Source organism: Dryobates pubescens, chromosome 5 (genome assembly GCF_014839835.1).
Source record: "Dryobates pubescens isolate bDryPub1 chromosome 5, bDryPub1.pri, whole genome shotgun sequence".
NCBI lineage: Eukaryota > Metazoa > Chordata > Aves > Piciformes > Picidae > Dryobates > Dryobates pubescens.
The window spans coordinates 3,513,702-3,657,880 of record NC_071616.1 but is presented as its reverse complement, the minus strand read 5'-3'; the positions used below and the strand labels follow the sequence as shown (position 1 = coordinate 3,657,880).

The 144,179-nt window shown below is 41.3% G+C and overlaps 1 protein-coding gene across 1 annotated transcript; it reads left to right on the top strand.

Annotated features, from left to right (window-relative positions):
- The first annotated feature begins 25,882 nt into the window (after positions 1-25,882).
- FUT8 (fucosyltransferase 8) lies at positions 25,883-140,650 on the top strand. Its single transcript, XM_054161427.1, has 10 exons — positions 25,883-26,028; positions 80,936-81,364; positions 91,097-91,212; positions 91,356-91,521; positions 102,659-102,773; positions 106,469-106,706; positions 125,697-125,943; positions 127,148-127,324; positions 134,642-134,792; positions 139,701-140,650. The coding sequence occupies exons 2-10, from the start codon at positions 81,162-81,164 to the stop codon at positions 140,016-140,018; spliced, it is 1,731 nt and encodes a 576-aa protein (XP_054017402.1). The 5' UTR covers positions 25,883-26,028; positions 80,936-81,161; the 3' UTR covers positions 140,019-140,650.
- The last annotated feature ends 3,529 nt before the right edge of the window (positions 140,651-144,179 follow it).

Below are 144,179 nucleotides of genomic sequence, written 5' to 3'. Positions count from 1 at the left end.
ATCAGGATATCTTGAAATCTGTTTCATATTAGCTCTTGCAGCAACAAACATCCTTGATTTGCTTGTCACTAGAGTTTGTTCCCTCAAAGGCTCTAGAGTTGTGAATAGCCTTGGGTTTTTTTATACATCATTTTTGTCTTTATAGTGTGATTGGCTGGAGACATTTGTTTAAAGTCACTCAAACTTCTAACCTCTGTGACTTTTTCCCCAGTTACAGAGTTCTTCTTTGCCAAATAGGTGAGGTGCCTGGGATTTTCCTGGTATCCGTGTTTTTGATGCTATCTTCATGTTCTTAATCTGTTGGAGTAAGTCTGGATCATTTTGTAGTCATCTTGCACTTTGCTGCAACCCTCAGTGATGTACTGGGAGGTCCTCAGGCAGCACCCCTCTCCAATCAGAGAAACAAAATGGGACAAAAATTGAGAAAAGAAATGCAAAATGCCTGTACATGTGAGGTTAGAATTAAGCCCTGCTGACTACCTGAGAAATGATTGAGCTTTCTTGCATGCAGACAACGGAATTGTTTTTGTGAATCACTATGTATAGCACAGCTGTGAAGTTTTATTTACATGGAATCTGTGAGCATTGAGAGGGGAAAAAAGGTGTTTATTAACAAGAACTACTCAAGTTCATTGGTTTTGGAACAACGATTTGGTTAATCACAATTGATAAAGACCATCCAAAGTATCCAGAAGGCTGGAAGGAAAATATTTGGCATGAATCGATAATGACTGTAGTTGTAATTAAACACAAATCCGCCTTCAAGTGACAGTTAAATGGATATGTGGCAAAAGCTGTCCAAGATGTTCTTTGTATCCTCTTCTGGATAGCTCACGTGAATGAAGAATTTGCTTTCCTTAACTAAATATGGTTTCAGATGGTTGCAGATGAAAAGTGCAAGCTGCTTTGTTATGCATTTGTGGGTTTGCCAGTCAGTTACTGTCAGATTTCTTTGGGAAGTTCAAACTGGAGGTGTGTAAAGCTTCTAGTGAAGACTAAATCTAGGTAATTGGTTTGGGTAAATCAGCAGAGCTGATTTGACTTCAGTGAAAAAATCTTGCTGTTTGGGTCTGATTCTCAGTGGTGCCTTTGTGGTTGCAGAATGCTGCCTTTCCACGATAGCAGTGTTTTTTCCCCTATTAAATGCGAGGCTGAGGAGAATTAAATCCCAGCTTCCAGTTGCATTTGGAAAATGGGACCAGCAGTGGGAGACAGCTTTTAAATATATTACAGAGTAAAATACTATAATGCACTCTTCATGTATTTTTCATCACCTTCCTTGTACGTGTGAATAGTCACACTGAGGCACAACTATATTTAATCCTTGTTTAAGTCCTCTTCTGTCAACATAAGCATGGACAAGACAATAAAACATCACCCAGGAGCGGAAGCAATTTTAGCCTCGGTTACATCAGCTCCTGCCTTTCAGGGCACATAAACCAGACCAGTGCTGCAGTTGCTGGGACCTGGCCAGTGGGCTTTTGCTTTGTAAGACACTGTCCTTTCCTGGCCGAAAGTCAGTTAACAAAGCAGCCTCTCACTCCTGGGAGGGCAGAACCCTGCGGGTGGCCACGCGCAGAGGAAAGTGTGATTCCCACTGCAGCTTTGCTAAAATGGGGTACGAATAGGGTGACTCTGGACCTGTGTTTTGGCTGAAACAGAGATCCTCAGAGATCTGTTTCTGTTGCTATGGAACAGTTGTAAAAGATCCTCAATCTCATGTGCAGTCATTATAAATCTCATAAAGAATATTTGACTGCGTCTTTGTTCTTTGTGTTCTCCTCTATGAAACAGCACAGAAAACAATTACCTGGTGAATAAGAAATTAGCAAAACCAGAATTTCACAGTTCTGAGAGAGGTTTGAATTGCTGGTCTAATGATGCTGCATTTATACAGACCTCTCACAAGTCCTGACTGATGTCATTAAGTGACATCATAGTGGAACATTTTACAATGCTATTTGAAACATTGTAAAATCCCAAACTAGTAGTGCACTAGCTGAGATTAAACCCTTGAGACATCCAGTCTTTTTTTTTCTCCCACTGTGGGGAAAAGATCCCTTCAGCTGTTTGTGACTCCCTTCTCTTTGTGAGGATAACATTTTCCCTAGCCCACCATGAGATGGTGAAAGTGCTGTTTAGTGTATTAACGCAGTTTTGAGGACAGAGAATGGTCAATGTTATTATGCTGATATTATTTTGCATCATCTTACTCTTTTATTTTTCACATTAGTCAGTTTGTCTATTGCAAGACTCTCCCAAAATAGTTGCAGGCAAGAATGCCTCTGTGCCCTTCTGTAATTCTGCCATTGTTCTGTAAAGGTCATTGCATTAAACAGAAGCTGCAGTGATCTTTATGAAGGCAAGAGAACCTGCCTAAAAGTGATAAAAGAGCAGCCACACACAGAGCCTTTGGTAACCGTCATCCAGCGAATGAGTTTCTTGACCTCTTGGGATTACATCAGTATATTTTTGCCTTGGAGTGAGGCTTGGTTTACACCATAAACTAGTTTTATCAGTGTAGGTACTCCAAATACAGAACAATTCAGAGAGACATATCCCAGTCAAAGGAGGGCTACTGAAAAACTTAGTAGTGATACACTTCTCTATCAGGGACAAGGATGTCTGTTCTACTCAGCTGCTGGCAAGGCTGCGGAGATTGCGCTTGTATTCCCTGAACACAGCGCAAGACTAAAACCATAGGGACCCCCTACCACTTGTTCATAGTGCTCTCTAGGTAGACCAGGTATGTCTGGAGCTTGTTTGCTTTCCTGACATCCCACATCAACCAGGTATTAAAGGGCATGAAGATGGATACAAGTCTCCTGAATTCTGTCTTGTCTGATGCATGTCAGACTTTGGTTAACTGTTTGGTCACCTTGTGTTCATATCTTCTCTAAAAAGAAGAGATGACTGCATCTCTATTCCAGCTGGAAGGGATACCAAATTTGGAAATCTTTCTCCAAAGAGAACATGAATAATGTTAGAATTCTGGAATTCCAGGCTATTGTTTACCACCTCAGAAGAGTAACAACTTCCATGCCTCAGTTTACCTCCAGTACAGATCACCTGCCTGCTAATGGGAGTCTGAAGGCATACTTCAAATGGTACAGAGTAGAGCTGCTACAGAACCAGGGGCTGGGAGCTTTGCCACCTTCAGAGAAGTGTCTGCAAGTAGTAGATGCTCCCTAGGACCTGGATTTGAACTTGGGATGAAACAAGAGCTGCCACTGATCATTTGCCTTTAAGAGGCAAAAATGCTGTTGAGCTTCTAGTGACCTTCCCAACCTCCAAGTTTGGAACAGCTGATTCCAATACAACTAGAAAGATTTCTCCACTTCCAGGATGTGATACTTCATGTAAGGATCTGTGAAGTAAAATACCAGAGAAACCTACAGAAGTGTAGAATTGGCCAGAAAGTGTAATTAAAACAGCTTGGCAGAAAAATATTTCAAAGCAACACTTTTTTGTGAAGTTACACATTTCAGCAAATACTCCTCTGGGAGACTGAATAAAATGAAAACTAGTTTGAAATAAGGTAGTTTCAGAATGTTGACAGTTTGCTTAGCAACTGTTGTTGCTTCCTAAACCTTAACTAACTTGAGACCATTTAATGATTTAGAATTACCTTTATTTTCCTTTTTACACCCAATAGTGATTTATTTACATTTTTACTACTTTCTGTTCAAGATCTGTAAAACATCTGTAAAGGCATAGCCTAAAACTACCACATACTGCCATGTGCCATGATCTAAGAGCTGTGTTTGATCCAAATACAGTGAATTGAGGTTGCTGCTTTGTAATGGTTGAAAAATTTTATCTTCTTTCAAGATCACAATGTCTTCTGTTTGCATCATAGTGAAAATACTAATGAAAATAGACAGCACTTTGGTCTAGAAAAAGCACTTGTTCCAACAAGTAAGAAACTTCTTACAGATCTTTAAATTGTAGGAGTATCTGTGCTTCCTCAGGAAACTTTTCCTGACTCCTTTTAGAATTATAGTGTAAAACAAATGTAGTATTTTTCTAGCACAGTATAATGCCTACAAGACAAAGGTTAAGAAGAGGTTGACACCAGTATGAAGGCAGCATTTGCAGCTCATCTCACCATTCTGCAGGAGGCAGAGAACTGGAAGATGAAGGGCCTCTCTCTTTCCCCAACCAGATGCATGTGCCCAAAGCCCAGGTGTCATCTGCCTGCTACTGAGAGAGACAGCGTGTGCTGTGCAGCCGACTCAGACTGTGCTGCCCAGCTTTCCTTAGCCTGTAGCACGGTTGTGAAGGGCTGGGGGTGGTTTCCACTTATGGTTGAGCATGACCTGGCCAGCTACTGTGTTGGGTAAAAGATCTTCTAAGGCTGCTGCAGAGTGCAGCAGGCTGAGTTGCTTGCCTCATGCTGTTGGACCATGAACACAGGCTGCTGCAGTGTGGGAAAGAGAGCAAGAGGGCTGAACAGAGTAGGGAGGAGAAAGGCACAATGAGCTTCTGAACTGCCCCAAAGTGGGGTAAGAGGCAAACATTACTGAAGGAGAAAGTCATTCTTGAAGCATCAGCTAGCTGAAATGCAAATCAAGACACCTGCATGATTCTGGGAAAAATAATAGTATTGCTAAATAGAAACTTAGCTTCAAAGAGACAATGGTGGCTATCAGTGAATGATTAGGGCATCTTGTGTGGAGCTGAGTATGAGACCCAACTAAGCAGAAGAATCACAGAAAGTGCCAACAAAGAAGACGTACAAGATTAAAAGTAAACATTGCTTTTCTTTCTGAGCAGTTTCTGCCAGCTGCTGGGAGTGGCTCCTTACCCCTGCTGGAAAATATTTCAGTACTTTCTCAACTGCTTCATTTTCTTCCAGCAGGTTATGATTGTGAAATGCATTTCCTAGTGACTAGACACTAGAAGCATCAAGATCACATATGGTAACCAAGGAAAGGAGATGGCAAGGTTTACAGGCATAGCTTTCACCTGCAGAACTACCTCATGCAGGTCAGTGTAGAATGATGGCAATAATGGCAAAGTCTGTGGAGAAGCTAGTACCTTTGCTGGCACACATCTGTGGTTCCATGAAAGATTTCAGCTTTGGCAACCACCAACTATCACCACCCTCTTTACCATTCCACAAGACATCATCTCTTTTGCTCAGACCAAGTGCTTTTTGCAGAGTTGTGTGTGGTATTTGTAGGCAAAAGACTTCTACAGTTTATTCTATTTATAGACAACACAGTTAATGTCATCTCGAAAACAGAGAAAAGCAATTCAGACAGTAGCAGGTGTGACACTAATCTATTATATTTAGCAACTTCATTCTCTTCCAAGGTGCTGTTTGTGAGGTGCTATGGTTGCACACAACTAATCACTTCATTTGCTACTGGCTGGTGTGGTGGTCTATTCCCTGTTTAATTTTGAAGACTTGTTACTAGTTGCTTGTGACTTTCTTCAGGCAGCTTAACCCAGTTTATCCAAAAGTCCATAGTCTTAACTGCATTTCGCTGGGGTTTATATTGTTCCACCTCCATTTCCTGCACAGCTGTGCGTGCTTCTTGAAGGCAAAAGATCTGTGCAGTTCTATCTATTTATTGATCACAAGATCCACACTGCCTGGGAGCAGGAGGAAAAACAGCACAGTTAGTGGCAGGTGGAACACTTCTGTCCAATTACAGGTGAAAAGTCTTTGTCACTAGTCCAGTTATAGCCATCACATCTCTCTTTCTCTTAAGAGCTTTCTGGACCTGACCTTCCTCAGGGAGCATCCAAGCTGCTTACTGAACAAGACTGTCAAGACTGCATCCAGCATTGTGTGTTTCTCTGAGCAACCTGCTGGTAAATACTGTTGGTTTTTTTTTCCCTATGTTAAACAACTGTCTCCTATATGTATGAAATCCTGAACTGCAGGTTCATGACTAGAACTGACTGTGAGACCCCTGAGAGAAAGAACAAGTGGTTATTTCAGCAAACTAATCTCTTTCAGATGTTCCTTTCTGAGCAAGGCACTGTACACTTGGTTGTTTCTGTATTGTCATAGACCAGGAACGTACTATAAACCCCTTGTCCCAAAGCTCATCTATACGTAACTCTATATACATAAATAGCTCATGGAACATGTATATATTTATTGGAACAATTATGTCTTAGAGATACCTGAAATGTGATATAGTAGTGGTAGGTATTAGATGGTACTGGTAAAGCTCACAGTTATGGAGTACTCACAGTTGAGAATCAAACATTTTTTCTATATTTTCCACTTTGTGCTTGCATCCTAAAAACAGAGAATAAAACATTTCTCTTCTAATAGAAATATTTCTTTCTGAACTACAATGTGACATGATAAGATGATGCTTCAGACTTGGTCTTTGTCAGAAAGATACTGAGTGAACAGTTAAGACAACAGCAAGGAGAGATTGTGTTAAAAGCATCTAACTTCTTTCTGATAAGAAACAAGGAGAGGAGCTCCTGCCAGCTTGTCACTACACGAAACAAACCCTATGATCTTAAACAGTTTTCAACATCTGTACTTTGGCTGTGGCTGACAGAGAAGCAAATCTGGGTTTTATCATCCTCGCGCAGGCTGCTGCAACATCACTGTGGCTAACCTCGAATTGTGTCAAGGACAGGACCTGCCAGTGACCTCAGGACAGAGAAACATGACAGAGCAACAGGATGCTATAAATAGGAAGAAGGAGACCACATTAGCTGAAGAAAGCTTTTAGAAGAAAAGTAGCTCTTTTTGTGCTGCCTTTGCATGTTCAGAAAGTCTGTTTCTCAGCAATGCTGTGTCCAAACGAGGAAGGTTTATATTTCTCCCCCATGCTGTTTCCAGGAAAAGACCCTTAGGCATTTTCTGGCCTACGTCTACATTAAAATTATTGACGTGTCCTCTCGGAGTATAGAAGCCTGTTCCCCTTTTACAGATGGTGAAATGGAAGTCTGGTAAGTTGTAAGCTGAAATTTTCAAGACTTCACTGGAGCTGAGGAACAAATACTCACTCACTAAACATCAGTGATGAATATTTGCAGCTTATCGACTCACTTTGTAGTTGTGTCTGTTCTACACTTTTGCTGCTATGGCCCAAAGTGAACTTCATTTCAGAGGAGTCAAGTCATGGCAGACAGATTTTTTGTCTGTTATCAAATCAGTGATGTGTGGGGGAGGATGGTGCACAAGTCAACAGATATGTTCTATTCAGACTGGGAAAGACACCACTTTCTGATGTTTCCTGAAAGCTGGAATGTCTGTTGAAAATGTCTGCAAATACCAACACATGGGATCCCTGAAATGAAGTATGATCCCTGGCAGCTGCTGCCTGAGATTGCGACAGTGCTCATCATGCTCTTTGCTGCCCACCTCCTGACCAGCAGCTGTGACTTTCATGATTGTGTTAATTCTGCTCAGTGTCAGCTCCCTTCCCAGGTCTGGATGGCTGGGATGAATCTACCCTCTGGGTTGCACTGTGATTTCAGACTTTCAGGGCCCCTGAGCCAGCTGGCTCCCTTGCCTACAGGGTCTGGATGCCTGGCAGTCCTCTGGAATCCTGCCCTACGATTCATCAAAGATGTTGATCCTAGTGCTGGTACCAGATGAAGCCATGTCTTGTTGGAGAGTTCACAACCAGCTCTGACTGGTGCAATGATTAATCAATACTCCCAGAGACACTGATGCACAGACACATCATTATCTTTGGTTCCCTTGCTATATAATTATCAGACATAATTCAATATTTCTCTCATGAATGAAGCACTTCCCAGTTATGCTCCACCTGCCCCTTTGGCAGCGTCCACAACACAGAATAGCTAAGCAGGCTGCTAGCCCCTTCCAGCCTTCCTCCTCAAGCCTTGGCACACAGTTGCAAGGCAGAAGCGATCTAATGCCCATTACTCAATTTTCTTCATACAGCTCATCCTTCTGTCAGCTTATCCTTTCCCCATATCTCGATCTCTGTCCTTGGCCACCTGTGCCAGCTGCCTTCTGTCCCTTCAGTCAGATGGTGCTGCTGTATTTCCCACTGCTGCATATGCTCACCCATCTTCCCCTCTCGTTATCTCCTCCTTCAGTTTACTAAGCTCTCTCCTGCCTTCAAACCTCTGTATGTCATTGACAGTGCCTGTCATTGAGGAGCCACAGCTTCCTCTTCCCCTTCCTTCTTCAGAACCTGCCAGCCACAGCCTTTTCACATGCCATCCCTTCCTCCCTTGCTTTTCAACGATCACTCTCTTCTGCCTTCTTCCCAGTTCTCCTATTAAATGTGGTCTCAATATATCTTACCTCCACTTCCACCATGTGTCCTGAAGCCATTACAAAGTCAGCTTTCTCTTTGTCTTGCCTCATTCATCCTCCTTTCCACTCAACCACTGCTCTTCTTCCTCCAGGATTCATTCCACTCAATTTGTCCTGTTTCTTAAGGTGTCTTTGAGTCAGCTATGTGTATGTTTATGTGAGCATCTAAATCTAACGACCCATTTTTGAACCCATTGGTAAGCTGAAACCTCAGCGATAACAAAGTGGAGGTCTTCAAAATACCAGCTTCCTGCAGTTTCCTGGAAGACTGATGACTGCATGAAGAAGAAAGATCTGCATTTGCCTTTTCTGCTGGAAAGGCTGCATCATGTGCTGGCTCCAGTGAATACACAATTATTCATAATTAGTAAGGAAAAACTTTGGTTGGAGTTCACATTTTCTTGGACAACAGAAAATTAAATCACAAGACACAAATATGGAGAAAACTGACATAAGGAATTTTGTTGCTTACAGAGCTGCTCATTTTTCACTCTTTCACAGTGCTCAGTGTTTCACTGTTTAACTTTGAGGTCTGTCTTTCTTTTTTATTTCAAATTTACTTTTATCTTGGTTGACTTCCTTAATCAAAATGTCTCATACAGATTTTGAGTTACTCAGGTTTCTGGTTTGACCTCCATTTGTGAACCCATTATTTCTGCATCTTGACTTCATCTTCTTCAAGGTATCACTCTCTGTCAGAAATACCAGCAATGAATTAAAGTCAGCTCTTCAGAAGTGAGATCCTAAATCACAGACTTACAGAGAAAATTTCTTACAACCCTAAATAAAAATACAGCTGATGCAAGAAATCAAGGCTAGAAATCTTTTATAATTGAGTGACAGATAAGGACAGGCAGTAGAGAAGAGAAGTGCTCTCTAGCGAGCCCGATGATGAGGGATGCTCTTCATTTTCAGTCTGGGGGCATACAGAGCCATCTCTCCAGCAGAGTTTTCAATCACTACATTTCATAAATCATAGAGACCACACACAACCGCCTGCATAGGAGTGAAATTAAGATCCTGTCCTAAGTGAGAATTTGGTTTTGCCCTGAACACATTCTGCAGGAAATTTTGTTGGTGATTTTGAGCCTGTGAAGTATCACAGTTATAGCACTGCAGAACAGCCAGCTTCTCTTCCCAAAGAGCTCCTGAGGGACAGCAGGTGCAGCTCCCAGCCTCAAATCTAAACCACGCAGCAAGAAATCAAGCAAACAGGAGTAGGGGACTCGCATCTGATTTGTGCACAACCAGATCAGACCATGACTCTTACACTACCATGAGATAAATGGGCGTGTCATATGTGACAGGCAATAACCTCAGCTCTGACCAACGTGTGGAGAGTTGTGAAACACCAGTTTCATTACCTGCCTGGGCTGGGACAAGAAAGCTTCTAGAAAATGTTATTTAATATGTGTGTCAAGATTTGCCATGCAGATAGCAGTTCATGCTTTAAATTCACAATACTGGCTGCCATGTTGTGTACTCTTCATGTTATAGCCATCAGACTACAGTGTTTTTGTCAAATACTTGTTTGCTGCTAAGTCACAATCTGCTGGTACTGCATTGTTTGTAGGGAGGTATGAAATGATCAGTCTAGAGACTACAGACAAGTAGTTTAAAAGTGCCTATGTCAGTTACAAGAAACATTAACTATGTGAGACATGCAGGAGAAAGAGAAAGCAACTGTGAGTGTGTTTAAACATGGTTTTAAACAAACAAAAAGTCTTACCTGTTTTGTCACTGAGGATCTGCCAAATTGGAACACTTTACATGACATCCACCTGACATTGTAGACAGCCTGAACCAGCTACTGGGGGGAAACTGTAAATTGCTTCATATCACCTCAAGAGCACTGATTTTATACCTCAGTTATCACAATGTTCATTCTTCTCTCCAGAATGTTGTAGTGCAAACACTTTAGAAGCAAGCATGCCCTATTACCTTAAATTCTTAGGTCTCCCCAAAACTTTCCTTACCACTGGATTATATGCCAAGCCTTCAGTTGTCTGTTTCTTGATTACAAACTGCTAACATTTCTCTTTGAATATGCTGGATTTTATTCAGTAAAGTTCTCAAGGAAACCAAGTGAAATGTGACCACTTGGGTGGAATATTTTTCCCCAGATCTCTAGTAGCAGAAAATAAAAGCAGTGTAAAACTCTGCTGTTATCTCATTAAAATCTGTTTCTGCTTTCAGCTTATAACCTCACTAAATTAGCATTAGAAGAACAGACCTTTCTGTTAAATTCATTGCAGAGTTGTGCCAGCAGGACTACTTGCATTTTAGTGGTCCCTCATTGCCTGTTTGCACAAAATTATAGCAAAATCTTGAACAGTAAATTAAAATGGAACACAACCTCTTTATAGCAAACTTGGAGCAGCTGAAAGCTTAAGCTGCTATAGAACTCCGTTGTTATTGCATAAAGGCTGCTTTCTAGATTTAAAATTCAGATTGTTTGATTAATTAAAAACACTTGTAGTAATTACTTTGCATGCTGGAGGAAGCTAGAAATTATTTATCCAAGGTTGCTTATGGTTTATTTTAGTGCAGATACAAGAAAACTTGATAAACTGATGTTCCTCCAGGACTTCTGACTCCACAAACTAGCACTGTCTGGGTGCCTGGCTTTGAATTATTCCCTGTGGTAGGTTTTTCTCTTAGAGGCAGCTCTGTCTCCTCACGTCGAGTTCTGCCTTCTGTGTATTTCATCTCTTTGTGACCCAGCAGTTTATTCTTGTGCTTATTACCTTTGTCTTCTTTTGGCAATGAGCCCTTCTTTGTCTCCTTCAAACATATGAATGTATTCATAGAACATCATACAGTAAGTCACTGTAGGAAACGTAATCTGTATAGCAACTGTTGTTGCGAACTGGACCGTAAGCCAGTGGTGTTGCCCAATGCGGTGAATTTAATGGCACTCAACGGCATTTGTAGCACAGTGTTTTGCCCTCATCTCTTTGCATGCCACCTGCTTCCTTTGCAACAAAGGTTCTCTGGGCAGTAGCCCTACAGAGGGCTATAACAAGGTGAAACATTTACAGGGAATTGAGGACTACAAATTGCTAAAAGGCTGTATAAGAAAATCAGCTGATAGCAATGCATCAGCTGTCAGCTCCTGTTTCACCAGGCACTCCAAGCAAGAGCCAGGGTTATCCAAGCCCATTTAAATAGTAAAGATATAGTGCTGGGTTGCACAGAGTCTGTTAACAGAATCTGCTCTATACCGCTGGTTTTATTTGACTGCTAACCGGCAAATGGAGACTGGCTCGAAGGTAAAACGATTGACATGGCTTCAATTTTTTGGTATAATTATGAAGAAGGTTATGGTCCCTATCACCTTGTACCAGAAGAAGGGCAAAGATCTTAGTTCACTGTTTTGTTCTTGCTTGTGTCACAATACAGAACACAGAATTAACCAGGTTGGAAAAGACCTTGAAGATCATCAAGTCCAACCTATCACCCAACACCATCTAATCAACTAAACCATGGCACTAAATGCCTCATGCAGTCTTATTTTAAACACTTCCAGTGATGGTGACTCCACCACCTACCCAGGCAGCCCATTCCAATGACCAGTCTCTCTTTCTGTGAAGAATTTCTTCCTAATATCCAGCCTAAACCTCCCCTGGCACAGCTTGAGACTGTGTCCTCTTGTTCTGGTGCTGGTTGCCTGGGAGAAGAGGCCAGCCCCTACCTGGCTACAACCTCCCTTCAGGCAGTTGTGGAGAGCAATAAGGTCTCTTCTGAGCCTCCTCTTCTCACAGGCTAAGCAACCTCAGCTCCCTCAGCCTCTCCTCAAAGGGCTGTGTTCCAAACCCCTCCCCAGCTTTGTTGCCCTTCTCTGGACACGTTGCAAAGGCAATGGATTTTGTGCTTCTGGACATTCTACCTATTCTTAGTGATGTCCATTTGATGTGGTGCTGTTGCTGGATGTTCTTGTCCCAGATGACTAACTAAGGAACCACTCTGTTTGTGCATGGTTGTTATTTGTGGAAGAATGATTAATGAAAGACAAGCTTGATGACTTTTAAAGACTTGTGCATTCTTTCAGTTAAACCCAGCACAGCCCCCTGAACTTTACAATTAGTAGTTCCCTATGTATTTCAAAGAAAAATGCTGCTTCTTTATATGTGAAATTTCCTTTTAAAATTACCTCTGCCCAGTGCCTCATACAGGCAACTGCAATCTTTTCTGTCTGTGAAGATGCAAAGACTTTGTGGTGACAAGATGGTTTTCAGGCAACAGAGATAAGGTCTTAAGTAGCTGGAGAGATCCTGATGGTTTTTACAGTGTCTGTCATTTACTTATAACTTTGGAGAAGTCTAAGTTGTCAGGTATAAGATACTGAGATACTATTTTTTCCTGCATGTGGAAATGGACCATGATAGTTATTGCAAGCTGGCCAGCACACTCTGAATTGATCTCCTTCTTTATTGTGCACTGATCACCCCTTGAGGACAAGCCCATTAATCTCCTTGAGTGAGTTTATGGCTTCCCCAGGACATGCTGCAGCGGAACTCGTGGTGATAGAGTCACCTCACTTTACGAGTGAAGCTGTTTGAAAAATCAGTCCCAGTGCATTTAAAAGAACTCCAAACCAGCCAAAACTTTCCTAGAATAAGTATTTATCCCTCCTCAGTCCTGTCTCCTGGCAGCCTATGATGATGGTTTTATACCACACTACCATGTAAGGTTTTGTTGGTATTTGTTTAATTGCATAACTCAGTCATGCATAATGTAACCATGACAAACTCATGGTTATGAGACCTTTTAATATTGAACTGTTACCTATTCCAGCTAATTTATGAAGTGTGATTAACTCTTTGAGTTTGCAAAGAACTCTGTTAGCCAGACTCTAAAGTTGTGAGACTCTTAGACTAGGTATTTGCTGGTGTTTCAAGTTGGCAGTTGAAGGTAATTTAATGGACTGAAAAATGAGCATTGCCAAGTTTTGCTATGCTGTGATTGTGAGGGCTGATTTAGCAACAAATTTAGAAGCAGGTTTATTTGGTGGCCTGCTGCTCTAAAACAGGCAGGGAGAGATGGCTAAGCTTGCCATTACAGGGACGGGAAGAGGTGAAGCTTCCTGTGCTTTGAAATGCACTGCTGATGCTTTTCTTTCACCTCAGAGCCTGTATGGGGTATGCTGGGCTAGACAAAAGACCCAGTTAGCCCTGTGCTCCATGGCCAGTGCTGTCCATACTGATGCCTAGGGGAGAATAAAGAGAAGACAAACATGAGTGATACTTCTTGGTGTTACATTCATTTCTGCACTCCACCTGCTCTCAGCTGCAGCACTTCTTGGGATGGTTGTAATTTTGAAGTGCTCAGTAACCTTTAGAAGACCCCTCCTTGATATCGAGTGAACTTCATTATCTACAATCTCGTTGTGGTGAGAAGCTGCCCAGGTCCACCACCTGTCACATTAAGAACTACCTTTCTTGTTTACTTTGAACCTGGCTGCTGCCACACCTAAGAGTCCTAACTAGTTTAAGTCATTCTCTGAATAGAAATCTTCCCTTTGGCCTTTCAGTGCTGCTGCTAAATTTTTGCCTTTGATAAAAGAAATCAGTAGTTTTTTAAACTGCCCCACCTTTAACGACAGTGTATTCCTGTATAATTCTGTATAGCTGTCTGTCAGATCCAGTACAGCTGCAAATCCCTAAGTTTGCTGATTTAAAAAAACTGTTTGGACCAAATGAAGCTGTGCCCCAGAGTTCTTCTTTCTGTTTACTGCCCATGATGTACTTCTAATAGGTTTTTGAGGATTTTTACAGCCTTTGTAGCCTGCCTTAAAAATAATCAATAATTTAAATGTTCAAAATTCTCTCCTGACAGAATTTAGAGACATCTGTAAGGCAATGTAGTGATGTGCCTTTTTTCTCATTGAATTTAGGCCTGCTTCCAGATTAGATCTGTTCCACTCTTACTGCTTTGGTGAGTATTTGGATCGTGAAAACAGTCTACGCACTAGAAGTGCCTTATGCTTATTCCATGGATAGTGCAAGAACACAATGTTTTAATAGTGGATACCTCTGTGTGAGTATGACAGCAATGGCTGGGGAGGACAAGTAACCTCCATGAATGAAAAGTCCTCTGAATTGTGCATACTTTGGACGAACATTCAGTAGCATTCAAAATAACCATGAACTTCTGTGAACCACAACAAAGATTTTAACTGAGCAAAGTGAAGCCAACTAAATGCTTTTACACAAGGAGTCTGTGGAAGAAACAGGAAAAGGTGTAGGCATAGCCTGCCTTTAAACCACCATGTTAAAAATCAACATGCAAATTGTTTATGCAGAAGTCAAACCCAAACCAAGCAAACTACCTCAGAGCTGGGCAGCCTTCCACCCACGCAAGGCTTGTTACTTCAGGCCTTGGAACTGCCAGACGGAGCTTCAGGGAATATTTGTGCTGCAGTGTCGCAGTAATCCAGGCACCAGCTAACAAACCAACCCATGGAGCAAACAGCTGGGCTCGCTGTGCTTTGTGGAGCTGGTCACACTCTTACTGCAGGCGTTCTTTACATAAACATTAACGCTGATCTACACGTGTGCAGTTTTTCAGTACTTTGAGTCATCCAAGGCAATCAGGCAGTAATGGAGTTTGGTCACAAATTCTGATCAAGATAGCTTGAATAAGAAGCAAGCCACACAGGTCACTGTACAGACCTGCCATATGATAAACTGTATTCACATTAAACAAGTCTGTCATTCCTGGTTGCCTCATGAATCAGATTTTGTGTCTTTATGAGAGTGGATTTTAGCTTCTTCTTTTTTTTCCCTAGTAAACTTGGGGCAGAAGGTGGCAGTCTGAAGAATTAGCTAACATGCTGGAGTTTCCTCTCTTTCACAGATCCAGAGGTCCAGTTGAGTCAGCTGCTTTTGTTAAAGGAATGAAAATAAAGGTTGATCAGGGGTCCAGACTCTTGTACTTCACTAATTAAATGCCTTTAATGACTGAAAATTGGCTGGAGATGCTTGCTGTGGGAGGCAGGTCGTTTGGTAGCTGCCAGTTGCAGAACTTTGTTATGCTTTCCTATAAAATATCTGGTGTACAGTTGCTGTGCTCTGTAGGCATATGAAATGTATTTCTGTGTTGCAGAAGTGGAACAAGTGTGTTTCTTTACAATACCTTTGTGAGTCTCAGCTTACAGGGAACTGCAGAGCCTTCAGCACTGTTCTCAGTGGACACAGGGAATGCTGCAGCAAGCCACAGCACAGGCATGGGGTGCTGGGTTACAGGCTTCCAAACCAGTCACATTACTGCTGGGCTATGTCGCAGTGCCAGCTTTGGACATTGGTGCCGATGCTGCTGCCCTCTGGTTACTTTAACCACCACTTGTTTTATCAAATAATCTTTTTCTGCCAGTTTCCATCAACTCTGTGTGGGCACAGGACACAAAAGTTTCAAAACAATTTGTCACTCACTCCTCAGCATGGATTCCAGGTCATGTCTTCCTTTTGATGTCAAGGAATAGGATAAGTTCTTTACAAAATACTGCCAAGAGCACACCATTAGCTGGAAGCAAGCTGGGTGGCCGCCTGCAGTGAGCTGCCTTCTGTGCTACCTGATCTTTTAACTTGTGAGCCCTAGTATTAACTTGTGCATGGTGTGCCAGCTGGAAACAGCTGCATGGAGCTCAGTGCCATTCATACTGAACACTGGGATTATAGTTACGTTCTTCCATGCCCACATTTCTGCCATTTTCCTTAAGAAAGCTGGTAGCCAGGAAGTTTTCCCTTGGTGCGCGCACAGCAGCATTTTGGGAAGTGTAGCCTTGTATTCTCTTCCAACTTCTAGCTCAAGTCGGTAGTGTCTGAGGTCTGTTACGCAATGCCATCTGTGTAACAGCAAATATGTTCACCCTGCGGGATCCCAGAGTGGTTTCCAAAATAATATACAAGTGTCATTTACTGAGCACTGTATGAGGCTTATTAAATAAGTAACATCTGAATCTTGCAGCTGAGTAAATATTCCACCCATTCAATAAAACCTGCAGTCACAGCCTGCCCAGGGTGGGTCTCAGTAAAAGCTGAAAAGACTTGGCATTACCAGAGAATATAAAATCTACTGAGATGAGAGTTGGACCAGTGGGTCTGTTAACAGCCAGAAAGAGCCCCCAGGAATAGGGTGTGTGATGAAATCCTATGATAAAAAAGCAGCTCACCTGCATTCACTGAAGGTTTGAACTTTAAACCAAAATCTTCAATGCAATGAAACTCTCCCAAGATGCCAGTAAAAGGACATGTTTCTCATGCCAACAGAGAAACAGAACTTTGCAATAACTTCTGACAAAAATCCAGTGTCCATTATTATGGAAAGAGAAACTACAGTGTCAGTGCTGCCCCCTGAGAGCCACCTTCTATCTAATGATCTGGGAGCTCTTGGCAAATGTTGGCTGGCTGCCCTGGAGATAGCTGTGATCTCACCATTCTGCAGGTGAGAGCGGGAGAGGTAACGACAGACAGACTAATAGAGTGATCAAAGTTCACACAACAAATCGACAGCAGAGCTGATAGAAGAAACATCTTTCCAGTTCATCTGCTGTAGGTGTGTTCATCTACATTTGTAAGGTATATCTTAACACCGGGTTCATCCTGCCAGGTTAATACATACCAAGTGTTTCTTGCTGAAAGACGGGTTTCATGATTATCCCACGAAACTAGCAAAAGCCACTTCACATGTTTAGCTTTCAGCCACTTCACATGTTTTTTTGTTCTTGTAGGAAGAAGACTGTGACACTTAGAGTGACAAAACAGCATGAAGGTTTCCTGCACTAGCCACCAATAATAATTCTGGCAATAGAAGCTATTTGGTTCATGTCCAAGGACATTTTGAAGCATCTAAAACTATTACAGTAGAGATTTAAAATGTTCTTTTACATGTGCATGTTCTGATCAAGGATATCTAGAAAGAGGTTTGTTTGTGACCACAGCCCTACCGCTTAAAGAGGTGAAATGGCCAAAACTTTGTGTATATTTGTATGGTTGTATCGCTGGTGAGAGAGTGAGGTATGGCTGTGTCTCGGTCCGGAGAGGGAAGGAGACTAGTTCTTTTGAATATTCCTGTGTTGTGAAATTAATAGGCACAAACGAGGCCAAATTATCAACAGCTAGACTATTTATTACATAGAGAAAATGGAAATAAGAAGGGGAGAGGGAGAAGATAGAGAGGGAGAGAGAGAAGAGAGAGAGAGAAGAGGAAAGGAATCATTACCACACCCCTCACCCACCCCAAGACAGTTTGAGTCTGTGGAGGAAAGGTGCTGGGTTTGTGCTGAGGCTTTGGCTGGAGATGCGATGTGATCCATCTGGGCAGCCTGGGTGCTGAGGCTTTGGCTGTAGAATAGATGAGGTCCCTCTGGGCAGCGTGGGTCAGCTCCATGAGTAGCAGCAAGCAGGACTTAGGACACGGAGAGAGGGTTCAGTCTGCTTCCTTCCTTCTCAGCGGCATGGTCCTCCTTCAGCGTTTTTCTCTCTGCGTTTTTCTTCCTTCCATTGCGGTTTTCTTCCCCTGCGGTTTTCTTCCCACTGAGCCAGTAGTGGTCAAGTCTTTTATACAGTTTTTAGTCCTTAGGTATGTGTCCAAGCATTGTCCCTCAGGAATTCAGGAGCCAGGAAATCATAAGTATCCTGATATCGTTCCCCAGGAAGTCTTTTTGTGTATTCATGTGAGTTTGGACAGTGGTCTGGATGGAGGGGGGGGGGCCTCCGCCTCCTTCCTCTCCATCTCCCTGCCTACCCACTTATCACACATCAGGAGACAGGTGGAGAGTCCATTGACTCATCACCCTCCCTTTCTGGAGGTATCTGATAGCTGTCTTGAAGGCGTGATGGCTGGGTCCTTGGGTCATTGTTATAGGCCAGCTGCAGTCCAGTGTTATCACGATGCAATCGCAAGGTGATTTGCATCCAGGATTGGTACTGTCTGGGCAAGCAGCAAGTGATTTTATCTTTGTTGAGTCACACCAGGAGTAGACTCTTACAGGCTGGCTGCCATGCAGCACTCAGAGGAAGTTGGTGGCAAATGAGACAACCCACATCATTTGTTTAGGTGGGAACAGAAGCTGCTTTGCTCTTCCTGAACCTGCAGTATATGTCAGTCCAGTGGGCACATGCGTCTCTTTCCTAGAGGTGCTGTTGGTCACCTTCTGAGACTCTGCCTCTAGAAAGTACTCCTTACTTGCTTATGCCTTCAAATCTTTTTCTGGCTTTGACTGATTGCCAGTATGTAGAAATACATGTAGATGTACTTTGTAACAAGGCAAATTTTTTTAAATTCCCTGGTTGCATTATTTTCTCTGTGGTAAGCTTTGTGCTACACAAGTGTGAAAGAAAAAGTAGGAAAATAAAGTTGATAATAATTTTTATAGGTTCAAATCCATTCTGTATAGTGAGTAACCTTTATGGAGTGGCTGAAGAGGGACCCTGGAATGATGAACACCTGCTATATAAACCCTGTTCCTCAGCTATCTGTGTTGCCATGAACATGCTCTTGACTTCTTAGTGACTAAGTTGTGTCTGCATAGGTCTTTTGTCGACAGTTCCCTCTCATGGCACTCCTGTTTCTGTTACTGCATAGGAACTTGGCTGTAGGATCAACAGGAAACAGAAACATCAAAGGGAAATAACAATTTGTTTTAAAATATGCTTGTGAAAGATTATGCAAACTTTTCATTCTCAATGTCTCCAGTGACAGAGGAGCTAAGCTGTCTTCAGCCCTTCCCTGGAGGCAACTCTGAGGGTTCAAACAAATTGGTCTCATTGGAACGTGGTATGAATACACACCATGCAGACTGGGTAGGGTTGTCCTGCTTCTCTAACCAGAGCAGAGGGTAGCGGAGAATATGTCATCACCTCTTTGGTTACCTAGCAGAGGTCAATTCAGTTAGGTGGGACTGGTAATAAATTCTGGTTTACCTTTACTAATGTAAGCATAGACAGATTGTATATGTGTTTCTAGTCCAGTTTACCAACCTCCTGCATGGTACATGGGAACAGATGTGCACAAAGAGAGGCCCATCCATGTTGAGACAGGAATCCTCGCTTACATACTGCATGCATCTGGGCATAGCTCTCAAACAAATAAAGCTCTGCTCCCTAGATTCCCTGTGCAAATGAAAATGCTGCTCTGCCATTTTAGATTAGATGAATTTTAATCTCGCATCAGCTGCACATCCAAATTCTACCTCACAACTGAAAGAAGCTTGCATGCAGGAGGTAGTTGGTTATTAGTGCAAATAAAACACTCCCAGATTAGTCAAACACACATTTGCTACAAAGCAAAAGTGGGTCTGATAGCCTCCTTTCAGCAATGGCCCGGTCAGTACCTGCTTTTGGGAGTAACAAAGTCCTAAACTGGGCAGTGCTCTGCAGCTTTTCCTGTTGCTAAAGGTACTGCAGTGAGTCAGCTTGATCTGGTCTTAGAGGCAGAAAAGAAAGCAGTCTTAAATGATGGGTAAACACGTCATCTAAGAACTACCAGACTTTTTAAGGCCAGTAACAGTACACTACCAATGTCAAAAAGAAATCTCTGTGACTGTCAAAGATGCTGTGAAGTCATTACTTGAACATTAATTCAGGACAGGTGAAAGACTGGTGGGGAAACTCAGTTTCAAGCCTTTGTATTACACAATTTAACATTTTGCAAAATTATTAGAGAAGTCTGAATAATTTAGCTTCTCTGGCTATACTGAATCTTACTTTTCTTCTTTAAGGTTAGAAGTAATTGATCACCAAAAGAATCCAAAATGAAGAAGTGAGATAGCCAGTTCCTGGTAACAGTGCTGTGATCAGTGCTGTGACCCTGAGCATTACTGAGCCTGAGCTTTCTCCCCACAGTTTCCTGGTTGCAGTGGGACACAAAAGGAACTGCCACCCAGTTGGAATGCTGGAGGTTAGGAGGAAAACCTTGAACAACCTTGGTGTTTGGCAGAGAACCAACCCAGATGGGCACACCAGGGCATCGTGCTTAAGAAAGCCCTCCAGCCCTAACAACCCTAACAGCCTTTTGTACTCACCAAAAAGCCTGGTATGCTCTGAACCAGCTGGAGTTTTTTCCAGGGACAAAGGAGTTTAGTAAGTAAGGAAGAAGGCCCCAAGTACATCTGTCACTGTAGCAAGACCCATTCCCAGAGCTGCAAGTAGATATTGCGCCCCAGCTGTAGGAGAAGGGCTTGTTGTAGCTGGGGCTGGTGGAGGTGAAGGCTGTATTTCTACTCTGGTAGATAGTTTATGACTGCAGGGAGGTTATTTTATGAGATACAAAGTCATGCTTTATGCTTGTTTGTTAGCCACAGTCTTCACTTTATGCTGATGCTGCTGGAAACAGGAATGAAATTCAAATGAAGGCCCTGCATGGAACTTTCAACTTTCCAGGTGGGATACAGTGTCTGGTTTATCTGGCACTTGCTAGGAGGTAGATCCTTTTTCTTAATGTACTTGCTAATGGAGGGAAAAACTGGTCATTCAAGTTACATGTGGGACGTGTGATTCGAGAATGGCCTGATAAGTAAATGGGACTGATAAATTGCTTTTGCTTGCTTATTAGCTGTTTTTCCATTTATGTCAAGTGCTGGTAGATGAAGTAACATTGAAATGCCCTTGGGACATTTAAGAACTGTTTCAATTGCAGCTACTCTTTCAATAATAAATTCACAGAAATTAGTATAAAGCAAAATAAAATAATTAAGCGTAATTTAGTAAAATATGTTTGTGTTGTCTGGTTTTGGTTTACAGCAGTATATATGCCCAGAACTCTGTAGAGTTTCAGGTGACAGGGTAGGATGGTGCTCCAGACTGTCTTTCTCTGGTAGATCTTTTATTAGCTGATCATCCTTTGAGAGCATGTGCATAAACCATTGGCGAAGGCAGAGCTGAGAAAGAGGACAGCTGAGGTCAGTATTTGACGAGGAGATAGTATTTTCACTGTAAGCCACAGATAAAGTGTTCCACAGTTCTATTTCAGGCTGTAAACCAGACCAGACTGTTCTCAAGTGTAAGTTTACCTTCACAGGAAATCCATTGTTCAGAAAGCTAATGGAGTCACCACACCCTGTGTGCACACAGATGGGGCTCTAGATAAGTTCTTGTTCTCCAAGGGACATGGACACCTCAAAATTATCTGCTAATGGTGTTGTTAGACTGCCAATATTGAAAATCCTACAAGAAGTGATAAATTTATTTACATGGGTTTATTGGGGTAGGGAACTTGATCTGAGTGAAGAACCAAATTAGCAAGTAGTAATTACAGTGCCCAGTCCAATGAAAAGATAAATAATCACTCTGGAATAAGTTACTGGGAGTTAGGAAGAATCCAAAATCCCAGGGTCAAGGAAGAGTGACCTAGTGTACCAAAAATACCGTCAGTCTAGTAGCTTTGTTTATTTGCCTGTGGGTGTATACAACCCAAAACCTACTCTGAAGAAACAGTATTGCAGTCAAGCATTCAATAATAATCACTGCTTTCCCCTTCGCTCTTGCGGTAGGAACAGGAGCTGAGTAAGGCTAGGGAATTTTCCTGGAAAAATGTGTTGATGCTGAACAAGCACATCTCCTCCAGAGGGAACTCGTGTCCAGAGGAGACAGTTCATACAGCTTTAATGCACTGTGCAAGCAATGCAGACACTAAAACTCTGTTCACTGTCATGCATCCAGTTAGTATAAAATCAGTTTGAGCGAGGATACCTTGAAATATTGTGGCAATTAACATCTTGGTGATACCACATCAGCATATTTAGATATTTGTAATTACCACTCGGCTCTAGAAATGCTGCCTCTCCTAGTCTTTTACAGTGCAAACATGATGAGTTGTCTGTCTGCAAGGATGTGTTAGCTTTTCCGGCAGTAAGATGCATGGACTTGATCTGCAACACCGGGGGAAGACTTTCTTCTTTTAGTCTCCCTACACACGTAGACCAGGAATGGAGTTTCAGATTATATTCTGCTGAAACAGTAGATCATAGATGCAATACCTTTAGCATATTTGGGAAATTTGGTTGGAAAACATAAGTGCAAAACTCATTTTGTTTATACAATGGTTCTGAGAGTGTGAAAAATCTGATTCTGAAAGCTATGTAGTCCCCTGGCTCCTTATACCAATAGCCTGGATAAATATGAGTGGATTTATAGAGGACTGTGAAAGGCACATCCTTATCATCAGCATAATCCTGACAGACTCGAAACTCTTACTCCAAAACGTAGAGTGCTTGAAAGAAAAAGGACAGAGCTTTGAAACTGGTCCAACTGGATGACGGTTGATGAAATCAAGTGTTCCTGCTATAAGCAACTGAAATGGGATCCTACAGTGGGAAGTGCAGTTTGTAATGCTAGTTGCATGGCTGGATTTTAATCTGGAAGCAGCTTTTTCTGTGCATAGTTTTGGATGATCCAAACCACACTTTTTGGATAATTGGTATTTTGCTTACTCCTTGCAGAGACAGATGATTGTGTTTACATAACTGTACTGCTTGCAGCTCGGTTTTAAACAACAGACAGGAGGAGATCTTTCTGTCCTTGCCTTTACAGTACTGTCTTTCCAGTATTGTGAACACATCATCTCTGTTCTGCTGAGACCACAGACCGCTGCTGCAATAGTGAAGCTGTTCCTGCTTCAGTCACCCAGAAGAGACACCACTGTGCAGTAGTATTTGCCACATAACCACAGGCATCTCTGATGTTTATTGAACATCCACAATGTGATTTGTGATTACGTGACCTGCTCAACTTATTTTAATAGTGTTTGCACTTCACTCCTTTTGACCTTTCAATCTCTGCTTGCTATAAAACCAGCATGTGGACAACAACAAACCGGAATGCCACACCAAGCCTTGCTAGAATGCAGACTGAAGCACTGTAAAAGGGGAAGTGTCCAGAAAGACTAAGTTTACACTGATTTATATAAACATTTCACTGAAATGCTTTGGATACAGATAAACAGTCCTTGTGCAATATTTGTTGTGGTTTCACCTGCTTTAAGATGGAAAGTGTTTTGATAAATGGGACAGAAAAGTGTTGAGTTGCTTTGCAGCTGTCAGTCCTGCTTCTGTATGTTATGCTGAAGCACTATCTTAAATCTTCTAACAATCTTCTAACAGCAGTAGCTCTCAGTAATTCTTTTTTTTTTTTTCTTTTTCTGCAGAGGAGGAGCCATTACCTTGTTTTGCACTTGTACCTGACAGTATTTCCTGGAGATTCAAAAATGTGGGTTTTGGTGATACTCTTTAAAAATAGACACAGTGTAAGTTTAGTTAAAATGTTTTTAGAAGTTTCTTATAACATCAGAACTTGTGGGGTTTTGTGTCACACCCCCCCCAAATTATTTGAAGCTTTACCTCAAACTGAGGCTTAACAAGTGCAAGATCAGACTTCGAAACAGTGGAGAAAGCAGGAAAAATTCTGAGGGCTGGAAAAGAAATGTTCAATGGACCCTTTAAAACACCCCTTAGAATTACAGAACTTTGGATTTATATTAAATGACTGATAATATTAGCATTTTAAAAAGTTATATTTAACACTGGCAGTTTCTATAATCTCCCTGCTATTGTGGGTTTTTTTTCTGTTAACCCTGGTGACAAGTGTTCTTTAATTCTTCTGTTCCAGTTGCATTCGTGCAGATAGCAGCAGACAGCTTTCTTGACTGGTGCACTGTCTGGGTACTCACAACAAACTGACTTCTAAATGGAGGATAAATTAACTGTTTTAGATGTTGATATTCCTTCCCAGCTCATCCTCCTCCCCAGTACATACAGTCTTTATTTAAGAGAGACAAAAGCATAACATCTTCCCACTCTAGTTTCATTTGTTCACATGCAATTTCTACATTTATTTCATCAATATACTGGATCTAGAGCTCTTCTTCTCCATGCCCTATTCCTACTTCATATCAGAAAATAAAGCTTGGATAAATTGTGCTGGAAATGGTATTCTTTGTAGGAGGTACAGAAGAAAATGCCAGTAGCCCTCTCCTGGTGCTTATTTTAGTGATGCTTGAGTCGTCTGGTTTGTAGTGGTCTGCAATAGATAATGCACAATAGCTGGCATGAAGCGAGTCACTTTTGCAACCTGAGCTGGACATGGAGGAACTCAGGTGAGTGTGTGGCTTAACTCTGGTGTCACTGTAGAAAACTGCAATAAATAAATAGTGCTAAGCAAACCCAGGATAACCAAAAATGGAAACTACTGCGTAACAAAAATCCCCACATCAATTCCAGAAATACTTAAAAAAAACATTTTCTGACTCTGGTGATTTCTTCCCTTCAAGCTTGCTTCTACTACTGTGATAGTTAAGAATTGAATTTGCTTCTGAAGGTTTTGATGCCATTGTTCAACTCAAAGAGAGTAAGAAGTCTGGTAGTTTTCACAGTGCCATTAAGATTGCTTCTGGCACTGGAGCTGGTGGAGAACAGGAGACAGCTAACATTGCATAGAGAACGGAAAAAGGTTCACAGAAGCAGGGGGTTGTTTCCTGTGATGGTTAAACACGGACTCCAGCACTTCACTTCCCAGGGACACTGAAGCATTCCCAGCACACATTACATGCTTGGAAGTGTGTAGAGCTTTCCCAGGCAAATATTGAGGAAATTATGGTTACATCAAATGCCCTGAAACTGCAGCTACCTGAGCTCATCCATGTTTATGTGTGTTTTAAGGAGTGTTTTGATCAACGACATCAGCAGAGCAAGTCTGCTAAAGCAACAGACTAGTTAGGGTTCTTGGGCACAACAGGCCTTGAATATTTCTAGCGACCCCGACCACCTCCCCGAGTCCTGCTCTCCCTGAGCATCTTCCACTCTCCTAACAGAAAACCTTTTGAGATCTCTGCCATTTGTAGGGATCCCCGTACTAAGAACCCCAAAGCACCCGTACCGAGCCTCTCCCTGGGCAAGATTCCCTAGCACTGCGGGAAGACCCACCTGTGGCAGTACCTATCCCTTTCCCCGGCTTTCAGTGAGCACCAGTGGGGCTCGGAGCAGTGCCTGCCCCCTTCCCTGGCTCTCACCAGGCACCAACCGGCAGCGGCGACCAGCCCTGTCCGGCGGCACCCACCACTGTCCAGGAGATAAAGCCGACCCCAGCGGGGAGACATGACCCCGCAGAGAGGACGTGACCCTACACGGCCTACGCAGCGCCCCCCTCCCAGAGCCCCATCCCGTCGGCACTCAGAAGAACCGCAGAACCAAGGTCTGGGCCGAGCGCTGCTCCAGCAAATGGGAAGGTGCCGGTCCCGTCCTACAGGCCCCAGCACAGCGGCTCTCGGCCCGGCACTGGGGCCGGGGCTTGGGCGGGGGCAAGGGGATGTGTGCCTGTTCCATGGCGCGCATGCGCGGGGCCGGCGCATCGTGACGAAAGTGCCGCGGCGGCAGCGGGGTCCCGGCTCGCGTGCTCATTGGCTGTCTGCCTCCGCGGGCGCGCGCCCGCGGCGGAGCTCTTCCTAGTACGCTCGCCAGGGGCGCGCTAGCGCGCGCCAGCTGTCGGGCAACTCTGGGCGCGCGCCGCTGCCCTCTGTCAGCTGCTTGAGCGGCGCTCCCCGCCTTCGGCGCGCGCGCGGTGCTCGTTCCTCGCGCCCCGTTCCCTTCAGTCCGGCGGCAGCGGCGGTGGCGGCCCCGTTACAGGGCGGCGGGCTCCCGTCTCCGTCCTCTAGGCTCTGCGCCCCTGTCCCCCTCCCACTTCGCCCGCTCCCGGCGTCTCCCGGCGCCCGGCTTCCTCGGCGACGGCGGCGCGGGCCCCGCCAGCGGCGCTGGCACTCGGGTAAGGGTGATGCGGGGGCTGAGCGGGAGCCGCGGTGGCGGGGAAGCGGGTACCAAGCCGAGAGCGGGCTGCTTCAGCCAGGCTCTCCATCCCTTCCCGGGCCTGGCGCTGCCGCTGGTGCGGCTCTGGCGCTGCTCGGCAACCGTCGCCGCCGGGGTGGCGGTGCGGAGGGGGCCGGTGTACCGCTGTGTGTCGGGGTCCCCCTCCGCGCGCCGGCGTCCCCGTGGGCTGCCTCACCTGAGGGGTGCCGGTGGGGCCTGAAGCCGCCGGAGAGCGCGAAAGGGCCCCGAAGGGGAGGCCGGGGCTCGGCGAGCGACTGGGGCATCACCGTCGTCAGCCGGGCTGGGCCCTGGAGGGAAGGGAGGAACGAGCTGCCTGTGCGTCTCCGGGTGCGGCGTGCCCCCGGGGTTCTCCTGTTGGGGAGCAGCCGCCGTCCCGTGCGCCGCGGGGCAGGCTCCAGCTTCTCTCATCCCAGGAACCACCGTCCCGGGAGGACGCCTGGTTTGGGCTGAGGGAAACACAGGGAGATGAGGGCGTCGTGGACGGACTCAGTGCCTTGGGGCCGACTGGCAGCTCGGGAAGTGTGTGCCTTACAAAGGTGCGGAGCTATCGGTTGTTGCCTGGGGCTTTTCCCACGGCGTCCTTTACTGTTTTTCGGCGCATTTAACCGCTTTGGTTTTGGAATCTGTTACTGATTGTGTTACTCCGGTGATTTTTTTCCTCTATCCAAGTTTGTGCTTGATGTATGCTCAGGTCTTTCACAGGTGTGTGCGAGTGTGTACCTACTGTGTTCTACATGCTCTCCACAGACCGGGCTGTGACCCTCTGCTTTCAGAAGCTCATGGTTAAGGATACAAGAATAGGTAGAGACTATAATGCCGAAGTGGAGGTTGTACAAGAAAGCCTATGGGTGTAGACATCAGCTGGAAAATCACTTGTTAAAAGACTGTAAGTGCCTCGGGGCAGTGCCTGCTGTCCTTGTGTCCTCAGTGGTACACTGTGCTCCGTATGCTGGGTGTGTGGATGTAGAAGGCAACTGTGTGTTCTTTACTTTGTGATCTTCTGTAACCACCTTTTTGGGATGTGTGTATGCTGAAAGTACATGTCAGCATGTGTGTCAGCATACACATGTAGACTTAAGCACATATATGTGCCCCAAATACAGCATTTTGGTGTCTAGGCTTTAACTGGAAGCTAGTAATAGTCACTACTTCAGAAAGAATTCTTAAGCATGAAAAGTTTTTTTCTTTTTATAGTATTAGCATTTTTTCTTTTCCTAAGCCATTCTGCACTGTAAATGGTCTAAAACTTCAGGAAAGTCTGAAGTGCAAACGCAGATAAGCGGCAAACACTGCCTGTCCTGCTACTGCTGCTTGGGGTGGTTTAACAGAACACTCTGTTACAGTCTCTTCCACTCTCAAAGGAAGCTGGTTGTTAGGAATTGGTGACTATGCTTTGGTGTATTTCCAGTAGTGTCTCTCTGGTTATTTCAGGTATGCTTAGTGCCACATTTTTACAGATACTTGTTAGGATTTCACATGTATGTGTCACTTAAGCTGGCAGACCAGCGGAAGGCAAAGCTTGCATATTTCTCCTGTGACACATAATGAGACAACCTTTCTTTTAGTGTTGAAAATATAATTAATTAATTAATGTTGCCTGAGCAAGCATCTCAGTAATGGGGGAAGGCTAGGAGTCAACCTGGGGTGTTGAATGGTGCATTCTCACGCTTCTAATGATGTAGCTGTTAGGACATTTGACAGCTGGGAGATTGAGGGTCAGGTTGGAAGCTGTAGCTTCCTTTCTTCCCTACACTTGTGGCCTCATTTGTTTAGTATTTTGTCAGTTTCATTAGCTGAGCAACTGAAAAGCTGTTAATTCTATCTAGTACTAGAAAAAGAAGAAAATGTTGGCTAGAGTTGCTGAAGTAGAAATGAAGGTAATTCACCTGCAGTGAAGTTGTAAAGATGGTGCTAAACCGCAGAGGGGCTTCCTTTTGATTTGGCACCTGGGGTTTATAATCATCTCATTGAGACTACAAAAAGAGGCTTGATTGTAGACTTGGGGTGTTTATATATTACAAATATTGCAGATCATTCATAGTATTCATCTGAAGAAGTGTATTTCAAGTCTGTTCCTGTCTCTCTGTAGCTGTATAGAATTGCTGCTTTGTGTTGGGTCTGTTCTGAACTGAATGATTTTCCCAGTCTTGGAATATATGTACAGTAAAAACTAATAAATTATGGTTTTACATACATATTATCTGATCAGTCTGTCCATTGATGTGTAAGGGGGTAAAGATGAAAAGGATTTGAACTTGAGTATTTCAGTCCTGTTGGAGAGTCAGGATTTAAAATAGAATGCAATTACTATAATCCTAGGCTGGTCTGGAGGGGGAGCTAGTGTCTAAGCCAAATGTGACTGAATTTTATTCTGGACTCATTCAAAAGCTTGCTCTTTGGCCATAGAATATATTTCTGATACAATAAGGAAAACAAATGCAGATGATGCATGCTGTGTGTGATTGCATTAATATGCATTGCTCTCAGATGATGAATATAATCTGCAAATGAAGTGATGCGTGTGTTTTGGGGGAAATTGTGTGTATGTTTTACTATTATGCAATGGAAACTATCTTCCAAGAACTCTGAAGTTGCAAGATCAATCTCTCACAAATCATAAAATGCCAGAATTGGGGATTCTTGCCAAAATTGTAGATTGGACTGTAAGTACATGGTTAAATGTTCCACTTCTCCCTGCAAGGTTTCCTTCAGAGCAGGATGGCACCGATTGTGTTTGCTAAGCAACTCTCAGTCTTTTTCTCAGGATCGAATAGCGTGTGGCCTTACTGTTTGTTATATGCTGTTACACTGTGCTTTCTTAATTTCCTCTTCTGCTCTTTCATTACTTGCAGTCTGTAGTGCCTGCACATTGCTCCAGTAATATTTTCACAGGAGCCTCTGGAGAGGTGTTACGGGTCCCTTCATGCTGCATATCTGATTTGGGGCTTTTATGATAGGATTTTTCAAAATAATCTATCAGCAATTTAATGATTTGCATATTCTAAAATGTTTTCTTGTAGAGGTCTCTCTCCTGTGTATTTACTAACAATAACCTACCTGTTCTTATTTTTTTTTTTTGTAGATCCCTTAACAGGGATCCATGAGTACATATGCCAGAGAAGACCTCACTGCTTGGTTTGCTGTGTGGTATCTTTTGATTTAGACTGCAAGTGTAAAGGCTTGGATCTGCTGTAATACTAACCCTGAGATACTAAGACTGAACTTTTGATGAGAGTGGATTGCCCATTGATAGTTTTTGGTGTTTGGTGGGTTTTTTTAAAGTTCATTCTTCAAGTCCTATTGGTCATCCTCTTGTCCATCCTTTTGTTCACATGGGTAGCATGCCTTTTCATGCTTGCTGGGTCCAGCAGGATATCACTGAGAAGTAGTTTAGGTGCCAGTGGTTGATGCTGATGCTCAGGAAAACTGGCAGGTCTATCAAGTGATGAGCTTGGTTTAATAGGGAACTCATGTCCGAGCTCCAGTGCAGAAATGGGATGTACAAGCAGTGGAAGCTGGGGCAGGCTATCAAGAAAAGATTTAGAAACTTTTTCCTGGTTGAGATCACATCAAGAGAGCCATGCTTACCTAGAGATGACACTTTTGGGGGAGGTTAAGGGTAGCAAGAAGAGTTTCTTGTAGTAGTTCAGTAAAAAAGTAAAATAAGGGCTTCATTCTGAAAGTGCTGTGTCATTTGGTGACAGTGGACATTGGTGAGGCTGAGTTTTGCAAGTCTTCATGAAGAGGGTCAGCCAGGCCTCTGTGTTTATTGGTGGGGTTGAGAAGAGTGGCTACCAGATGAAGACTGAGTTGGAGGCTGTTTGGACTTCACGAGTTGCAAAAGTCCATATGTCCAAATGGACTGTGCTTGAGGATGTCAATAGAGCTGGCCAGAGTCACAGTGAGATTCCTTCCCATTGTCTTTGAAACATCCTGGATATCATTGTAACTTCCTGATGGCTGGAGAAAGGCGTGTGGTGCACCCTTCAAAAAGCCAAAATACAGCCCAAGGAGCTATAAAGCTTGCTAGCTTCCTTTTCACCCCTGGGAAAATAAGGGCATGAGTGTCCTTGGAACCTGTTTCTGCGCAGGAGGAGGAAGTGATTGGGAACAATCAGCATGGACTTCTTAAAGGTAAATCATGCATGACTAGCCTGATTGCCTCCTGTGCTGAAATGGGTGTGGGAATGTTTTGGAAGAGGAAAGGAGAGTGGATTTCATTTACCTTGACCTTAGCAAGGCTTTCAGCTTTGTCTTCGGCAGTATTCTTGTGTCCAGATTGGGACATTGCGGTCTGAGCTGAGTGGAGAACTAGAAGAGTAAAAGATTGGGTGGGTGGGTGGGTGGATGCACACAGAAAGTGGTGGTTAATGTGTCTTACAGGGGGGTTGGTAATGAGTGGGGTGCTGCAGGGGTTCCTTCTGAGAAGGTGGTAGAAGGTGCTCCTGTGCTTGCATATAGCACCAAATTGGGGAATATGGTTGATCTGCATGAGGATAGGGCTGCCCTTCACAGGTACTTTGACCCATCTGGAGCCTTATGAAATTCAAGGGCAAATGCAAAGCCCTGCAGCTGGGAAGGGAGAGCACCATGCAGTGACATAGGCTGAGGACTGGCTGGCTGGGAAGCAGCTCTGCTGGAGAAACCTGGGATCCTGGTGGACAGCATTCAGACTACGGGGCAGCAGCAGCATGGCCCCTGAAGAAAAGAAAGGCGGCAATATCCTGGGCTGTGTTAACAGGAGCATAGCCAGTAGGTGGTGCTCATTAGACCATATCTAGAGTACTGCACAAACTTTTGGGATGCTTAATGTAGGAAAGGCATCAGTGAACAGAAGTAAATTCAATGGAGGGCTACCATGATGGTTTAGGGAGCTGGAGCACTTGCCCTTTGAGGAGAGGCTGAAAGAGCTGAGGTTTTTTTTTTGGGATCTAACACCACCACTCTGGTGTCTTTGAAGAGATCACTGATAAGACAGAGTTAGGCTCTTTAATGAGATGCATGGTGGGAGGGCAGACTGAAATAAAGGTTCAAACTGGTTATAAGGAAAAAACTGGTTATAAGAAGGTTCAAACTGGTTATACTTCTCTCCATGAAGAGATTGTCTAGAGATGCTCTGTAGCTTCTCTCTTGGAGGTATTCAAGACCAGAATGGATAAAATTGAGCAATCTGGTCTGATCTGGTTGACTTTGATGAAGTTAGATTAGGGACATGTGGAGATCCCTTCCAACTTATATTAACCTGTGAGTTGACAGCTGTGGATGCCTAGCTCCCAGAAGCCTTACAGTAGAATGCAGCTGGTGCAGACAGCATATGTAGGAGACTCAGCTATGATATATCAGAACAAAGTCAGTAGCAGTAACCTGTGGTGAGCTTGACAGAAGCATCATCTCTGTGGCAGGATATGCGTTTTGCTGTCGTAGGAAGATACCTGTGGAGCTTAGAGCATGTCAGTGACTGAGCTTTTGAAAGAAAAATCATCCTTTTGTAATGGGGCAAAAGTGTATTTTTCTGTAGCTTGGATTGAAATGGGGAAAAACTGTTTTGCATGCGATGAAAACACTGGAGTAGCTCAGCTTCGACATGGACACCTGGCACAGAATGGGACATCTTGGAAAGTCTTTGGCAACTTAAAAGAAACTGAAAAATGAATCTGCTGCAGAGAGTTGTCTGGCAGCCTTAAAAACAGGTGATCTTTCTGGATCATTTGTCATGACATGTACGTAAATTCATATTATGTAGCTCATAGTGCATCATTTCTAGGTGGTGATTTTCTGACTGTTGAATCAGTTACAATCAGTTCTGATTTATTTTCTCCCTAAATACATGACATAGTAGAGCCCTCACATGATTATTGTTTCTTCCTGTTCTTTTCTCCTCTTCCCTCCTTGCCCCTCCACATTTTCAGAGTGGGGGATGTGGAACAAATAGTGGAGACCAAGCAGTCCTGAGGTATGGGGAGCCCAGTAACTGTTCTGGAAGACTTTTGGACACAAGTCTTAGAAGAGCTGGCTGTAGCAAAGAGTTACTGTTAAATGACAGGCTGAGAATCTTATTTTTAATACTCACTTGAATAGTAAAAATTAAAAGCTTGAGATGCTACATGAGGAAATGGTCAAAAGGACCATTTTCTGAGGTTTTTGCCCCTTTATTTGTATTTGCTAACCTGTAGTCTTTAGGGATCCTGCCTCAGACAAGCAGTGATTTCTGTAGCAAAGTGGTTTCCAGTGAATTGCATCGTTCCCTCAAATATGAGGTATTAATATAGTGTATTTTACATAATTTATTTTCAGGTATAGTGCATTCAGAATGAAATGAAACACTTCAGATACTGATAATTCTAGAACACACTGAAGTTTGTGCTGCTGCAGTTGCTTTATGGTAGCGATATTAATTCTGAATGTAAATGGAGTCTGCTTTCATTATGTGTTTGCTTCATAACCCAATAGTGGTAAGGTGAATAATTTTCTGTAATATTAGAGAGTGTCTTTTGTGAGACAGTTAATAGCAATGAATATCACCATGACATTATTAATTCTGCAAGGTAAAGGCTGTTTTTAGAAGCTCCTCGAACACCACTGTGAATATCTTTATGGCAGTTAATTCTGACTTGCTGCATGTTAAACCCTTTCTTTAAAGCATTGCTTTTCCAAAAGGTTCTGTAGAAGAACAGTAAAAAATTCTGTTCCAACATCCTCCCAGTGGTCATCTCTAGTTTATTAAATTACTTATGATGAACTTCACCATAATTTGGCTAGAAAATTTGCTCAGTGTCATAATAAGTTTTTGTGGCAAGTCTGATTTGTATGGGTGGAAATACCTTTGTCAGACTATGTTTTTTATGTACATGTATGTAATAAATCTAAAAGCACTTACCTGACATGCTGTTGGCATTGAACAGTTCATAAAACAGAATTAAGAAAAAAAGAATTATTGAAATTATTAGCACATTCAATTACCTAAATGTCTTCTTTAAACTCTTTGCCTATAATGAGATCTCTGTTGACTGAGCGACCTGTTTCAAAATGTGAGTTTCCACATTGTCTGGAACCTTTGTCTTCAGCTCTGTGCCTCTATTGATGATGCTAAAACATGTGACATACCTGAAGCATGTGAAGAGGTTTCTGATATGCTGTACTTAGCTGACCTCTTCTCTCTTTTTGGGTATTTGCTAAACAGCTTCTTCTGACAATGAGTAGGGATGTTCACCTGGTAGGTGATTGTATATTTCAGACCAAAAGCTCTTTGCTGTGTATGCAGGGTGTTGATGGTCTCTGATCTCTCTCTCCTTCTGTTCTCCCATCCCAACTTGAACAAGACCATTCATGGCTGGGCATGTAACATCTTCAGTTTCTCTCAATCCCTAGGCAAGTGTTTGTTCCTTATTTAGGGCAGGGTTTGAATTAACAAATAAAATAAAAACAAGAAATTGTTTCCCCTATGCATGGTTTTGTTTCACTTTGTGATACTGTGCCATGCCTTGGTATGCTTGCACAGTCTTTGCATTTCCTTCTTCTGTGGTCTGGGTTTTTAGCTTTTGAAAAGGTTTGTAAAGGCTTGTGTAGGGTTTCTCATCTTCTGGATGCATGTCTTCACATTTCTGTTCACTAAATAAGTCTGTTTCAATGTTCTGTGGAGATTATTTATTTTTTTAACAGTGCAACATTAACTTCATGATGTGTTTGTTGCTCGGGATGTTTTCAGGCTAGGGCAGTTAGGACAGTGTGAATGACCCCTTCTTGCTGATGTGACTCACTGCCCAGGACACAGTGGCATTGAACAGTGTTCTCCTTGAGTTGTTCTTTATTGCAGACACGTATCCAGCGCTCTGGATTTTGGGTTGGACTACTACTACTGTGTTGTCCTTTAGTTTCGGTGAGGTAGTGCTGGACAAGGTTTCAACATTCCTGAGTTTGCCCTACCAGGCTGTAAAGGTAGATGGCAATTTCTGTATGGGTAATATGACAGCTTGCATTACACCCTGTGACAACATCTTTTTAGGGAGCGGGGGATGGTTTCTTTTTATGTATTTTTTTTGCCTCTAGTGGCAGCAGGACCCTTGAAATGTGTGTGAGAGTGCCCTTTTATTCTTCTCTCCACTCACAGGATAGTGCTCTCACAGGATGAGGGACTCAGCATAGCCCAGAGCCAAGAAATGTTGGTCTCTAGAGGAGCTGGACGCACATCTAAGATAGAGAAAGTTCATTGTAATTTAAAATGCTGCTTTGGTTTTCCCTGTGCAGCACATTGCAGTGTCATGCAGGTAATGATCGATAATTCTGCAGGTTCTGTGTCTATGGGACTGCTGAGACAACATTGTTCACTTGATTGCTCTCCAGACCTCTCTATGCACATGCACAAAATCGCTTGCTTGCGCTTATCCTCAGGCATGCTGAACACGTCTCTGGTATACACCAACTAGCTTCAGGCTATTGGGCCAAGAATAGGAAATATCCTGAGTGCTGAAATCTGGCAATGAGGTCATGAAACCACACTTTGAGATGTAACAGGATATGCTGGTATCTCGCAGCCAGAGACGTTTTCATCGTAGACTCTCCACAGAATGAGTTTGAGAGATGTTTTTACAGATCATTGATTTTTGCCTACTTCCAAGTCCACTGTCTCCTAAAGTACTGCTAGAGATCAGATCCTGCTGTCCCTGTTAGGAACTCTGTTTTCAGTTTAGAGTTCCAGGAATGCCTTTCATAGCACCTTTTCTTATGTAGGTTGTGAGTATGCTTACTATTCCAACTGTATTGATCTCGCATTCATGCTTTGAATGCAGTGGCTGTTTTGGGTATGCTTGCTTGTTGTTCACAAGTAAAGAAGGGCAACTGTTAAGTTTGTATACCTAAGAGCATTAGTTGGCTGGATGCCTGTCTCCAGTGTTGGTCTGCCAACATTAGAGTTGGTTCCTTGCTGAAACATTTTTACCAGAAATTGTTTCACTTTATGGGGCTACCTCAGTCTGCTGCCCTTTCATAATGGCATTTTTTGTGTGTGGGCAATCAGCTTTCTTTCCTTACATAGGTTATTTTCTGGGCTATATCTAGGAAGTATATGGAAAGTCAATCATTGCAAGGCCACTCTCACTGATCTTTGAATAGCCATGGTGAATGGGAGAGGTGCCCAAGGACTGGAGGAAAGCAAATGCCACCCCTGTTTTAAGAAGGCCAAGAAGAAGGACACAAGACTACACGCCTGTCAGCTTCCTTTTAATCACAGGGAAGGTGATAGAACAACTAATTCAGGAAACCATTTCCAGGCAGATAAAGGACAAGAAGGTTATCAGGAGTGGTCAGCATGGATTCACCAGGCAGAAGTTGTGCTTTACCAACTCTGATAACATTCTGTGATGAAGTGACTGGCTTGGTATCAAGGGGACAGCGGTGGGTGTTGTCCTCCACAGATCCTTTCCTCCTCATCTGCTCTGTGATTCTCTGCAGTGTTGTGGTTTGATGTTTGTTTTCTCAAGAGAGCATGCTCTTCTCTTGGCATTGAACACTTTTCCCTGTAGCTGACACTGAATTCCAAAACAAGGTAGAGTTATGCCAAACTCAGTATCAAGACTACTCATCTTGTGAGCACGCAGGTCACTAGGGTTTAAGCTTTGTAAAGTTTAAGCCAAATGTCCTCCTGGGCCTCAGTTGTCTTCTGCAAGCGTTTTGTTTTTTCATTGTATAAGGGCTGGGGGATAATTCTGTATTTAACTGAATGGTCTTCTGGTGCCTGTCAGCTTAGTTCTGTTGTCCTGTCTCTGTCATAGCCTTGCTTTTTGTTGTAATTTGCAGAAAGAATCTGAGGATGTACAGTGTTCTTCACCTTGCATCAGAGGCAGGATGGAAAGCAGTAGACCTGAGAAAGGGTTAAATGAATTATGAAGATAGGGAGCACAAAACTATGAATCCAAATGCCTGAGGCATGTGAGGTCTGAATGTGGAACAGAATAGTGGTTAGTGGTTGGCAGTTTTTGCAGTTATGGTTAGCTGTCACTGAAACAGCATTTGATTAATACATTAACATGTCATAGGGCTCGATTTTCCCCATGCTTTTGTCATCAATTGTAATAACTGTAAAGGGATTTTTATGCTAGGTTAGACTACTGGCTGTAGCCAAGTGAAGTGTTCTGGAGCTAGTGACAGCTTTGTGCAAATCAGAGAACTGGTGGGGAGCAGGTAGCACTTGTCATGTAGAATGATTGACATTAGCTTTTTAAGTGACAGTGTCTTGTTAGTTTACTTGAAGGCATAATGTCAGTGTTTTTGATGTTTTTACTTGAGAAAGTTGTTTATTGAGGGAGTTTTAACTGAATTCTCAGGTTAAGTGTCTGTGGTTTCCTGCTGACATTAACTTGCATGAGGATGCTGATCCTTCTGGATGGTGATTTGGGTAACTCAATAGTATGAATTTCACCTGTTTTTAAGATGCACTTACCCAGCTTTTAATGTCAAGTTGACATCAATTGTCCTTGAACAAGGTTAAATATAAATTCTTTTTACCTGCATTTTTTATGAGTGTGATATGGTTTTTTTTTTGTTTGAACACCTTTGCCTTCCCTATCTTTAATTAGTCCTTTAATATCACAGAATCATTCAGGTTGGAAAAAACCCTGGAGATCATCAAGTCCAAGCATTAAACACTACTCTGCAAAGTAGAGTATCCCCAAGCACCACAGCAAATGACTGTTAAACACGTCCAGGGTTGGTGACTCAACCACCTCCCTAGGCAGCCCATTCCAGTGCCTGACCACTCTTTCTGTGAAAACATTTTTCCTAATGTTCAGTCTAAGCCTACTGTGTTGCAGCTTGAGGCCATTTCATCTCGTCCTGTCACTAACTAGCTATTAGAAGAGACCAGCACCAACTTCCCCACAACACCCTTTCAGGTAGTTGCAGAGAGTGATGAGATCTCCTGTTACAGTTTTGTTAACTTTGGGGAACCCAGCAGCTCTGCAGGGACAGACATGGGAGTACTGGTGGTGAAGAAGTTTGCCATGAGCCAGCAATGTGCCCTCATGTCCAAGAAGACTGACAGTATTCTGGGGTGTATTAAGAATGTGACCAGCAGGTTGAGGGAGGTTCTCCTCCCCCTCTGCCCTAGTGAGGTCACACATTGTTCTGGGCTCTGCAGTTCAAGAGAGACAAGAAACTTGGTAGAAAGTCCAGAAGGGGGCCACAAGGATGCTGAGGGGACTGGAGCATCTCTCTGAGGAGGAAAAACTGAGAGACCTGGGGCTCTTCAGCCTGGAAAAGAGTGGACAGACTGAGAGGGAGTCTTATCAATGCATATAAATATCTAAAGGGTTGAGGTCGTGAGGATGGGACTGAGCTCTCTTCAGCGGTGGCTGGTGGTAGGACAAGGGGCAACAGGTACAAAGTAGAACACAGAAGGTTTTACTTCAACTTAAGGAGAAACTGCTTTCCTGTGAGGGTGATGGGGCACTGGAGCAGTCTACTCAGAGAGGTTGTGGAGTCTGCTTCTCTGGAGAATTTCAAAACTCACCTGATGCATTCCCATGTAACCTGATCGAAGTGTACCTGCCTTAGCAGGGGTGGTTGGACTAGATGATCTCCAGAAGTCCCTTCTAACCCCTGCAATTCTATGATTCTGTAGCACTTTGACCTGGCAGGTTCAAAGTTTGCTCTTGGTTAAGTACTACTCTGCTTTTGCAGACAGAGAGCCTCTCCTTAAGCAGAGATGTACGAAAGAATGATGTATTTTAGAAGAGAGGCATAAACTTAGGTACGATTCGATGTCGCGAAGGTTTTACAGCTGTTGTCAAGTCATGCCGTGTTGGTTAAGGCATCTGTATGACACTCTGAATGTGGTTTACTACAGATTATTTAGGAAAACACATGATTTATTGAGATTTAGTGATTTATTTATACATAGATCTCTGTGGCTAATTTTTTTACGTTTATAAAAATCTGAGGTAATAGTTAGAGGTAAGGCTTGGTGTCCCCTCACAAATGTTAACTAAGCTGTCAATCCCATGGTTATTTTTGAAAACAAATGTGAAGAGTAGTAAGCAGAACACATCTTGTTAAATTCATAGTGCTATCTTAAAAGTGCTATCTCAGGTTGTGAGCAACCTTCCTCTGACTCTCTCTGTTGATACAGCAAGTGTAAACATGGAAACATGTTTTCACAGTCTTTGCATGATTATTTAAATACACTTTCTGATGACACTGCTGTGAAATGTTGCAATGTGCTCACACTGTTGTTCAGCAAAGGTGCATCCTGGGCATGCATGAGGATCATTGTTTCCTTCCAAGAAGTCTGTAGGTGGTGGGTGTAATTCAGGGGCATCTGCAAGGCAAACATGTTAACCTAGTTTTTAATTTATGGGAGAGGGTTTTCATCAATCTGACTTCTAGGACAGTACAGCAACGCTTGTGTGCTTAATGCTTCTCTGCTACTCCTCAAAATCATAAACAGAGACTCTGTAGATTGATAACCTTTGTTAATGGCTTTTCTTCTGAACTCTTTTAGAGATGTATGGTATTGCTACATAAATGCCTTAACTTCCCTGGTGGAAGCAACCACAAGGAGATGGATTATTTCATTATCTGGCTTAGACATATCTTATCAAAAGAGGTGATAGCTTTATCTGCTTTTTGAAACCCTAAGTGCTTTGGAATAGAAGCATATGGAATACTCCTTTGGTCAGTTACTTGAAAGTGTTACATCACTGTGGTTATTAACTGCCATCACCTGGTGTTGAAGGGTATCTAGCGCTTAGAGCCCATTGATTACAGCATTCTTTGTGTTTGTGTTAGGTCAGGCGTGCTAATAGCGAAAAAAGTGCTGTGAACTGTAGGTTCCCATCAAATAATTCTTGGACTGTGTTTGGATGTGCTGTGTGAAACTGCCTGTTAGCTTGAAGGTGGATAGTCTGAGGTGTGCACAGTTAGCATGTACTAACATCAAATGCCGTAAAATACAGTGTTGCAGTATTTGCAAATCCTCAGGGGAAATACTTCTTGCGATGTTTTAGTAACACCTGCATCAGTTTGGGAAGTTTCTGCTGGAATGCGGTAAACCAAAATGAAACATTGCCTTTTGAGCTGTGATTCCTGACGGTGTTGTACTATTGCAGGGGCCTGTCTTCCTTAAGCTGCCCTAATTGTGTGTGTCTAGTTGGGCAGTTACTTGGTCAGCATGTGTAGTCTGTGGAGAAAAGGGCTTTGGAAGGAAGAGTCATCAGTTCTTGAGGATGCAGTTTAAGCCTCAACAAAATGTTCTCTCTCATATGTTGTTTTTTGTGCTCCCCACCCCTTGCTTTTCTTTATCTTCAGATAAGGGAAGGGAGGTTGTAGACAGACGGATGTTGGTCTCTTCTCCCAGGCGGCCAGTACAAGAGGACACAGTCTCAGGCTGCGCCAGGGGAGGTTCAGGCTGGATGTTAGGAAAAAGTTCTATGCAGAAAGATTGCCCATTGGAATGGGCTGCCTGGGGAGGTGGTGGAGTCGCCATCACTGGAGGTTTTCAGGAGAAGACTTGATGGGGTGCTTGGTGCCGTGGGTTAGTTGTTTGGGTGGTGTTGGATTGGTTGATGGGTTGGATGTGATGATCTTGAAGGTCTCTTCCAACCTGGTTTATTCTATGTATTTTCTTTATCCATGAAATCTAATGAGTTTTGTGTGGACAGCACTGGTGTCAAACTTGTCTCTGTAAAACTATGGGTATAGTGAAAGCTACTGCAAAATGTATTTTACACCAGGCTTAAGATTACATGTCAGTGGTTGGTTTTTTTTCCCTTTCATGCTTCCTGGTGTTCTTTGGTATTGCTGCCTTTTCCGTTCCTCCTCTCCTCTTAGTGGGATCAGGACTTAGAGGAAAATCCTGTTTTGTGGTGTCTTATCCCTTGGTGTTTGAGTATTGCCCTGTCTTCTTTGCATGGTGTCTGTCAGCACCTCTTGACGGCTGCAGGGCAGGGTGATCTGTGGCAGAGTGAAGCTGTTATGAAGGAAAACACAAGTGATGATAGTGTCATTTATGAAGTTCTTTGCTGTATGCCAACTAGTTTGTATTTATGGTATAGATTATATATAGCCATGTTATACATACATGGATGTACATATGCAAAACTGGATAATTGTGCTAGATTATATCTAATACTGGTCACACAGAGCAGCCATTGGATACTGTAGGGAAACCTGAATTGCTGCCAGTATATACTGGTTTTGGGAATGAATGAGGAACTCTCAGCTGTAGAGCCTTTAAGCCACAGCACATTCATTCCAGTGAGTCTGCTTTCTGTCATACATTATAGACTGCAGGAGATAGATGAAATTCAGCATCATTAAACTAAACCTGAAACTATAAAACTGGTGTTTGTGTTTTATCACTAAGTAGGGAAGACAGATGCATAATTTTCTAAAAATTTACTTCATAAATTGTCAGAGTAAGAAGAGAGAAATGCAAAATTGCCTAATGGATAGTAAAAGTGGGAGGTAGGAAAAGAACAGAACCATCTCAGGAGGAGCCTTTGTGCATACATTTAGCAATAGTATCTTCTTACTATCACACTGCTTTAGTCTGTTTTTGGGGAGGCATACTTAAGGAAATGATATGTCAAAAATTATTCAAATATGAGCAACTTAAAAGACCTGAACCTTATCTAAAATGGTGCCACATCCAGCTGGCGGCCAGTCACTAGTGGTGTCCCCCAGGGATCAGTGCTAGGCCCCATCCTGTTCAATATCTTCATTGATGATCTGGATGAGGGGATCGAGTCCCTCATCAGTAAATTTGCAGATGACACCAAGGTGGGGGCAGGAGTTGGTCTGTTAGAGGGTTGAAGGGCTCTGCAGAGGGACCTTGACTGGCTGGACAGATGGGCAGAGTCCAACAGGATGGCATTCAACAAGTCCAAGTGCCAGGTGCTTTACTTTGGCCACAGCAACCCCATGCAGTGCTACAGGCTGGGGTCAGAGTGGCTGGAGAGCAGCCAAACTGAAAGGGACCTGGGGGTGATGATTGACAGCTGCCTAAACATGAGCCAGTAGTGTGGCCAGGAAGGCCAATGGCATCCTGGCCTGCATCAAGAATAGTATGGCCAGCAGAAGCAGGGAAGTTATTGTGCCCCTGGACTCAGGACTGGTTAGGCCACACCTTGAGTCCTGTGTCCAGTTCTAGGCCCCTCAGTTGAAGAAGGATATTGAGACTCTTGAACGTGTCCAGAGAAGGGCAACAAGGCTGGGGAGAGGCCTTGAGCACAAGCACTGTGAGGAGAGGCTGAGGGAGCTGGGGTTGTTTAGCCTGGAGAAGAGAAGGCTCAGGGGTGACCTCATTGCTCTCTACAACTGAAGGGTGGTTGTACCCAGAAGGGGGTTGGTCTCTTCTCCCAGGCAACCAGCACCAGAACAAGAGGACACAGTCTCAAGCTGTGACAGGGTAAGTTTAGGGTAGAGATGAGAAGAAAGTTCTTCACTGAGAGAGTTGTTAGCCATTGGAATGTGCTGCCCAGGGAGGTGGTGGAGTCGCCGTCCCTGGATGTGTTCAAGAGGGGATTGGACGTGGCACTTGGTGCCATGGTCTAGTCATGAGGTCTTGGGTGATGGGTTTGACTTGATGATCTTTGAGGTCTCTTCCAACCTTGGTGATACTGTGATACTGTGAAATGAAATGTATCAGAGTACATGTTTTTTTTTTCCCCCTAACATTTAGGTTCTGTAAAGCTTGATGTGTAGCATTGAGGAAGAATTTCAAAGGGATTTTCTGATGTACTGAAATACATAAACTGCATCTTTTTTTGGTATACTATTCATGCTAATGGCATTGTATTCAATTGCAGTTTTCAGCTTCTTTCATTATCAGGCACCATCAGCCACCTAACAGGCAAATATCAAAAAGGTCTTTCAGGTTTTTCTCATCAAAACTCTCTGACTGCTTCTTGGGTCTTAATTGCTAGAATCTGAGCTTTGATAGTCTCCTTGACCTTTGTTTGAAGATCTCCCTTTGATTAGCCTGTCCCTGATAAACATGAGGTTACAGCACTGTTTCCCCTCAAGGGAACCACTGTTGTGTTGTCCCTTTTCTTTAGCTCCTGGATGCTGAGTGCTGCTTGTGCCTGCTCGTAGCCTTCCCATTGAGCAGCAGCAGTGTGGAACTGATACCATCTGGGACATCTGCACAGCTGCTGGTGTGGCTCACAGTCACAGCAGTGAACTTGACCATGGTATTGTTAATGTCACCTTCCTGGTATTTGACCAATCAGTCAGTAAAAGCAGATTCACTCATGCTGGTTGGCAGTAGACCTTGGAATAAAATGCTGTGGTTTTTTATTTGGTTCCTGTTTGAAAAGCTGAATATGAAAGTTGGATTTATATGTGAGTTCCTAGTGTAATTTCTGTAGTGACATCCAGCTTTGTGCTCCCTGTGGGCAGGTTTGAGAACTTACCTTTTTAAGAGGAAGGACCAGGATAGACATCGAAGGCACAACAGAAGATGCTGTTTCTTTCTTTCCATCTACTACTACAGGAATGGTTTCAATACACACATAAATGATCCTTCATAGTTCTGTTGCTATTTCTCTTGTATGTTAACTTCTCCTTCAATATGAATTTGACTCTAGAGAACTGAGTAACGGTACTTGCAGGGGTAGAATAGAATAAACCAGGTTGGAAGAGACCTTCAAGATCATGGTGTCCAGCCTATCATCCAACACCACCTAATCAACTAAACCATGCAATTAAGCACCCTGTCAAGTCTCCTGAACACCTCCAGTGATGGTGACTCCACCACCTCTTCGGGCAGCCCATTCCAATGGGCAATCACTCTCTCTGTGTAAAACTTCCTCCTAACCTCCAGCCTAAACCTCCCCTGGCACAGCCTGAGACTGTGTCCTCTTGTTTTGGTACTGGTTGCCTGGGAGAAGAGACCAACCTCTGCCTGTCTGCAACCCCCCTTCAGGTAGTTGTAGACAGCAATAAGGTCACCTGTGAGTCTCCTCTTCTCCAGACTAAGCAACCCCAGCTCCCTCAGCCTCTCCTCATAGGGCTTGTGTTCCAAGCCCCTCACCAACTTTGTTGCCCTTCTCTGGTAGTTGGTACCTGTAGTGGGTAGTAAGGTGTATGCTTTTTCTACTTCAAAATCTTTGTCCTTTATATGGGAAGTTCACTAGCCTGAATTAAAGCCCATAGTTTAAACTAATCCCTTGTAATTCATACCAAAGCCCTCTAGCTTTTTAATAGAAATATGAAATACTAACAAAACAGATCTTTTCTGGCATACTGCCATGTTCCTTTCTGTTGTGTTTTCAGCATCGCAGTTATTTTGCAGTGACATGCATGACTCTGTCTTTCTTCTTCTGTGAGGCTTGCTGATTTAGAATTTTTTTTGTTGTCTGTTTGGGTTTTTTTGTTTTGCCCTGGGACTGTCAGACACTGTATTCATAGCCTTGTCTTTTGAGAGGTTAGGCCTTTTCTCTTTTGAACTGATTTTTGCAGCCCAATACCAAATAATCACAAGGCTGTACTGCACAAATTATTTCCTTCTTCAAATTTAAACACAGGTTTCTTTCCTTTTGAGTTTCTTGACCTCATTTCCAGGGAGTAGGTTTTGCCAGCATTTCTGCCTTTATTTCTTCTTCACGTTGTCTGTGTCCTCACTTAACAAATTTCTTAGTTGGGCTTTCCAGACAGCTTTCTTCAGCCTCTTCTTTCAGTAGCCTGTGTCTAGAGAGAGTGTTCTCTCTGTGTGAATTTCCTTGCCTCTAGATTTCCTCATGCTGTTGGTTACACTTCTAAAGATGGTTGCTACTTTCCCCTTTTCTTAGTTTGTGTACTCTTCCAGACTTCATCTGTGCTTAGTTCTTGTTTCCTTAAGCTGGTTTGATTTCAAATCCCTTTTGGCAGCATCAATGCTAATGAAGTGGACCATTGTCTGGTATTGAGGACAGCTGGCATGGATCAAGGCTTGTCCTTTCTGTTAATCTCTCAGCCTTCAAAACAGGTAGCTGCATGCGCAGTACCATTTGGAAGTGTTCCCAGTCATGGAATAACCCTTAGACTGTTCTCAGAGGTTGGAAGAGTCCAATTGGCCTTTATCAAAAGTATTTCAGGGCTTGTTCTGACATGTTGATTTGCATTTCAGTCTGGGAAAGTTTCAGGCATTAGGCTATTGCTGTTTGTAGGTGAACTTGGCATAAAGCCAATAGTGAATCTAGTTACCAGCTAGATGTTAACTCAGTTATATGTATGATCCGCTTCCTGAAAGGCCTTTCCTGTGAATCACTAATAATAAATCTTGTGCTTTGAATCATTCTGCTAGCTGTCTAGAAAACCAAACAAAAAACAACACAAAAGAAAAGAATAAAAAAAGCCACTCAACATAGCTCTCAACAGTGTCTTCAAACTCTCATCCACTTGAATTTTCTTGTTTGGTAATGTATAGGAGATCTGCACTTTCCTTCTCTCTGTAACTTTGTTGTTTTAATGCTATGTGGAGTGTTTGGCTTCTGTGGCATTCTGGATCTCAGAGCACATATACAGACCTTTAGATAATCCTGCCTCACCTTCTCTAGCTGTCCCTCCTGGGCCAGGTATGCCCTCTAACTTTATGTGGCATCCCAGTAAATGTGTTGTGCCAGTGGAGTCCTGTTTTTGTTTACTCTGTGAGATTTCCAGCTAAGTTTGTTTTTGCATTAGTCTGTAGAGATAAAGGGAGCGCTGAAGATAGTCTTTTTGCCACCTTTTCCTTCCTAAGACCCTTGCGCTAACCATGCTCACCAATCAGCACTTTGGAGTTGTGGTCTAGATTTCCGTTTGTAGGTCTGGTTATTAAAGAGGACAACCTTTGCCTTTAATTTGCTGTCTTTTAGCATGCCAGGCTGGGAAGCACAGATGGCACTTCACACGGCTGAGGGGAAGTGGGACTCTGGGGAAAAGAAACCTAACGTATGTTTTCCTGGATTGGAGAGAGCTAAGAGAGGGCCAGTGCCTGTAGTGTTTTCCCAAATTCTCTCCAAATTTGCACTCTGCATGCAAGTATGTAGTGTATTAGCAGTGTCACTGTAGCACACATGAAAATCTAGGACTAGGGGCACTGAACAACTGTGAGCTGTCTTCTGGGGAAGTGTCTCGGTCCGGAGAGGGAAAGAGACTAAGTTCTTTTTATTATTCCCGTGTTGTGAAATTGAAGGCACAAGCGAGGCCAAAATATCAACAGCTAGACTATTTATTACATAAATAAAATGGAAATAAGAAGGGGAGAGGGAGAAAAATAGAGAGAGAGACAGAAGAGGAAAGGAATTATATTGCCACACCACTCACCCTCCCCCCCACCCCAGGCAGTTTGAGTCTGTGGAGGAAAGGTGCTGCAGGAGATGCTGGGTTTGTAGAGAAACGGTGCTGAAGCTTTGGCTGGAGAAGAGATGTGATCCCTCTGGGCAGCCTGGGTCTGTAGAGAAAGGGTGCTGAGGCTTTGGCTGGAGAATAGATGAGGTCCCTCTGGGCAGCTTCTTCAGCTCCATGAGTGGCAGCAAGCAGGACTTAGGACACGGAGAGAGGGTTCAGTCTGCTTGCTTCCTTCTCAGCGGCATGGTCCTTCTTCTGCGTTTTTCTTCCTCTTTAAGCCAGTAGTGATCAAGTCTTTTATACAGTTTTTAGTCCTTAGGTATGTGTCCAAGCATTGTCCCTCAGGAATTCAGGAGCCAGGAAATCCTCCTTAGGTAAATATCCAGGTATCATTCCCCAGGAAATCTTTCTGTGTATTCCTGTGTGTTTAGGCAGGGGTCTAGATGGAGGTGGGGAGGGCCTCCACCTTCCCCTTCTCCATCTAACCTGCCCACACACCCATTACACCCATTGTCTTGCCATCCTCCCTTCCTGGAAATGATCTTGTCCTGAAGGCGTGATGGCTGGGTCCTTGGGCCATTGTTGTAGGCCAGCTGCAGTCAGTGTTATCACCATGCAATCGCAAGGTGATATGCATCCAGGGTTGGTCTTTGCACCTTCTTTCCAGTGGCTCTGCCCAACAACATATTGTCTGGGCAAGCAGCAAGTGATTTTATCTTTGTTGAGTCACACCAGGAGTTTGGACTCTTACAGGAAGTGGCATCTTTGGTCATGTAATTTTGAAATAAAAGGGAAAACATGGTTGGGTCAATGTGTCTTGAAGAAGGGGAGTAAGAAAGACCTTGAGAACTGCACTGAGTCACATTTGTTTATTACATCCTGGGTGTGCTACCTCCTAGCAGGTGGAACAGATTACACATGCATTTGTATTTGAAGTGTTATTTGATAGCTTAGTTTGGTCCTTTAGTATGTCAATGAAAGAAATCAATGGATGACGCACTGTTCTGTGTACTGTATCGGTTTTGTAGACTCTTCTTGGTTGATGTCTTGAGCAAATGTTATGGGTAAAAGCTTCACGTCATGAAGGGACTTCATACCGTAGAGCAACTGTTTTGTATTTTCCTCCAGTGTGGAGGAATACATGATGATACTGGATTTTGCACCTAATTATTATGTGTGCCATTAAATATGTCTGTCTGTCTGAAAGAACTCTGTGTGATTATGCTGAAATTGAATTTGCTTTGTTTCTGAGAGGTGGTACTGAACCCTCTGTAAGGAGACATTGTTTTAGAAGTAGATTAATTTTTCTAAAAATAAAATGTAATGACTTCCATGTTCACCCACCTGTTCAAACTCAGAACTGGGGCTAGAATTAAAATGTCACCATCCGTGTGGCTGTGTCATGACCTTTATCTCCCAAAAGATCTCTGCAAACAGGGCAGATGTATCTGGAAGACACCACTATCTAATTACTGTAGTGATATGTGCAAGCACTGTTGAGGTGACTGAACAAACGTGGAGTTTTTGTAGATAGTTGTGTTTTTTGCATGATAAATGGAATTCTGTGTTCAGGGATACCTTAGCAACATTAGGCTTGAAAAATGGTAAGATTTTGGGTAATTCTAAAGTTTTGTGTGGTTTGGAGTAGGTTGACTTTATTAAAACATGGGGGGTGGGGGGTGAAAAGAGATGCTTGAAGAAGCAGTCACATTGTGAGTTGTGGTGATCTCAAAGCAAAAGGCTTTATTTCATTCTTCTTAGGAATAGATTTATGGATGGAAAAAGAAATCTTGTCAGTGTCCTGTCTTGATTTCAGTGCAGCATTTGTTATGTCTTTGTGAGTCACTGAGCAGACTCTGGACTTCAAGACAAAAATCTAGAATCTGAGTACAGTTGGTTGCAAAACAATAGCTGAACACAGATGAAAATGCCATTGTCATACAGGTGAAAAAAGATCTGTTAATTGGGGCTACAAATTTATTTATTTAAATTTTTATGTTGTGGACAGATTTTCCTGGAGCAGAGAGATATAAACTACCTTGGAACTTTGACTTTTTCCTTTTGCTTTGTCAACAGTGGTTAAGTAACTGCTTCACTCTCTATGTTAAAGTGGGAAAAAGACCCAAGTACTCATGCTCTCTTTTTATTGTTTAGTGTGTTTTTATACAGGGTACACTTGGGACTTTTTGCAGGGCATGGTGTATTGCCCAGCCTGGTAGGACTCTGGCCTTTTGGTACTGCCTGTAATTCTGTTGCTTATAGATAAAATAACTTTTCTACTTAGTGATAGTTCTCTCTTTACATGGAAGGTAAACATTTCCACTTTGTGTTTACTACGAGCCAGTCTGTTTAAATCTGTTTTTTATGGTTCACATAATGTGCGGCTGGGGTTGCAAATATGGACTTCTAAGATCTAAATAATCATAGAATCAATAAGGTTGGAAAACATCTCAAAGATCATCAAGTCCAACCTGTCACCCAACGCCTCATGACTACTAAACCATGGCACCAAGTGCCACATGGTGACTCCACCACCTCCCTGGGCAGCACGTTCCAATCGCTAACAACTCTCTCTGTGGGGAACTTTCTCCTCACCTCAAGCCTAAACTTGCCCTGGCACAGCTTGAGACTGTGTCCTCTTGTTCTGGTGCTGGTTGCCTGGGAGAAGAGACTAATGCCCTCCTGGCTCCAATTTCCCTTCAGGTAGTTGTAGAGAGCAATAAGGTCTCCCCCAAGCCTCCTCTCCTCCAGACTAAGCAATCCCAGCTCCCTCAGCCTTAGGGCCAGTAGGGCTTGTGCTTGGGGCCTCTCCCCAGCCTCGTTGCCCTCCTCTGGACACATTCAAGAGTCTCAATGTCCTCCTTAAACTGAGGGGCCCAGAAATGCTTCATCTGAAAGGAAAAGTAACCTAGGCTGTGCTCTGATGCTCTCTCCAATCAGCTGGGCTCTGGCCCCCTAACTCTCCTTCAGCAGTGTTTCACCTTCTCAGTTTCATGAAACATGAGATGTAGCTGTTTTAATGTGAGGAATAATAAAAGAACTAGTTTAGTTTTTCTGGAAAGCCAAATCCCTGATGTTACTCTGTTATACCTGGGGTAACTGTGTTGTGTTGTTTTTGTTTGGATTTCTGGGATCTTTTGTAACAGAAAAAGCTGTAACTTATTGACAGCTGCCTTAGCTGAAGCATTGCCAAACCATCCATCTCAAGAGGAAATGGAAACGGGCCATCTCCCTCTTTCCAGTTCTGGAAGTTCTGACCTTATAAGGGCTGATTATTTTAAATAACTTACTTGAAGAAAACACAGAATTCAGTCTTTTCTTAATTTGTGTCAGAGGTTTTTGGAGTTGCTTAGTTGACCTTGTTCCTTCAACAGCACAGCTGCTGAAGCTGCTCTTTGAAATAGAAATTCACTTACTCTTCATTCCCAACTAAGACTAATTTTGCAGAATTCTCATTGCACTGAAAGACAATTATCTGAAGCATTTATCATTTTCACTCGTGCTCCTGGTACTATTGTTGCTTTAATTGGTTTCCTCTTTATTTTTCTTTCCCAGTTTTATCTGTTTCCTTGAAGTCAGGTTCACAAATTGGCTTTTTCAACACCCAATTTATTGCTGTTTCCAAATCCGGTATGTGCAGCTTTTGATTGTTTTTGTGTTAAACGGCCAAGAATCAACACTTAGTTCAGCGGTGTACAACCATTCTGAGTTTTAGTGAGGCCACTGTTCTAAAATCTAGCAACTCCATGCCTGGAGGACCCAAAAGTAACACTTTGTTTAAAACCATCTACCATCTTGTATATGGTCTGTTATGTATGGTGTGTACAAACATAAGCACGTGGTACAAACCTACTTAACTTGCTTCTGCCTGTTTTAAAGTAGAATTTTATTCTTTTCTATGTGGCAACTATTTCAGCTTGAAGTTAACTATTTTAATTTTTGCTATCTGGTTTTAGGAGCTTGATCCTGTAATTTTTCTCAGTCTTTTGTTCCTAAGGCCTGGCTATATATGTCCCAGGAATGACTCCACTGCTTCGTTCCCCCAGTTTTTGTACATTTCCACAGATGCTTGAGGATTTATACTTATCTTTTCCTGGGTTTTTTGGCAATGAAGCAGACACTTGCTATTTTTTTGGACTTCGGTATACATAGAGGCTGTTCCTATATATAGATTGCTGTTCATAGAGTCATAGAATCAGTAAGGTTGGAAAAGACCTCAAAGATCATCAAGTCCAACTTGTCACCCAAGACCTCATGCCAACTAAATCATGGTACCAAATGCCACATCCAGTCCCTTTTTAAACACCTCCAGGGATGGTGACTTCACCACCTCTCTGGGCAGCACATCCCAATGGCTAACAACTCTGTCTGTGAAGAACTTCCTCCTCACTTCAAGGCTAAACTTCTTCTGGTGCAGCTTGAGACTGTGCCCTCTTGTTCTGGTGCTGATTGCCTGGGAGAAGAGACCAACGCCCTCCTGGTTACAACCTCCCTTCAGGTAGTTATAGAGAGCAATGAGGTCACCCCTGAATCTCCTCTTCTCCAGGCTAAATAACCCCAGCTCCCTCAGCCTCTCCTCACAGGGCTGTGTTCCAGACCTCTCCCCAGCCTCGTTGCCCTTTTCTGGACATGTTCAAGACTCTCAATGTCCTTCTTAAACTGAGGGGCCCAGAACTGGATACAGTACTCAAGGTGTGGCCTAACCAGTGCTGAGTCCAGGGGCAGAATGACCTCCCTGCTCCTGCTGGCCACACTATTTCTGTTACTGTAAAAGTCTTGTTACAAGTCATCATACAAAATTCTGAGCGATGTTTTTAGTAAGTGTTTGCATGCATCTCTTGAATGCTGCATCTCAGTCAAAGGATGAAAACATGGGTAAATGTAAAAAGAATGAAACCAAATAATCTTCTTTCCTCTCCTATTTTCAGAGAATTACCTAGGCTTCAAAATGAAAGTGAAGAGGAGGAGTGCCCAAAAGCATTGATTTAAACAGTAATTATTGTTGGTAAGTACTGCTCTCTTTCTCTGTGATGTTGCCCCCATTGGGACAAAAACTAGATGTAAACGAAGTAGCTGAAGACTGGTGCTACTTAAACAGCCCTTCTGTTGATAAATCCTTGTCAGCTGGAAAAAGCAAGGTCTGTTTCTTGTTCCCACCATTCGGCTTGAGTTCACTGTTTTATTCTGGTAGTCGTTTAGCATGGATTCTTGTTTGAAGGATGGCTTGTTGCTTGGCTGGCTCTCTGAAATGTAGTCTTTATTAGGAGTGTGTTCTAGATAAGTCAGTTCTGATTCAATAGCACAAACAACAGTCTTTCACATCTTTTTCTTGCTTGTGGAAAGAGGTAAGTCTTGTATCCACTGACTTGTGCGTTTACTGCAGTTGAAAATGATCCTGGGCTGGGAGACTGCAGACAAGTTGGACGATTGGATTAGAATTTAACAGGAACCAACAGATTAGAAGGATCTGGGAAAAACTGGATACAAACATCAAACCAGTATTAGAAGTTTGCCCTTTTAATGCAGGAAAAGTAAAATAGGCAAGTACAGGATAAGTAATGGCTGAGAGTTCTGAAAGAATACATAGAATACATAGAATACATAGAATAAACCAGGTTGGAAGAGACCTTCAAGATCATCGCGTCCAACCCATCAACCAATCCAACTCCGCCCAAGCAACTAACCCACAGCACCAAGCACCCCGTCAAGTCTTCTCCTAAAAACCTCCAGTGATGGTGACTCCACCACCTCCCCAGGCAGCCCATTCCAATGTGCAATCACTCTTTCTGTATAGAACTTTTTTCTAACATCCAGCCTGTATCTCCCCTGGCACAGCCTGAGACTGTGTCCTCTTGTTCTGGTACTGCTTGCCTGGGAGAAGAGACCAACATCCGCCTGTCTACAACCTCCCTTCAGGTAGTTGTAGAGAGTAATAAGGTCACCCCTCAGTCTCCTCTTCTCCAGGCTAAAGAGATTAAAGGTGAAGAGCTGGCCTTAAGCCAAAAAGAGTTCTGAAAATGTATCCTCATATCAGAAAAAATTAAGGGAAGCACTGTCATAAAACACTGTGTAAATCCTTCTGCTCAGCTTTAGGTAGAAATGGACTCAACTGGCTCGGTGTGTTCAGGTTTGAGCTATGCACTTTACATGAGAACAAACCAAAAATCTCTTGCCAAACGGGTGAGTCCAGAAGGCAGTAATACCGATGTTCAGAACACTCAGTGCAAGCGCTGTGAGGGGAGGCTGAAAAAATCCAGGCTGATTGAGTACAGAGAGCAAGTGCTGCTGCTGTAAGTCTTTTGGAACACCACAAAACCAGGGGAGATGAATGTGGTGTGCAAAGCGCTGCAAGGGACTGGGAAAAGTGTATGTCTGTCTTTGGAAGTTCATAAAAAGCAGCAAGACCTGAGCATGTGTGAGCTCATCTTAGAGGAGTGGTCTGATGACCTTCTGGTAACCGTGGCACATTGTATGTGTTAATGTCTAGGTTTTAGCTGGTTGGCTGTTTTTGTATAGTTTTCTTAATTGAGTGTGTCTTTTATGAGCAGAGCATGGGAAGAAGAGCTTTTAGCAAGAGATGCCCAGCTGAGAATTTCTTTCTGCATGTTATAATAAGGTTTTTATTTTAGAATTATTTCCAGCTTAAATATTTTCTTCTAATGGGCAAGTAACTTATGGTCTCAAATGCATCTAATTAGAAAAATTAATAGTCCAAATCTAAATCACTGGCTGTAAATTTGGCAGAATTGGAGATGGTATCCTGGTGGATATTACTAATTTTTAGCTAAATAGTATTTTCCTAGTGCCTGAAAAATTTAATTTTGAATATCACTGATAGTCTATACCACTGTAAATGTCTTGAGATTAGGCTGCTGTACTGAACTGAGCATTGACAAATCAGAGGAAACAGCAATGAGTATTTTGTCTGCTTCACAGGTTCCTTCAGTTAAATAGGGGAGGCACTGCTGCAGGTTTGTTTGGTTTTTATTTATTATGAAATAGAAAGCTGAGGTACTTCCATCAGAATTGGCTGAGTTATGGATTTTTTACATGACATCATCATTTTGGATAAAATGATACATGGGAGATGTTTGTCCTGCCTAGTTTTTGTTGTTTCTCATGAGAAATTGTAGTTGTCATGGAGAGAACAGCAGGATGTGTTTACATACCAAGGATATATCTACAACACAGGAATATTCTGCAGTTATTTTGTCTTTGCTGCTTCTATTTTTTTAATGGTGTAATCATACTACACTGATCATTCTCTCTTTCTTTACTGCGTCTGCATTTGGATTATGCTAAATAGTGGCTAATAAACACTTCAGAAAGTGACAGAACCTGTTGGCATAGGAAAATCTTCATTCACTTGTGTTTGCACTTCAGTCGTGGGGCTGTTTTTGGTGACCTCTCTTGGTTTTGCACCTATGTTGAAGTAACTCCAGTCTAAAGGGAATGAGAAAAAATAGATGCCTTGCCAGTATGTAGAAAAACTCCTGACCAGGACATTGGTTAATAATAGGGTGCCTCACTTGAAATTGCTCCTAGTGGTACTTTGCTTCGGCTTGTAGGAATAACACTGACTTTGGGATGTCTTGGCTTCAAAATTCAGCTGCTGCTGCTAAAGCCAAATCTTACCTTTAAACACAGTTGTTTTGTAAATGAGAAAAGCCTTGAGAAGCGGGCCAGTGCCAACTGCATGAGGTTCAACAAGTCAAAGTGCAAGGTCCTGCATCTGGGCTAGGCCAGTCCCACACACAAATACGTGCTGGGTGCAGAGTGGTTTGAGAGTAGCTCTGAAGAGAGACTTGGGTGTATTGATTGAGAAGTTCAGCATGAGCCAACAGTACCCTCATGCTGCCCAGAAGGAAGCCATGTCCTGTGCTGCATCAAGAGGAGTGCAGCCAGCAGGTCAAGAGAGGCGATCATGCCCCTTCACTCTGCTCTTGTGAGACCCCACCTTGAATAGCACCAGTTCTGATGTCCCCATTAGAAGGAGGACACAAACCTGCTGGAGTGAGTCCAGAGGAGGGTCTCAAGGATGATCCAAGGGCTGGAGCACTCCTGCTATGTGGACAGGCTGAGGGAGCTGGGGTTGTTCAGCTTGGGGAAGAGAAGACTCTGGGGGCGCCTTGCTGCTGCATTCCAATACCTGAAGTGATCCTACCGGAAGACTAGGGAGGGACTTTTTGTAAGGGTGTCTAGTGACAGGACAAGGGGGAATGGTTTTAAGTTGAGGGAGAGCAGGTTTAGACTGGATCTTGGGAAGATGTTTTTCAGTATGAGGATGGTGGAACTCTGGAATAGGCTGCCCAGGGGGGGTGTGGATGCCTCCTCCCTGGGAATGTTCCAGGCCAAGTTAGATAAGGCTTTGAGCAGCCAAGTCTAGCTAGAGGTGTCCCTACCTATGGCAGGGAGGTTGGAGTAGATGATCTTTAAGGTTTCTTCCAACCTAAGCCATTCTATGATTCTGTGAACATACACTGGAGATCCAAAATGCACTTTTAAAGCAGAATAGTAATTGTTTAGCCAAACAAACTGGTTTTTAAGTGGGGTTTGGGATGTAAACGGGAAATATGAATGGTACAAAAGGCACTTCTTGATTTATCTTTTTTCCCATTTATGTACTGTACAGAAGAGTTCTAAGCAGATGCCTTTATTATGCTGTAGAACCACAGACTCGTCAAATCCAACCATTAATCCAGTACTGCCAGGTCACTGATAAATCATTTCCCTCAGCACCACATCTACACGGCTTTTCAGTCCCTCTAGGGATGGTGACTCCACCGCTTCCCTGGGCAGCTTGTTCCAGAGCTTGACAACCCTTACAAGCTCCTTTTCAGCCAGTCAAGTGCATATTCAGGGTCATGCTGCATCTTCTTCAGTAGTTGTATTGCTCCTTTTTCCTCTTTAGACACTCATTAGGATTTTGCATGTTAGGCTAAAGGTAGAATCTGTCAAAATAAATATTGTGTTGCAATTCTGCCACTGAATGTGCCTAATATTTTCACCAAGTCCAGGTTTGAAAAGACTGCTTTTTGCACCTTTCTGCCCAACTGTGTTAATATTTCTGGCATTCTTTTTTTTTTAATCATAAAGTGGTACTCCTTTCACTTTGGTGCTTAGGAAGGCAGAACTGCTATATATTTCCTGCCTCTTCATTGTTTCCATTTCAGCTGCTCCTTTGTCTTAAAATGCTCTTGTCCCTGCATGTTACAGCTGCAGTGCTGTACAGTAGGTTGTCCTTTTACTGGTGATAGCCATTCTCTTAGTATTTCTCTTCAAGCAAATGGTCTACTGACCAGCAACAGTCTGGGATTGCACTCTTCTGAAGGGTAACTCTTCTGTCTTGCCCCATTGTAAGTGTTGCAGATTTTGTTGTCAGTGGTGTGATGTGACAGTAGTGTTGAGAGGAGCTGTTTTCACAGACCCCAAAGGAGCAGTCGGCACCCTGCTGGTGGTCCATGGATGCTTGCAGCAGTTTGTGCGCCATCTGTATCATGCATCCTTTCTCCTTGATTATCTTGCCTTCACTGTGATTTGGTAGCTGTTGAAATCAAGTAAATGTGGAGAAATGACGTCTGCTGTTGTTCTGTGTGTTTGCACTGCTCTGAGAAGAACTCATCTTTCTTTTGGAGGGTGGCAGGATGAAGACTGTGGTGGTGAGCTCCAATTAAACAGGGGACAGTAAAATCCACAAGCAGAGGTGTGGGAAGTGGACTTGGAGCTTTCGTAATTTCCTGAGTGCTATGATTAGCATCCCACAGAGTGCTGTAAGCCAAGCCATTAATCATCTCTTTGGCAGTGATGTGCACCTTTCTGTGGTTACAAGGGTTTGTGAACAAGAGCCAGGATGTTTACAAAACACCTGTATGTGGACTATGCTGTGCAGCAGTATGACATTGATGCTTTCAGGAATGAATCTTTTTCTAGTGTAACAATGCTGTTAGAATAGGTTCTTAGGGTATTTTGCCCAGAAGATTTTGTGATGTTTGTATTTATGTTAGTAAACCACTTTAAGTTAATATCCAGAATAAAGATGCTTGCACTGATTTTGTGCCACTAGTTCTGTTCAAACAATTCATCTAGTTGTTTTCAGTCTGCTGATCTCCATGTTTTGTCATGCTATGTCCTTTTTTTTCCCCCTTTTCTCTTGGACATTCCAGAATAATAACTTAGATATATCTGGAATCTCTATTTTTCATTTCAGAACTGTCACCACTAACTAACAGATAATTCTTAAAATGTCTTTTGATATAAAATGATTTGTATGATGAACCTGACTTACTGGGCTCTGTTGGAGGGGAAAAGTTGATTAATGCTGATGCTCACAAAGTTATTTTGCAAGAACCGAAAATGGAAGATTCATTTTACTTCGCTGCTTCATGATGCATTGGAAATGGGAGCATTTCTGAAAGCTGCCTCTTCTGAAGCACAAGCTTTAAGTCAAAAATAACTCTCAACATATTACAGAATCACTAAATCAGGACTATTCAACTGATCCCTAGATTTTTCAGCTAGCAGCTTATGTTTGGTTTTGGCTGTTCAGTACAACGGTGATGTTCCAGGGAATGTTGCTAGGATGTGACCAGTGAAAAATAATCTCTGATTTTGGGACTATTTTAGAGCAACATGTGTTAGAGTGGATTATTATTTGGATGCCTCCCTAGAGCAGGGAGTATAGCACGAAGCAAGGTCAAGGGATAAGAAAACTTCAGCTCTGTTCAGAAATAGTGGAGTGTAGTTCATTCATTCTAGTGGCTTCAGAGTGTGCCTTAGTAATGTACACTCGCCACCCCTCACTCTGCTCTTATTTCTTCTGTGTGCCTTTTTGGAGAAGTGAGCTTTCCTTCTTGAACTGTGCAAATCCTCAGATTTGGCAGCACTGGAGAGTTTTCTCCATTTGCCTTCTTTTGGAGGATTGGTTACTGCCTGTGCTCTCTTTGAATCAAATTTTTCATAGTTTTGTAAATGTTGTGCCCGTGTGCATGCAGGAAGGGGTTGGTGATGGCGGTTGGTTTTGTTTCATCCCCCCATAATCACAGAATTGTCACGGTTGGAAGGGACCCCAAGGATCATCTAGTTCCAACTCCCCTGCCCCAGGCAGGGACACCCTCCACTAGACGAGGTTGCTGAGAGCCACACCCAGCCTGGCTTTCAAAACATCCAGGGATGGGGCTTTAGTCTATATTCTTTTTAGCAGCATAGTATAAACAGATGCTTTTTCCTTTTTTGTACACACCTACAGTATTTTTCCTGTTACTCTGCTCAATTCTGCAACTTCTTTTGATTTTAGTCTAATTCCTGGCCTGTTATGATGTGAGTAATCAAGTGTTTCTTTCATCTGGAAAGATTGTTTTCTTTATGAATTGATTATCTTTCTTCAGCAGCTGCATTGCTCAGTGTGACTACTTGTTCAGAACTCTTCAAGGCAAGAAGTCCCACTGTTCCTCTGAACTAGTTCATGCAGTTAAATTGCAGAGAGGGTTCTAGGTTTTTCTGGTGTGTGTGCATGGCAGGGTTGGTTTGTTTGTTTGGTTTTGCTTTTTGGGGTTATTTTTTGTTTACTCTTTCCCTGCCTTTCGTTTAATTAAACAAGATTAGGGATTAACTGTAAAAACTATGTTTTTCCTAAGCCAGCAAGGAAACCAAGCAAGGAAGCCAAGTAATTTTATAACAAACTAAAAAGTAGGCCATTGCTAAAGCTTTTTTTTTTTTTTTAATGTCAAATGTGAGAATTATTTTGGGATAATTTTGATAGAACTGGTTGCAGTGCAAAATATTTGGAGGAACCTAGTGTTTTTCTTTCTTTATTGTCAGAATAAGTTTGACACTTAATTTTATTATTGATGATGTTCTCCTGAACATTTGAAAATGAACTTAGTTTCTAAAATCATCAGAATTGTGAACATGTAAAGAATTTTTTGATGATGTGTGATTGTAAGAATTTATTGGCTTCATGCCTTTTTATTTATACCCTAATGTTTAGTGGTTTGGGTCTACACTTTTTGGTCAAGCAATAAAAATTGGAGAGAATGGGGCAGGAGAGAGGAGATAGCATAATACTTGAAACAATAAAATGCCTCAAACAAGCCAACTAACAAAAACTAAGGAAAAAAAGCTTACACCAAACAGTTGCAAAAGCCTGGGTCGTGTGTTGGAAAGCTTCCTGAGAAGCCCACCCTACTCCTTGGTAAAGTGCTTCCTTCACAAGACAGAGCTTTATCTAAGTTGGCTTTAGTACTATACTAGGAACAAACCCTATTCATGTGTGTATAGAGCACTCACTTTGCCCTGTAACTTGCTCCTGTTGATTTCTGTACTAGAAAAATAGAAGGTGGCATATAACCTGATTTTATAAGAATTGCAAAGCTGGTCTCTGAGGTGAAAGATCTGTAAGTTGAACTCTCATGCCAAGCAAATCTGGAGAAACTGACAAAAGAGTTACTGGCTATTTGTTTACATGTAGCATGTTGAAGAAGAGCCAGCGTAGAGGAGAGCTGATCAATAAGCTGTAATTAAATTGCCTGGTTTTGGCAAGGCTGCTCAACAGTCACTTTCAGAAAAATGAAAGTGCTGGGAAAAGAGTAGCAGTCTTTTTGTGAGTCTGAAACTTCATAAGGGAATTAAAAAAATGGCAATTGATGGGTAGTTTTCATAATTGAAGCAATGTAATGCAAGGATTCATCTCGTCCTACTAAGGGACTGTGCAGCATTGCGAGTAGTTCATTGTAAGAATAAATTACCCAGAAAGCAGTCTCTTGAGGTTTTTCTCCATACAATCTGTGTATGTATCACTGTATGTGATTATAAATAATACTGACATAATGATTTCATTTAAAGTGTAGCGCTTTTGTGCACTTCTCCAACATAGATCAGGAGTGAAGAAAGTTAAAGATGAGTGCATATTGAGATCTGGGAAGAGGTCTTCCTGTGGTCAGCTAAAGAGTCCAAGATACCTGAACGGCACCTAGTGATCCTGTGCGTGTAGCATTTGATGAAGATATGGCGGTTTGTGGTATGCAGAAGGCTGTTGGAATGCTGTGTGAAAAGGCTGAGAAGGTTATTTTACACTCTGTAAACAGAAAGCTGGATTGGGTACTAAAGGAGTTGTTCCAAACATCCCTCCCTGTTTTGAAGTTGATAACTCACTTGAGCACTTACATTTTTCAGTTGAGTTCAATTTGTTCTGCTTTCAGCCTAAAAAATGTTAAAATACTTCATTAAGTTCATTTCTGCTTCAAGGAAAACTGAGATTTTTAGGTGAGTTTTTAGATGGAATTAAATTCAGTTTGCTGCTTTGAAGGTATAATTCAAAACAATGGCCTCGAACGTTCTCATTTGCTTGCTTATAATCTTAATATACATTGCTTAAGAATAAGAACTGTGAAGCACCCTTTTGTCTGGGAGTGGTGGTTGTTTATTGCACATAAAATTTCTTTTGGTTTCTTGTGATAGAAATATTCTAATGTTACTTTCTTAAAGCCTGTTCTGGCTCTTGACAATGTAGAAATGTTTTTATACTTAACGCACCTGAGTGTATAAAGATATACTTAAAGACACCTGAGTGTCTTTAAAAGCTTCTTATAACTTGGTAATCTGAAACAAATGGAACCATTCAGTTTGTTTGTAGATCTGGTTGTCAGTAGCATCAGAAATCTTCTCAGAGAGATCTGTTAAAAGCAAATCAGGACAGTGGGGTTTTTCAAAATAGCCAGGTTGAGTTTTTGATCACCTAATGCTAGTATCCCAGCTAGGTATACTGAGATCTTTAATAATGCATCTTCCATTGCACATCTCCTTCTAAAAGATAACTTATGTAAGACTGAAATTAATAAAGATCCCCAAACTCAAGGGCGGGTTGGGTTTTTTTTGGCTGTTTTTTTCTTTGTATGTTAATGAAAACTGGATCTGACATCTTGTATTTCCGTCTGGAGCCACAGAGGCGTATCACAGGGAGGTGAACTCGGTGTATGTAATTTTTCTTCCATCCATTGCTGCAAAGAGATTTTTTGTGAGAAAACTTAATAAATCTGTTAGTAAATATTTAGACCATTTGTAAATGGTTGTATAGAAGAGTAGGAAGTCCTGATTCTTGTACATGTCCACTAAAGAAGTATTTTGTAATATTGTAACAGTTTCTGTGAAATCGCCAGTGACAGTTTGCTGTCATGAATTCTGTGCCTTCCGCTTCTTTTGGTCTAAAGGAAAAAACCAAACCAAAACAACAAACCCCCAAACTATGCCAAATGTCTGCTATTTGGAAAAAAGTTTCTGAAAATCATTAGCTAATAAAAATACCCTGTGTTATGACAGTGTTTTGTATGTGCCTGGCTACATTCCTCTTCACTCCTTCCTTTAGTGTTGCTGTCTTTAATAGTGATGTGACATGTATTTAGTAAACAGAGAACAAAATTCATTCGCCTGTCATATTCAAGTAGCTCCTTTTTGAGGCTCTTTATTTAAGAAAGCTTACTTCAGTTTTGACCTCCTGCTATGTGCATCATCACTCATGCTTCTGAAGACTGTTGACCATAGTGTGAAGTAGAATTTCTTGCCACCAGTCCTGGAGATATTTTAAAGAGTGTTACAGTGACCGTAGCAATAAGATTTCACTTGTGCTGAGCACATATTGTGGTAGTGAAAGGTAGGATAGTGATAACAGAAGTGACTAGCAATGCTACCTCAGGTAAAAAGGGCAAAGCTAGGCTCTCATTTAACCTGTGTGTTACACTTCTATGAAGGGGAGTAGCACTTTTTCATTTGTTCTGGATTTAAAAAGAAGAAACGTTATCACAAAATTGTGGCACATCTTCTGAGAGAAGTTCTGTGTGAGTGTTCCTTTGCCATGCAACCTCTTCAACTACGTACAGGGAAAGGCTAAGTCTCTACTTGCTACAGACACAGTGGCAGCTACTAACAGCTGGTATTAATCAGCACCTGAAGAGCTGGCTTAAACTAGAAAACTGTTCTTTAGAGGAACTAATTATCACAGCATTTTCACCTACAGGTGAAATTGTTACTGTTCTGTGGGGATTGGAAGTAGCACTTTCTAAGTTCTCTTTAGGAGATAAGACAAAACAAAGAAGAGCTGTATTTTGGGGCCTGAAACTGTAGGATGAAACCTTTCTGGTGTCTGTGAAAGAGGCAACTGTCCTGTTTGTGTCCTGGCCTTGCAGATAAGAAAGTAGAAACAAATTAAACTAGTGAAAGGAATGCATGTTATTCTAGTGTAGGAGCAAGAGTATTATCTTTACCCATATATTATGCCAACGTTAGAATAGGCTACTTGACACAGTTCTGGGCTTTGTAACTTTTATGTGTTACATCACTGATGTTCAGGCAGGTATGTAAGGCCCTCGGATGCTCTGAATAAATGTCTTCAATTATCACATTGGGGTCCGGGACCAATCCGCTGTGTTGCTGTTTGGTATCTTAAAAACGGGATCAGATTAATTTTAATTAATAATTTTTTCATCAATACCCTTAGTTGCAGGAGGGAATACCATAAGGAACAGGTCAGCAGCTACAGTCAGCAAGTGGCTTAGAGGCTGGTGCAGTCCAATGAATTTTGGGTTTTTCGATCTTGAAAAACTTTCTACTGCACCAGGTCAGCTGGCAACAGATGGGGCACATCTGTCCCAGAGGAGGGGAAAGGTGACGGTATACGAGAATGGCCTGTCCCCCAAAGGTAAAAAGATTCTGGGAAGGGAATTGGCAGGTCTCATCAACAGGGCTTTAAACTAGTTTCGAAGGGGGAAGGGGCTGAAACTAGTCCCCTCAGGCAAGAATCTGGGTGTGATAAGCTAGAGTCAGAGGTGAAACCAGCAGCCCAGCTGCAGTGCATGTACACTAATGCACCAAGAATGGGTAACAAACAAGAGGAGCTGGAAGTCTTGTTGCAGCAGGAAAGTTGTGATGTAGTTGCCATCTCAGAGACGTGGTGGGATGACTCGCATGACTGGAGCATTGCAATTGACAGCTACAGGCTCAGGCTCTTCAGGAGAGACAGGCAAGGAAGAAGGGGTGGAGGGGTGGCCCTGATGTACATTGAGCTAGATGCCATTGAGCTGGAGATCAGGGACGATTGGGTTGAGTGCTTGTGGGTAAGAATTAGAGGGAAGACCAGCAGGGCAGACATCCAGGTTGGAGTCTGTTATAGACCACCCAACCAGGAAGAAGATGTTGATGAGTCATTCTGTAGACAGCTTAAGGCTGTCTCAAGATTGCCTGACCTTGTTCTCATGGGTGACTTCAACCTGCCTGACATTTGCTGGGATCTCAACACAGCAGAGAGGAGACAGTCTAGGAGGTTCTTGGAGTACATGGAGGACAGCTTCTTATCGCAGGTGCTGCGTGAGCCTACCAGGGGTAAGGCTATGCTTGACCTCCTCTTCACCAACAGGGAAGGGCTGGTGGGTGATGTGGTGGTCGGAGGGTGTTTAGGGGCCAGTGACCATGAGATAATTGAATTTTCAGTATTTGGTCAAGCTAAGAGGGGCAACAAGAAAACCTCCACTCTGGACTTCCAGAGGGCAGACTTCAGGTTACTCAAGGAACTAACTCAGAAGGTTCCATGGGATAAAGCCCTTAAAAATAAAGGGGTCCAGGAGAGCTGGACCTGCTGCAAGGAAGAACCGATGAAGGCGCAGGAACAGGCTGTGCCAATGTGCCAGAAGATGAGCTGCTGGGGCAGACGGTCAGCCTGGATGGGTAATGAACTTCTAAAAGAACTAAGGGCAAAAAAGAGGGTGTACCATCTTTGAAAGAAAGGGGAGGCAACCCATGGAATGTTTAAGGATGTTGCTAGGTCTTGTAGGAAGAAAATTAGGGAGGCAAAAGCACATTTGGAGCTTAGACTGGCCTCTGCTGTGAAGGACAACAAAAAGTCCTTCTATAAATACATTAATAGCAAGAGGAAGTGCAGGGACAACCTCCACTCCTTGGTGGACATGGAGGGGAACATTGTAACAAAGGATGAGGAAAAGGCAGAGGTACTTAACACCTTCTTTGCCTCAATTTTTACTAGCAGGACAGAATGTCTTCCAGACAGCTGGCCTGCAGAGCTGGCAGAAGGAGCCAGGGAGCAGCATAGTTTCCCTCTGTTCCAGGAGGAGGGGATAGTTGGAGATCTCCTTAGACGCTTCGATCCCCACAAGTCCATGGGACCAGATGGGATCCATCCTAGGGTGCTGAGGGAGCTGGCAGATGAGCTGGCCAAGCCATTCTCCATTTTTCATCAGTCCTGGCTCACTGGAGTGGTCCCAGAAGACTGGAAGCTGGCCAACGTGGTGCCCATCCACAAGCAGGGCCGGTTGGATGAGCCAGGGAATTATAGGCCTGTCAGCCTGACCTCAGTGCCAGGCAAGATTATGGAACAGGTCATCCTGAGTGCAATCACACAGCACTTACAGGATGGCCAAGGGATCAGGCCCAGCCAGCATGGGTTTAGGAAGGGCAGATCCTGCCTGACCAGCCTGATCTCCTTCTATGATCAGGTGACTGCCTGGTGGATGTGGGGAGGCCTATGGATGTAGTCTACCTGGACCTCAGCAAGGCCTTTGACACTGTCCCCCACAGCAAACTCCTGGCCAAGCTGTCAGCCCATGGCTTGGATGGGAGCACACTGCGATGGGTTAGGAACTGGCTGGAGGGCCGAGCCCAGAGAGTGGTGGTGAATGGTGCCACAGCCAGCTGGCAGCCAGTCACTAGTGGTGTGCCCCAAGGATCAGTGCTGGGCCCTGTGCTCTTTAACATCTTCATTGATGATCTGGATGAGGGCACTGGACTCCATCATCAGTAAATTTGCGGATGACACCAAGCTGGGGGCAGGAGTTGATCTGCTGGAGAGTAGAGAGGCTTTGCAGAGGGACCTCGACAGGCTGGACAGATGGGCAGAATCCAAGGGCATGAGATTGAACACATCCAAGTGCCGGGTTCTGCACATTGGCCACAGCAACCCCAGGCAGTGCTACAGGCTGGGGTCAGAGTGGCTGGAGAGCAGCCAGGTAGAGAGGGACCTGGGGGTACTGGTTGATGGTAGACTGAACATGAGCCTGCAGTGTGCCCAGGCAGCCAGGAGGGCCAATGGCATCCTGGCCTGCATCAGGAACAGTGTGGCCAGCAGGAGCAGGGAGGTCATTCTGCCCCTGTACACTGCACTGGTTAGGCCACACCTCGAGTCCTGTGTCCAGTTCTGGGCCCCTCAGTTTAGGAAGGAGGTTGACTTGCTGGAGCGTGTCCAGAAAAGGGCAACGAAGTTGATGAGGGGTTTGGAACATAGCCCTGTGAGGAGAGGCTGAGGGAGCTGGGGTTGCTTAGCCTGGAGAAGAGGAGACTCAGGGGTGACCTTATTGCTCTGTACAGCTACCTGAAGGGAGGTTGTAGACAGATGGATGTTGGTCTCTTCTCCCAGGTGGCCAGTACCAGAACATGAGGACACAGTCTCAGGCTGTGCCAGGGGGGGTTTAGGCTGGATGTGAGGAAGTTCTATACAGAGAGCATGATTGCCTATTGGAATGGGCTGCCTGGGGACGTGGTGGAGTCGCCATCATTGGAGGTGTTCAGGAGGAGACTTGATGGGGTGCTTGGTGCCATGGGTTAGTTGTTTAGGAGGGTTGGATTGGTTGATGCGTTGGACGTGATGATCTTGAAGGTCTCTTCCAACCTGGTTTATTCTATTCTATCTTACCAGTGTGTTGCAATTAGTACCACATTTCATTTCAAGCTGATGCCTTCATGAAAGATCTGAAAACAGCATATGTACACCCAAGTTTATTCAAGTTTGAATAAACTATGAGCGGGAGAGTCCAAGTTAGAATTGTATCTGACATACTGTAATGATATGCTTAGATATTTTGATTCTGGTATCTTCACAAGCTGATGTTTACCAATGATGGCAGGCTGAGAACAAGGAGATTGTAAAATACAATTCCATCAGAATTGTGGTGGCTGTTTGATTTTATTAAAGTATAATCCTAGCAGAAGGAAGAAGCTGTTGGAGAGCTGGTATATCTGGAAAGGTCAAATGAGCGTAAGGAGTCCTTTATGGAGAAAGACCTCCAGTGCTTCTGTTGATAGTGTTGTGTTAAAACAGTGGTGATGGCTGGAGAGTGGGGAGATGTTGCAGATGGAGTGTTTTGTATCACTTACAGAGTCGCCGTTGAAGGTATTGACAAAAGTTGTTTTTAACAGGAATTTGTAAAAGTCTGACTTAACAGAGCTCTCTGCCAAGGTTCACTCTGTTACTGCATGGAAGAAACATACAATGGACAATCAAGTTAGAATTGATTTACAATGATCTGCACTGAGACTGGAGGTGCAAAAAGGTAAGAGGGACCCTCGCATTAAGTCGCAATTTTCAGAGTGGACCCCATTGCTTTCTGAACTCCTCAGAGAGGAGTCTGGGGTGGCTGGATCCAGATTTAGTCCCAAACTTGGTCATCCTAATGTACATTTTTTTTCCTCCCTGACAGGGTTGAAATGCAGTGCTTTATGATTACTTAAATTTTAAATGAAACCTGTGGGTTTTGATGCTTTGGCAATCTCGGTGTTTTACTCTATATAATGTGTATATTGCACCGAGAATGCAGTGCTGGTAGTCTGTGGGCTTTTTCCCCAATTTAGTAAATAGTATTTGACATGGCTTCCACAAATGCATGTAAATAAAAAGGAAAAATGAATAGTTCTCCACCACAGTGATGACAGAATGTCATTCTGAAAAGTTCAGAAATAACTCAGAGCAGCTGTGGAAAATGAAACTGTGTGAACTCACGTAGGTAGTCAGGGGTTCTGTTTTGTTTGTTGCTGAGACTTCTGGTGTGCTGATTGCAGCTGACACTTTGAGTGTGTATGGGTGCTTCTGTGAATGCCAGTGGCAGGAGCAGGGTCTGAGTCAGGGATGCAGGGCAGCCCTTGGAATACAGAAGGACCCAGTTATGCCACCAGCAACACGTGACGTCCTGTGAGGAGAATTTTATTTATGACAGTGTTCTGAAGAGTGCACTCTGCCTATGTTTTAATTGTAATTGTGCACACAGAATGGAGTGATTTGTCAATTCCAACGTGAGCACAGAGTGCTCACAGGTGCAGGTTTTAGTAGCACATACAAATCACAGAAAAATACATTTACCTCTTGTAAGTCAGCAGGGCAACTAATTCATTCTTCCTGCTCAAACACAGCATTGCCTTGTGTGTGTGTGTGCTGATTTTATTATGATGATCAGAACAACCTGATTGATCTACAAGGGACTGTGTGCCTGCAGAAAGAACATTTTAAAGCACCACCAGAACTGCTGAGGAAGAAATAGCCTTGTTTCTCACATTCAGTATATATTACATTGCCAGAGTTGGTTTTTTTTCTGTAGTACTTGATGTTGTCAGATTGCTTCTGTGCAAGGATGCAATTTTTTGGGAAACTGTACTGGTTGAAAACAAACAATTACAAATTTTCTTGGATCTTGTTTCCTGAATAGCCTGCTTTTTGGAGCCCTTGACTGGTTTTGTCTGGTTAATGCTCTATTGTTTCATAGAAGAGCATAGTGATTACTGCATTTACCAAACTAATTCTGGGGATTTTTTCAGTCACTTTGAGGAATGGCTAGCTCTCTGATCAGAACAAAGTTGTCAGACAAAATGTGTCTTGTAATAGTTTGTTTCCTGTGAGCCCCAACACTCATAAACAGGCCAGCTTATATGTTACAGTTAAAGAGTTCTGTTTCATGTTTTATTTTACCATCCGCACAACTTCCATAACATTTCTTGTGTAGAATTGCTTAGGCTGTGTGGTATCCCCTCATTTGTTTCTGGTTTCTCATGACTGGACAGACATTGTGGCTTCTTTCTTTCTATGGTTTGCTGCTGCTTTTTGTAAAAAGAAGAGTGTGACAGAAGGTGGTCTTAAAGTAAAATTCATTTTCTCTACTGACTTTTGACCTCTGTTAGAGTTGGCACATGAAGACTTCATTTTGCTGAGGGTGACCCTAAATTCTCTAGCAGTGTGGGTTTGTGGTGTATCTGCAGAATTCCACTCATGATGCCTACTTCCAAATGGATATACAAGCACTATACATCATTCTAGCCAGCTCTCTTACAGTCACTTTTGAAATGATTACAACATAAAAAGTCACCCTGATTTTGGTGAACATAAGAGTTTGCCTCTCAAAATTTCTGTGGTCTACCCAATTTAGTAGCTTCCAATTCACATCATCATCTCTCTGCTTGGTTTGTGTCACAGGGAGCAAAACCCAGGTCGTTGTAATCTTACAAAGCAGCTTAGGTTGTGCTTGAGACTTCTTTTCTGCTCTTTCTGTGTCATTTCTGGTAGTGGGTGTGGACTTGAAGTCATCAGCTCCTTCTGAGCATTTGCTAAACAACTGTCTATTTTGGTTATACAATCCTCCATCCTTGCACTTAGCAGTCATGTCACCACAGAGCCCTCACTGGTGTGAAACAGCTTGTTGTCTTATATGGGTGAAGTTTTACAGCCCACCGCCTTCTATCCTCTAGAGTCTTTGTCATCACGAGGTTAACCTCCATATAAGAATCATGTTGTTATCATCTATTGTCAGATCTGTGCAACCATTTGTCTCCAAATTTTCTTTCTCCACGTTGCCCCCTTTACCTGTGAGCCTGGAGATGGGGTTGCTGAAGGCCCTTAATAGTCTGTTCAGTTTACATCTCCATCTAATAATCTTCCGATTTTAGCAAAAGTGACTTCAAAACCCAGTACTTCTGAGCACCTCAAGGTAGATAGTCATATATAGAACACAGTGGATGTGTTTTCCTGATTCACTGGTTTTTTTTTTTTTTATTTATTTTGTGCCACATGCAAAAAGTAGAGGTACAGATCCTTTATCTTTCTCCCTCCCTGTGGACCTGAACTCTAATGCCATCCAGTTCCCTTTTACTTTTCCAGGACATTCTCTCACACGACTCGCTTTGCTGAAACAGGTCAGCAAGAGTTCCTGGAGCAGATGACTGCCGGGAGGCGGCTCAGAACCATGGAGAGCTCTGTCAAATTCCATCCCGGGCTGGTGTCGTTTGTTTCTTCTCGTCATGGTTGCTGAAGTTAGGCTGAGCTCTTCAGAGTAAAGGAAGTTGAAGGCAAGGGCTAAAAAGCCCGAACTGAAAGCAGCAACAAGAAGACACTATTTGGAATAAAACATTAGATGTGGAAAGCCAAACTTGCAAGTTGAAGAAATTTTGAGGTGCTACTAGAAGTCTGCTAAATACCAGAGCAGCTGGCCATGGTACAGTCATATCCTTCTTACAGAGCGTTCACCACAAAGGAGATACTGCTTTTCTCCCAGACAGTGAGCCTGTAGGCAGTGATTCTATGCATTTAAGGGCTTGCTTTGTGGATAGTTTTGTAGGTGTGCCTAGGAAACAGTAAGGAAACAAGTAATTGTAGGTTTTCCTAGTGCTTGACCTTTTAAAAAAGACTGTTTCAACCCCTGCATTATATTCCCTATTGCCACTCTGCAGTACCTGAATAGGAGTTTGCAAGAATTGCATCTGAGCAAACAGGCAAATTCAGATTTTTAAGTGCCTTTTTATTACACAGTAGTTGTGGTGTTTTGATAATTGCAGACTTTCTAGGACGAATCAGTTGGTCTTATTTTTGGAATGTTGTTTATAAAAGAAAATAGTCTTTGTTAAAAAAGAAAAAAGGCACACAACTTTCCTTTGTTTCTGTTTAAAAAGTTATAAATATACAAACACCCAGCCCCCCATCTTGCATACCAAAGAAAACAGCACTCTAGTTAAGGCTGATAGTTTCTGACACTTCCATAGTTTGACAGCAAATTATGAGTTAGTGATAGCTATGTTATAAATAAAAATGGGCTCTTAATACTTGACATAAAAGGAGTTAAACAAAAAGCTAATACCTTCAAAGGCCTTTTAGACTCAGTAACTTTTAAACTCATCTGTCATTTTTTCTTAATAATGTCACACCAGTTTTGAGAGGAAAAGTTGTTGGCAGCTTTATGCGACGTTTTGACTTGCAGCTTTCACAGCCCTGTTTTATTCATAGCCTTACTATTGTACAAAGTACTTTGAGTTTTTCAGTTCCTTCACTTTTAAATAAAAGAGCAGATCTGAGATGAGCAGTGCACTTGAGCCGTGGTGATGGTGAAGATCAGACAGGAAGCAATCAACTTTTGGTGGCATGGAGCTCTGAGAAAGTTGTAAAGCAGTGTAAATTAGAAAGCATGAACCTAAATGCCGATGCACATAAATGGCTTCCCATACTTGAATTAGCTCATTAGATCTCTTCATTGTGCTTTGTAGTGTGTAAAGTTCTGTCTCCTAAAGTAAAAGGCTTTTTATCTGTGAAAGTAGAGCGGTGTTTAAAAGAAAATTGGAGTGTTAAGGAGAATGTTTACAGGTTAAGATACATAATGTTGTGGCACGGTGGAATTAAGGCAAATACTTCTTTATTATATGGCAATATTGGTATTTACAACCTTCAGTGAAAGGTCTTGTTCTAGTAACAGCACTGCAGAAAACACAGGTCAGTATAAATTAGAAAATGGTGATCCAAAGCAAGTCTGATTATTTAGATGGATATCAGTTCAGACATTCTTTCCCTGATGCAGCCTACTCGGAATTGTGTTTTGTTACCAGGTTGTCATCTCACCCAGGCACCAGGCCTCTCATGTGTAACAAGGAAGGCTTTTAGCTCATTTCTATGACTTGTTTTTCTTCCTGGATTTCTGAATACTGTATTGCCTTGACTATGCTTTGAGTTTGCAGAACCTCCTGGTTGCAGACAGCACTCCCATCTACTTACGGCTGCCAGTCTCATGCGTTTTTGTGTAGCCGTGACCCCACTCAGCAGATGCTTGTTTCTCGTCTTGGCTTAGAAACATCCAACTGAGTTATGGACAGGCTGATGTTAAGGTTCTTGGTTGTTAAATTTTGCATGTTCCTTTGATGCCAGACAGAAGAAGGAAGATCTTACCTCTGATTCATTAAGGAATGATTGGGGAGGCTGGTGGAAAAGATGATTTGATGGAGAGCTGCTGCACCAGCAGGAACGGAAAGATCAAATAATACCTAGACTTTGTCCATCTTTCTGTCCCACTCTGCTCCTTCCCCAAGGTATCTAGATGATGCTACTGATAAGAAGTTCTGCTTCCACCAAGCAGAAGAGAGGCACCTGTACTTCAGTCCTTGCAAAGCACTGAAACAGCTAAACATAGCTAAACGTTTGTTTCTCTGATTCTTATAAATTTGGATTCTAGTGCAAAACTATGAAACAAAGTAACATCTTGTGGGTGGGGGAATGTCTCATTATTTTGTGAATTTCTTGGCTGGGGAACCACATGCAGTATGAAAGATGTTACCTTACTGTTGGGGGTTCAAAGGGATGACAGAAAATTAGCTGTTTTCTGCTTTAAGCTTCTAATGAGAAGGTCAGCCCGGTTTAAAGAGAAATCTCTGATAAGATTTGGAGAGCATTAGCTAATTTTTTTAATCAGTCTTCTTGTGGCTGTTGGAGAAAAAGAATCAAAAGTTAGGCCATTGTGGCTCAAAGGTTGTCTGAAAGATTAGTCAGATCAGTAAGCATGTTGGAATACATTTTAACTAGGGCACGCTGGAGTGCCTTGGGGTCCTTTCGTCTGGAGAAGTAGCAGCAAATCCGTGGCTTGCATGCCATTTAGCTGCAGCTCACATTTCAGAAGCACACTGAGCGAGCGGTAGTGGGTCATACTGACACAGGGGCTGTTGGTTAATAGAATCCCCAGCTACTGGAGGAAGTCAGCCGACAGCAGCAATTCAGCAGGATGTCCCACCAAGTCTTGTTCAGGGGAGCTTCTGAGCACTTCATCTTTTGGGGTATGTGCTGTCCCATGGGACGACTGACCATGTTAAGGTTTTTGTCTGGGCAGCTTGATGGACTAAGAAGATTTGCCTTCTTTATTCTAGAGGTTTACCAGACTCCAGAAGTGTTTCACAGAATTGGGAGTATTTAGTTCTGTGCTTATTAAGTACATGAGGAGTTCTGAGTTCTGTCAAGAAAGGGATTGGCTGTTTCCTTCGACTCTCATCTGACTAATGCAGGGCAGAAACTCCAGTTCTTTTCAACCTCTTGATTGAAGTACAATATATTTTTTTGTAAGAAGCTTTGGTGTTTAAATTTAAAGGAAATTAGCACCTATTATATCATTAAATAATCTGTTTCACTGGCTGGTTCCTGTATCTGTTAGGCACTTACATGTTTAGAAACTTTCCCCTGTCCTTATGAGCTGAATTTCTCTGGGTTAAACCAATCTCTAGTTTTTGTTGTGCCTTTGTTTGTCAGTGTCAGAAATTATTTCTTCTCTTCTCTTTTCTTTTTCTTTTTCTGTTTTTTTTTTTTTTAAGCATGAGTTACGTTTTACTAACTTCTGCAGTCTGTTTTCTTACTATAGTGTTTCCACAGATTCTTGCTCTTCAATATTTTTGTTTGGAATGAGGTGTCTGTAAGGACTATCAGTAGATAATTAACTTATTACTCTGGAGGAAGGTCATACTTGATGTTGGAGTTGATGTTTGAATGTTGATTATTAATTCTTGACTGTGGCTCTATTAGATGAGGGTTGTATGGAGTCAATACAGTAAGCCAGCAAGAACAAATAAACCTTTGCTCTTACCGTAGCAAATGAATAAGATAATGAAATATTTTATCTTACAAAGACATTTGGCTAGTTCAGATAGGAAAAAAGGTAACTTCTTGTTTTGCTGTGTTTCTGGTTAATATCTTAATGGTTAAAGGGATTGTCAGACTGAAGGCTGCTTTATCAATTCTTTATTAAAGTAAGTCCGTATGTATAATTTCTGTGGAGGGAAGTGTGTTGTTTCTGCAATTGGCTCTTTTATCTTTCTGAGAGAAAATTCACCAATTACTGTTTATCTGACTGTTTGGCAGAGACTCTTGCATGCGTTTGACAAGTTAGGTGCTCTTTCAAATTGTAATTCCTTCTTTTGTTGAAAATTCCATCAACTGCAAACAAACCCAGAAATTACTGCATCTTTTTTTTTTAACTTTCAGATGTAGTATGTCACAGAAATTGTAGGCACTTATATTTGTTAGTATCTAAAGCAAAGGAGTGCTTAATATTTTCAAACACGATTTGTTTTTACTGTTGATGTCAGCCTTTTATCTAGCTTGAAAAAGTTCTTACTTCTGATTAGCTCTTCACTGCTGTTAAACTATTTCAATCTCAGTGGTTCTGTGTGTTCTTGCAGCTTCATCCCTCAGTGCTGTGTGCATGGCTCTGAAATGCTGCCACTGGGTTACCTGAACTGTTTGTAATGCAGCATTTCGAGAAAGCTTGGTGTGTGATAGAACTACTTAACTTGTTGGTTTGAGTGGTTTTTAGTTCTATTCTGATAACTGACCAGATATTATAATGTTGGAGTAGGACTGGTAGTAATGTTTTGTTCTCCATTACTTGCTGTTTATGATTTTATGAAAATGCATTTTATAACTACAGTGGCACAGGACATGAAGTTGGCCATAATTTTGGGGTTCTGCCTAGCCTGTCTTCTTATAATTAGCTCCTGAAAGGAGACCATATGCGTTTCAATTAAAGAAGTGCCAAATTCTTTTAGAATAACAGTTAGGATAACTAACATTTTTTTTGTATTGCAGACTCAATGAATAGGGAACACAGAAGAAAAGTAGATTATTTTTTTAAAACCACGTTTTCCCTGCCCACATTGTCATTGTGAGTGTGCTGTGGCTTCCACCTCATTAGAGTGACTAAGCTGTGATCTGTGCAATGTGTTCTGCTCTGATGAACCTTTTTCCTGTCATGTGCAGGGTCAAGTAGCCTGCTTCTTGCTCCTTACTGTAGCTTTTTTTGCTTGGGCTGCAAGCTGCTGTGCAGGGACGTTCTTGAGAGCCATCTCATACAGATTCTTGAACCTCCCAGACCTGACTGTAGTCAGGATACCTCCAAGGAATAAGGGCTGCTCTCTCCCTGACACACTCATCTTTAAAGCAGCATTCCAGTGGTTGTGAAAGAGCAAGCAGAATGCTTGAGGAGCGGAGGGCATTTCTAGAAAGCATGTGTACATAGATCTAAAGGACTGCTAGAGTTGAAACAGTGTGTGTGTTGTCTCTGACAAATAGGAAAATCAGCCAAGAATGCTGTTCTGGGAGCTGAACTATGGGTTTAGGTTAAGAAGTTAGAAAAAGAGCTTTGCTTTTTTTTTTTTTTTTTTTATTTGCAAGATAGCATTTTTTAAATTTATTTTTTTTTTCCCATTTTGGGAGCTGTATTCTTTTGCTATGGACTTCTTTTAAAGGGCTGTTAAATTTAGTTGTTTTTTGATTTCTCCATGTCTCCACATCTGTTATTTCTCCAACTGCATTGAGTGATTATTCTAGTGACTTTTAATATTTTGATTATAAGAAAATTATTCTTCTTTACAATGTTTCCTTACCAGAGTTATACTTTTTATGAAAGAATATGAATACTCTTCTGTTCATTTAATAAAAACTAGGGTTAAAAATAAATATTCCATTCTTTTTTTTTTTTTCTCTTTTCCCCAGTTACAAAGTTTTGACTGATACTTTGAACAGAGTAATGCTTAGCTAGAGAGATGGGGACACAATTATTTGACAGGATGCTAAACCTCTGAGTTACTTCAATTGCTTAGGCAGACTTATATCTTGCATTCAAAATTTGTAACATCTTTCAGCTGTAAATTTGTTAGTATCTGTAAATACTAATGAATCAACTTCAAACATCATTTTGGGGCTGGCAAATATTAGCAAGGGAAACTGGGACCTTGTGAGACTCGTTTGTATGAGTTGCTAAATCAATACAGGGCCGAAAACATTCTTTGATTTAATTCTTTGATTACTAGATCATATTCTGTGTAATCCAGGTGTAATGAAAGATGGTAGTTAACAATATTCTGATTAAGTAATTGATCTTTGTGGAAAATCCATAATTAGTTAAATAAGAAGTAGAAAACACAATATTTTAAGATGAAAAATTAGGTCACTTCTCAATGTTACAGTACAAGGGCAAAGCAAAAGGAAGATCTTGTTGAATGTGAAACCCTTTTGTTTGAATGTGAAACTGAAGAGAACTTCTTGTTTGTTTGTTTTTTCTTTTAAACAGTTAATTTCCAGCTGCTGCATTAGTGCTTGTTAGCCTCCAGGCTTGTGATGCAGTTGTTTCTTTCCTGCTGTCATGGAGAGGGTAAGCTGTTCTTGACTTGTGTCATGAGGTGGTCAGCTTTAAATATTTACTGTCATTTGTATGAAAGATCATACACATTGTATGTTTGAATTGATATGTGGAAGGGTTTCCACACTGTATGTAAGTCTGAACTGCTTTATTTCATGAAAACTAAAAGCCCTGTCTTTCTTTACAAGCCTGCAGTCAAGAATGACTGAAGGGCACCTGGGCTGGCATCTCTAGCCACAGCTCCATACTGGCATTAAAGCCTCTTGTCACTCTGCTGTTGTGTGCTGCAGCTGGTGAGCTTCCTCCTTGCATCCACACCTGGCACCTACGTCAGTGCTATGACTGGGGATTCTGTGGATGGTAGCTAGGTTCTTATGCTGGATGTGGCTCTGAGCAATCTGATCTAGTGTGAGGTGTCCCTGCCCATGACAGGGGGGTTTGAACTACATGATCCTTGAGGTCCCTTCCAACCCTAACAGTTCTGTGATTCTGTGAATGGGAGATGACGTCCCTGACAGATCAGACTGGAACCCTCTTAACTGAATATAGTGATGAAATTTAAAAAGAAAATTAGCTGGAGAGACTCTTGTTAGGATAATTCCAAGAGCAAAGAACAGAGGAGTGTATTCTTTTTCACCCCAAACACCAGGGGTGAGCACTTTCGGGGAGATGAAAGAGTTATCTTATTAGATTACTTCGGAAGGCGATTTAAGAATGTAGCCAGCTAGATCCCCTAGAAGAGAGAAAAGAACTAATCTAAAACTTCAGGGAAGAAAATGCAAATCAGCTAATTGGCAATATACTGTGTTTTGACATGCTTATGCACTGGGAAATGCAAGGGTATGGGTAAATCCAATCAACTGTTAGACAAGAAACCTCAGTAAGTCTCAGGGGATAATTGGTAAATCAGAATACAAGGCTTGTTCTGGTAAAAGAAATGTAACATAATACTCTTAGCTAAAGACCTTCACTATTCAATAACAGAATTTAATAATAACAAAATGTAATAACAACACTACACTTTGCTTACATATTTTCCTGCTTTCTGCTTCATAAAACATATGTATTAGTATGGCTTTCCCACACCTTTTATGTTTGGTGGGTTTTTATTTGGATGTTTAGTATCAGATGATGTTAATGACCATGTATGTTATGATTCATCTCAGTTTGAGTTACTGGGTGTGTGGGCTGAGTTTTCTCTGACTTCAGGCTCATGCTTTGAGTCTTGGCAGTCATGAGCTTAGTTTATAGTATGAAAACTCGGATACAGCTGTATAAAATTACAGGAAGATAAATACTGACATGGCATCTTGACTTTTTGTCAGACAGGTAGCTGTGGGATAAGTCTGCAGGTAGAGGTCTTGCAGAAACCTGCTACATGCTGTAGAAATTGGACAGTTTAAAAACGTGATCGTTTTTCCTTTCCCTATTTGTTCTTTAATTTCTGCCAGTCTTTATAATAATAATTAAACTTAAATGTCTTGCATGGATGTTGAAATACATGTTTTATTTTCAGAACAGTATGAAAAAAACCCATAGAACAAAACATAAAAAAAAAAAAAGAAAATAAAAGAAAGGTGCAGCAGGGTACAAAGCCTGGGGTGCTTGGTGCCGTGGGTTAGTTGTTTGGGTGGTGTTTGATTGGTTGATGGGTTGGACGTGATGATCTTGAAGGTCTCTTCCAACCTGGTTTATTCTATGTATTCAAAGCCAATAGTGAAGAGTAGCTAGAACTCATGTATAATTAGATACGCCATATTTGAGATACTGGCTGACTGTTTAATGTTAGTTCAGAATATTCTTCCTATTTATTCTGATAGAATAGAATAGAATAGAATTAACCAGGTTGGAAGAGACCTTCGAGATCATCATGTCCAACCTATCATCCGACACCACCTAATCAACTAAATCATACAACCAAGCATCCTGTCAAGCCTCGCCCTGAACACCCCCAGCGTCGGCGACCCCACCACCTCCTCAGGCAGCCCATTCCAATGGGCAATCACTCTCTCTGTGTAAAACTTCCTCCTAACCTCCAGCCTAAACCTCCCCTGACGCAGCCTGAGACTGTGTCCTCTTGTTCTGGTACTGGTTGCCTGGGAGAAGAGACCAACCTCTGCCTGTCTACAACCCCCCCTCAGGTAGTTGTAGAGAGCAATAAGGTCACCCCTGAGTCTCCTCTTCTCCAGACTAAGCAACCCCAGCTCCCTCAATCTCTCCTCATAGGGCTTGTGCTCCAAGCCCCTCACCAACCTTGTTGCCCTTTTCTGGACACGCTCCAGCAAGTCAACCTCCTTCCTAAACTGAGGGGCCCAGAACTGGACACAGTACTCAAGGTGCGGCCTAACCAGTGCAGTGTACAGGGGCAGAATGACCTCCCTGCTCCTGCTGGCTTGGCATCTTCATTTTCTATTTCACTGCATGGTGACCTAGCTTATAAAAGAATGGTAACATCAGAGATTCGTAAGAAGCAGATAAAACATGTTGCCTTTTCCATGTTACATAAAGTGTTTAAGAGTGGTTGAGGAACTCTGTTGCTTAAAATGTTAAGTCCATTAATTGGATAGGATTTTATTTATTTCTGGGCAACTCTGTTAAAGAAAGTTAAATTTCAGGTGTCTCTACTTTCATACCACTGTGTAAAAGAAGGTGCTACAAGAACAGCATACTTGAAAATACTTACTGTACACTGTTAATTGTTTGAGCTGTCCAGTCGTGCAGATAAAAATGGTAATAGCTATATTTCTCCCATATACTCTTGAAAATTTCATTGGCTCTTTAAGTACTTGACCAGCAGTACTTGACCAGTCTTGTCCTCAGAACAACAGAGTAGTACTTGATGAAGTTATCATTCTGTTTCCTTCCTCATGAAGCTCATCTGGTATTTCTCCCGTCTGAGATGCTATTTCTCCTTTTAAACCAAGCATTCAAGAAGCTACTTTATCTGTTTTCATAAAGTAAATGTAGGATAGTTAGCACTTTAAGTATATGGTCTTTTTGTGTTTGAGAACACAAAACCTTTAATAACATTTAAAATAATGTTTGTTTAACATTTTAAATAGCATTGTTAAAGTATGTGCACTGCATCAAATCAAAGGCTTGTGTGGCCTGATGGATCTCTGAGATAGAATAGAATAGAATTAACCAGGTTGGAAGAGACCTTCGAGATCATCGTGTCCAACCTATCATCCAACACCACCCAATCAACTAAATCATACAACCAAGCATCCTGTCAAGCCTCGCCCTGAACACCCCCAGCGACGGCAACCCCACCACCTCCTCAGGCAGCCCATTCCAGTGGGCAATCACTCTCTCTGTGTAAAACTTTCTCCTAACCTGCAGCCTAAACCTCCCCTGGCGCAGCCTGAGACTGTGAGACTGAGATTGGTGTGTGGGGAGTGTACAGGGAGATCTGCATCTGTGGTGATGCTCCCTGGGGTATATTCTCATCTCCAGCAATATATGGCCAGGGATTCGGAGAGTATTGGGTGCTATCTTTGTGGGTAGCCTTAGAGAATTTTAATCTTCCTTGAAATGGTCTAATGACCTTTGAAATGTAAACTTCTAATATGTACAGCATTTGATCAAAATGAGTTTCACGCTGGAATTGTGCGTTTTGAGGAATACCCTCTTTTCTTCTGAATCTCTCAAAACCAGAAAGTTTTACTCACCCCCTTGCACTAGAAGTTACAATTACACGCTGCTTACTTGCTTACACCACCACGATTTTTAAAGGTTTACCAGGGTAATTCCTGAGCTGTCTTTTCCACTCACCTCTTCAGCCACCTGTGGTTTGTGAAGGCCGTTCTCTCTGCAAATTTTTGTAACTCTCTTCTGCACCTGGCACAGTGTTTGCATACGAGAACATAATGATTTCTGGTGGGGTTTATTTTGGGGATTCCTGCAGTTATGGTTGTGGGCTTTTTGTTGTTGTGGGGTTTTGCTTGGTTTTATTTTAAGCCTCTGAGGCCTTGGTTGCTTTTGTCTCATGCTGAGCTGATATTATATAGAATTACCTACTGCAGCTAATTTCTAACGGATAATGATTCAAAGGTCATTATACACATGTCTACACACTGATAGAAAGTGTTTTTCATCTTTCATTTAATTTCTTCATTAGACAATGTCTTGATGCCCTTCATTGCTGTCAGCTTTTGTACTCTATGTGCAGACTTAATAACCTCTCTTTTTACCTTGTTTTCGAAATCACTTATGAGTATATAAACTGTATGAAGTCCCAGTGAGGTCCCTGATCATTCTTTCCACTTAAACTGATTGCCTAGTCTTACTGCCAGTTTCTGCTCTTAATGAGGTGCTGACTCACATGATGAACTTTCTTCTTCCATGCAGCTTAGTCTCCCTGAAACATTTTGAGGACCTTGTTGATGAATGCTGTTTGGAAATCCACACTGACTAGATCAGCAGAGGAACAATTAGAACTGGTTCTCTCTTTCCTGTGTATTTGTTTACATCTTCAAAAGAACTTCAATAAATGCATGAGGCATGATTTCTCTTTCCAAAAGCTGTGTTAGTACTTTTTGATTGCATTCGTACTGAGGTCTGCGTTTTTATTTCATCTTCTTATCTCGGCTGGTTTCCCTGACCTGAATATATATATATTTACTTTTTTTCCTTCTGGCCTGAAGTTGCAGGATCCCTGCTGTAGCCCTTACAAGGAATTCAGTTTACTGTGTTCATTTTCCATTCATTTGCTATGAGGTAATATAGTAAGTGAGAGGTTACATTCTAATGTGAATAATTCAACACTTACATTCTTTGACTTTTTTAGCACTGTTGAAGGAATACCATCTGCTCCTGACTACTTGCATTAATCTTGTGGATTTGTTTGATAGCCTGTTCCTCTAACACTGTTGTTTGAGACAGGATAAACACTTCCTCTTATGAAGAAGGTACCTGATTTGTGACTTTGCTTAAACTCCTGTGTTATGAAAAATAGACTGAAAAAAGGCAAAGTATTTTTCTTGCCAAGTCCTCTAAAAAATTCTTACATACTCTCATAATTTTTCCCTAGAGTCTCAAGTAAGCTATCTGCTTGGGCTAAAATGTTTAGTATTAATTTTTATGTCTTTAATGTACCAGAATTTACAATCTTGCCTATCTGATCATTTGATCATCCTTGTACCTTTTTAAAAGCATTCCTTCTTTGCTAATTACAATAGTCATCTTTACCTGCTGCTTTAATTAAGACCACATCTTTCCACGTAGCACAGAGTCCACTTCTCTTTTAAAGCAGTTCCTCTTCTGGAAATTAATCATAGCTGTAGTGAATTTCTTTACTTTGTTGCTCCCAGAAGGAGATCAGATCCGAGTATATTATGCAGATTGCTATCAAGTGGTCCTCTAGCAGAACCTTTCTGATCTAAGTTCTGTAGATTGCTTATAATTAAGCCAAGGGTAGCTTTTCTCTTAAGCAGTAACTTTATGGTGTCAGTAGCATCTGTTTATTCGCATCACAATTCCCAGCATAATACTTACCCAAGTCTCCTGTTATTTTTCCTTTTCTCTACCCTCACAGGCTGTTATTCCCCTTACTGTGTTGCAGTCACAGTTAGCCATTTTCTGGGTGATTGGTAGTGTAGATGTAAGAATACACTTTCGCACTTAAACCTTAAATGTCAGTCCATGGAGGTTTTACATTAATCATTGCTGCAAGTAACCTTGCTTGCTTCACCTCCAGCAGCAGTCCTCTGTGGGTTGGGTGTGGCCTATTCTGTTTCATGTGATGTGGGTTCTTTTTGCTTGTGTTATGATCTGTAAAGCTTGTGGAAGAAACCACTCTCTTCCTGAAGGCAGTCTTCTGCATTTTTGCTCAGATACAGCAAAAGCTGTTTAAAGCATTCTTAGGGAGCTGTAGAAAATGGCATGCTTCTACTGTGGGATTCTGACACTACGTTGAAAGAAAACTGATCTGCTTATAACTTGCCTTGTCACAGATGCATTAGATGGAGAGCCCCGGAGAGGTGCTAAATTTCATTAGTAATCAATTTTCAAGTAGTTTATCTTGTGTACCATCTTACTAGTATTCAGTGAGGGTTTTTTTTCTGCTTCTTTCACATGTATGCAAACAAAAGTCCTTCTGCAGGCTAACTAGTGAAATTTCCCAGCATTTTTAATACTCTCTTAGAATTTTTACAGCTGGAAGTGCAGGCTCGAGGTATATCTCCAAGACTGGGTGAGTTTAGAAGTTACTGCAAGTTGGGAAGTCTTTTATCTAAACTTGAAACAGAATAAAAACTCCATATTAAATAGAAGGTGAGGTGAAAGAAGGATTAAACAGAGAATAATAATTTGAGAGAAGGTGGATGTAGATAGCATCTCAGAGGAAATACAGTGGATGTAGAGATTTGAGAATTAGAGGTTATTTTGCAAATTTGGTTTAAACATACCTTTTTAAAAGGTGAAAATGCTACATTGCAGGGAAGGATGAAAAGAGGTGAGAAGTAGTTAAAAAGGTTTTGGAAATACTGATCACTTACATCTTTAAAGTCTGTTCTAGATAGGGAAGGAGGAGATTCTTAAACTCCCTGAATGAGGTTTTGCCAAGCAGAAAATGAGTTGAGGTGATTTCATGTTGTTTTAGAATGGTGCAGTGTTTTAGGTGAGAGAAGGCATCCCCTTGAGAGCATTTTTTTGGGGCATGTTTTTAATTTTAATAATGGTTGATAGTTTTAAAGCAGAAGAAAAATGCTTCCAGAAATCAGGTTTCCAAATGTCATGCTTGCTTTTTCAAGTATGTGAATGTAGCCGTGCCACGTGTTCTACTGGAAATCCCCATCTTTTCTACCTCTTAATTATTCAGCACTTAATTGGTATTATAGCAGCTTCTAGGCCAATCTATGTGCAAATAGCAGAATGTATAATTAGAATGGCTGTAATCCTTCTGGTAGAGGGTGGGAATCATGGTTAGAATGGAGAAGAGAATTTGTAGAAGTGGAAAAAATGAAGATAAATTTGTAATTGAATAAAAGCTCTTCACTCATAGAAAAGGTGATTGTTGAGCTTACCACAGAAAGCTATTGGAACTATTTTAATGTGTGAAATGATGCATAAACTGGTAAATACTTCTTCTGTAAGCCCTAGCTTTTCTTCTGGCCATTTCAAGCCCAGAATTAATTGCATGTTATTTTTGTGGCTTGTTCTTGAACTCAGCCTATTTTTTGTGGAAAGTTAAAAGCTTTTTGTCTTTTTCTGCCTGACAGATAGTAGTAACATTTTCTTTCACCGTTCCTCAATATCCATGCCGATGCATTTAACTTAATTACAATCCCATATGGTTATCAGAAATATAATTTCAGGTGTTTGTTTATTTTACTTTTTTTCTTGTTTTCACAGAATGTAAATGAAGAATGATGCAATATTAATGCTGCTTTCTATGTACAGCCCCACAAGGATCTTCTGGAAGGAGTTGCAGTAAGATAAACACACAAAATTACTTTGCTCCGGTACTATGTGGTGAAGCAGAGGCGCTGAAATTGTCCTCTTTTGCACAGGACAAGGACTTAAAATGTTTGTTATTTTGTGAGCAAAAGCAGTTCTGGAGTGAATTGAACTTCTGAAAATGCGGCCATGGACTGGTTCCTGGCGTTGGATTATGCTCATCCTGTTTGCTTGGGGAACTTTGCTCTTTTATATTGGTGGACACCTGGTACGAGACAGTGAGCACCCAGATCACTCTAGTCGTGAACTATCCAAGATACTTGCTAAACTTGAACGCTTAAAGCAGCAAAATGAAGACTTAAGACGGATGGCAGAGTCTCTCAGGTAGAGTCTAAAACTACAGCTTTCCAGAGAATGGTTCAAATATGAAATGCCAGAAAACAAATTCGAAAGGTTCCCTGAGGTTTGGTTTCGGTCTTTGGGTTTGTGGGGATTTTTTGGTTGGTTGTTTTTTTTTTGTGGTGGTGGTGTGTTTTTTTTCCTTTCTAAAATGTTTAACATTTAAAAGGATAAGTATTCTAATCAGTGCTCTAACTGAGAATGTAATGCAAAACCTTTATACAAATAATGCACCTTAAGCTTTGTTTTAATAATGATTTCACAGTCATTCTTTAGTGGTGTCCCAGTGTAATTGTCACAGTAACAACCGTGATTAACTCCTCAATGCCAACGAATTAGAACTCCTAGTGACTTTTTACATAGCTCTATGCAGTAACTGGAAGAGCTGGTTTCAAAAGTGCTGAAAACACTTGCACAGCTTGTTGAAGACAAATGAGGACTTGCCGAAGATGAGCTGCAGTCAACTGCTGCATTATATGAATTTTTTTAACTAAGATTTGTGTTTTTCTTGCCCTGTTGCTAAACTTGCAGAAATACTTGTAAAATAGTAGGATCATCTCCCTTTTGATAATTATTTGTTACATAGTAGATGGGTTCAATTACAATTCAAAGTGCTTTCTTTCACCTTTACAGACAGCTTTTAACATAAGCTTCTGGTATCTACTTTCCTAAGAGCTTGCAGTGGAGAGCTGCTTAGACAGGATGTGTGCCAGAGTCAGATTGGACAAAAGTATGTGACATCACCTCCTGCAACCTAAAAGTCTTGATGGATCATGGGAACAAATGCTGATGTCTCATGTGTTGTAGGAAGACAGAGCTCAGTACTAGATTTTGCAGAATATGGGAGTGGAGTTTGTTTCTAAAACGTCCAAGTGGGCTGAATTCATTGGCTGCCCTTTTCACAGCTACACGTTCACAGGGAGTCCTGGCCAGGATCATTTGTGTGGAACACAACGCTGTACAAACAGTAAGGGGCACTGGCAGTTGACTGTTTTTTATGTCTCGTGGATGGTTCTTGCATGGCAAGGAGAAACTGACTTTGGACTTTCCTTTTAATATCCCTCAGGAGCAGGTGCTCTTTTGGATATTCTTCCTTGCTATTTTGCTTTGTAAACCAAGTTAAAAATGACAGAATTGCACAAATCTCTCCCTCCCCCCCCTACTCCCCCACCTTGCTGGGGTTTTATGTTTTATGGCTCTAGTATTTTTCTTGTTACCTAATCTTTGAGTCAGTTCATTGAATGAAAACTTCATTTGAATGAAATCAGACATAGGGACTTCTGTAGCAGTGAAATGTATTCATTTCCACTGCAGCCTGTTCTGCTGTTTCTTCTGGTGCCTCCTCTCCCTTTAATGCACAGCCAGGGCTATTTGATCTGGTAGTCTGGGTATACTTCCCTGCCTGACTGCAGTGTCTTTTCATGGGACTCTGTTCCTGCTTTCTGGAATGCACTGTAGATATGGCTGCATGCTTAGGAGCCGCCTTAGCTGAGAAAAAGAAATGTTTTAGTTCTGAATATGTGAGCCCTGAAGAATTACCTTGGTGTTCCCAAGGTGCTGCACAGAGGTGGTGGGAGATAATGACCCAAGTGCCCTCTACACTGGCAGAAATAATCTTCACCTTGAGTAATATGGCCATCCGTGGCCAATTGGGCTGCAGCTTTCTAAGCTCAATTTATTCATACAAGATAATAACTGCATTGGCAGAAAGCTTAATACATTTTTGTTGACCCAGTGATGTAATCTAGAGTGTGCTGCTGTGGAGAAACTTAAACAAGAAGCTGCACTTCAGCAAATACTGTATCTCCACATTCTTTTATTATTAGACAGTAATAGTCAGCCTTGGGGTTTCTTGCCTCAAAGAATGTGCCCTTGAATGTGATGATTACTACCCTCCACACTTTCAGCCCCTCATGTTTGGCTGACTTGGTAGTGGATGTATTCCATGGAAATATAAGCAGTTCAAATTAGAGAGTGACTAGAAGGGAGTAATGTTGTTTATTCTGCTGCTGACATTATACTCTCTTCCTCTCAAGAAGGAGGGAGTAGAAGCAGGAGATGCATAGGTACAGGCTAAGCTATCTTTTGTGCAGTGATGTTTTTTCTATACACCTTTCTCTGTTTCCCTTGTCTGTCTACATTCAGTGGCCAGGTTTTAAATAATAGCTTATACTGCTGCTGATTTTCCATGAGATCAGTGCTGCTAGGAACATGCATTAAAGAAACAAAACGCCACTTAGCTTCGGAAATTGAATTGGAATTAGGCAGAAGATTACTTTTTCTCCAGTTAACATCTTAAAGCGAAGACATTTCTTTTCAAGCGTTACTGATCAAAGATAGAAAAGCTGAATATGATTTAATTGCTAGAATTTTTTTGGTTTTGTGCTGAAAACTCTAATTACTGATGCTGGCAGTGAAATCCGGATGGTTAAGATGACAGTCTTTACATCAGTGTAGCTCTTAAACATGAAAGCTGTGGACAAGTTGGATTTTGTAACACTGAGGTAAAAACTTGATTTTGCTGTCTTTCTCCTCTTAGAATTTGTAGCTAGAATCTAAAGAACTAGAGATTTACTTATTTTTTTTATTCCAACAGGAAAAAAAGCCCCTTTGTTGTAGTGAGGATACAGAATATATTCTGGTAGACAACAGGGTTAAGCCAATGCATGGGTGTAAACATATGTCAATATTAACTCTGTTAAGGTTAGTCTGGGGAGGAGTTTAAGCAACAGTAGAGTGCCTACCTGGGAAATTGTAACAAAACCCAGGCATTGCATTAACTACACTAAAGTATTTTCACATAATTAGCTAAAACTTTCAGATGTGTGGTGGGTTGAAATTCCCCCCAACATGAAATTGCCGGACCAGCTCAGTTGAAAGAAAATGATGCTGTATTTACAAGCAAAACTACAATCTAGAAATATGAAATGCAATGAATATACAGAAAATACACAATATTTGCATATATTTACAATTTGTAAACAGCACAAGAACTCCCCTGGACAAAACCAGGGGGTTACCAACAGCTTTCCCCTCTTCCCCCTTTTCCCTCTGTACATGGGACAAGAGAAAGAGCAAAGTTGTTATCTTGTATGAATAAATTGAGCTTAGAAAGCTGCAGCCCAATTGGCCACTAATGCCATATTACTCAAGGTGAAGATTATTTCTGGTAGTGTAGAGGGCACTTGGGTCATTATCTCCCACCACCTCTGTGCAGCACCTTGGGAACACCAAGGTACTTCTTCAGGGCTCATGTATTCAGAACTTAGTACTTAACCACAACAAAGAATGCAGTCAAGGTCAGCAAGCTAGCAGAAGCACCAGTTAGTATCTGCCAGAGTGAAAGAAGTCGAGAAAGAATTAGTGTACATAACTAACTTTATGTTAGATAGCCAATGGGATGATTTAGACCTTATCATTATTTTCCCTTTACATCCAGTGGTAATTTATTTACATTCTACCACTTTCTGTTCAAGATCTGTGGAAAATTTTCTAGGTACAGCCTAAAACTACTACAAGATGGTAAAACCATTCAAGTTAACAAACTTTATCTTGGTGGACTAAGAGGCTTTTTGAATGGTAGGAAATCACCATGATTATCTAGCTGTGCCTTAAATAATAGGTAGTTTGTACAGTGAGAGGGGGGGAAAATAGGTGTGGTTACAAAACTTCAGTAGATGAATGAAAGTAGAGGTTGTTGTAACAATTTCCATTTTGCAGTTAGAGAAAACTGGGATTTTGTCTTTAATTGAAATGGGACCCTAGTTATATGGTAACATACATTTCAGTACAACATGTTTCAGTGGCTTAGCATTGCCCTCCAGAAAGGTTTCTTTTGACTTCTCTGACTTACCTGATCAAAGTGTTGGCCTTTTGGGATGGGTGCAAATAGGAGCTGGGCTGTGCTTAGTCCCACACAGCCATCCGTGAATGCCAGCTCACAGTGACAAGAAGTGACCTTTCCTCTCCAAGATCTGGATGCTCTTTTCCTACCAGCTCCTGTAGCAGCTCCTTATCCCCAAAGACAACAAGTAGAAAAGCAGACCTTATGCACATGCAAAATCAACCATTCAAAACCAGAGCAATGTCGTGTCTATGACAAAGCTCTGTAACATTTTGCTTAGCCCTTTCTTTGCTGTATGATACTTAAATCATGTTTGATCTTGGAATTGCTCCTCTGGTTGCTTCTTTTCACACAGGACATTTGAGAAGGAGAATTAAGGTTTTTGGGCAGGAAGAAGTTTTGTTTTGATTCTGTGGTTTGTTGTATGTGTGTCTTCTTTCTTTCTTTTATTCCTCCCCACCCCTTTTTATTTCTCTTGGTTTGATTTTGGTTTTGTCTTTCCCCCCAACATTTGTATGTTTGCTTTCACAATATTCCTCCTTGTCCCTGTGATACTTGTACTTTATTACCCATATTGGTTAGGAATAGTTTATATTTTGTAAGGCTTTTTGGTGGGGTTATTTTGGGATAGTTTTTACTACATCTTTTTGAAAAATGCCTGAAATAAAAATACTCCTTTAGGAACTGAGTACACTTTTGTGGTGCTCTTCTGATGACTGGAAATGACTTCAGGCACCACTTGGTTTTTACAGTGCATTTGAAAAGCTTTGGGTGAGAAGTTACTGTAGCTTTTTTCTTTTTGCCATTATGAAGCTTTGTGAAACCTTCCTTGTGGACTATAAAAGAGGGGCGCAGATGTATATTAGTGATGCAGAAGATAAATGGAATTAAAGGTGGTTTGTATTGCCTGAGTTCTAGAAATTATGTGCATGAATATTGCAGCATAATGAGATTTGGAGAGTTAACCACATTCCTTACATGTTTATGAACAATATTGTGAGAGCAAATCTGGGCTGATACTGGAAGCAGCCTAGATTCCATTAGTGCAAAACAGCAATAAACTCAAGCTTTTTATAGATTGTTGTTTTACTGTTCTGTATCCAGTAGAACTGGAAGAGACTTTTCAAGAGGGCTTCTTACAGATGATGTAGGTCTTGCTGCCAAAAGGGAAATCTTTACTACAGTTTTTTTTTTGAAGGAAAACTCAATAGGCAGTAATACTCAAAGTATTACATCATGTGTCATTGTTTGCCCATAAGGTAGTTTTACCTGAAAATTCTGTTTCCTAGAGGGATTGCCATATGGCTGCTAAAGGCTGTCACTGTATCATCAAGATGATGAGAAGAGTTTAGGATTACTGGTTTTCTTAGATGGAAACTGGAGAAGTTGTGTGTAGCTTCAGCTGGTTCCTAGACTTCTGGTTTTGCAGTATGTGGATGGTTGATAGTATTTCATGTGCTGCTTTGTGTCCTGCTGGGTGATAGCCAAACCGTTATCTTTTATGGTGTATTAGTGGTACCTATGCCTGGCAGTATAGGTCCAGCAATGTCAGAGATCTCTTAGTGAAAATAGAGAATCTTGTTCCATGTGTTTACAGTGTGTTGATGCTGCATATACATCACATTCTGTATAGTCTATTAAATAGGACATTCTGGACAACCTGCAATTTTTGAAATAACTATCATAACCTGAGCAGGATTGTGTGTTACAAAGTAGAACAGGAGTGGGAAAAGGGCAAAATGTAATCAAACAAGCCCAAATCCCTTGAGTATTTCTAGACATCCATAGTTTTGAGTGTAGCTTCAGAAAGAGGCATCAGGATTTTAGAGCATTATAGTTGCTTTAATGGAGCTGCTGCTGAAGCTGGTATAGGACCCAAACTCAGCATCAATTAATCACAAATAGAGTTATTAAAGTACTTCTGTCAGTTACTCTGGACAGTTGTTTGGCCCAGTAAGCCTGTAGTAAGCATTGAAAGGGACATGGATACAAGAACAGCTTTGGTTGATAGAAAACTAACTATTATTTTGAAGTACTGTTCTCTATTACTTGTATTTAAAGTGCTTCATGTTTGAAGCTGAGAGTATTGCAGGCCAGTGTGCGAGGGCAAAAAATGGTTGAGCTACATGGTGTGTATCTCTGTGCTTTCTACTGGACTTTATGCAATTCTGAGTCAGGGGAAGGGACACATCTTCAGGGCCTTAGTCAGGGCTGTGCTAGTTGGAGTCGATAAAGGATGCTGCTCACTCTTCATTTTCAGGCAACACTGAGTTTTATCTTTCAGTTTTATTTACTGAGGAGGTTTTGTCTTGCAAAGGTGAGGTGACAATTTAATTCTTGAGGAGAAGAAAAAAGTGAAAGATGAAAGGCTAATCATAACGAGGCTTTGGTTAGCTATCAGCTATTCTTTGTGCTTCACACAAAGAATTCAGATATAAATGAAAAGGAGAAAATATTTGACTGTGAACTTGTGAAATGTGATGCTTTGCCTTTTGCTGATACATTAATGTAACTTTTAAAATACATTATAAGCAGGAAAATATTAGAATAGTTTCTATAATTTTTTTTTAATTGTTTAGATTTTTTTTTCCCCCCAAAATTGTTTTACATGGTATGGCAGTTCTTCCAGCTAAATTGAATATCCCTCCTGTTAATTTTGAGGAGTTCTTTTTGCCTTCTAGATTCAGATTAGTGAGCACCACTTTGTCACTGCTTCTATGTCTCCTGAAGCTGATGAGAAAGAGGCCTTGGTGATTTTGGTGACATACATTGGATTATATTTTTTTTGGCTTTAAGTTCAGATGAATTGCTGTATGAGGGACAGAGCAGAAATGGGTTATATCTATAACATAATCTTTTTGATGTTTAAAGTTATACACCTGTAGTGATATAAATTCATTATGGAAAAGATAATCTATACTTACTACAAAAGAGTAGGAAACATAAATTACACCTTGTAAGTATTGAGAAGAAGAATTCAAACAAACCACTATGTGGTGCGTTGTCATGGCTGCCCACGTAAGTGGATTATAATTTCATGTATTTTGTATTTATAACTTAATTTTACAGTGTTGTCATGACACCAAGTTAATGCTATTCTGTGCTAGATACTGATGTATTCTTCTATTGTTGATTAGAATCATAGTTTAGAGAAACTTTGGATTCACTTCTCAGATTTCAAGGAGCAAGCCCGTTGTCAGGACATATTTTGGTAAGAAAAGTTAGGTATATGTTTTCTAACAGGAAATCTTACTCATAAGTATGTGTTACTCCTAGGGTATCCTGCACTAGAAGTTACCTACATAGATGATGCCAGGAGTGTAGATAAGGATTTTAGTTCCAACACTTTCCCTCAAATGCTGCCTTATCTTCAGCTCAGTTGATGTAGAGTGCAGTAACGAGCAAGCTGTGCTGGTTGTAGTGAAGAACCTTTTCCATAATTTTGAGACTGGATGGAAGTGAGGAGGGCAGCATTTGCAAGTCTGATGAGGTAATAGCTGTAGAGACAAAACTGATAAAAGAAAAAGTTATTTCAATTTCAACCTAAAATGATGTAATTTTTGAAAGTCCAAGCAACTAGCTTAGGAGAATGCCCCCTCCCCCATCCTAGCTCCTTTTATCTAATAACCAAAGTGTAGTAAAGGTTTTCATTGCAGTATGCTGAAGCAAGTTGAATGTTAATGGCATGTAGTTTTACTTCTAAAATCTTAATTATATCAAATGGTCAGAATTACTGTGCTTCTTTCTATCATTTACAATCATCCTTCTGTAGGACAATGTAACTGCTCCTTTAACAGACTTCCCTCGATATTCAGAAGATGTGTGTACTACCTGAAGATTTCTTATGGCAGTACTTTGTATCCTTTATTGTTCCTTCACAAATTCTACCATTAGGGAACATGGCTTATACAAGATCAGCCATTTTTCCTGGTCATTTTGTGTTTAGCTGGTCTGTCACAATCCACATTGTGGAGAGAGCATATTGAGAGAGTGCCCATGTTTAAGATGGGAATGTTTTCCTCAGTTCTGTCATGCTTGTAATACTAAGTTGGCAGATGATAAATTTACTTCAATCTTCTTGTTTTAAACTAGTGCAGAAGCTTAAATGTATTTCAATGTGCTTTTTAAAGGTTTGTTTGTATGGTCTTGTACATGACAGTACTGTATCTCAGTATGGGACCATACTGTACATTTGTGGTAGAATCAAATTCACAAACTGATTGTCCATACAGAGCGAAGGTGTTTAGGGAGTACTCGTGGTTCACATTATATTTTCCTCAGTTTTGTCATACATGTTCTCTAGTTGCATAAAAGAGCAGATCTATGAGCAGCTATTGATAATTATTATTTTTTTTACCATGATAGCAATAATTTAATGTCCTTCCTTTGCTTTCAATAGGGAGCTTTAAGAGTGCAGAATTTTTCACTACACTATGTAGCTTCCTCTTCCACCTCTCCCCATCACCTCTGAAAAAAGGGCTTAAATACTATCCTTCCTCTGATGCACCTTTCTGGTGCTTCCAGTTGGTATTTATTCCCTTCAGATGTTCCAGGGAAAATGGACTGTTCATCAGTTCCTAAATTTTTATTGGTATTTAATTATCCAGATCTGAGAGACAGTAAAATTAATGTAGAGCTAAAGTAAAATAGGCTGTTTAGAATGCTGCTGTTTCTGGGTCAGGCTTAAGATACTGCCTCTAACCACTGTTTTCTCTATGCTAGAGGCATCTTTCACCTGGCAGGGGGTCTTCCCCTGTGGCGCCTCATAACTTTGAGTATGTGCACGTGAAGAGAATATCCCTTTATTTTTATGCTCCTATTCCATTGCTAATGAAGAATTCTGTATTCTTTACAGTTCTTCAGATTTTTTATTACACATCTGCTTCCTCTTTTTTTTTTTCTCTCTTTTTTTTTCCCAGGGTAAGCTCTTACAAGAGTCTCATAAAAGATGGAATTGGTTTTAACCCTTGAATCTACCAGAACTGTCATTTCTGTAGAGATGAAAGGGGATTTTATTTCTCCTGCATTCATTTTTAATTTGTGAGGCAAATAGAAGATGGTATCTAATTTCTGTACTTTTTAATAATTTCTGATTATGAATATGTGGATTCCAGTTGAGATGATGAGCAAACCTCAGCAATGCCCACAGGGCTGATTTATAGCTCCTAGATTTCAGGATACATATTTCCATGCTTTTCACATAACAGACATTTCACTGGGTGTTGCAGTTGCTGGTTGCTTTAGGTGACCAGCAATTTAGAATACCAGAGTTACCATTAAAAAACCTCAAAGCTAGGGTCTTGTTCTGAGTCCAGAAAATACACTGAAATAATCTTGTGCCCGTATATAGGAAGACTTGTGTTGGTAGTGGAATTCCAGTGCTGGAGCTCTGCTCATTGAAGAACACCTCTAAGAATACATGGCAAACATGCAAGACCAGAGTGTATTTCATGTCTGAATATAACATGCAGCCAGAACTTGTCTCATGAAGGTACATGCCTTGACTGAGCTTTGCTTGTGTGCCAGTCAGTCCATTAAATGGTCTGTGTTAAGGTGCTGCAAGTTCTATTTTCACTGGCAGAGCCTCAGATTGGTCTTCCCAGTGAGTGGAACTCTTGTAAACAACCAAATTGAACTTGTGTGCTGCAGCTGTATTACATGCTGTTTTTTCCTCTATGGGATTGAGGTTTTCCAATCTTTATTTACATTAATATATTTGGGTTTGTTTTGATTTTAAGAAAATGCCAAGAAGGCTTATCAACACTACGATATGGAGTAGAAATGAGCGGGGAGCTGAATTGTTAATGCAAATAATTGATCAAATAATGATTCTATTTATAGATCATATAATGTCTTTATTTTTTATATCCTAGGATACCAGATGGTCCCATTGATCAGGGGCCAGCTGCAGGAAAGGTACATGCTTTAGAAGAGCAACTTTTAAAGGCCAAAGAACAGATAGAAAACTATAAGAAGCGGACAGGAGATGGTTGGTAGATAAGTTTTCTTTTACTTCTAAACCAAGTTTCATTATTCCATGTCACAAACGTCTTGGTTTCTTTGCAAATAATTCAGCTGCAGGTGCTGATGCTTTTATGATTTATTTAATTATTTATTTATTCATTTTCATAGGAGGCCTTGGAAAAGACCATGAAATACTGAGGAGAAGGATTGAAAATGGGGCTAAGGAACTTTGGTTTTTCCTCCAGAGTGAACTGAAGAAGTTGAAAAATCTAGAAGGCAGTGAACTACAAAGACGCATTGATGAATTTCTGTCTGATCTGGGTCATCAGGAAAGGTACTTGTATTAATTCACTCTAAATATAAGCTGTAAGGGTTATGGATTCATTTCAGTAAGCTACTGATATGCTCCTTAAGAGTCTCTTAGTATAAATTGTTGTTCTGTGGGCTAAAATAGCATGTCTGAGGCATGAATGTCATGGGACATAAAGTATATATCAATCTTATGTCACTACAGCTTAGAGTATTACCCTTTAACCTGATAAATCTTCTTCCTTTTTTTTTGTTTTATCAGAAGACCTGGCTCCTGGCTGCCAGTTGCTGCTTTTCAGCTGCATCTGTCTATTTCTGCATATTCTGCACATATTTCTATGTGCATATTTGTACATAGAACAAAACCATTAAAAAGACATTAAACCTTTGTTTTCTTTATCTCACTGTGCTTTTCATAAATATTGTGATATAAGTTATGTTGACTGTTGGGATGTTGTGTAAGTGGAATTCCTTTAAAATTGGGTAATACCTTAATTTTAGGACTACCTTTTTCTGAAAAGTCACTTTTTTGTAATTAGAATGTAACAGAATATTTCAGACAGAAATGACCTTTAATTCCACTGTCATTATGATGTTTTCAGAGATGTGTTGGAATTGCATTTTCAGTTGTGGCTGATCTTGTGGCCTCCCCTTTGTTGAAGTTCCTTTTGTATTGCACTGAGATGCTCTGTATGAGTTTTGTTCATGCTGAACAGAAATAATCCAGGAAGTATTAAACATTCAGTAAAATCTGTCTGTAAGCTTATTTTATTTATAACTCTGCTCCCAATAAGATTGTAATAGTAATTTGTGTCTCATTAGTAAACAGTCATGAGAAAATAGTTGAACTAACTAAATATGCTACCTTTAAAAAGTATCTCATTTGGACAAAAGGTGAGATCTGCATGAGTGAACACCAGGAGTAAATCATGAGCCCTTGAAACTTAATAATGAAGTAAAAGGAAAAAGGGGACTTTTCAGTTCCTTGGAAACAATGTAAACACTATTTAAAACCTAGTTTAAAAACAATACAAATTTAATCTTAATGTGGGCAAATAATATAATTAATAAAATTGTGTAATTTCATAGCCCAGTTTCTCAGATTGGTGCGCTTTAAAGTGAGAAGGGACTGTTCAATTACTGAGAGCTATTATTTCTCTACTGAGTACAATTATGTTGACTGACATGCAAGTAGTGCCTGGCTGGGACAGAATTTTCCAAAAGACTTGAGATCTTATCTTCAGCTAGGCAGTCAAGTGATGGGGAGGCTGCCTCTTCCCTGGACAGTTGGTTTTAACAGTAACCTCCACCCAGAAACACTTGTTCTCCAGAGAAGTTACTTCCCTTTGAGTTTCTTGGACTCCAGATCATGGATTCCTGATGGACCTTTTAAACTCCCTGTGCCAAAACTGGATTAAGTAGTCTAATGCCAGACTTCTGATGTCTGTCATGGGAATAAAACCACTTGTGTACACGTTCCAGCTCTATATTGCCAGGATCACATCAGGCAGAGGCTACAGTGGGGCTTTGGATAATGTTGTATATAGCGTGCCAGAAGGTTTTGATGTCCCTGCCTCCCATGATGAAGCTGTATCTTCACATCTCTCTGTGCTTCAGGATTAGTTGAAACCCATGCTAGAATTGCACACTCTTTTTTGCTTTGAATAATAGAAGTCTACGCTGTATGCCTCTGGGAGTTATGAGAGTCATAGAATGGTAGGGGTTGGAAGTGAGCTCTTGAATCCAACATGCTTGCTAAAGCAGGATCACCTAGGGCAGGTGACGTAGGAATGCTCTAGAAAAGGAGACTCCACAACCTCTCTGAGCAGCCTCTTCCAATGCTCCTTCACTCTTAAAGTAAAGGTTTTTCTAATGCTGATAAATCCCCCTATGGGAGTCTGAAACCACTGTGATAGTGGAAGAGGTTTGTATGTGATGCTAGAAATCACAGCTGCTCTTTTTACTTTCTTTACTTAAAATTTCATTGTAGAATAAAAGTACTCTCTAGACTGACACAGTGGTTTTCAGAAGCAGAATGTCCTGGAATCTGTTGTGCTTTGGTAGTAGATCTGTGTAGACCTTCCTGTGTGGTGAGGTCCCCAAAGAAGACTGAATTAGTTTAAGCTAAAACCAAAGAGCCAGAAATAAGGTTTTGTTAAAATAAGATACAGATATTTTTTTTCTCAGAAATTCAAAGTGATTGCATAACAGAAAACAGATACATTTTCTACAATATTCAGCATTTGTCCTTGGTGTATTTACAGCATTGGCTTTGGGCAATGAATTTATCTTGTGTTGCCAGAATGTTCTTCTTTTTCCTCTAGTCCTGAGGAAGTTTGTTTTTTCACCTTGAGGTCAGGCTGCCCTTTCCCTTTAATCTCTCAAGCTAGCTCTGTGAGTTTTAGGAAAACCCCCACCTCCTTTCATGCACACCCTTTGGCCCCTGATGAACTGCTGTGTCCAGGGGCCTCTTTTCCCTTGGGATACACAGGAGCTTCCCAGGGAGGGAGCAGTCTCCTTTTCCCTCTACACAGTCTATCTTCTCCTAAAAGAAACACAACAGAAGTTCAGAGTGAGCAAAGCAGATGCTCTTTTTCACTCTGAGAATCACAACTTCTTGGTGTGTTTTGTTGTGGATTTTCTGGTGTGGTGTTTGGTTTTGTGTTTGTTGGTTTTGTTTTTTTTCATAAAGGGCTTAAGTTGCCAAGTGCCTTTTTATTGTATTTATGTATTTTAGATAAATGGAATTCTGCATATGAAGCTCTATTAGTGATTTATATAGACATAGACATTTTCTATATTTTAACATATGTTATTAATATTTGGATTAGAAAGATCAGTGCTAATTATAAGTACTTAAAGAAGTTTGTGATGCCTTCAGGTGGGAAAGCAGACAAAGGGGAGTTGGTGGTGATCACATGATGAGATAGCTATGTAAGGAAAGTGGTAATGCTTATTTTTGGCTGTTTGTGAGGAAAGCTTGTTGTGTTGCTTTTAAAGTGATTATAAACCTAAAGACAGTTTCTGTGCCTTTGGATAAGTAGAATTAGTGGGTTTTTTCCCAACTCTTAGTGCTGATACTACTGATATGATAGTTCTTCTCTTGTTGGATTCCTTAGTCACTATTTCTTGGCTGTGTCACAGAATCACAGAATCAGTAAGGTTGGAAAAGACCTCAAAGATCATCAAGTCCAACCTGTCACCCAAGACCTCAGGACTACTAAACCATGGCACCAAGTGCCTCATCCAATCCCCTCTTGAACACCTCCAGGGACAGTGACTCCACCACCTCCCTGGGCAGCACATTCCAGTGGCCAACAACTCTTTGTGAAGAACTTTCTCCTCACCTCCAGCCTAAACTTCCCCTGGCACAGTTTGAGACTGTGTCCTCTTGTTCTGGTGCTGGTTGCGTGAGAAGAGAGACAACTCCCTCCTGGCTACAACCTTCCTTCAGGTAGTTGCAGAGAGCAATAAGGTCTCCCCTGAGCCTCCTCTTCCCCAGGCTAAACAATCCCAGCTCCCTTAGCCTCTCCTTGTAGGGCTTGTGCTTGAAGCCTCTCACCAGTAAGATTGAATAATATCAAATATACATGGAAAAAAATGCCAAAACACACATGGAAGAGCTACAGACATATTTAATGCCCATAACCCAGAAAAAGAGAAAAATCTTACACTTCTAGAGTCATTGTTTTGGTTGGAACAGACTTCTGAGTCCAACCATCAACCCAATGCCACCGTAGCCATGCCATGCCAAAACCCTCTGCATTTCACCCCAAGAGGAACAATTCTTAACTGCCCAGGTAATAAAGATTAAAAGCCAAGCAACACCCAAAGTGTGTGTGTGTCCCCCACCCCTGCCCCTGGGGTTGTGCTGATTTTTCTCTCAGAGAATGCCATTCTTGGCGGGTGTTTATGTCAGGTGCTTCACTACTGATTCTGTTTAAGAAACAATGTGGCTCAATGCAGTTTCCTGCATTGTGGAATATGTAATTGTGTTCTTGTAGCTGCCGTAGGGAAGAAGGTTATTGAGAGAAACTTCATTTTAACAGTGGAAGTGCTTTTTGATAGAGTTATCAAAGAAGAACAGATCAGTCCCCTAGTGGTCACAGTTGTTTCCTATGTGGGCATTAACAGTTTTTGCAAGTGGATGTCACTGAGGTAGTGTCAGTCCTCTCAGCTGGGGAGCAGCTGTCTTCAGGGTTGGCCAAGGTTTGGTGCTTGGTGTTCAGGCATATTTTCACATTATTTCCTTTAAATTTGGTGGAACATACAACAATTTTATTTTTCTTAGATTTCTTTTTAATCTGTTAATGTAAAGTTTCTATAAAGTTTAAATGTAATTTGGACATATGGCTGGAATCAGTGTCTAGACCAATCTTCAAAAATGTGTTAAAATTGCCTGCCCTCCCCCATTTATTTGTGACAATCAAATGCAGATTAAAGTTACAGCCAGATTCGGTACTCCCATCTGCTTTCCAGGAGCAAAGTGCTTATAAGAGATGAAACAAAAAATAAAAACCACTAATTGATATTGCTGGTTAGTGATACAGTGAAAGATCAGGTTTCATGTATTCTGTCCAGTCGGTCGAGGTCCCTCTGCAGAGCCTTTCTACCCTCTAACTGACCAACATCTGCTACCAACTTGGTGTTATCTGCAAATTTGCTGATGACTGACTCAATCCCCTCATCCAGATCATTAATGAAGATATTAAAAGAGTATGGGGCCCAGCACTGATCCCTGGGGGACACCACTGGTGCCTGGCTGCCAGCTGGATGTGGCACCATTCACCACCACTCTCTGGGCTTGGCCCTCCAGCCAGTTCCTAACCCAGCAGAGAGTGTTGCTGTCCAAGCCACGAGCTGACAGCTTAGACAGCAGTTTGCAGTGTCAAAGGCCTTGCTGAAGTCCAGGTAGACCACATCCACAGCCTGCCCCACATCCACCAGGCAGTCATCTGATCATAGAAGGAGATCAGGTTGGAGAGGCAGGACCTGCCCCTCCTAAATCCATGTTGGCTGGACCTGATCCCTTCAGGTGCACAGTTATTGCCTCCAGGATAATCTGTTCCATCACTTTCCCTGGCACTGGGGTCAGGCTGACTGACCTGGAGTTTCCAGGTTCCTCCATCCGACCCTTCTTGTGGATGGGGACCACCTTGGCCAGTTTCTGGTCATCTGGGACCTCACTGGTGAGCCAGGACTGGAGGAAAATGGAGAGCGGCTTGGCAGCTCATCTGCCAGCTCTCTCAGCACCCTAGGATGGATCCCATCCGGTCCCATGGACTTGTGAGTGTCCAAGTGGCTCAGCAGGTCCCCAACTAATTTCTCATGGATTTCTGGGGCATTACACTGCTCGTCAACCCCATCACCCAGCTCAGGAGGCCACTCGTCCTGAACTCCTGCCTTGCTGTTAAACATTGAGGCAAAGAAGGTGTTCAGGACCTCAGCCTTTGCCTCACCTTCAGTCACCATGTTTCCCTCCAGCTCCAATAAGGAGTGCAGGTTCTTCTTGCCCTTCTTTTTAGTGTTAATGTATTTGTAACAATGCTTTTTATTGTCTTTCACAGAGGTGTTCAGCTTCAGTTCCAGCTGGGCCTTTGCCTCTAATTTTATTCCTATGTAATCTAACCACTTCCTTGAACATACCTGGAGAAGCCTTCCCCTCCTCCCAAAGGTGATACAGCCTCTTTTTTCCCCTTTAATCCTCCAGGAGCTGCTTGCTCATCCAGGCCGGTCGCCTTCCCCGCCGGCTCATCTTTCGGCACACGGGAACTGCCAGTTCCTGTGCCTTCAAGAGCTCCTGTTTGAAGTAGCTCCAACCCTCCTGGACCCCTCAGTTCATGAGGGTTGATACCCAGGGATTGTTGGCATTCAACAAGTCCAAGTGCCGGGTGCTGCACTTTGGCCACAGCAACCCCATGCAGAGCTACAGGCTGGGGTCAGAGTGGCTGGGGAGCTCCCAAACAGAGAGGGACCTGGGGGTACTGCTTGACAGCTGCCTAAACATGACCCAACAATGAGCCCAGGTGGCCAAGAAGGCCAATGGCATCCTGGCCTGCATTAGGAATAGTGTGGCCAGCAGGAGCAGGGAAGTCATTGTGCCCCTGTACTCTGCATTGCTTAGGCCGCACCTTGAGTCCAGTATCCAGTTCTGGGCCCCTCAGTTTAAGAAGGACATCGAGACACTTGAATGTGTCCAGAGAATGGCAACAAGGCTGGGGAGAGGCCTTGAGCATAGCCCTATGAGGAGAGGCTGAGGGAGCTGGGATTGTTTAGCCTGGAAAAGGGGAGGCTCAGGGGTGACTTCATTGCTCTCTACAACTACCTGAAAGGTGGTTGTAGCCAGGAAGGGGTTGGTCTCTTCTCCCAGGCAACCAGCACCAGAACAAGAGGACACAGTCTCAAGCTGCCCCAGGGGGAGTTTAGGTTGGAGGTGAGGAGAAAGTTCTTCACCGAGAGAGTCATTCGTCTTCGGAATGTGCTGCCCAGGGAGGTGGTGGAGTCCCCATCCCTTGAGGTGTTCAAGAGGGGATTGGATGTGGCACTTGGTGCCATGGTCTAGTCATGAGGTCTGTGGTGACAGGTTGGACTTGATGATCTTTGAGGTCTCTTCCAACCTAACTGATACTGTGATACTGAGTGTCTGAAGTGCCACTGTCTGAAGTTCATTCCGCTATTTCATCACCCACAGTAGCCTCCAGTGCTTCTAGGCAGGCTCATCTTCTGTCTGCATTTTGCTCTCTCGGGCCTGTGGATCACCAGTCTATCTACTTCTTAGCTCTCACATGGAGCTTGACTCTGGTCTCTGTTGTTAGTTAGTCTGTGTTCCTCTTAAATCTGTATTAATAAAGCATTATGATGGCCTGTCACACTCGAGAACCTAGCGGATGGAAACCTGAAAAATGTACATTTCCCAGCAGTAGCAACCGAAGAGAGAAGGTCTGTGTGTCTGCAAGTATGTTAACATTGTACTACCTTATTATAATTTCTGTGAAGTTTTCAGTTCCTGGTTTTCTGCAGTTTTGTAAGAGTAATATTTGCTATTTTTTTTAACAAAAATGTTGTGGATACTGTTTGCAAACTCTTGCAGGAATTCATAAAATCTTCCACCCATTATTTGACAATAATCTATATGGTTTGTAGTGAGCAAAGCTGCCTCTCCCTAGGCTGTTCCAGGGCTCCCTCATCATTCCTCTTGCCTCAAAAATAATGGAAAATTGTATTTAGTTTGTAAGGATGATTTTCATAGAATGGTCTGGGTTGGAAGGGACTTCTAAATGTCATCTAGTCCAGCAGTAAGCAAGGGCATCTTCAGTCAGATCAGGTTGCCCAGAGCCCTGTTGAGCCTCACCTTGAATAGCTCCAGGGATGGGGCCTTAACAACCTCCCTGGGCAACCTCTTCCAGTGTTCCACTACCTACTGCCTTTGCCTTGCCATGGTCACCATGGTCAGTAAAATAGGTAAAATGGTGATAAGTGATATGGAGAAGGCTGAGGTTCTCAACAACTTCTTCACCTCTGTCTTCACTGGCAAGGGCTCCAGCCAATGGCAGGGACTGGAAGAAGGAATTGCCCACTATGAATGAAGATCAGGTTCATAACCATCTGAAGAACCTGAAAGTGTTCAAGTCCATGGGACCCAATGGGATACACCCACAGGTGCTGAGAGAACTGACAGATGAGGTTGCTAAACCACTCTCTACTCACAGACTGGTAAAGGGGAAACTTAACTCCCATTTCCAAGAAACTAAAGAGGGATGACCTAGGGAACTATAGACCAGGCAGTCTCACCTCTCTGCCTGGTAAGATCATGGAGCAGATCCTCCTAGAGGCACTGCTGAGGCAAAAGATCTGGATGTGCTGGAGTGTGTCCAGAGAAGGGCCACCAGGATGAGCAGAGGGCTGGAGCTCCTCTCCAATGGAGACAGATGGAGAGAATTGGGGCTGTTCAGTCTGGAGAAGAGGAGGCTCTGAGGAGACCTTATTGTGCCCTTCCAGAATCTTAAGAGGGCCTACAGGAGAGCTGGTGAGGGAATTTTTAATGTGTCAGGTAATGATAGGACCTAGGGGTAATGTTAGGAAGAAGTTTTTCATCGTGATGGTGGTGAGACACTGACACAGGTTGCCCAGGGAGGTGGTAGAAGCCTCATCCCTGGAAGTTTTGAAGGCCAGGCTGGACGTGGCTCTGAGCGACCTACTGGAGTGTGAAGTGTCCCTGCCCATGGCAGTGGGGTTGGAACTGGATGATCCTTGTGGTCCTTTCCAACCCTAACAATTCTGTGCTTCTATCACCCCAAAATCTGGACAACACATTTATTTTTTTTTTAAATAGGAAAACAAACAAGTAAACAAACCCCCAAACAACTACTAAGAGTGTGGGGGATTTGTTTGTTTTTCTGGTAAGTGTTGCATTTTCACTTTTTCTGTGCCTGTATTTGAACAGAAATGTATTTCTATAAATTAAAAGCAGAGTGTATTGATGAATTTCATCACAAGAACAAGTAAGACTTTCTAATTGCCAGTGAAAGCAGTTGGAAATTGCTCAGTGTGGCTGTGGTTGGACAGCTGCTTTTAATGAGAGAAAAGGGTTTTTAATCATATTATTTTTAATGTGTAGACCTGAATTTTATCGTCTTTCTTTAAACATACAATATGGTTGCATCCTGAGTAAGAGGAAAAGCACATATGAAACTCCCCCTAAAACTCATGTGTGCCCTTTTGTAATGTGCTGTGTTGGGTTTGTGCTTGGCGGGCTCCTGTGAGAAGCTTGGAGAAGCTCCCTGGGCTCCAAGGCAGCCCTGCCGCTGGCCCATCTGGGCCTCTGCAGTAAGGCATTGAGGAGGGGAGAAACTGCTGGGCGGGTTCTTCTGTTTTGGTAGTTCTTTTGTTTTGGAGAGCAGAGGGGGTGACACAGAGTACGTGGGGACGTGGAGGTCAGTGAGGAAGTGTAGGGGGAAGGCACACCGGAGCAGTGTTTCCCCTTCAGCCCAGGGCGACCCCCATGCCCGGGCAGGTGGCTGCACCTGAAGGAGGCTGTGAGGGGAGCCTGCGCTGGTTAGTTGATGCAGTTGGTAAAACGGTCGTGATGTTCTTTAGATGAAACTGATTCTGCTTCCCCAAGCCGAGCCTGTCTGTTCCCCGTGGCCATAGGGGTGGCTGAGCCCTCCCTGCCCTTTGTCTCCACCCTGAAGCCCTTTGTTGTGTTTTCTACTCCCCAGCCCAAAAGGGGTAGAAGTGAAACAGAGGCTGTGGGGTGCTGGCTGCGTGGGCCCTACTAGCTTGTAATGCTGTCTATAAATAGGAAAAACGCTGCTTTAGGAGGAGAAGGCTCTTTATCTGTTCAGCTGTTTGTATAGAATCCATTGTATTAGGTCTAGTGCATCACTAATTCTGTTCTGATTGTCCCTAAGCTGTGCTTTGTGCATTACTTTTAAGTATTATGTCTTTAATAGTTAGTGATTGGAAGGTAGTTACCTCATGATACATTAAATGGCTTATTTTTCATGCAAAGCCAGAGTAGAGTGTTTCAAGCTCAGTTATCTTGTAAAAGAAAATACAGTTTATATAGTTAGAGATTAGAATGTAAATATGATACTTTGAATTGATTGACAAAAGGTGAACAGGACTGCTGCTGGACAGTTTGGGTGGAATGTTTAATAAAGCATCAGTAGATGATATAGTAGGTCGTGTGTCACTGTTATCCAATGGAATGAGAGCGAGATGGAAAGATACAGATCCATAAATCCCTTTTTTAATGAGAAGGTTGTCTGATAACTTTGCTGATAAAGATAGCTCTGTCCTGATTTGGTTTATCTCAATATTTACTGCTTAAATATTGTGTCACTGGAAATAGTTACCTTCTAGAGATGCATTTTTCTGCTTCTCTTTCACTTGCTAAGCTAAGGGACAGCCTTAGCTAATTATGTTTGTGGCTTCAGTACTAACAAGTGCTGCCGACAGCAGTGCCTTGTGTTACTTCTCTGACAAGACCACTTCAAAGGTTCATAGAAGATACTTTCCTATTCTGCTCATGCTCCTTTTTGTCACCTCATAAATTTCTCTGCCTTTGTTCTGTTGCATCTCTTCCCAGTGATCAAACTTGCAGCTTATCAAGAATTTCAGCCAATGAATTGCAACATCTGAAACTCAGATGGAAGAGTTAAGAAAAGTGGTTCAAACCTAAAAATTTAGCATTGTTAAGGGGAAATGTTTAGCAACTTTGAATATGCTCTGCCTACAAAGCCAGCCTGAAATTGCTGGTTCTGAATTGGGCTACCTGTTACTTGTAGAGTACTTAGTAATGTTTTGCATATATTTTGAACAATTTACCTGTAGTTTTCTATTTCTTCCCACAAGCCACAGATTTTTCAAATATATTGTGCTGAGTGGTACTGCTTGGGATGTTTTTGGCAAAATTAGGGGGTAATGTTGGCAAATAAATGTCATATAGCGTTTTTCTTCTTGTGTCAAGGATTCTTGTCCTCTTATTTGGCCACTGAAATGTGATAACCCTAGGAAGAGCATCTCTTAGAGTATTGGATAACCTCAATTTAATAGTTGATAGTTCCTCAAAATTCACATTTTGTGGATTAAACTTTTAAAATCGCCATGAGTTTGGCATTTTGACTACTAGTAGCATGCATTCATTCTAAGCCAGCAGAACTTGCAGATCTTCCAGAGTCAGAAGTAGCTCCATGCCATAGGAAATGTTTACTAAACTGTGTGATAAAATTCTGTAGTTATTTTCAGCTAACAGAGGGGTTACTATTGTGCCTGTGCTAAAGACATTTATAGTATTGTAATCTCTACAAGCATAGTAAGATGCTTGTAGGAGGCTACATAGCTACTCCTGTTAGAATGCACTGTTGTAGGAATCACTTCATCTGTGGCTACTTGGTCTAGCATGGAGCTGTTCCTCAGTTTCCTTTAGCACATACCAGGAACAAATGCTTTCTAGCAGGACTAAGAGTTTTCCTAACCCGTCTCTAGTTTAATACTGTCATTACTCATGGATAAAATGGAGAACACATTCTTTCTTGGCTGCTATTCAGATTGTGGGGTAGGAAGAAGTGGCATGAAGAAACTGCTTTTGAGGCTATAATTGAGATCTTGTCTTTGATTTAATCCTCTGTTTTAGTAAGACTGTTTTCTGTTGTTTACAGGTCAATAATGACCGACTTGTACTACCTCAGTCAAACAGATGGAGCAGGAGATTGGCGAGAAAAAGAGGCCAAAGATCTAACAGATTTGGTGCAGAGGAGAATAACTTACCTACAGGTAAGAGCAGAGCTTTTACATCAAGGCACATTTTTTTAATGTATCTATAGCACTTGGCTATATCCTTGTAACAGAACAATTAACTGAAAGTTTTAAGTGAATGTTTGTATATGGACAAATCATATACAAAGGCAATTAGAGTGGTTTTTTCCAAGTAATATTTTCTATGTATAGAGGAATGATAGTATTTCAAGCAAATACTTTAAGGTATGGTTTGGTGGTTTTTTGGTTTTGTTTTGTTTGTATTTTATTTTGAAATTTACTAGAAGAATTTTACAGTACTAGTTCATACACATGGTGTTATCTTTGATACTCATCTGCATTGAATTTTGCTCTAAAACAACATTTAATGCATGTGCACATGTACAGTCCATTAATAGCGCTAGGTAACAAGGTCTTGGAGTTACCACAGCTAATTGTGTGAAAATACCATCTGAGTGCTCACCAGTATTTAAAGCATGGACAAGCCTCAATGACAAACAGTTCTAGTCCCTTAGTGTCAGAAAGGATATCATAAGTGTAAGACTTGGAAGAGGAAAGTCATGTGGAGGATCATCAGATACCTGAATCTCGTATCTTAAAGTCTGCAGACTAAACAAGTGAAGATTACAGTCTACTAAGAAAGGGATGTGGTATACAGATCTGTACAGAACCTTGTCCCAGAGAACTTGAATAAGGAATGACAGCCTGGGCTTTTCTGGAGAAGACATACCTCAGTATACTACTCATGCTGTTCTGCTTATGTAGAATTAAGTGTAAGGTTGAATTTAACGAAGTCGAGTGTTTGGGGCCGTCAGTCATAACAGCACAGAACTTGCTTCAGTCCTGTTGGGCTTCTCATAAAGATTTATAGTGGCAGCATTTCTTTGGTGAACTGTAGGTACAAAAACCCCCTTCTAAATAATTGTATTTAAAGGCTAGTGCTCCCTGTCTGGCATGTCTCAGTTAAAATAGTTTTTAAATGGATGCAGGGGAGCAATTTTATGTGTTGAGGGAGAGAAAGTCAGTTATTTGAAAGAAGCCAACCAAGGGCATTCCTTCAAACAAGCAAAGCAACAAACATTAATTAAATCCAATGCTAAACAGTAGTGTTTCTCTCACCAGTTTCGTAGGTCTGCAGTGTAACAGGTGATTTCCTGCTCCATTAGTAAAGGAGATGTCAGCCAGACTTTGATAGCTCTGCTACACTCATGTGGTCTGCACACCTCATTACCCAGGTTGTCACCTAATACAGGAGAGCGAGGGAGATACAAAGACCTGGACCTACTACTTATCCTGTAACCTGGGCACAAGAGGTCATTTGCAGCCTGAAGGACTGTAAAACTTCTTGAGAGAAGCAGGAGCTGGAATCTTCCAGTTGTGACATGTATGAAGTAGTGGTGTATTGCCTTTAGTGGAGAGTCTAACTGTATCAGTTCAAGTGGAAACAATGAATTTTGTGAAAGCTGCAGCATATGCCCAGATTATTCATGATGAAAGACCGTGACTCCATTTAGACAATTATAAAAATCCACTTTTCTTTTGCATGACATGCTACATTTTCTTCCACAGAAATGGATAATTTTAACCATCTTACAGTTGTGAAAAGTTGTTACTATTTTCAGTTGCAGCATTCATAGGCAGAATTCAAATTTTTCTGTATATTGAAGAATGTCTTGTGTGCTTGCTTGGTTTTTTTGTTGCTGTTTGTCTGCTTTTTATTTGGTTGGTCAGTTTTTAATGCAGTTGTATGGCCTTTATGATACAGGGCTTGACAATCCTGGAAGTCCCTGCCAGCCCTCTTTATTATGTAAACAACTCCATTGGCTATGAGTCTGATGAGCAGTGTAGCTAGGGGTGAGAATAGCAAGTACTGCTCAGTCCAGTCAGAGGTTTACAATACTTTCTTGTGACTTGAAGCCAGGAGGAAAAATGTGTCAACCTTCACTGGCTTTGAAATTGACTCTTGTTATCCCTTACGAACTGCATGTGTTCATGGTTTGCTTTGGTTAGCAGTTCTGGCTTTAGGAACACACAAACTATTCTGGTGCATCCAATGTAACAGTCATTCTTTTTCCTCCTTGATGGGTTGTTAATTTCACCTTTTCCAGGAAATCTCACTTGGAACTGCAATAGATTAAATATCTCTCCTTTTAAAGTTCTTAATAAATCATTTAAGCTCAAATACATCACTGTCTTTAAATGTGAGTACAGCAATTTGGAAAAAAATAAATAAATCACCCAGTCATAAAGAAATGAGTTTAACTAGCTTTCTGTTCAAGTCACAAGCTAATATTGTTATATGTACTTTCTAGTTAATTCTCCAAGGAATGGTAAAACCCAAGCAGGTGCATTATATCAGCATCAGGGAGCAGTCAGAGTGTCAAAGTACAACCTACTTGATTTTTATAATATTGGCAATAAGCTTCTATGTGAAATTTGGCCAATTTAAAAGGGCAGACCTTACCCAGGTGTAGCATTTTCAAACATGTCAGCATTTCAGTGCTTTCATCTCCAGAGAGCACAGAGATTTGAGGGTTATAGAAAGTACAGAAAATGTTAGCTGTCACTGTTTTCTGAAGATGCTCAGAGACAATCCATTTCAAAATAAGTACAGATGAAGTAGTTTCAATAACAATTTTTAGTGTGTGGAAAAAAATGGGAAGACATTATTAATAGCATGCTTTATGGCCTCCTTGACCTCTGATGTTCCTGTTTGTGTGCTTTCTTTAGAAGCAGGACATGTAAAACATCTCCATAGAAGTATATTGTCTAACACACAATATTCAGATTGTCACTTGAGATCTTGGTTCTCCAGACAGTGACTGTTGGTCTTTGGAAAGACCTGATTTGTTGCCAATTTGCAGAAAATTTGATTAAATAATGGTTAGAGGTGAGAGGAATGGAATTTATATTGACGCACAAATATCAGTATTCTCGCAGCTGAAATGAAAACCAACTTTTCATCTTAGGGTTTTTGTGAAGAACCTTTCTGGAATGCAGAACTTTGTCTAGGGGCATGTATGTGAGGATTTATACAGCACAGTGCTATGTTTTACAGAAAGAAAAACTCTGTTGTTGTGTCATCCACATAGCTAAAAATAGGTTGTACATCTAAACATAGCGTTGAAATGGTGTAGACGTTTGCTTCTTTTGTTGTTGCCTCTGGGATTGTGGCGTGCTGATTAAAATACAGTCTTGATCAGTCTGCTCAGGAAGGGTGCTTTCTGTACTGGGTACATGGTCACTTGGTCTGGGAAGTGGCCCATGAACAAGCATTTGTTTGTTTTTCTGTCCTGTAGGCAGGTGGCAGGTGTCTTTAGTTGGTTCACATGCATGTGCACTGGAAGAGAACTAACAGACTTGGGAAGATGCCAAAGGAAAAAGCATTCCAACACTGAATCATGTTGATGAAATGTGAACTCAGAGTCCAAACATTAGCTTACTCTGACAGACTTACAAATGAGAAAGTAATTTAAAATCTTGAAGGTATTCTATTTTACATTAGGACAGTGAAGTATGCTCAATAACTGTTCATGTTCGCAGGGAAGATTTCACATCAAATTTTCATGGAGCTGGAGCTTGCTCATCCATTTTAACGTGAGATGTGTTGTAGCAGGATGGCTTGTGTGATTTATGACATTTGTCAGCTTTCCAGAGCAAAGTGTGCCTTTGTGTAGATCTCTTCAGCTTCACGTTTTTGTCCATCCTTGCAGAACCCGAAGGACTGCAGCAAGGCCAAGAAACTAGTCTGTAATATCAACAAAGGCTGTGGCTATGGCTGTCAGCTCCATCATGTAGTCTACTGCTTCATGATTGCCTACGGCACACAGCGGACGCTCATCCTGGAGTCTCAGAACTGGCGCTACGCCACCGGTGGCTGGGAGACCGTGTTCAGGCCTGTCAGCGAGACGTGTACCGACAGGTCAGGTACCACCACTGGGCACTGGTCAGGTGAGGCTTTATGGCTCAAAACTTTTATCTTTGCTTTCATAGATAGAATCACCCAGACCTGTTTTGATACCTCTTTCTTTAATGTTATGTGGAGCCTAATGACTGTGACTGCAGTTCTGTACATAAGCATCTGTTCCATCTTATTTGTACATTGTATTGAAAAAAATCACAACCCTTACTAAGGTATCTCTGTGCTTTGGCAGAGATATGTTTACATTTCAAATGCAAGTTACAATCCTTCAGCAGTCAGCCACAGTGTTATGTGCCAGATAGGAACCCTGTTTTTATCAGAAGAGAGTATTGAATAGAGCTGTTGTGGATAAACTTCAAAACAGTGAAGGATGTTTCAAATACAGAGCAAAAGAAACTCAAAGGAAATGATATCCAGTAATCATTCACCACCTGACAAAAAATTAAATCATTGAAACTGTTTTAATGTAAACTGAGCTGACTTGAAGTTCAGGCACAAAGTAAAAGCAGTGGGAAAGTTAAGACAGCATTTTATTTGTATGTCAGTCAGTTGATCCCTTCTTACACTGGGCTGAGCAGTCCTGGGATAACTAGATGGGCATCTGTGTTTGGAGGATCAGGCAGCTTTGTCTCACAGTAAACAGCATTCATTTAACTGAGTTCTCACCACCAGCATCTTGAGGAGTTACTAACATCTGCACAGGCTTAGAGGTTTTTCTACACATCTAAAACATTTTCAATACATTTAAAACATTTTTCAGGTGTTTCCCGAAGCTGAGTAGTTACACAGCACCACTGGAGATGGCTGGCCATGCGATAACTTTATTTGCTCTCAAGTTATGATAAACTCTAGGAAGACTTTATCTTTTTTTAAACTGAATTTCAGCTTAGATAATTTTTATGTGTACAGTTGCCAGCTTTTCAAAGCAGACTTTATTGACTTCTCTTTGGTTAGGCTTGCTTATTTTTTCCTAAGTCTGACTGGAATTGCAGTGGGAGTTTTTAAGTATTGAAATAGTTGAAGGGAAGATACAGTTCATGAAGAAGAATACAGCAAACTGTTCTTATTCTAGATTAGGTAAGTGTAGTGAGATGCCTTCATTGATAAAAGGAGATTCTTGGGGAAAAGAGTTAAACAATTGGGTTAGAGAGAAGTGAAGTGTTAGTTTTAATGGTATTATGTGTTACTGACAATCATAGCCCACATAATAATTACTGGATGAGTAGATAAGCCCACAAAGGGTAGTGAATGCACTGAGCTCTGGACAAAAACAATTACACTGGGACAGTAAGGGAGATACTGTGCCACTTTGCAGGCTATAGCTGTTTTGTTGATCAGCACTGATGCAAGCTTTGGCGGTTGGCGTGTGACACATTAATCTTACCTCAGAAGGGAATTTTTCCTCAGTTACTCTCTGCTTGAAAACAGATAAGAAGAACAAACCCAAGAATTTCCTTCCAGCGTGTCCTGAAGGACATACTTGGAGCAGCAGTCGTGATTTGGATTTCTTAAAACTTGTGTAGGGGTGTTCAGCAGATAATTGTGTGGATGCATTAATCAGTAAGAGACAATGCACTGCTGAGACATTCTCGCAGCATACAGTTTTCTCAGACTCATCAGAGACTGCACCCCATGTCCTAGAGTCACAAGAAATATTCCCCTTCCTTCCTTTCTGACATGTAGAGGGTTACACTGTCTTTCAGGAGTGCTCTGAACTGGTCACTGGACTTGGAAATAAACATAAGTGCTGAGAAGAAAAATGTAAATGGTTTATTCCTTCACTTTATGTTTTTGGTTTGGAAATGGTGGTACATGTGGCCGTGTCCCATCTCTACTTCCAGATAGGGACAAATTGTTCTGACATGGGTCTCAGGTTTCAGCTCTCCTTCTAGAGTGACTTAAATTCTGTAGTGCTCAAGCCTGATCTAGGCAGAACTGATGCCTTGCAGGAATGTCTAGTTACATACAGTGAAAGTGTCTGTATGTTTAATTGTACTACTTGGAATGATGGCTTTGTAGTTACTTTCCTCCCTACCGAAAATTCCTGTGAGTTGTGTTGGATAGTACAGTTTGCTGGTGTTTTGAGAGCAGTGTGGTGGTGGTGTGTGTTTCATTTGTGTTTTGCCAGAGAATCAGTAACATTTCTTATTCATGTTGGATCCAGTAGGTCTTGGAGATCCTTATTACCTGGCTGATGAGCAATTTAGTGAGGAACTGTGCCCTGGGCTTATGTGGTGAATTGCCTGATGCACTGGCCAGTTCAAAAATCAATTCTTAGAAATGGAAAACTGACATTGAAAACTTTAGATGAAGTTTTATTCATGTTAGTCTAAGTTAGCAAATGAAACCACCATCTGGGCACGGTTCTGGGCAAGCTGTCTTGTGTAGCACCAGAATCTAGTCACAGGCAGTATGGTGAGCCTTGCATTTAGCATAATAACCTGTGGAACAGTTTTCTGGAGCACTTAGGCACACATGGCCTAAAAAGAATGTGTTGTCACAAAATTGGGTTCCATTAGATGGTGATTCCTGGCAGTGTGGGCTCTTGCTAATCAAGTACAAATAATGTTCCCTAAAGGAACCACTCACTCCCTGTGGTTGTTTTTTTCAAATCAGAGTGAAGGCTGAATGTGTGACATCAGCTCTGTGGGATCAAAGATTTTTAAACTCAATGAGTGCCACTAATGTGAGTTTTGATATTCTAGAGATAGCAGCCATTGAGGTGTGAAAGAGTCTCTTGTTAGCCTGCATGGGGTTAAACGCCAGTCCTCTGTGGTGCTGTCATCACTGAAGGAGAATGACCCTGACAGCTGATTTCTGCTACTAGCTTCAGTAGGAATCTTCGCTGGTTATTCATTTGCCAGTAAATTTAAAGGACATTCTGTCTTCCTGTCTTGTATTTGATATCTTTCTAAGTTTATAGATTTTGATTTCTTTCTTTTTTTTTTTTTTTAAATCCCTGTACCTTTACACGGACAAAGAGGTCTGAAGTTCTTGACTGTAGTTGAATGAAGTTTGGTTGCAAACCACACCTTTAATTGTGTTCTAACTTCTGCAATCAGCAGGGGATTGTCTAGATTTTCGAATTAAACCAACCAGAATGCACAGGTGTAAATTCCCTTTTCTCATAAACAAAATGTTTCTCCTCTGTAGTGTATTTATCGTGCTGCTTATATGGGTTTTTTTAGTAATAAAGTTGATTCTTAATCATATTTCAAAAATACTCACACAAGTGAACACTTGCAGCAAGTTATCAGTGTAAATTACAGCAGTAGACCCACAAGTCAGAAGATTGTGTATCCTCCTAAAGAATTAATTCCATGTAATTTGCCGACCTGCATAGGTAATAGAGTAAACTTTGCTTCATGACAAAGTTGTTTAAATCTACAGATTAGTTTTTTTAATCTTTCCTCCTCTTAATTAAATTTCCTCTGCTTGACACTTTTAGTTCTATTAGGAACAAAGTGTTGATGTTTCTGAAGTTTATCTTCACCAGAACAGCTCAGATAATAATCTCTTCTACAAAGAATTAAAGAGGCTTATATGAGCTGAGAATATGTATAAATTTAAATCATTATTGGTTCAGCCCTCTCCTGACTAGGCATAAAAGCTAAAGTTGGCTGGGTCAGATGAAATGAGCATGTTTTTGGAATGTGAGGAGTAAGGTGAACTTTAATAAGCAAGCTGAGGTTAGTCTGATAGCAAAAGGCAAGTAAGGCATGTTCTGCGCTGTGCAGAGATTAGAGGTCATCTCCTCCCTCATCTCAGGCAGGAGCTGTTCTGACTCACGGGGTGCTCCTGCAGATCAGGTCTTCTACCTTAAATATGTTAAAAGATTTAGACTTCTATGGCAGTTATTTTACACTGTGGCATACTTTTTCATTTTCCTTTGTTTGACTCACTTTCATAATGCAGTTCTAGAGAAAAAAATATCTTAAGAGATGGTTGTATACATGCTCTTTTTCATGTCAAAATTGCACCCTGCCTGCAGTTGTCACTGACTTGTGGTTCATGCTTCCTTGGGATCTCTGGCCAAACCGTTGTGAATAATTCAGGCAGGAACTGTTACAAGGAGCATGAATGACTTCCTAGTAATAAGAGCCAAAATACAGAAAACTTGTGAAGGCATGTTTTCTTTCAGTTTTTCATCAATTTTCTTTTAAAAAGTTAGTTCTATTGAGCATTAGTATTATTTAGCAACTGCTAAACCAGGGTAGGCTCTTCCTACCATTTTTTACTTGTTGATTTATCATGTCCTGGTGGCATTCCCCATTGCAGGAGAAATGCTAACACATTAGAAGAATGAGATAAAAAACAATTAAACAAACTCCTATACAATAAAGAGGAAAAGAAAACAAATAAAAAGGAAGGACAGAGGAATATATGGTTAGAAATCCTACCTACATGATATGACGGGGAATGGAAGGATATGGAGGTGAGGAAGCCCTCTGCATGTTCTAGGGTAACAGCCTTTGCTCCTTCCCATAAGGCCTGCAAAGAGGACTTGGAAACCTGGAATGCAGTTTCCTGCAGTTACCTTTAAATATTGACTTTGCTGCCTCTAGCTGTGGTTTGACAAGTGAATGTTTTCAAGGCAGGGATACCCAGAGGGGAAGAAAATGGCAGAGCTCTTCATTTGATGGTAGTGCCAGTTTTAACTGTTCATTGAACTAAAATCTTAAAATATGAATTAATGAATATGTTTATATGTATAATTCAATAAAGAGGATACAGTGGGTACATGGGATGAATTTTTAATTCATTAAAGCCAATCAGGCAACTGTAATCAAAAGGACTAAATGAACAAGTTCTGCAGAATTAATAGCAGCAAGTAAAAAAGTTGCATTCCACGAACTAGATGTTCCTTGACAGTAGGTCCTGTGCATAAATCGGAGGAATATTTAGTATTAGCCTAAAAAACACTTCAACTTGCATAACTTGCAGTTGTGTGAATTATGGTTTACTCCTTTATCTCACTCTTCTTGGTAAAATCTTGCAGAAAAAAATGGATCCATTTATAATTCTTAATATCTTTTTTATACACTGACTTTCATTATTTACATTTTAAACATTCAAGCAGATTTACTGTGAGGCATAGAGGGGAATGGTAATTTGAGAGAAGAGAGCAGAAGAGCAGTCTGTCTTATATTTTCCCACTGTGTCAAGCTACTGATACAGCATAGATTTTCTGTTGTGAAGGGTCTTTGTAAGATGTCTAGGTGAAGACATTTCTATATGTAAACATGTACAAATATTTGGGACGTGGTAATTCTTAGAAGAACCTTAGAGCTGTAGTGAGGTCAGTCTGAGTTTTTAGATGCGTGCAGTGGCGAAGTGTGATTCTGGTTTGTATCTAAGTGTGTGGGGGATATGGAATGGTAACAAGTGTTCCAGAACCATGGCCAGGCTCCAGCACACTGCATGGTTTTGTTTTCTGGCCTTCAGAATGGATGTTGATAAATAGGAAAGGATTCTCCCCAAGGGGCCCGAGAAATCTGCTTTACAGTAAGAGATTGAAGAATGTTATTGTGGTTCAGGGACCCACCTGGCACTGTCAACTGGTAGGCAGTGAAGAAGCAGACATGAGGAAGGCTGGATGGAGCATTGGCAGTGGAGTTATCTGTGCCCTGGGCAGACACCAGTAGAGTCAATTATTTTAAATAGTCTTGTGCCAACTGCTGCTCAGGAGACTGCAACAGAAGAAAAACAAAAGGAAAAATAAATTCACATGTTTTTTAAACTGTGAGCAAGCTGTGTAAGTCCATAGAAAGAAACACAAGGTATGGCTACAGAGTTAGATGTTGTTTTTGAGCAGATGGCAATCCTTTTCACTGGATCAGCACTTAACTTTATTAACAGAACTGCAAGTGGAATAAAAGCAGCCAAGTCTTAGAGACAAGTGGAAGTCAAATTCATTTAACCAACTGATCTTACAGTGAAGGAAAACATATATAGAAAGATGGGACAGAGAAGGGAGGGAGTTTGACTTGTGTTAGTGAGCCTACTTTATTATACATAATGTCACTGCAGATCTATCTGGAGTGAGAGTTGGTAGTCTACCTGGACCTCAGCAAGGCCTTTGACACCGTTCCCCATAGCAAACTCCTGGCCAAGCTGTCAGCCCATGGCTTGGATTGGGAGCACACTGCGATGGGTTAGGAACTGGCTGGAGGGCCGAGTGCAGAGAGTGGTGGTGAATGGTGCCACATCCAGCTGGTGGCCAGTCACTAGTGGTGTGCTCCAAGGATCAGTGCTGGGCCCCATGCTCTTGAACATCTTTATTGATGATCTGGATGAGGGCATTGAGTCCATCATCAGTAAATTTGCAGATGACACCAAGTTGGGGGCAGGAGTTGATCTGCTGGAGGGTAGAGAGGCTCTGCAGAGGGACCTCAATAGGCTGGACAGATGGGCAGAGTCCAAGGGCATGAGATTGAACACATCCAAGTGCCAGGTGCTGCACATTGGCCACAACAACCCCATGCAGAACTACAGGCTGGGGTCAGAGTGGCTGGAGAGCAGTCAGGTGGAAAGGGACCTGGGGGTGCTGGTTGATGGTAGACTGAACATGAGCCAGCAGTGTGCCCAGGGGGCCAAGAGGGCCAATGGCATCCTGGCCTGCATCAGGAACAGTGTGGCCAGCAGGAGCAGGGAGGTCATTGTGCCCCTGTACACTGCACTGGTTAGGCCGCACCTCGAGTACTGTGTCCAGTTCTGGGCCCCTCAGTTTAGGAAGGAGGTTGACTTGCTGGAACGAGTCCAGAGAAGAGCAACAAGGTTGGTGAGGGGTTTGGAACACAAGCCCTACGAGGAGAGGCTGAGGGAGCTGAGGTTGCTTAGCCTGGAGAAGAGGAGACTCAGGGGTGACCTTGTTGCTCTCTACAACTACCTGAAGGGAGGTCGTAGACAGACGGATGTTGGTCTCTTCTCCCAGGCAGCCAGTACCAGAACAAGAGGACACAGTCTCAGGCTAAGTCAGGGGAGGTTTAGGCTGGAGGTTAGGAGGAAGTTTTACACAGAGTGATTGCCCATTGGAATGGGCTGCCTGGGGAGGTGGTGGAGTTGCCAACATTGGAGGTTTTCAGGAGAAGACTTGATGGGGTGCTTGGTGCCATGGGTTAGTTGTTTAGGTGGTATTGGATTGGTTGATGGGTTGGATGCGATGATCTTGAAGGTCTCTTCCAACCTGGTTTATTCTATGTATTCTATGGTTATAAATTCTAGGAAAAAGATCTTTTCTAGTGGTTGAAAATTGACTTTATAGTTAAGGTCCTTTGGAACATTTTGAAATCCACTTCTGATTAGAAGTCTTTGAGTCAGAAATATTCTGAGTAGATAATATTCAGAAATAAAAATGAAACCGATAGTTGTGAATTCAAAATCACGCAGGGGTAACGAGGCAAAGATTTCGGTGTGTTTCAAAAGCAATTCTATTCTTCCCTGATAGGAGTTTGATGTCATGAGACCTAAGTAGAAGAAATGGGTTTGGGCTTTTATTTTTATTATTGACCTCTGTTTATGATGATGTTATCACCAGCAAACCAGGTCGAAGTGCTCCATGTCTTTTTCAGTTTTGACACTTGTTAAGAATTAGGCACATAACACTTTGTATCATTGCGAGTGCACCAGTGAAGAGTGCTGCTTTTGTGGAAATGCACATCCTGTGTAACTACAAACTGATGCTTTCTGGATCTCAAACTGAACACCGTGCCTTGCTGTAGCTTTGCAAGTCATTTAGAAGATGATTTGTGACCCTGGTATGAACCCTGGATGGAGAAGTTTGTAGTTTTTTTTCCCTGCTATGAACTGATTCTTACTAACTTCTATTCACATAGAAAATAGTTTCTGGAAAAATGGCTTCTTACATATGTATAAAAAAGAAATTAAAGAAAATCTTCAGAATGCTGTAGAGAATTGTGTTTAAAAGATATTCAGCAACATGACTGAAGTCAGTTCCAACACCCACGTGTAGTAAAAAGAAAATTTTGGGGTATATTCATGGTTTTTTTCTCTTCTGTCCGTTTTTTAGGAAGGGCATATGTACATATGGTTTTGCATTTTGCAGTGAAAGGGAAGAGCCCAGGCTTCCTTTAGCCCTAAAATAAGTTAAATCAGAGCCCCAAGGTTACCTTATTGAAAATATTTTTCAGTTTTTGCTACAGTTTCTTGCTTGTTGCAAAATGGTGGCTGTTCAAAATCAAAAAATGGGTTTGGAGTGAATTTTAACAATATGTTATTGGTACAGATGCCTTTATATGATACAGGTCATTGTCTGAAAATGGGAAAAAGGAATCCGCTTCTGTTACAGCAGCTCCTAACAGTCTTGTGACAGGTACTTTCCAAGGATGTAGTATTGCAGATTGCCAAATCTTGCTGTAAGAATTCGGACCAGTAAGATAGATACAGCAGAAGATACTAGTATGGTGAGAAACTTTGCATCAGGAACAGTGTGGCCAGCAGGAGCAGGGAGGTCATTCTGCCCCTGTACACTGCACTGGTTAGGCCGTGCCTCGAGTACTGTGTCCAGTTCTGGGCCCCTCAGTTTAGGAAGGAGGTTGACTTGCTGGAGTGTGTCCAGAGAAGGGCGACAAGGTTGGTGAGGAGCTTGGAGCACAAGCCCTATGAGGAGAGACTGAGGGAGCTGAGGTTGCTTAGCCTGGAGAGGAGGAGACTAAGGGGTGACCTTACTGCTCTCTACAACTACCTAAAGGGGAGTTGTAGTGAGGCAGAGGTTGGTCTCTTCTCCCAGGCAACCAGTACCAGAACAAGAGGACACAGTCTCAGGCTGCATCAGGGGAGGTTTAGGCTGGAGGTTAGGAGGAAATTTTACACAGAGAGAGTGATTGCCCACTGGAATGGGCTGCCCGAGGAGGTGGTGGAGTTGCCGTCACTGGGGGTGTTCAGGGCGAGGCTTGACAGGATGCTTGGTTCCATGGTTTAGTTGATTAGGTGGTGTTGGATAGGTGGTGTTGGATGATAGGTTGGACGTGATGATCTTGAAGGTCTCTTCCAACCTGGTCTGGTCTATTCTAGTCTAGTCTAGTCTAGTCTATCCAGATGAAGACATTTAACCCTTAGCTTAATTTTGAAGTATAGCATGCATCAAAGTTATTTGTAGTTACAATCCTGTCCTGTTGTTCAGTGGCCTAGCATTCACTGCAGGCATAGCAGAGAAATGAAAATCCTTGGGAAATCATTTCTACAGCTGGTGAGAAGTAGCATCAAGTGGTGAAATACAGGAGCAGGTTTTGAAAAATACTGGCATAGTTCTGTTCAGAGACCTGAGAATTACAAAGAACTCTTCAGAAGGGTTGTGGTCTGGAGGTTAGCACAGCATCTGTCATGACCTCTTGCAACCCACCTTAAAGTTTGTGTTTAATAGTCTGCCTTCCAATTAGCATTTCAGTTTTCCTTTTCCCCACTGTTGGGCATGAAAACCAGCTGCTGTTACCTTGAAGAAGATACGTTAGTTTAATATATGCTTTAAGGAGATTATATGCAGATTGCAGCTATTTCACAGTCTGGATTTTCTTGATTTCCCTCCTCCCCCCCCCCCCCCCCCCCCCCCCATGCATTTGCATACAGTATCTTGTCAATAGCTGACATGTTCCAGTGGGAATGTGCTCAGACATTTTGTATACAAATTTCTTTGTACACTGTGTACTTCCCTGTTGTATACCACTGTTCAACATTTTGTAGTGACAGTGGAAATTTAGTTTGGCAGGAAGACCAAATAAGAGAAACCATGTAAGTGAATTAGGTAGAGGAAAACAAACCTGCTCAGCTAAGAAAAAAAGGAAAATTTATTTTAGAAAACAAACTTCATGTAAATCAAGTGTAGCCTGTCTGGGGAGGAAGAGTGGGGCGAGGAATTTCTAGGTGTAGGGCACTATGTATTTCTTGTAAGGCTTTATATCACTTGTAAAGGTATGTATATGTTAAATCTATGAGGCTGTATCTCATAGGACTCAGAAAGAGAGTCCTCTCTTCCAGGGGAGAAAAACATCATTGAAACTTTCAAGGATATCTTAGAGCTGTCTTCAGCTTGCAGTTCTGATTGTCTTGAAGAGCAGCATTTTCTTCTAGTATGATAAGAAGGTACCAGAAGAAACAGAAGTCTGCAAATCAAATGGGAAGCTGAAATTCCTTGTTTGAAGTGGGTGTTGCTGGCAGAGCAGCATATCAGAAACTTAGGGAATGCTTCAATACTCACAGAAATTTGTGAGGGGAGCAGGTGATGTCATGAAGCAAAGGTATGAATCCACACAGTCTGCTACAGTGTTGCCTTTAAAAAATGGAGATGGGTTGAAAAAACAAAATCAGACTCTGCCTATAAATGGGAACAAAATGCTTACAAGCACTATGGAGATTACATAACAAAAGCCAGGAACCAAACTCGTACCACCTGTCAAAAAACTCTTGTTTTCAAAAGGTAGATTTGATGTAGTTGCTTGATGTGGTTAAAAGGCATTTAAAAAAAATTCTACGAAACCCTGAACAAATTTTATACAAATGAGAAAACTAGGAAAGAATGCAATTTCTACTAGCACATTACATCTGAATACAAGTTAAGGAAGGCCAGAGAAGATTTTGAAGGGAAGCTTGCTAAAGGCAAAAAACCTGATCACAAATCCTTTTTCAAACACATCAGAAAAAGCAAGCCTGCCAGAAAGTCCAGAGGGCCAGCAGATGATCAAGGGATGAAAAGAGTTCTGGAAGGAGATGAGACTGTAGTGTGAAATGTAAAACTACTTATCCGTGCTCATTATGGAAGAGCTTAGGGAGGCTCTCATTTCTAAATCTTTCTTCACAGGGCACACCTTGGATGCTCTTTTCCAAACAAGTGCCATAGACAGCAGTTTACAGCAAAACAATTTGTTTACAATTGGTATGATTTTATAATTGCTTTTGTTTATAGTTGTGTTCTACAGAGTGGATGGTCGCTGGAGGAACACTGGTTTTCAAAAGGGGTTCTAGCACATCACAGGTTACATATTGGACAAACTGATGGGAGAAAGAATGAGCCAGTTTAGGGAATACACAGAAAAATGTTACAGTGGAGGAAACAGGAGTTTTATAGAAGGAAATAATGTCTCATAAATGTAGTAAATTTATTTGAAAAAGGCAAAAACCAGATAGGCATGGAAGAATTGAGTTGATTTAATATTCTGTACTTCAAGAAAGCACTTTGGAAGTTTTCCTCAGATGTAAACTACTAAGAGATAGAAGATGTATCTGAAATTGGGTTAAAGGGAACTTCAGAGCAAAGAGTAGAAATTAATGATTAGTAGAGAGTGGGTATGAACTTTACACTTCAGCATCTTCATGTATCATCTGGCAGAGAGAGAGAATGCAAGCTGGCAAGATTTCTGGTGATAATGAGGTATTTGGTTTAGTGAAAATGAAAATTATTTGTGAACAGTTACAGAAGGCTTCTGCAGTATATTAAGAGACTGTGAAATGCAACAGCAGGTACAAATCTGTGTTGATAAGAGCAGGTAATGGGGAAGAACCAAGCCATAGTTACACGTTCAGTGGTGAGATCTTTGTATTGGCTACTTGGGAAGTGTGAAAGCACATCCAGTGGTCAGTGTACCATAGTAATGTGTTTGCTTACAATCTTGTGCTTACACTTAGTGTGGTGAATGTTTGCTATTCAGTATTTTGGCATCAGTACTAGAGTGCCTGTTTAAGTGGTTCTACTAAAACTGGTGGCTTAGCTGATTTGCAGTGAGAATACGGCTGGCTTTCTGGGCTGTAGGTGCGCATTGCTGAGGTGGTCAGATTCAAGGCAAGGGCTTTCAGCAGAGTGGGAATGTGGTGAATGGGGAGTCTCTCAGGTCAGCAGAAGGGCACTCGAAGAGCTCCACAAAGGAATACCAGCCACTCCAGCCAGTAATTCAAGGTGATATTTTAGGATTCTCAAAGCCTACTTTTTTTGATAGGATGGGAAATAAAAAAAAGAGGAAATAAAAAAAAGAGGAGCTAGAGGCATGCACATGCCTCAAGGGCTCTGGGTCTTACTAGCATCACAGAGGTGTGGTGCTCCCATGACTGGATTATTGCAATGGGAAGATACAGGCTCTTTAGGAAGGACAGTTGGAGGGGGTGACAGGAGAGTGTGACTCAAGACCAGAATTTTTTTTTCCATGACTGCAGGGTTATTTTCTTGCTTTTTTTCTCCTTCTTATGTTAGTAGAATGTATGAAGTGGAATGCCTCCCTGTTTCTGTGTTTCTTTCAGATGCACTGTTAAGGTGAAGCATGCTTTGAATTTGCTTTGAATTTGATCCTTGAGGTCTCTTCCAGCTTAGTATTCTATGAATTTCCAACAGCATAGCAATTTTACTCTTTGCTGTTTTATTCATGGCCAACTAAAATACCTTTTTGTCTACATGCACCTTGAGGGTTGTGTTCCATCTGGACTTGCATATGAGGGTATTTTTACTAATTCCTTGAAAGAAGAGTCTTTCAAGTGTTCAAATTAGGACAAGATGAGACTGGGAGCTCAAGCTGAAATCTGCTAATTCAAAAAGACAGTAAATGGCTTCTCTAAAATGGGAACCCTTCTATACTAGACACCTGGACAAGCATCTCCAAATATTTAGCTCCGTTCTCATGTTGGGAACTTTTAGTCTCCTAAAATTTCACCTTGAGGCCATCTTAATTTTTGCATGCATATACAAACTTGTTACAGGCTTATATGCATGTCCTGTGTCCAGTTAGCATATGCAAGTCAGAGATCAATCTCTGCAGATCAGTTCTTGCAGCTGTTGAAGAGTTATTATAAAAGTAAGCAGTTTATCTTCTGTTCCAGAGAAGACAACCTAAGCTTTGGTGGAGTTATTTCAAATCACATCCCAAAATTAGTTTTCCTAAATTATCTCAGCTATCCTTATGTAAGGTCTTACTTTTAAATCATCAGCTCTGACTGGTTTTCATGAATGGCTAAATGTGGGTAACATGGAAGAACCCTTTTCATTTAGAGAAGTACGTTTGCCTTTGCAAATACATTTTGTGGCATTTCCTGCTAGTCAGGGAGCTGGATCTCTTCACAGGTACTCTTCACAGGTACCCCTTTCATATAGGCTATTTAGATGGAATGAGGCATTGTTCAAAAGCAGTTTGAATACAGAGAGATAAAAGGAAAAATAAATTGCTAGTAAGCTTCTTGATTTCTACTTAGTTTGACAGTCTGCTGAAAATGCCTTTGCTGACTGGTAGATGAAGTCAATTTGTGCAGCCGCACACTCCATCTGTAAACTTTCCAGCTGGCATGCTGGCTGTCTAAACAACTGAGGAAGGGAAAAATCTTTACTTTTTAATGTTCTCTTGAAGTGATGTGACAGTTGTTGTAAAAAGCCTCTAATAAGCCACAAGAACTGAAACAGAAATGGAGGTCTTTAGAATTCAGCTCACCTAGGCTCACTAAAAAGGGGATGGAAGCCCTGGAGGAATCAGTAGATGCTGCTGCTTTAGTTTTGTCAGAGACATGCAGAAGTTGGTACACTCAGTTCATGCTTTCACTAGGCACAGGAGGAAGGAGAACATTCACTGGAATCTTGGTTTTTTATTAGGACAGTAAGAGCACTGTTTGTCTTTATGTTGTGGTTTTGATGTGCAAAGACCCAGGATGACATGGGAAAATAAATGCTAGTGAAAATCAGTGGAACCTAGAAAGAAGACTACCTTCCAAATCCTGATTTTTTGGGTGGAAGATGATAAGAACAGTACTTTTGACAAAGAATTATTTTAGCCAAGTTTTTTTTGAGAGCAAAAGCATGCCATCATGTTGTACCTTTCTGCCTGCCCTTATTTATTTTATTTTAATTCTAACTTAATACAAGTTCTGAATAGTGAATGAATTTTGGCCAAATTTGGCCAAAAAGAGGTAGGTCTTGATAAAATCTCTGAAGTCCTCAAAATAGCCTGATAGATGTGTACAGCTGCTGAAGTCAGGAAGTGAGAAGCAGAAACTGATCACAGGTGTCACTTCCAACAGGCAGGCAGTGCACGCAGCAGCAGGAGACATGGGAGTACCTGAGGGTAGTTGCAAGAGTTGTGCAAGAGAGAAGAGGGGAGGATTCAGGAAATGAGCCCTGGGTATGTTGGGCTGAGAAAAGTAATAAAAGATGTGTTGGGATGTTTGAAAATGGTTTTGTTTATTTCCACCTGAAGCTGTCAAGGATCAGCCTTTTTGGTATACAAATGGGACAACACTGCCCATATAACATAAAAAACCTGAAAAAGAAACCAACTGTCTTCTCAGTTTCTTTAAAACTGAGTTGCACCAGATTTATTCAATACTTGCCTGCCTTAAAAGGTTTGATAAGATAAAAGAATAAAAGAAGTGTGTAGTGTAAGGCTAGTGAGAATATGATCAGCAACCAAGTTCAAAAACTTCGTGTTGAAAATGCACAAAGTGCCTACTGAGCGACTCTGGCAATGTTTGCAAAGGCCCAGAGATGCAGTGTGCAGCGCAGAACAGATAAAAGGTACTTTTCTTTTGGGCTAGTTGACAGTTCATAAGTAGTACCACACACCATAACTTTGCATAGTGTCCATGCTTTGTCTGCTCTGCAAAGAAAAGCATGGAAACTGATGAACCATGAACCTGCTGTCTTTGCAGTACAGAACACTCACCGGCAAGACAGTGAGGAGGCTGCTGGGAATTCAGCCTGTCCCTATTGCCTGTACTAATTTAACAGCATTTCTGGCACTGAGGGCTCTTGTATGAGTATGAGGTCAGAAGTGTCCACTCAGGTGGGGCAGTTCAGGTTGGAGACCTTAGTTCAGTAGAGCTGTGACAAATTCCAAAGGTCAAACCAACATTTGTCAGGCTTCAGAGAAGTTGATATGAAATATATAAACAGTATCAGTTTCCAAATGGGCTTTGAATTAGGAGGAAAAAGATTAAATCTGAGAAGTAGGTGGTAAGATTATGCTCAATACAAAAAATTATATAACCCTTGTGGAGATACAAAGTTAGTGATTAAGGCACATTAGGATATGGCAAGGAAGCAAAGTCATGCTTTTTGTAATACACATGGCTCATGTTGATGTTTAAAAAGCAGTCAGTGGGACTCCTGGAAATTGAAACTGTGTTACTGATCTGTTAGTGTTAGACATACCCAAAAGCTGGTGATAAATCAGAACTAGGTGGTGCAATTGGCATCTAAATACAAATCAATTTCTGTACATTCTGTGATTGTCCTCCAGAGGACATTGTTATGGTAAAGTGTGAATATTACCAGTGTTGCAGTACTTTGGCTATTACATACCCACTCAAATGTAAATGACCTGTACCAACTCCAGAGGTATCCTCCAAGCTGAATAATCCTGTGATCGAATATGAAAGCTGGACCTTACACCAAGCAGGGAATTTGACCTGATAGTACTGTGATTTGAATTACCAACATGAGAGAAATTAGAAGGTCTTATTACTTTTTATGGTTTATCCCTGATTTAATTAAACACAGCTGAAAGTGGAAGAACTGATATATTTTAGATTCCAGAGAACAACTAGCTTAAAAACTGAAGAGATGTGTGGAGAAAAAGATCCTTTTTTTTTAACCCAACATCACTTTCTTCAGTGGAACAGCTACAATTGTATCAGTCAAAACTCTGACTTCATGTGTTTGTGTTGTCGGTGCTTGCCATCAATCTGTCTGAGTTCTGGTTAGCTACAGTGTCACTGATTGTGATTGCAGCGTATTTCTGAGTCAGCTAAACCCATGTCCTGGTACCCAAAATTTCTGTCACAGTTTTTAAAACTATTTCTGTTGAAAAGAGTATAAAATTGTCTGTTAGAACCTTCCACTCAACACTGGGGGTGGGGGGGAAAAACCAAAACCACAAAACAACAGGTCAGTAGGATAAGACACCCTATGTTGTTCTTGCAGAGCTGTTTACTCTCACAGGTTACTGAAAAATTACTCCACTGGTGTTGTCCAGGACAAAAGCAAACACTTGCCAGAAGTTTTCCTGATTGCACATTGGCTATCTCATACTTCGTAAAGTGAGTGAAGGCTAATAGGAAGCTTTTTTGTGTGTGTCATGGTTCAGAATGGTAATAAAGGTAATAAAAACTAGGAGGTTGTCAGAAAAGTTCCTAGAATTGTTCCCCTCTGCATGTTTGACTGCGCAGATGTTTGAGCAGCAGTGTTAGGGAGCAGTGCTCTATCCAAAGTTTTTATGTGTGGACTAAGTGCAATTATGCTCCTTGTCCACTTCTGATTTTATGTAAGCCACTAACAAAACAGGACACTGTTGAAGACAATGATGACCATATTGATAGCTTGATTTTAATTAATTTTTTTAAATAAGCAGTTAGTGTGTTCTCTTAATGCTGTGCATGTCAAAACTATTTTGTCAGTAACTGGCAAAAGTTGTGAAGCACCAGAGGCTTCTGCAACCATTAAAAAAGTTCCTAGTTACAATAAACACCACATTCTTTGGTTTGTATTTATGAATATTTCATTTTATGGTTTTCCATTGGTTACCCATACTGTCAAGTAGCAGTTCCAATAGTTTTTGGGTCTCATGCTGTTTCACAAAATAAGGAACTCTTCCTCTTCTCTGTGAAATAACCATATGGTATTTTCAGTTTCTTAGCAAAAAGGTAGTTTTTCATATCCAAAAGTGCACTCATTAACACTTGACCTAGGAGGAAAATGGGTTTTCATATCTCAAAGTGCACTCATTCACACTTGACCTAGGAGTTAATTTTACACAACCAAATTGTTTGTTTTGCCTTAATGAAATCGGTTTTGTTTCTTACTGATTTGGATTCGCAGCAAGTCTTGCAACTTCATCACTAGTCAAACAATGTACCACATACAGTTGAAAGCTGAACTATGTTGTGGTTTTTTCCCCCACACCCTTCTTTGATATTCTTGTGAATTTTGAATCTTTTAATCAAAGTTGCTGTATGCTGAGAGCTTTCCTAGTTATTGCTGGGCAATCTGGTTTTCCTCAAAGCCTTAAAGAGAGCCTGTGGAGATTTTCAGCAGCATGCTCTTCTCTTTGAATGGTATGGAGAAGTGTATTGGGTGTATTTCAGGGACAATGCTAGGGAGTGGGTCAGGTTGCTCAGTCAGCTTTATCAATAGGAGGACTTTCCAGAAGGCTGTCTTTTCACAACAGCATGTTGGTTTTTTTCAATGATAGAATGAAGTTTAAAAATTTGTCAGGGATGGCACACTTAATAAAAATTCAGCTTTTTGTATGCACCTCGGCATCTCTGCTTTATCCTCCTCTAAAGAGCTGCAGCAGATTTCCCTGTTTCTTGCCCTGCTCTTAGCTGGGGGAAAAGGGTAGAAAGGAGAGAACATCCAGTGCTTTTTCAGACCATCACCAAACTGAACATCTCTTGTCTAGACCTCTGAGGACACCTGCACCAGATCTAGCAGTGCCTTGGCTTCAGGCTGGTTTTCTTTACTGCAGCTTTCCAAAGACATACTGATAAAATACTACTTATCTTATAAGAAAACTCTGCATTTTTAGTACAATTATGGACTTCTAAATCTTTTCCTGTAAGGATGATATAATAGGTAGTAAAAATGTGAATTGGCTTCTTGACTGAAAAGGTGTCATGCATACCTGCAGTACACGTTCTAGGGGAAATTTTTCTGGAAGACTATGGAAAGGGCCATCAGCCAATGGTGTTACACAGTGCAGTGGTGAATTATGAACATATAGATACATTGGTGAGGGCAGATTTTCCAAATGTATTAAAATTAATGGAAAACGTCCCTAGCCATAACAAACTTTCCTTATTTAATGAACCACATCTCAGAGAATTACTGCTGAATTCTGACTAGTTTCGCTGGTAGGCTCATCAGTGTTAATGGAGCATTCTGGCAATGTGTGACTCCATCATGCACTTGTCATACTTTAAGGATTTTGTCACAAATACACTGAAATTATTTTTAGTGTGTACAGAAGTGGTTTTGCAGATTTCTAACTATTCTTGAAGTAAGGCTCATTATCCTTGCACCTAACTGATTTTCTCAGCCATTGGGTTTACTTGGTCAGCAGCAGCTACAGGAGTTTGGTTTGCTTGTATTTTAAACTGTTTTCTATCCTGGCCAGTGAGCACTAAACAGAACTAGCCATCTTTGCCAGTAAACCTTGCTGAGAAGGAGGAAGTGAGCACATTAAAACCCTTACCTGAAATGTTCAGCGTTTCAAAAGGTAATGATTTGTATTGTGCTATATGAAAATAGCTTGGAATTGTCGATTATAGTGACACTTATGTTTGTGTAATTTGTGAAAACTCTTTAAAGATACTTAGTGGCTGTTGAGCCTTGAATGGAATTCACATTTAAAATGTCTGTCTTCCCCTTCAGTTAGTATTTGAAAGATAACATTCTCATCTGTATGTGAGTCATATGCTTGTATAGTGCCTGGTACTTTTTTCTTTATGGAATTAATTTGCTGATTCTGGTTTAATTTCTTTAAGACAGGAATTACCTCTCTCTGTCTTCTGTCAGGGTGGCTAACCCAGTGGTTATTATGGATGTCTGAAATGTGGAGATTTACTCCCATAAAATGTACTCAGAAGAGCAGCAGGGCTATGGAGTTACGATTTTAAGTTTCTTATGCCTTGAAATATTTATTTGTTTATTTCTTAAGCAAGTTGCTGAATTTTAAGTGTTTTGGATAACAAATCTGTCCCAGTAAGCCTTAGTGCACAGCCACGGTGTAGGTGCTTATAAAAAGGTATGAATACATAAGCAGGGAACACCTTTTATGTCTTGTAAACTACCAGCTGCTAAGAATGCAAGGACCTTCAACTTTATTCCACTGGAGGGGATTGTTAGGTACAGTTTGTACAGAAATCTAGTCTTAAACTATGATTGTTCTTAATGCTGTTTTGAAAAAACAGAGCAGGAGTTAGGTGGTCTTTTTGAAGGTGAAAATACAGATTAGCTGATGTGTTTGGGATGTTACTTGTCAATGATAACGCTCATTAATAAAGTGACAGACTTGACTGATCCCAGTGTGTGTTTTGAACAGGTGAGGCTAATGATAAGGATGTTCAGGTGGTGGAACTTCCCATTGTTGACAGCTTACACCCACGGCCACCTTATTTACCGCTGGCTGTCCCTGAAGACCTTGCCGATAGGCTAATTCGTGTGCACGGGGATCCTGCAGTGTGGTGGGTCTCGCAGTTTGTGAAATACTTGATCCGTCCACAGCCTTGGTTAGAAAAAGAAATAGAGGAAGCCACAAGGAAACTTGGTTTCAAACATCCGGTGATCGGGTGGGTATTTAGTTTTCCTTTTTTCACTGTCTATGCTTTAATATGTATCTATAGAGATCCCAGTCTAGGACAAACTGTTTCATGATGGCTATCCAAAAGCCTCAGGTGTTTTGAGGGGAGAGAAGGTGCTTTCTAGGTGAAGCTGTCATTTTGTAACTGTGCACAGTGCAGGTTGATTACAGGCACTTCAGCATACTTACCTGCCTACAGTTGTACAGACATGCAAATGGCAGCTCAGTAGAAGGTCTTTATATATGTCCTTTTATACCTAGTAAGGTGATAGAGAACTTAATTTGTGTAATTACCTTACAGCTTGAGTTTCAAACACTTTCTGTTTTGGTGTTCTTTTTGAACCCCTGAACACCAGGCTACATTTTACATGCCACAGTCCACAGCTAATTTTGTTCTTAGCTGCACCTGATCATAGTGTGTGCCTTTGCTGCTGCTGTTCTCACTCTTGTTTCTTAGCAGTAACTGTGAGTTGAAAGGTCTGTGTTGGGGAAATAGAGAGAAGGAAGGAAAGCACCTATGGGCAATAAAGAGCAGCTTGTGGAAGAAAGGTTTTACTGTCATGTAACATGAAAAATTTTGCAGCTGCCATACTAGAATTTGCAAATATTTATTATTTCCTTAGCCAAAATTTTTCTTCAATCCTTAGTCTCTCTTTTTGTAGGAGTACCCATTAGGCGTGCCCCGATGTTAGCTGACTTTGGCCATGGAGTCCTTAGGCCACTTCAGCACTGATATACTGCAACACTTGTTAGGCTCCCAGCACATAGGGAAGATGTTTTTAGCAGCCTCTATTCAAAGCCTGTACTGTAGTTGGTGCCCCAGTATGTCCATGATGCAAATATTTCTCTTTTGCCTTTGACCTGTATCGATCAACCATTGCCTAGCTCCCCCAGATGACTTAACATGCACAAAAGGAATACCTTTGGTGCCATAATGAGATCTCCTTTGTTCTCCTTTATTTCAGCTATCCTTTTCCTTCCTTGCAAGACTATTCTATTGCCTTCAAGAACAGACTGACGGCTCCGTGTTGTCAGTGTGTCTTGATGGACATAAATGAGTTTTAATCCATCCTTGGTTTAGGTAGGGGCTGGATTTAATATGCATGCTAAAAGCACAGACATGAAATGATGAGTTGAAATTTCAGTTGCTGAGGTATTTGTAAATTGAATGCCCAGTTTCTGCCTTTTTCCAGAGTTCATGTTCGAAGGACAGACAAAGTAGGAACGGAGGCAGCATTTCATCCCATTGAAGAGTACATGGTACACGTTGAGGAGCGCTTTGAACTTCTTGCTCGCAGAATGCACATCGATAAAAAAAGAGTGTATTTGGCCACAGATGACCCTTCTTTGTTGCAAGAAGCAAAATCCAAGTAAGATGAATTACAGCTTGTACATTCTGGTTAGCTTTATGATGGCTGCATATCGCGTGCACAGGTCTTGGTGTCAATATTTTGGTTATCATTTGTACAGTTAAGATGGCATTTCAGCTTCCACTGATTTGGATTTTTCTCTCAGACCTCCTCTTTCTGGGATGATTGTCTTCATGTGTATGTTTTTTAAAGCTTAATCCAGAAGAGTTGAGCAAGATCCCTGTGAATATTTAAACCCAGAACAATGCTGTAAAGGGGAAGTATTTGTAACAAAATAAGGCTAACTACTTCAGACTTCTTCCAGAGAATAGGTATTAAACTCAAACTATCTAGAAATACTGTGAAAGCTAATTAATGTAAAAGTTTCAGTTGTCCAAAGAATACCTTTCTGTGAATAGTTGCCAGAGTGACTTGAAAAGTTGGTTGAAAAGCTCCTGATGACTCTTTCAGAACAATCTTGTTCATGACAGCTTAAAATACTTTCACCCTATATGATGAATAATTTTAAAGTTTGTCCTTATATATGTGGGATTCTTGATCTGTGACATTGTCCCATTTCTGGTCTTTGTCATCTTTCAGCTCACCAGAACATGGCAGCTCTAGGATATTCCAGCCAGCCAGAGCTGCTCTACATGTACTGCACCCTGGGGATACACAGGATGCATGCATTTGTGCATTTACTTCATCCTGACATGACAAAATACATTGTTCAGCTACATGTTTTGCCTGGTGTCACAGAGCTGGCAAAATCCTCTGCTTAATGAAAGAAAGCAGATGCCTATGCAAGAAAAATGTTCCATAGTCAACTGTATTTTTCTTGGGCTATGGTGTTTATAGTGGTTATGGCTGTAGAATCTTGAATAAGTATTTCAGATGCATTAAATTTAAGTGTATTTGCTATACCTGTTGGCATGTTTTTCTTTAGAATACTATTTATTTGTTGGTCTACTGAACAGCACCTATTTCTGTCTCCAAACTGCACCACCTTTGAGCAGAAGAATGCAGTTTCTTTTCGTCTGAGCAAGGAAATTAATACTTTTAGAAATCAAGGTAGCTCAAAAATGGCAGGTTTTTTCAGTCTATTCTTGGTAGACATGCTTGGAAAAGTATGTAAGTTAATGTACTAGATTACAGAGTTTTTTGGGTTTTTTGGTCAAATAAGAGGTAAGCAGAAAGTATGATTTTATAGCGGAGGAATTTTCTGCAACATTGCAAACCTGTGTTTTTCACTTGTGCTGTTTCTGTTTTCCTTTGATATCTATAAAGGGCTGTGGTTTAAATGTATGGAGTTGTGAAAAACTCAACCAACATGCACAACTCCAGAGGATGGCAATCTAGTCCTTGCTTTTTTGTGTTTGTGGAGACAAGACCCCAGTAGCACGAACAGTTTGAAGTGCAAATCTGAACAATTAAAAGATAGGTAGTACAAAAGTGAGATTATAATATTTAATTCCTTACATATCCCTAAAGAACTTTAATTGCTCTTTGTAACATACAGACCTCACTATGGTTCTGACAGTTTCAGTTACGGTTTTTTTCTTTATTGATGATGAACTTCCAATCCCTAGCGCTGTACACTTTAGCTTTATGAATAGTAATGAGATCACTACCTATGGAAACAGAACATCCCTGGTTTTCAATAGCAACAGAACCTAATGGTGGAATTGTGACTTGCTCAGGAGATCAATACCAAATTTTGTTAAGCATTGTGGTTTCTGTGGCAGTTCAAGGTCCATTCGAAATCACTCTTTCACTGACATCTACAATACAGCTCATTAGTACAGCATCCTTTTTGTACATTTTCTTAATAAAAGACAAAGAATCTGGGGAAAAATTGAAATTTTCATTTGTTGTTGCTGAGTTTTCAGATCATAGGAAATTCTGTGTGAGTGTAAACTATGTTACTTGTACCCTGCTGCTTCTTACAGTCAAATAGAAGTTGTTTAACACTTCTGTGATTTCAGGGAAGGCAGGATTGCAACTTGACATTTAAGGGCATCTGAAGGCGGATTAAGGTCAAGTTTTGGGAATCAAGAACATTTTCTTCCTCTTGTGAAGAAAACTACAAAATAGTTTACACTTCTGTCAAAGAAGTTCTAGTCACACTGAGATGCCAAGCTGTGATAAAAGCAGGTGTCACAGTGTATTGTAGTAGCTGATGTTGCATCCATTACTGGGTGCAGTAATGTTGGTAAGTACTAGGTATTATATCTCTCTTCACGTGAGAGTGATTGGCTGTCAAACAGTGTTGGCATTTAAATAATGAAAATTGAGCCAGTGTGCACATGGATAGGCCTGTTGTTTCTTTTAAGAGAAGTATTTCAAACTATTCAGTCATGAAAACAGAAATGTTTTGGAAGCTTCCCTTGCAGTCAGATGTCTGCCAGCTGCAAGTAGAGTAGTACACATGGTGGAGTCAGTACTATTAGTCTGTAGGGTGCTTTTGTTATTTTGATTTCCAAGAGAAGCAAGAAAGTAATATATTTTCAGAAGTAGGATGATGTAGATCAACACAATTAGGGGAGTGTGGCTGAGAGCTGAGTAAGCTGTACTTATCTGTACTAATGCACCTGACGACTGGTGAGCAGAGGCCTTTGTATTTGTTTTAGCTAAGTGGTATGTTAGGATGGCATAAACTGCTTGTTCTTTGAATACTTTTCAATATACTGTTGTGAATCTCTAGTACGTGTATTTCTAGGCTATAATACTTAAACCATCTTCTCTCTTTTAAAGCAGAATATTCAAAATAACACAGCTGTATATGCACATAAATTCTTAAGCATCCATATCTAATACTTTTCTGGTTTATATATGAATCTGTTTAAATCTCTTCCTCATCCATATGAGCACTAAAATTCAATAGAAGACTGACTTTGTTTCAGGATGTTTATCTGTAAAATCATCTCTATTTTGCTTTTCCCTTTTTTGGCAGTAATTTGTCTCCCTTGTGAGTTTTGTTGGTGGGGTTTTTTTTTGGTGGATTTGGTGGTTTGGGGTGGTTTTTGTTGTGGTTGTGTTGTTGTGGTTGGTTGGTTGGGGGGTGTGTGTTTGGTTTTTTTCAGCTCTTCTGAAAGCTTTTTCCCCAGCCTGTTTCACTGTTTATTTACTTATACAACAGCAAGTTAATGTCTTTTCTCCCTTTGTGCTATCTGTGGTATGGCTGTTGCAGCTCTCCCTGCCTTGGGTCACGGTATGCCCAGCGCATAGAATTCATAGTGCTTCAGAGATCTTGAGCCTGATAAACAGCTCAGACAATGCCCATTCTTTTTAGAGCAAGACCTGAACAAACACATGTTTTTTTGACTCCATCTGTTTGCACACATGCTCATGCTCTTCTTTCAGAGGGAAGAAAACTTGCATTGCCCACTCTGGACACTTCCCCAGTCCAGGTCAGTTGAGGGCAAGGGCCTGGGGCTCTCTGTGGTTTGCACCTGCTGCAGGGGGTAGTGATAAGATGAAATAGTAGTCTCCAAACTGTGCTTGGTTTGTGTCCTTCTCTGAGGCTGGTGGCTGCTGGAAAGAAAAGCTTTAAACTGCCTCTTCCCCACCTTCTTATGATTTCTTCTTTTTCCCTTTCCCTGGGGAAAGAAAATATAAAAATCTGTCCTGACCGGTATATAGCTTTCCAGAATCTATTCAGTAGCTCTAGAAGAATTAGGTATTATTTTTAGATATGTGAAGGAGATGTACCACATGTATGCAGTCTGATACAAAGAAAACAGTGCTATGCCAGTTTCCAGTCTTGGGTTTTATCTGCACAGTCTGGTCCTTTCCTGTTAGAGAGAAGAAGCCGTGTGGGTATTTGCTTTGGAACGCCAGGAGGGATCCTGCAAAATACTGTATTTAGGTGATTCTGTCAGTAGGAATATGACATCTTACTCTTTATTGTTCATTTACCACACTTTCAGGAATCTTAGTAATAGGATAATGCTTGAGCTCTGCTTAAAAAGAAATAAAATGCCCCAAAATCTGACCATGTAACTATTACATTAATCATAATACAAGTACAGATGGAAGAGGACTAGAAGGAAGCAAAAGCTAGCTATAGAGCTTTAGAAAGGTTTTTTTTTTCCCTTTATTCTTTGTGGTCCTTGTGGTAAGAATAGCTTTAAATAGAATCTGAAAGACTGTAGTGAGTGGGAAGGAGAGTTAACCCTCACCTGACGCAGGAAGGCAGAGGGACACACAGGGATAAGCTAAGAGAGGAGTACAGCCTTGGCTTTTGCTGTGTTGTTCTTTGCGCTCACCTTTCAGCCTGTGATGGAGATGGGATGTTGGACTAAAGGATTCTTTGCTCACACAAAGGATGGCTACTATTACACTCATATTTCAGAGTATTTAAAAGAAACCCGTTTTCCTAGGCGTGACTGTAGCACTGTGTGTGCAACCAACATGAAAGCACTTGTTTGAAAACTGAGTAGATAAACACTGAGCTTGGATCACTGGGTTGAAGGAATGGGTTCCAAAGCTGTGGTTAGGTGAGTGCAGATCAACTTTATGAAATGGAGTTGAAGACCAGGCCTGAGAGCATCTCAGGGACTGTTTCCAAAACAAGGGGAGAGAGCAGAGAATTTTAAATGTATGTGTAAGATGTGTAAATAATTCTGATGTTTTTGTTTGTTTGTTTTGCCAAATCCCATATGATGCTTGATTTGTTATTAGCCTGAACTTTTACTAATAAGAAATCAGATTCTTCAAGAAACAACCCTTTGGCTCTGCTCAGCATATGGATTCTGATTTTTGAAGTCTGAAGGAAGTGATCAATTTTAGCAGTTTTCCTGATGCCAAGAACTTGCAAAGCGGTGTTCAAATACCTTCTTTATGTTCACTGTCCCTACAATTGGCATCTTCTGTTAAATGTTCTTCATGTTCCTGCCCTCAGAGCTGTGTCACTGCAATAAGACAGATGCCCATCTGTGTTCCTCAGCTAGGTTTCACAGTGGTGTATGACTTTGTCTGGTCTGTTCTTTTTTAATGCTACAAAATACTAATGTGTTTCACGCAATGGAAACAGAATTAGATCCGCAAATACGGTGTTGTCATCAGTTGAGAGCTGGCTAAATATTGACAGAAAATGCTAGGCATGAGAAGGTAAGAAAGGAAATTATCAGTGTGATAGAGTTCATATTGAAAAAACTGTTTCTTGATCCATATGCTTCTGTAATTGCTCAGAAGAGGTGTTTCGTGATCCATATGTTGCTGTAATTGCTCAGAGGAGGTCTTGCCAGTTATTCCAAATGAGTTATTTCTACCTTCTCTTCCCTTTTTTTTTTTTCCCCCCTCCCCTCTTTTTTTAATTTTCAGTTTTTGTTATGTCTTGTTTCTAATGTGCCAAGAGCATTACATGACATTATGATCAGGTACACCCTTTGAGGTTGCCATCTTTTGGAAATACACCGTACGTATTATTTTTTGTTAGAGCAGGTGTTTCTATTGAGATCACTGTGAAAGTGAATGAAGATTCCTCTTCAGATGTGGAAGTTTTGCATTTAGCTTTTTGATAAACTCTTGAGATGAGATTTTGTGGTCACAGCTAGTCAACGGTAGCTGGAGAAGCCTGCTGTATTTGCCTATTTCACTTCTGAGAACAGTTTTCCCATATTTTAACATTACAGTGAAATAAATTAGGCATACTCTTACAAGAGGTTGTCATAATCATGTCTGGAGTGTATGCACGTGCTGCATAGTGGTGTACAAGTGCTGCTAACTGCTGGCACTTCCCAGGAACTCACGAGCGTGAAGCTTGCTTGCATGTTCAGCACACAACTGTCAGCCATTGGACCATCTATTTCCAGGCTTAAGTTACTGCTCCAGCACCATGGCCTGCTCTGGGTTCTCCTTTATTAAACAGCATAGGAATGATGAATTCTCACAGATGCAGTATTAACTGCCTTACTGTCTTCTGTAAAATTTTGCTTCAGATTTGTGATGAAATTGTAAATTTGAAAAATAGATTTTATCTAAATTATTTCATAATTAGCCCTATGTAGTGGAAGTTTTGTGGCTGGCAGGTTGGTTGCACGAGCTGCACTTCATGTTTGAAGTATAATTATTGTGTAACAGCAATGTAATTATCATCTTTGTTCTGTCTACCTTGAATTTTTCATATAAAACTTACTTCTAGTAGGAGTCTGGCTGCAAATTTACATTTTTTCAGTTTAGTTCTCATGTCAGTTCCCTGGCAAAGGGTACAAGTGTTCTGAGAAGCACCATTCTTTTTCACCATTTTACAAATGGGTTTTATTTCCTGTCTAAGCCATTGTTACATATTAAAAACATTTCTTTTTAAAATCTTACAAATCAAGGGTTTAGATTTAAAATTATTTGCAGTTAGTGTTGCTGCCTTCTTTATAGTATGTCAAGAAAGGTGTATTGACATGACATTACATTACCACAGTATCACAGTATAACTAAGGTTGGAAGAGACCCCAAGGATCATCAAGTCCAACCTGTCTCCACAGACCTCATGACTAGACCATGGCACCAAGTGCCACATCCAATCTCCTCTTGAACACCTCCAGGGATGGTGACTCCACCACCTCCCTGGGCAGCACATTCCAATGACGAACGACTCTCTCGGCGAAGAACTTTCTCCTCACTTCGAGTCTAAACCTCCCCTGGCACAGCTTGAGACTGTGTCCTCTTGTTCTGGTGCTGGTTGCCTGGGAGAAGAGACCAACCCCTTCCTGTCTACAACCACCTTTCAGGTAGTTGTAGAGGGCAATGAGGTCACCCCTGATCCTTCTCTTCTCCAGGCTAAACAATCCCAGCTCCCTCAGCCTCTCATCATAGGGCTACTTTGTTCACGTGACCTTGATAACTGAAAGACTTGTTTAGTTTTTTGGTTGGCTTTGATTCATTCATTCTGTATTTGCCTTCTTCAGGTGACTGGTTTTATTACACAGGGTCATGTTCAGTATCTAAATACTATGATACTCAAAATGTCATCTAGAAAAGACACAGTCCCACATGCTGTTTAGTAGTAGAGAAAGTGATGTTATCTGAGTATACTTAAATCTAAAATTAGTAGCATTAGCGGAATGTGGCATATGCCACCTGATACTTTCCCACTTTTTTACAGTGTTGGATCTCAGAGGCACTAACAGCATCTTTATTTTTTTTTAATTCTAGATAAAGAGAGGGCAGCTTGGAGGCAGCAGTAACTTTCTAGAGTGTTCAGCAAAACTGTCATTCGTTCCCTGTAAAGCAGAAAACAAATTAACCACCTTCTCTTGCAGCGAAGGTGCTGAGTCTTAAAAACAGAGGAAAAGAAATGGAATAAGACTTTAATGCTAACAGTGTGTTGTGTTTTCCCAGGTATCCCAACTACGAATTTATCAGTGATAACTCCATATCCTGGTCAGCAGGACTTCATAACCGATACACTGAGAACTCCCTGCGAGGTGTTATTCTGGACATCCACTTCTTGTCTCAGGCAGACTTTCTGGTCTGTACGTTCTCTTCCCAGGTAAAACGCAGTACAAGTACAATACAGAGTATACATGCTAGTTCTCAGTCTTGGCTTTCTTCATGCTCCTGTTCTCTTGTTCTCAGTGCTCTCTCATGAAAATTTCAGGGAAAGCTTCGAATGATGCATGAACATTTAGAGGACTGTAAGCACTGGCTGATTATTTCTCTTCAATTGAAGTTACTGGCCTAATTTGGGCATTAGAAATAACAAGAAATAATATTAAACATATTTAAGATTTCCTTGTGTTGCGTAAAGTTAATCTGTAACTTGTATTTCTATGCAGCTTAATTAAGGCATTTTAAATGAGTAAAAATTATTTTAACATGTTTAACACATAGTAATTTTCTATTAAATTATTATGTAACTTGCGTCCATCCATTTCTACGCATCCTTGCACTCTGCTACAGTTCAGACTGCTGTTGCCTTAGCTGGTGCCTTAACTGAATGTGAGAATTGAGGAGAATTAAGAGAGCAGACATTTAATTTTTCTTCAGGCTGTTAGGTTTTAGCACTCCAGCAGCAGCACAATAAATGTGAGTTCTGACCACGTCTGTAGAAACTTCTTGTTGCGGATAATTAAATGCTGGCAACTTCCTTTCTTGAGTGGTCTGATGAGGCAAGTTGGAGGATGTTAGAAAATCCAATCATATAATTGTAATCCTTGGCATTTTCTTCTTTATGTCATATTGTGTATTAATTTGATATATCATTAGATTTTAAAAGATCATGAGCCAGTATTGTGTGATTCATACACTGATAGACCCAATTGAAGTTCGGCAAAAGAAGATTGAAATCAGAGTGAATGTTTTACCTGCTGTTGTCACCTGTGTTCTCAGGTGGCACTCCTGATTAGGGAAGCATTCAGCTATAGATAGATATTATAATATAGATAAATGGACGATGATCACGCATGATTGTACTGTTAGAAGGTGCTGGACACAAAACTGAACGTTAAAAAGAAATGTTTTCCACAGCCTCTAATGAAAAGTGTCTTCTGTATTGTAATGCCAATTAGATAGGTACCAAGCCTTATATCAATACTAATACTAAGATCAATACACTGATATATTGACCTTGAGAGCCAAAATGCGTAATAACATCACCATAGCAAGAAGACAGCAAAGCCAGAAGTACAGAAAAACCTCTTCTCCTCAGTCATGCTCATGGATACCTTTTTTTCACTCTTCACCAAACCCTGTGAAGAAAATGACATTTTATAGCATATATTAATCTATATTAATGCAGGATTCTTAAGACTAAGACATGAGTAGACTTCAAAGTAAAAGTCCTCACCAAAAAAGCTTGTGAGGAGTCACCCACCTTTAGAACAATATTTTATTCAGCTGAATGCATATCATAGTGATGAAAAACTGGTTCATCACCTAAGATCTAGGGCTGTGCTTTAAATGCAACACATTCATAGGACATGTAGAAACAGTTCATACTCTGAAGGAAGAATGAATGACATGCTCTTGGATAAAAACAATGAGATATCTGTAACATTTTGGGGTTTTTATTCTTATAGCTGTGTTAAAAGTAGTAAATGTTTTGCTTTAAATAAAACACTAGGTATAAACACAGAAGAACCATGCTTGAATCCAGGTACACATGGCTTGGACAGAATATATTGTAATCAAATTGTAAGTATTGGAGTAATTTAAGAAGAAGAATATAGGTTAAAATACATTGACATAGTCAATGGTAACAGGTTGATGGGACTTCTGGAGGTTGTCTGGTACAATCTCCTCTGAGGAGTCTGATACCTTTGACTCTCATTCTACATCTCCCTGGATTTGACAGTAGTCATGTTTGCTGGATGACAAATATTTGATTTTCCAGACTTGCAGAAAATTCTACTGAAGTCTAGGAAAACCTGTATTCATTACTCTCAAACAGCTGGAACTACATTAATTTAGTGCCAGTTTTGCCAGTTATGCAATAATGTGAATCCCTACAGTGTTTTCTTACATTGGACCTTTCTAGAGCAAGTTTTCCCACTGTTCAAATGAGTGTAAAATTTGATCCTGTGCTCTTCCAACATTTGAACCACTGTCTCTTTCCTTTCCTCAATGAAATATATTTTGATAGTTTGACATTGAAGGTAAGCAAAATCAGGCTGTGAATGACCATCTTTTGTCCAGTCTGTATGAAGAGAAATTAAGGATAAGAAGGTAGTCAAATTTATTTTCAATGTGATTTAGGACTTTCACATTAATCAATTGTATGCTGACTTTTCCCACTTGCTTTTCCTTGCCCCAAAGAGTCAAAACTTTATTCCAGAAGTATTAAGAGAAAAACACCTTATGCATAAATAGAATCAGGCACTTTAGGAAGTTGGTTATGTGAATTCTTATTTATGCTCTCAGAACTAAATGAATACTGACACAAGCTGAGCTATGGATACTTCATTATGTAGTTACTCATTCTCTCAGGGGTCAGTACTGGGACCAGTACTAGTCAATATATTCATTAATGACCTTGATGAGGGCACAAAATACACTGTCAGCAGGTTCGCTGACAATGCAAAACTGGATGGAGTGGCTGATGCAGTGGAAGGTTGTGCTGCCATTCAGTGAGTCTGAGGCTGGAGACTTGGATAGGGAGAAATTGAAGGTGGCCCTCAGGGAACTGCTTGAAAGAGTCCAGCGCAGAGCCACAAAAACGATTAAGGGAGTGGAACGTTTTCCTTATAAGGGGAGACTGAGGGAGCTGGGGCTCTTGAGCATGGAGAAGAGAAGGCTAAGAGGTGACCTCGTTAATGTTTGTAATGATGTAAAGAGTGAGTTCTCAGAGGATGGAGTCAGGCTCTGCTCAGTGATGCCTAATGACAGGACAAGGGGCAATGGGTGTAAATTGAGGCATAAGAAGTGCCATGGAAACATGAGGAAAAAAATTTTCACTGTGAGGGTGACAGAACACTAGAGTAGGCTGCCCAAAGGGGTTGTGGAGTCTCCCTCTCTGGAGATAATCAAAACCCACCTGGATGTGTTATTGTGTGATCTGGTATAGGTGATCCTGCTCTGGCAGGGATGATCTTTTGAGGTCCCTTCCAATTGCAGTTCTGTGATTCATTAAAATGCTGTTATAAAATGAGGCCCATCAAGTCCTGTGAAGTTGAGGGAAACAGCCTACTTTGGCACTCTGTTTCAGCAATATCACATTAATTAAGATGTATAGAAAAGCCATGTGGCAGGCACTTGCACAAACCATAACATAGCAGCACAGTTCAAATGGCACGTTAAAACACAGGATTCTTTGTCTCTTCAGTCTTCATTTAGATGAAATGGTAGCTCCCTCTGCCTGACACATTTTTCTTGATAACCTCATTTCCTTACAGGACTTACTAGGCTTTGTATTTTATGTTACACATGGAAGTTTACAAGCTGCAAAGCAATTGAATCTGTGAACAGAAAATGGGAGGCTGGCTTTAACTGAGTTCTGCATGTGGATTCTTCACCTGCTTCTCTTGACAGTTCACAGTTTAGGTACCCAAGTTTGGTGCTCCAAAGCAAACAGCTGCTGAGAGGAGATGTGTATTTTATGTCAGGTATGCAGAGCACTCACTAAAAGCATTTCTACTGCAAAGATGTAAAATCTTTTACAGGCTGTGTGAGCATCCCTCTCTTGGGGTGTACACACATGCTGAGAGAAAACATCACAGAGTCATAGAGGCTATCAAATAAATAAACTCTTGCCAATGTATGAGTAATCAAATTTGTTTCTGTATTCTGGGACATAATAACTACTTTGAAATAATTAACTGCAGCCTGATCTTCTGAAAGCTGTTTCTGAAAAGTTATTTCGAAGATGGAGAGGGGTAAAAGGAAATGATTACATTTTTAAAGTGAATGCCTCTCTCAAAGAAGCTGGGAAAATACAAATATGTCTAGTTTGACTGATCAAAGTTCTATTCACCTTGTCTTCAGAGGGAGAAAAGTCAAGCTTTACTGGATTTATGTATACTGAAAATGATGGAAAAAGTTCAAATGCTTCTTCATACTGAAGAGAGCTGCTGGATTGTTACTATCGGTTTTATCAACCTTACACAGAATCAGTGAAAGATACAGTCATGTAGATGAGGAGTTAGAAAGGTCACAGCAGCCAAATCAGATACCTAACAGAGAAGAGCTTTCTTGCCAACTGTTGACAAGAGCTTTGTTTAATAGAGCAACAACCTTTTGTGTTTCTGGCAGCTATTGAGAGATACAACACGATTCCAATGCGGGGAACTCTTTTCAGTCTGAAGAAAATTCTCTTCATTAACTGACACTTCAGAATGCATCTTTCTTCTCACCAACATCATTATTGTTTTGCTGGAATTCATTTTCATGTAGCTGTCTTCCAAGCTGCCAACAGTCACAATTCTGTCATTCTTTTAACATTAACAGCATTTTCAAGCCTTGGGCTTTGTGAAACTGCTTGATTGTGAAAATTTGATCTTCCTTTAAAAAAGTAGATGCAAAGTCTCGTTCTTGTATAATACATGTTGAAACTGTTATGTCTGAAGTTTCCAGGGGAAGTAAAATGCAGTTTTTGTGAATGGTAGAAGAGGAAAAGGGGTTTGGGTTTGTTTGATGTGCTACACAACCTTCATTTTAACAAGCAGGATGGCTTGCATTCAGGCAGTGTGAGATGTTAGTGAAAAGTAGCCTGTTAGAGTTACTCATCTCTTGGTTTATTTACTGAAGCCAATCACCGAAGTACTCATTAAAATGCTGCAAAATCTTACTCTTCTGTTTAGTTAATATGCAGATTTTGGGGACTGAAGGGAGAATATTATTTTTTTTTTAATTTTTGGTTGCCTAGACATTCCAAATGTAATTGTTAGATCTGTGTTGGTGACTTCTGTGATGCATTGCAGGTACACACCATATTTATAGCTCCTCTTCTGTTTTTATTTCTAAGGTTTGTCGAGTTGCCTATGAGATTATGCAGACGTTGCATCCAGATGCTTCAGCGTATTTCCATTCTTTGGATGATATCTACTACTTTGGGGGACAGAATGCTCACAACCAGATTGCTATTTATGCTCATCATCCACGAACTGCTGAGGAGATTCCTATGGAACCTGGAGATGTAATTGGAGTGGCTGGAAACCACTGGGATGGTTATTCAAAAGGCATCAACAGGAAATTAGGAAGAACAGGCCTGTACCCATCCTATAAGGTTAAGGAGAAAATTGAGACAGTCAAGTATCCTACATACCCTGAGGCTGACAAGTAGAGCAAAGACAAGACACTGGGCAGTAATTGTCAGCTCTGATTGGTGCCAGCCAGTCAGCTAACTAACAAACGGTTTATATGGGATTTGATCTGCATTTTTACATGCAGCTAGAATCAAAGCCTTTAAGCGATGAAACTGAATAAGAAACTGAAAACAAACGGATGGGCTATTCTCTGAACTTACCCATTTTTTTGTTATCTGCACTCTCACACATGCACACATGAACCCATGCACCAGGAAAACAGTTGTTTTATACTTTTTGTCTCTTTTCAGGATTTGTCCCACTCATTAGTCTGACCTGAGCTTGGGCTCTTTCCTCTGCCATTAATTGACAATATTGTTCAGACTTACAGCACTGCCACATTGTGTAATTGAGTGACATGAACATATTTTGTATGTGCAAAATTTCAAACATGGTGCCTATATTTGGAAAATTTGTGACCTTTTTAGAAGAGCCATGCCTCTCTCACAGTGGGCAAGAGTCAGTCTTCAACTGGTATTCCGTGACCACTGAACTTGGCTTCAGACAACAGGTTCAGGTCACAGCCTAGATTCCTTTACAAGTTTATTTTTAGCATTCCATTGATTACTTCTTATCATTAATAAAATAAAGGATACATCCAACAATAAAATAGTCACTGTCTGCTAGGAACTTTTGTAAGATGATGCCATGAGAATGTTCTCTAGTACTGATCAATAATGTTTCTGCACATTGCCTTTGATTGAAAAAAAACAAAACAGCGGAACCCAAAACAAACCACAAAATGCATGAAGGGAAAAAGTATCTGGAGTTTGATTGAATTGTTAAACACTGGCTGTATAGTAAGCAGCTGCTTAGTGGCACGATGTTGCTCAGCTCTGTGGACAGTGGGTGCCAGCAAGGTGGCTTCAGTTTCTTACATGTACTCTCTACCCCTGTTCTATTGCCTTCTGCGTTTCTTTTCTGGAAATACTCATTTTAAAGTATTGTAGATGGCTATTTGTCCTTTTAGCATTGCATATACATACTTCAGGTTATCCCATTTATAGAACCCACCAATCTAGAGTACTCTGAAAACAAATTTTGAACAATTCACTCCAAAACTAGAAGGTCTGAAGAAAATAAACAAAGGGATGAAGTTTCATGTATGACAAATTTGTTAGTAATTCTTAGTGTTCCAAAGTCTGTTGCCAGTCTGCTCTCTATTAAGAAATGAGATAATCTGCAAAAGAAGTTTACAAACAAATTAGATTATCTGGGGATTATGTGTGTGTATATATATGTATATATATAAAATGTCCAAGATTGCAATAGAGAGTTTCCAAATAGTGAGACTATTAATGGCATTGTACAGTTCCAGTGCAATCCAGTCTGGAATACTGGAAGTGCAGAAAATGTTTGCTATTCAGACACCGGGAAAGTGCCACATGATTAGAGATTAAGATAGCATGGCTGGTTGACTTTAACAAAGCAGAAGTTAAGATATTTAATTCTCTTTATGAACAGACCAAGAACAGTGCTGACATAACAAATGAATGCACTTGACCATGAATACACTTTAGGCTGAAAAGTAAAAGGAAATCTCTGGCGGTGTAAAGTTCAGCAGCAGCCTTCCAATTGAAATAGTGGTGAGTAAGATGGAACGTTGATGGGAGTGGAGAGGAATGAACAAAGTAGTTGTCTCTGACATTACTAGTGATTAATTTTTGTGACTGAAGATAGCTAGACTTGACTGGTGTTCCTGTATTTTGGAGCTCCTGCAGAAGGTCTGATACATGTTTCACCATCTTAGCAAACGTGTGGTATTTTGAAGGTACAAATGTGGGCTAAATTGTAGCGCTTTTTAAACTTAAATTTGAAATGTATATACAAAACTATTGGTGCTTTCTTTTTCAACTTGGAAGAGAAGTCCAAGCCCACATCTCTTTTCCACAAGGATTAGAATGATGCACTTTATCTGTGGGGAAAACCAATTTAATGAATTCTCTACAAATACTACAATATCTATTTGATAATTACAGTTTTGGAAATGTTGTATTTTTGAAGCTCTTACAGCTTTGGAGCTAATAATTTCCAGCTCATTTCGTAGTTGGGTGCAGAAATAGTATTTGTTAATGAATTAACATACAAACATTCCTTCCCAGTCAGGTAAGTCAGTTACAAATATCACTGAAGAAGATAACAGAACATCTGAGGTGAGCCTAAAGGCAAGAGCAGCTCTTCTGATGTAGTAGTGTGAGAACTGAGAACATTCATCTTGTAGAATACAGCCCTGTGTAATGTGGCAGTTCCTCAACAGACTGTATCTGACAAAATACTGGCAAGGTACATGTGCCTCCTTGCGTATTTTAAGTACATAATGAATAATTAGCTCATCATCTTTGAGAAAATGATCATAAAATGGTATGAAATTACAAAGTTGATAATTGAGAAATGTACTAATGTAGATACTGTGACCTTATGCCCATGAGCCATGTGGTCCCTAGTGCTTGTAATGCAGTACTTCTCAGCGGATGAAACCTAGCAATAGCCTGCTTACTACATGCATTTGTTTTCTTTAAGGCTACCAGTTAGTTACCTCTTGGAATCCTGGGACTGTGGGACATTAAAACTGAATTTGTTTTGTATTAAACAAAACTAATATCAGAGACTTCATTCTCAGTTATGGTGGAGTCCAGTTAGTATAGAAGCCATGGGTAAATGAACATGAGAGGCCCAGATTTTTACTGTAGTTCACAGAAATGTGAAACAACTGAAAATAAGAATTCTGTGTTAAATACCTGCCAGCAAGCTGAATCTTTTGCAAGTTGTGAACTCATTAAGGTACGAGCCAGAAGGCATGCCAGCAAGCAAGGACACATCTTGTTTCCTCTCTCCTTGTAGCTCAACAATCCGGTCATGTAATTCTTGCCTCATACCAAACCGCTGTGTCTGACACCATGAAACAAAGACAGCCCTCCATCCCTCTTAAACAAGCTAATGGTTAATTAAATTTTTTTTCTTTAAGAAGCATTTGTGTGTGTGTGTGTGTGCAGATGTTCATAAAAAAAAAAAAAAAGAGAGTATTTCTTGGTCTTTTGCATTGTCATTGTCACATTCTCTGTCGTAACTTATTTGCCAGGCAAATGTACTCTCTGGAAACAGACTGTCCAATTGCTTCTTACCAACTGGACTGAGAAATTTAGTCTGAGTAGTTCAGTTAACTAGTCCTCTCTGCCATCAGTGCATCTGGAGACTGGGTCAGCAAGAGTAGTGCTCTTCCAGAGTAGACACTGCAGTGACCCCAAACTGAGTTCTGTCCTATATTCCCCTCCAGCTTACAGGCAGATGCATGGGATTCCCAGCCTCCCTCTGCCACACCCTGTCCCCATGAACTGCACCATGTCACATTTGTTCAGGAAGAATGAGGTTTTATATTAAAATTTTAAAGCATTTACATTCAGAGAAGTCTGTTCTTGACCCCTTCTACCACTGAATTTGAAGGACATTTGCAGTTACCAGAAAGATTTCTCTCCTTTACCAGTTCTTCGGGAAAGAGAATTGATGATACCTTTCTTATAGAGAGAGTGAAATTGTGAAAGTTTCCTCCATGATGGGTTTGATGTGACTTTGATACGCAATTATAAAATAAGGGTCTTATGTTCCAAGCTAGGAACACAGTAGAATATAAACTAGAAAATATTCATCACAAGCTCCTGATAAGGGGAGAGAGAGATGTTCCATCATGCCAGTGGACTAGCACTCACCATTTGAAACTTCTTCAAAACCATGAATTGAACTTTTGTTCTTCCAGGTTCTAGGTTTCTTTGCAATGTAATCTTCCTAGTGTCTGAAGAATCCAGGTAAAAATCATTTGCTTTGTTTGGGAGGTGGAAAAGAGGGACTCTGATATGAAGATGTGATACTGTATTTTTCATTTAAGTTGCTGTGTCAATTTATAAAGCCACAAATAAACCTTCTTGTGCTGGGTTTGAGGACCTCTGCCAGCAAAACCAATCTGTTTTTTTTACCAGAAATACAGACAATTTCCAAACCCTCTTCTTATTTTGCATAATACTAGTCTCAGTCATGTGTATAAACATTGTGCTCTTCATATTCTGATTACTGTTACTGCATTACACTTCCGTTCAGATTTGGGTGGCTTGGGACCAGGTTGTCAAAAGGCACAAACTTTGCTGTTC

What these genes read in the sequence shown, in the direction of transcription:
- FUT8 (XM_054161427.1), top strand. Translation starts at nt 81,162, where the DNA reads ATGCGGCCATGGACTGGTTCCTGGCGTTGGATTATGCTCATCCTGTTT. An exon ending in GATCTGGGTCATCAGGAAAG is followed by an intron (nt 91,522 to 102,658) that starts GTACTTGTATTA and finishes TGTTGTTTACAG; the next exon opens with GTCAATAATGACCGACTTGT. An exon ending in GGAGAATAACTTACCTACAG is followed by an intron (nt 102,774 to 106,468) that starts GTAAGAGCAGAG and finishes CCATCCTTGCAG; the next exon opens with AACCCGAAGGACTGCAGCAA.